General features: G+C 41.2%; 5 protein-coding genes and 2 long non-coding RNA genes across 11 annotated transcripts; all 7 read right to left on the bottom strand.

The window, feature by feature from the left end:
- Positions 1 to 811: 811 nt before the first annotated feature.
- LOC124255654 (synaptogenesis protein syg-2-like) lies at positions 812 to 17859 on the bottom strand. Its single transcript, XM_046689549.1, has 10 exons — positions 17669 to 17859; positions 16471 to 16776; positions 10163 to 10305; positions 9125 to 9335; positions 8237 to 8554; positions 5052 to 5327; positions 4562 to 4834; positions 2062 to 2346; positions 1325 to 1621; positions 812 to 1158 (listed from the first exon to the last, which is right to left on the bottom strand). The coding sequence occupies exons 1-10, from the start codon at positions 17739 to 17741 to the stop codon at positions 1088 to 1090; spliced, it is 2253 nt and encodes a 750-aa protein (XP_046545505.1). The 5' UTR covers positions 17742 to 17859; the 3' UTR covers positions 812 to 1087.
- A 2422-nt stretch (positions 17860 to 20281) lies between these two features.
- Positions 20282 to 74693, bottom strand: LOC124255657 (hemicentin-1-like). 2 transcript variants are annotated; one of them, XM_046689551.1, is made up of 12 exons: positions 73879 to 74691; positions 72713 to 73036; positions 72094 to 72348; positions 71278 to 71598; positions 70721 to 71011; positions 70086 to 70370; positions 69391 to 69546; positions 69045 to 69060; positions 68840 to 68895; positions 21091 to 21186; positions 20828 to 20938; positions 20282 to 20635 (listed from the first exon to the last, which is right to left on the bottom strand). In XM_046689551.1, the coding sequence occupies exons 1-11, from the start codon at positions 73949 to 73951 to the stop codon at positions 20829 to 20831; spliced, it is 1983 nt and encodes a 660-aa protein (XP_046545507.1). In that variant the 5' UTR covers positions 73952 to 74691; the 3' UTR covers positions 20282 to 20635; position 20828. The 2 variants fall into 2 exon arrangements, with proteins under 2 accessions (XP_046545507.1, XP_046545508.1); XM_046689552.1 differs by lacking the exon at positions 70721 to 71011 and having other exon boundaries at positions 73879 to 74693.
- Positions 24493 to 27739, bottom strand: LOC124255662. Its single transcript, XR_006892722.1, has 3 exons — positions 26499 to 27739; positions 25425 to 25749; positions 24493 to 24974 (listed from the first exon to the last, which is right to left on the bottom strand). It is a non-coding gene; the product is annotated as an uncharacterized LOC124255662 (long non-coding RNA).
- Positions 29757 to 88583, bottom strand: LOC124255656 (hemicentin-2-like). Its single transcript, XM_046689550.1, has 15 exons — positions 88467 to 88583; positions 87340 to 87407; positions 86018 to 86315; positions 85830 to 85888; positions 84119 to 84376; positions 83806 to 83931; positions 81575 to 81853; positions 33152 to 33448; positions 32706 to 33002; positions 31787 to 31942; positions 31471 to 31486; positions 31243 to 31295; positions 31010 to 31102; positions 30756 to 30866; positions 29757 to 30572 (listed from the first exon to the last, which is right to left on the bottom strand). The coding sequence occupies exons 2-15, from the start codon at positions 87392 to 87394 to the stop codon at positions 30559 to 30561; spliced, it is 2112 nt and encodes a 703-aa protein (XP_046545506.1). The 5' UTR covers positions 87395 to 87407; positions 88467 to 88583; the 3' UTR covers positions 29757 to 30558.
- On the bottom strand, positions 59412 to 80947 carry LOC124255659. Of its 4 annotated transcripts, none has more exons than XR_006892720.1 (8): positions 80841 to 80937; positions 80248 to 80529; positions 78840 to 78995; positions 78662 to 78677; positions 78450 to 78502; positions 78268 to 78360; positions 63684 to 63766; positions 62642 to 62706 (listed from the first exon to the last, which is right to left on the bottom strand). XR_006892720.1 is itself a non-coding variant. In XM_046689557.1 (8 exons), the coding sequence occupies exons 2-8, from the start codon at positions 80426 to 80428 to the stop codon at positions 77810 to 77812; spliced, it is 624 nt and encodes a 207-aa protein (XP_046545513.1). In that variant the 5' UTR covers positions 80429 to 80529; positions 80841 to 80934; the 3' UTR covers positions 77095 to 77809. The 4 variants fall into 4 exon arrangements, 3 of the variants coding, with proteins under 3 accessions (XP_046545515.1, XP_046545513.1, XP_046545514.1); XM_046689557.1 differs by lacking the exons at positions 62642 to 62706; positions 63684 to 63766 and adding exons at positions 77095 to 77823; positions 78020 to 78130 and having other exon boundaries at positions 80841 to 80934; XM_046689558.1 differs by lacking the exons at positions 62642 to 62706; positions 63684 to 63766; positions 78268 to 78360 and adding exons at positions 77095 to 77823; positions 78020 to 78130 and having other exon boundaries at positions 80841 to 80947.
- On the bottom strand, positions 68015 to 68677 carry LOC124255661. The gene is made up of 3 exons (XR_006892721.1): positions 68658 to 68677; positions 68394 to 68519; positions 68015 to 68218 (listed from the first exon to the last, which is right to left on the bottom strand). It is a non-coding gene; the product is annotated as an uncharacterized LOC124255661 (long non-coding RNA).
- A 3696-nt stretch (positions 88584 to 92279) lies between the features above and the next one.
- Positions 92280 to 104888, bottom strand: LOC124255653 (uncharacterized protein PB18E9.04c-like). Its single transcript, XM_046689548.1, has 13 exons — positions 104778 to 104888; positions 104289 to 104359; positions 103162 to 103506; positions 98931 to 99212; positions 98514 to 98573; positions 97105 to 97383; positions 96364 to 96660; positions 94706 to 94861; positions 94397 to 94412; positions 94174 to 94226; positions 93992 to 94084; positions 93745 to 93855; positions 92280 to 93554 (listed from the first exon to the last, which is right to left on the bottom strand). Exons 1-13 carry the CDS (start codon positions 104804 to 104806, stop codon positions 93532 to 93534), a joined length of 1815 nt encoding a protein of 604 aa, XP_046545504.1. The 5' UTR covers positions 104807 to 104888; the 3' UTR covers positions 92280 to 93531.
- Between the last annotated feature and the right edge of the window lie 3119 nt (positions 104889 to 108007).

Here is a 108007-nt window from a genome sequence, read left to right on the forward strand (position 1 = left end):
ATCAAAACAGCATAAAATATGACTGTGAATTGTATTCATTTGTGGTTCAACTAAGCCCTGTGCAATATTGTAGTGACATGACTTCGGTCTGTAAATGTTCAACCAGGCAAGGACTGACTGCATGAGCATCATATGCTTAATGTGGACATGATAACAGTCACCAATCAAATCGGCGCGTCTGACCGCCAGAAACAGTTAGTCGACGTTTCCTGCTAATCGTACGTCACTGTATCGGTGACATGACGTCCGTCTGTAACTATTCGACCAGGCAAAGCAGATACCCTGACCACCAGAAACAGTTAGTCGACGTATCCTGCTAATCGTACGTCAATGTACCGGTGACATGACGTCCGTCTGTAACTATTCGACCAGGCAAGCAGTGACACGATACCCTCACCACCAGAACCAGCTAGTCTTCGTGTACAATAAACATGGATTCATGAAGGCAATTCTTCCCAAGTTCTCCAGGGAGCTCGTTCCTGGCGTCTCTCATGCCCACACTCGCCAACTATACCCATACATACATGCTTACTTTGATTGTAAAGACCATGTGATTACTTCATCAAATATTTGCAGAACTATTCGTTCTAATCTTCGGTAATTGTTCAAAATCATATTTACCACGACATAAGTGATACTGTGATAATATTTACCCACAAAAATGAATCATATACGTACACCAATTTTACTTGATAATTATATTTGTTCAGTCATTACACTTAACACTTGAAGGATTGCCAACATCCTGAAGGATTTCACTCATCTAATTAAGAAATTGAAAGTTGTTCTTAGAATGGATTCATACGTTTTCATCATTTGCAGCTAACGAGTTTCCCATGATATATTTAGAGTGATTCCTACCTCCTGCAGTCGTAGTTTCTACAAAGACATATCTGTCAGAATCCCCATAGTCATTTCTAGCTTGTAGTCGAAATGAATAAATCTCTCCTGGTGTAAGAGCGGTCACTTCTACAACCATCGTCTCGCCTCTGTCATCATAAGATTTATAAACAGTCCAAGTTCTTGTAGCAAACCGACGATACTCAATCAGAAACGTCTGAGGTTTTCCACCATTGAACCCAGGCAGCTACGACAGCCATACCGACGACGAAGTTGCATTAAGCAGATCTCGAAACTGTGTAGGTGTGTTTGGTGGTCCTTACAACAAATAAATCAGAAAATGATTCGTTTCATGTTAGAATGTTGCAGTTTAGTAGTTGTGGAACTAACGTGAACGTAAACCATCAAACGGCAGTTATATCTAGTTATCTGAAAATCCTGAAAGCTTGAATGATCAATGAGAAATCGGAGTTCGGCAACTCACCTGAAGGCACTATGTTGACTGTGTATGTCACTGACTCGCCAACTCCATTGTCCACTGTAAGACTGTAGTCCCCGAAGTCCTGTTCCTGGAGGTTAGTAAGGTGTAGTCTGGCAGTGACTGAGATGTCTGAGACAGGGCTGGAGGAACCAGTGAGGTCCTGGCTGGTGCTGATGGATCTACTCCAGGTGAATGAAGGAAGGGGGTAGGCCAGGATTGCCACAGAAACAGTCACGTCACCATCCAGTCTTGTTGCGTACTTGAGTGGGAGAAAAACTGTCCCATCAACACGTGGGGAACCTTACAGAAAGTATTTCTTAATGACTAAAAGGAAGATCAATATCCATGTGATAACTGTCATGCCCAGCTGTTGATAGCGCATCCTTAATAAACAACTAAGGAACATACATTTAATAACGATAATGATAATAATAATTGGATTTCCTAGTTTCCATCAGAGATGCTCAAAGACGCTGCATACATCGTTAAAAACACAGAAAGTGAAAAAGAAGTTGGGACTCATTTTTAAAGTCTATATCGGTTGTACATAGAAGTAAGGGTTTGTTGCCAATTTTATGACGCAAAAGAATATTTTTAAAACTGCTAAGCAGCTAGTATACTACCCATGAATTGTGTCAACCCACTGTTACTACTACCACCACTGCTACCTTTTCTACCACTAAAAATATCAGTTGTAGTATTAGTGCTGCACACAGATGATTTGCTCAGAAATATCTCACATTTGACGAGCAGCTCCACCCTCTGAGTAACAGGTGCCCCGACGTTGTTGGGGGCGGTACAGGTGTAGTTCCCTCTTTGTCTACAGTCTGCAGACTCAAGTCTATATGTTGCTGTCAGGGAGTTATCTGCCCTTGTCAACTCCTCAGATCCATTCAGTAACCTGATGACTGACCTTGGATTGCCAGCATTATCCAACTCACATCCGAAGATCACTGGATCAGACTCATTGACTGCCACTGACCCACTGCGGGAGTTGCCAGTCATCATACTTATACTTGCAGGATCTGAAAATATATCCCAGAATGCTACACTGTATACTGAACGAAACTAAAATGTTGTCCTCATAAATGTTTGTGTTTGAACACATGCCGTTCATTGACTTTCATTCAGTCAGACTGTTTCTGGCCACCATCTGAACAAAATTCAAAGAATTTCGGACGAAATTGATACTGAATTTAAAAAAACTTCAGGATTTCAACACTATCTGCTTGATTCATCCAAGTCTGAAGTGAAGCTATCCTTTAAAATGAGAATTACGTAAACAAACACAAGTAAGTCAGTAAAACAGCCAGAATAAGTGGATGGAATGTAGCAAATCCTGTACGGGCCAGGAGTTCCTTCATGGTGTTATATCTGTATATTCTGTTTCTATACGTTTGCTTCACAAGGTAAACTTCTCAATACAACACCGTTCTCAGTGTTCTTGCAGTTATCGAAAACTGGCCATAAATGTTGGTTCCACGTCAGCTGATCAAAATTGCAGAAACATGATAACAAACACGTATTTTGTATTTATGCTGTTTTAACTAAGTTCCCACAGTTAACAATGACCTCCCTTACAGACATCCGTGTTGTTATAGCTAAAATGATACACACATACACTATTCATGCTCACAGTTGACAATGACCTTGACAGTTGACCTCCATGTTAGACGTCTTTGCTGCTTTAGCTAAAGTGATACACACTGACACTATCTGTACTCACAGTTGACAATGACCTTGACAGCTGACCTCCATGTTAGACGACTCTGCTGCTTTAGCTAAAGTGATATATACAGGCACTATCTGTTCACAGTTGACAATGACCTTGACAGTTGACCTCCATGTTAGACGTCTCTGCTGCTTTAGCTAAAATGATACACACAGACTCTATCTGTACTCACAGTTGACAATGACCTTGACAGTTGACCTCCATGTTAGACGTCTCTGCTGCTTTAGCTAAAGTGATATATACAGACACTATCTGTACTCACAGTTGACAATGACCTTGACAGTTGACCTCCATGTTAGACGGCTCTGCTGCTTTAGCTAAAGTGATACACACGGACTCTATCAGTACTCACAGTTGACAATGACCTTGACAGTTGACCTCCATGTTAGGCGACTCTGCTGCTTTAGCTAAAGTGATACACACAGACTCTATCTGTACTCACAGTTGACAATGACCTTGACAGTTGACCTCCATGTTAGACATCTCTGCTGCTTTAGCTAAAGTGATACACACAGACACTACTCATGCTCACAGTTGACAATGACCTCCCTTACAGACATCCGTGTTGTTATAGCTAAAATGATACACACATACACTATTCATGCTCACAGTTGACAATGACCTTGACAGTTGACCTCCATGTAAGACGTCTCTGCTGCTTTAGCTAAAGTGATACACACTGACACTATCTGTACTCACAGTTGACAATGACCTTGACAGCTGACCTCCATGTTAGACGACTCTGCTGCTTTAGCTAAAGTGATATATACAGGCACTATCTGTTCACAGTTGACAATGACCTTGACAGTTGACCTCCATGTTAGACGTCTCTGCTGCTTTAGCTAAAATGATACACACAGACTCTATCTGTACTCACAGTTGACAATGACCTTGACAGTTGACCTCCATGTTAGACGTCTCTGCTGCTTTAGCTAAAGTGATATATACAGACACTATCTGTACTTACAGTTGACAATGACCTTGACAGTTGACCTCCATGTTAGACGGCTCTGCTGCTTTAGCTAAAGTGATACACACGGACTCTATCTGTACTCACAGTTGACAATGACCTTGACAGTTGACCTCCATGTTAGACGTCTCTGCTGCTTTAGCTAAAGTGATATATGCAGACACTATCTGTACTCACAGTTGACAATGACCTTGACAGTTGACCTCCATGTTAGACGGCTCTGCTGCTTTAGCTAAAGTGATACACACGGACTCTATCTGTACTCACAGTTAACAATGACCTTGACAGTTGACCTCCATGTTAGACGACTCTGCTGCTTTAGCTAAAGTAATACACACAGACACTATCTGTACTCACAGTTGACAATGACCTTGACAGTTGACCTCCCCTGTAGATAATCTGTGTTGTTTTACCTAAAGTGACACACACAGACTCTATCTGTACTCACAGTTAACAATGAACTTGACAGTTGACCTCCATGTTAGACGTCTCTGCTGCTTTAGCTAAAGTGATACACACAGACACTATCTGTACTCACAGTTGACAATGACCTTGACAGTTGACCTCCCCTGGAGACTACCACCAGGACACACACTGCCTGTGTTGACCCTCCCAGTACAGCTGTACTCCCCGTCATCCGATCTGTTCAGGTCAGCTTTCATCACACTACTTCCTGGTATGGGGGAACCATTGAATGTCCAGGAGATGGCAGCATTGTCAGGATTACCATCAACTGAGCATGTGAGAGACAGGCTCTCTCCTTCCTTCCTGGTCTGTGTGGCAGCCGGAGTTATTGATGGTGCTCCCACATCTGACAGATTACCAGAAGAGTTTCGGGTTATTCATAGGTCTGAGTAGGGTTTAAATAGTATTTGCATTCAGTTTATTTAACATGGAAGAAAGAAAATTAAACAAATAATTCACTTTACCACGTAATATGCTTCTTCTCTTAGTTTTCTAGGCTGCATGAAGTACATTCGCACACTGACATGTTACGACCAGAAAAACTGTGCCCGTATGACTCTTACAATATACACTGAGCTGCCTGGCATCTGACTGTGGACGTGGGGACCCTGCTCTGTCGGTGTAGGTGTTACCAGCAGCACATCTGATGTCAGCTCCGTTGTCGGCCTTCACTGGAGAGAAAGTGTAGGAGCTGCCTGTGTGGACTGCTATGCTGTTCTTTGTCCAGTAGAAGGTGACCGGAGGGTTGCCGTGGTCAGGGGACGAAGAGCAGGTCAGTGATGTAGACTTTCCTTGACACAGAGTACCAGGGTTGGTTGTGTTGGGTTTGTCGGGTGGATCTGTAACACATATATATAGTGTGATACATTGACGAGGTCAGTGATGTAGACACAGAGTATCAGGGGTGGTTGTGGAGGGTTTGTCGGGTGGATCTGTAATACATATATATACAGTGTGATACATAGCTGAGGTCTGTGGGGGACATAAGAACAGGCTGGCGAAAAAGCCTCATTTACACAAAGTACCAAGGCTGGAGTTTGCAGGGCGATCGTGTGGTACAGCATTCAACCCCAGAGACGAATCCTGGTGGACTGACATACTGAGGTTGGCTTCTTTTCTCCACCGTGAAGAGATCTTCAAACAAAACATCCCAGTATTTGTATACATAAATATTCACAATACACAGCAAATGTCTACGTCACAGTCTCATCGTATCTATATTATGTATCTGTACATCTGCCCCAATACTCACAATACACAGTAAATGTCTGTGTCACAGTCTCATCGTATCCTCCATACACCAACGTTGCTTGACACTGACACTGTCTGGAGTTCTGGTGTTCAGTGACTAGGAAGGTGAGAGAGGATGTCTTGGTTCCCCCGCTGCTGGACTCACTGCCGGTGTTGCTGGTGTTGTAACAGGACCATGTGATGTCGGCCAGAGGATTGCCCCCCCGTCACTCTGCACCTGATGGTCTTTTGGACTCCAGCGTACATCACGGAGGTGAAATCCTGGACTGTAGGACGACCTGGAGGTGGGTCTGTAGAAATAACAGATGAGTATCAAGTTTATATATACATCACAGAGGTGAAATCCTTGACTGTATGGCGGCCTTGAGGTGGGCTTGTGGAATCAACAGATGAGTGTCATGTTAGTTTATATGTACATCACGGAGGTGAAATCATGGACTGTAGGGCGGCTTGGAGGTGGGTCTTTAGAATCAACAGATGAGTATCATGTAAGTTTATATATACATCACGGAGGTGAAATCATGGACTGTAGGGCGGCTTGGAGGTTGGTCTTTAGAATCAACAGATGAGTATCATGTAAGTATATATATACATCACAGAGGTGAAATAATGGACTGTAGGGCGGCTTGGAGGTGGGGCTGAAGGATCCAAAAAATGAGTATCATGTAAGTTTATACGTACATTACAGAGGTGAAATCATGGAGTTTAGGCAGGGTTGGAGGTGGGTCTATAGAATCAAAAGATGAGTATCATGTAAGTTTATATATACATCACAGAGGTGAAATCCTGGACTGTAGGGAGGCCTGGAGGTGGGTCTATAGGATCAACAGATGAGTATCATGTAGTTTATATATACATCACAGATGTGAAATCCTGGACTGTAGGGCGACCTGGAGGTGGGTCTGTAGGATCAACAGATGAGTATCATGTAAGTTTATATGTACATTACAGAGGTGAAATCCTGGACTGCATGGCGGCTTGGAGATTGGTCTGTAGAATCAACAGATGAGTATCATGTAAGATTATATATATATATATAAATCACATAGGTGAAATCATGGACGGTAGGGCGGTCTTGATGTGGGGCTGATGGATCCAAAGATAAGTATAATGTAAGTTTATACGTACATCACAGAGGTGTAAGGATTTATGTACATAGGTCCATTCAAACACGCGAAATCAACTTACACTTAACATCCCCAAGTGACAGAGTCTTGTTGACGACCACTGCTGTCCTGGTGTTTCTCACGCTGCATCTGACATCTGGCTTGCTCCTGACAGGACGGAATGTCCGAGTCTGTGACCACGTGGTACTCGGTGATTTTGTCACAGATCCTGTACTTCCTCCTGTAATGTCCGACCCGTCACTGTAGTCCCAGGTGAAGGTCACGCCAGGAGACACGGAGGTCAAGGTTTTACATGTTAAGGTCAGGTCACGGTCCTCCGCTACCACAGTGTTTGCTGGTTTTGTCACTCTCACCTGGTCTGTGTCTGGTCCGTCTGATACACAGTATACAAAGTTTACAGTTAGCTCGCTCATGACGAATAACTGTTAGTCTAAGGGTTAAGAATCTGTTCAGTGGAATGCACCTTGCTTTAATCTCTATTTGTAGATATTTACTTCACTAGTTATCATTCATCGTAGTTACTCTATACCCGTATGCTATATTTAAAATTCATTTTTATCAAATTTGACTTTGCTCTCAAAACGTGTACAAACATGGAAGAAATCCTAAATGTTGGCATATTTCCTCAGAGCTTTGTGAGACTGTCTCTACTCATCTTTAGTTGGGATCTGTTAGACTGCCTTCATTCAACAAACTTCCAGTATAGCTCAGCAGCATTGAGTCACGCTATGTATCCTGACACCAAACTTCCAGTGTCGTCGTGGTAGACTGTGTCTACTTGTACCACACCTCCAGTGTGGCCCTGTTAGACTGTGTCTACTTACACCAAACCTCCAGTGTGGCCCTGTTAGACTGCGTCTACTTACACCAAACCTCCAATGTGGCTCTGTTAGACTGTGTCTTCGTACACCAAACCTCCAGTGTGGTCCTGTTAGACTGTGTTTACTTACACCAAACCTCTAGTGTGGCTCTGTTAGATTGTGTCTACTTACACCAAACCTCCAATGTGGCCCTGTTAGACTGTGTCTTCGTACACCAAACCTCCAGTGTGGTCCTGTTAGACTGTGTTTACTAACACAAAACCTCCAGTGTGGCTCTGTTAGATTGTGTTTACTTACACCAAACCTCCAGTGTGGCCCTGTTAGACTGTGTCTACTTACACCAAACCTCCAGTGTGGCTCTGTTAGACGGTGTTTACTTACACCAAACCTCCAGTGTGGCTCTGTTAGATTGTGTTTACTTACACCAAACCTCCAATGTGACTCTGTTAGACTGCGGCTACTTACACCAAACCCCCAGTGTGGCCCTGTTAGACTGTGTCTACTTGTACCACACCTCCAGTGTGGCTCTGTTAGACTGTGTCTACTTACACCAAACCTCCAGTGTGACTCTGTTAGACTGCGGGGATGTCTGACCGTTGATGTTTTCAGCCTGACAACGAAAGCTCCTGCCCTGGTCACTCCTACTGACAGTGAATGTGACGGAGCTTGTTGTCTTCACCATGACACCAGATGTCGTTTCTGTGCTGACTGTAGGTGACGTCCCTGATGGCAAGGACTCCCAGGTCACAGTAGAAGTGGGGAAACTGGCTGAGGTCACGCAGGTCAAGGTCAGGGATTGACCTGTCACTAGTCCTATCTTCTCATTATCAGAACTGATGTTTGTCAGTGTCACAGAGGTAACTGGGACTGGAATAGCAAGTTGAACTGTAATAACAACTGACATTAACAGCAATGTACTGTCACATCGATAGCATGTTTGATTCGCCATGGTATGTTCTAATGATGAATATGTCATGAGGTGGATTCCATTTCAAACATATCTATTTCTACGAAAATGTGTTGCTTGATCAACAAACACGCGAATAGAAACTTATGCAATGCCTTTCCCTTGATACACAATGTACATGCAATCAACAATTGAATTATTAGTACAGAAAGAGAGTCATTTTAAAAAAAGTTTCTACATTTAGATTAGATCGCTCAACGTAAGCCGGAGTCAGGAGTGAATATTTTGTTTTGCATATTGTATGGATTAGAACTGTTTTGTTACTTATCACTACTTCAAGACAAATACTTGTATCTGTCTATCATCGTCCATACATGCATGAACATACATTAGACCACATTACACAAAGATTAAGCGAACATATCCATAATCATTTAGTGAAATTTATATCAACACCTCAAACAGTCGCATCAGTATTAACCACCAACCAGGTAATTGATGGTATAATTCTAAGCCAGTGTTCTACTCACCAGGGAACTGTATGGTGGTTGAAGTGACAGACTTGGTATACGTCGGGGGATCAAAGGAGTCATGTTCCACACTGACAGTGAGAGACACCTGCCTGTTGTAGAGACTGACTGTGTTCCCTGGTAGAGACAGAGTGTTGGTTGTCTGGACCTGACCTGATGGACATGATCCCTGGGTGGAAGATATACTGCTGGGAGGGACGCCACTCACACCCTGTAAACACAAAACAGTAGTTAGATAGACAGACTGTGTTCCCTAGTAGAGACAGCGTGTTGGTTGTCTGAATCTGACCTGATGGACATGATCCCTGAGTGGAAGGTGTACTGCTGGGAGGGACACCACTCACGCCCTGTAAACACAAAACAGTAGTTAGATAGACTGACTGTGTTCACGGTAGAGACAGAGTGTTGGTTGTCTGGACCTGACCTGATGGACATGATCCCTGGATGGAAGATGTACTGCTGGGAGGGACGCCACTCACACCCTGTAAACACAAAACAGTAGTTAGATAGACTGACTGTGTTCCCCGGTAGAGACAGAGTGTTGGTTGTCTGGGCCTGACTTGATGGACATGATCCCTGGGTGGAAGATGCACTGCTGGGAGGGACGCCACTCACACCCTGTAAACGCCAATCAGTATTTAGATACTAGACTGACTGTGTTCACGGTAGAGACAGAGTGTTGGTTGTCTGGACCTGACCTGATGGACATGATCCCTGGGTGGAAGATGTACTGCTGGGAGGGACGCCAGTCACACCCTGTAAACACAAAACAGTAGTTAGATAGACTGACTGTGTTCCCCGGTAGAGACAGAGTGTTGGTTGTCTGGACCTGACCTGATGGACATGATCCCTGGGTGGAAGATGCACTGCTGGGACGGACGCCACTCACACCCTGTAAACACAAAACAGTAGTTAGATAGACTGACTATGTTCCCTGGTAGAGACAGGGTGTTGGTTGTCTGGACCTGACCTGATGGACATGATCCCTGGGTGGAAGGTGTACTGCTGGGAGGGGTGGACTTGTAAGAAGAGTCTTACCTGTTGGTATCGCCATGTGATGACGGCGGCAGGGGCAGCACACGGAGTGGTCACAGTGACGGAGATGGTGTTCTGTGGTGTCACGGAGGACGGGAGAGAAGTCAGTTGTGGAGAGAAGGTGACAGAGCTCCAGTCCAGTACAGCTGATAAGAAACATATAAATATAATTTGGTGTAGATATTTATAGGTCTTTCTTAGATGCTTCGGTAAAAGATTATTGGCGCTGACATATCAGGCGATAAAATACACTTTTAAATTACGTCTTTTCTTGAACTTAATGCAAATCTTCCATTGTTGCTTTATTATTTTATATACTGTAATTGCATTTAGCCAATCAAATGTGTTTTAGCAGCAAGACAAATTATTAGCTCTACTATTCATTATAATCACGACACACGGTAGCCCTGTCATTCAAGGCGGGGCAATTTGCTGTGCAGAGTTGTGTCTCTTAGTCAAACCAGATAACTATGATCATAGGTTCGAAACCCAGCACCATGCACATTCATCACTATGGACATTTCACCGATATCAAGCTGGTAGGTTGTGAAAAACTAAATATTGTTAAAATTCAGGTCACATCGGCATAAACATCAGGTGAAATCCTCGAATGGGTCACTATGCTCGACAGTGTGGCTCCTGACAGAGTTTCTTGGTACAGTCCTGTCCGACGCAGTCCTAACCAAGATCTGCCTCTGTTCAGCCAGCAGTGGATGGATACCAGATAGAATGAGATGGTAATATCACTTAACCATACAGAACCTCAAAGACAGTTTAGGTCGGCTTTGAAAGTGATATTCTTCTTGGGAAAACGCCATACAAATGGACTGTTATCATTATGATATTAGAAACGATGAAATCGCTTGGCAGAGTTGAGTACTCTTGGAGTGCCAGAAACCAACCCTTCCTCCCTCCCTCCTTTCACTCCGCTCCCCTCCACTTCACTCAGCTCAACTCCGCCCTATTCCACTCCGCTCCGCTCCTCTCCTCTCCTCTCCTCTCCTCTTCTCTCCTCTCCGCTCCTCTCCTCTCCGCTCCGCTCCGCTCCACTCCACTCCACTCCACTCCACTCCACTCCACTCCACTCCACTCCACTCCACTCCACTCCACTCCACTCCACTCCACTCCACTCAAGGTTTAGGGAGCTTGGTAAATTAGCAAGGTATTTCATTACAACAATGTGTTGTGATGTCTGTTTTTCAATTCTATTTGAATCTTATATTATTAATCCTGCACATGCAATGATTCACAATACACTATCGTCCAACAGAAACGATACAAAATTAAAAGTATTAATATTCTGAATAGAAATGTATATTTTTTTATTAGATATGAGATGGAAACAATCGCCTCCATTCAACAGTCAAGAATCATGAAAATAGTTGGGTTTGGGCGCAACGTTTTCGTTCTAACTGTCTTAAAGCATGAAAATTGCTCCCGCGTGCAGCGTGAATCACGTGGCGTCGTTTTAACGCATCAACATCGACGTCGACGTCTGCAGTGGGCACGCACCGTTCGACGATGGCAGAACAGGCATTGGCAAAGTGTCAAGTTCCTCATAATCCATAATGATGGCAGGGCTCGAGTCCATCGAAGACGAGGCGAACAATACCAACGTAACTGCGTCCAGGAGGTGATTCCATTTGGCGGAGGCGGTGTCATGGTTAGTGTCATCTGTGGTGATGTGAAGACAGATCTCATTGTGGTGACTGGTAATTTGAACGCTCGAAGGTACATCGACCGGATACTGTGCCCAGTTCTTGCAACAACACCAAAACCGCATCATATTTCAACAGGACAACGCCCCTCCACATACAGCTCGTGTTAGCACAGATTTCCTCCAAAGAAATAACGTCAACGTGTTGCCTTGGCCTGCTCGGTCACCTGAAATGTCACCAATTGAGCATATCTGGAACCTTTTGGCTCGACAAGTGCGTGCACGACCTGTGCTTCCAGGAAACAGACAGCAGCTTGCTCAGGCTCTCCAGGAGGAGTAAAGGAGGATACCCGTGCATGTTATCCAGCGTTTGGTCTACTCAGTACGACGTCGAGTTGCCGCATGTATTGATGCACGAGGTGGACATACCAGATACTGATCGCTCTGATAACATTCACAGTATCATGATGTGTATATACATTGTGACCTGATCGAATACTGGACAAATGACACTCTCTTGTTTCAAGGCTTTTTCCAAGTTTGTTGTCATCGATATTTAGATGAATCTCTGAAAATTATGGTGATTATTCATCTGTTTATCAAATACAAATGTCTTTTCAAACATTATGTGTTGATTCTTTATGTTATAGTCAAAATATTCTTTGTATCGTTTCTTTCGGACGTTAGTGTAAATCGACGATTTATCATACGATACTTTACCCAGCGATACACATGTACTTGTATTGTTTCAAACATACACCTACTCAATCATAATAATTTCCAGCAAAATGGCCAGTTTAAATACATCCATTCCATTATACAAGGACTCTTAACCCACAGACTTCACCGCCACATTGACGTTCATTTATTATTGTTCTGTTCGATCCCTGGGTAGCTCAGCCCTTTAAAAACATCGAAAAATAATCATACTTGTCATAGTTTTTAAATTCCGCCGTAACTAATAAAACGCGACACGCGACAATGCGACAACGCGACAACGCGACATTTAGATGAAATGTCGCGTTGTCGCATTGTCGCACGTCGCGCTTTGTTAAAATATTGAGTATAGTATGTGTTATAACGTATTGACTAACGTGACAATGCGACAACGGGACATTTTGATGAAATGTCGCGTTGTCGCATTGTCGCGTGTCGCGCTTTGTTAAAATATTGACTATAGAATGTATTATAACCACAGGGGTTCGAATCACTGTTTGGCCTCTCTTCGATAAACATCGACAGTTTCCGTGGATTTTTAATTACTCGGAAACAGAAAAAGGCTCAGCCTGGTTCCCAGGGTCTGCTGCGCTAACGCTTCGACACTGAAAAAAACATTTATTATCTCATTCTTTTATAATGTATTATGAGGAAATAATCGATAAAATTCAAACCATTGTTTTTTAACTGCGAGTGTGCTTGTAAAATTGTCGGCTCTCAGTAGCACTTATACAGAAAAATATGCATTTATTCCTTATCTTCAGTTACTTTGGTGCATATAAGTTGTATTAAAATTAAACAGATCTATCCATGTACACACATTCTTTCGAAGAATGTTGTCTGAATCGGTTTGCAAAACAGCATGAAAAGGTTTTACCAATATTATTCAGAAATATTTATGATTAAAAGAAACATGGGGAAGCAAATGATCTGTTCATAAAACTACACACAATTATACTGCTGAATACAATGAATTTGACACACTATATTACTAAAATGAATATATATAAATACACAGTATGATCAGCATGCTAATACACTACCATAAAAATATATATGTTGCCTTAAATGTACATATTTGTGAAGATGAACGTTTAAGACAGATGTACATTCTACTCTTTGTGACATTTACCAATGAAACTTGTCCTGAGTACTGTAGTTTTTATGGCTTGAAGCCAGTATGAGAGTATACATTTGCTATACATGTATATTGATAATTTTGAGCATGATAACCCTGGTGATATTATAATAGATCTGATACATGTTAATAATCATATAATTTGATATCTGCAATTATTCAACAGTTAACAAGTTTGATTAAATGCTACAATGGAGTCTTTTTGCATTACTTTATTTATACTTTAGGGCTGTGCATACAAACATAGTTCAACACATAATCAGTGATTGTGCTTTGCATTTTGGAGAATAATAATAATAATAATAATAATAAGTCCATTTGTATAGCGCCCTATATCCAATCACCAAGTGGTTGTCAGAATGACAAGTGCTCTGAATTGGTTGACCAGTGCACTATTGATATTTTTTTAAGATTAAACTTTATTGTGTGTATCTAAAAAGTGTGTCTTTTATAGAAATCTGGGTATTGTGTTAACACCTAGACTTATTTGGACTAAAGCAGTAACTACTCTTGGCGTACTGAGTGAAAAGGCAATTATGACACTGTGCAGATATTATAGAAAGTTGGAAATATACCATGTCCAGATTTATTTAAATATTTGATGCTATGATTGTTCCTATAGTGTGTTTATGGTGCAGAAGTATGTGGCACCTCATTATTATTGAGCTATTGAAGATGTTCAGTATAAAATGTGTAAATGGTTTCTCAAAACAATGGTATGGTTTGGGGAGAATGTGGCACAGCCCCTCTCAACACCACAAGGGCTATTAAATATTGGTGCAGGCTTCTGTATTTGGATGAACGCAGACTGCCAATGCTACCTAATGGATGACTCTGGCTGTACCACATGGGCTACTCATATTAAAAATATTCTGTTTAGACTTGGATTTGAATATGTGTGGTTAACACAAGATGTGGGAAATATGAAGATATTTAATCTCCTCTTTAAACCATGATTATTTAGCAACCTACAACTATCATGGTGTTGTTCCATCAACAGTTTATCTGTTCCGTCTATCTTTATGCCATAATGTGTCCGTTTTCCGATTACATAAAAAAAACCTGTAGCTATATCTGGGCTTGGAGTGCGATTGGTAATGGGGTTCATTCATTTTTATTTTTATCATAGTCATGTGATTTTACATATCCAGTAGATAACGGGCATCACGAATGTGTTGTAATACTATGATCACGTAAAATCATTATGCCTATTGCATCACCATGATCAACTCCATGCAAAATGGAAGAATAGAAATGGATGTTACTTTGAAATGATATATAATAATATATGCAAAATGAGTAAAAATAATGAATATATTCTTCTTTATTATTATTCCCTTTTTGAAAAATACATATTTGAATTAATCAGTTATGTGTTACACATGTATTAGATCTATTTATTAATAATTACATAATGTGATAAAAAACTATTTTCGAGTTACTCTTACTGGGTGCTCAGTTTATTTCATGCGTACAGCAGGAGAAAATGGGACCAAATCATCGAATTATATGTCATCAAACATGCTAAAATAAAGATGCTAACTTTTATGTACGATTTGGACACAATAGCGAGCTGACACGAAATATCAACGCACATGTCGGTGTTGAAAATGGGGTCTTTGTTATTGTAACGATTTACGTTTCTCGAACCTGCATAAATAACGTTTTCGTACACTGAAATATTTACGGTAGCAGTCGATGTTTACCGAAGAGAGGCCAGACGTTTGTTCGAAGCAGAGGGTAGTGCTAGTGCGAGGGTCAGCGTTCAAATATCAAAAGCAGGTAGACAAATTGAATACGATGAGCAGAAAGCTAAAAGAATAACCTACAAGCACAACACAATGTTTTGTGAAAAAATAGTCCGGCTGTCCGGTTTTCGATCAGGTTTTGAGCATCGAGCGTGTCACCCCTTGTGTATGTTATGTAATGAGTGTAGCGGTAGAATTGTCTTAACAATTCATTTCTTAACCGATTTCGTTCAAATTTTAAATATAGGTTAATCATAACATAAAACAACAATATATGATTGCAAAAGTCTAGATTTTTTTTTCTAAAAATCATTGTCCAAACAATGATTCGAACTCCTGTGGTTATAATGCCTACTATAAATAATATTTTAACAAAGCGCGACACTAAACGCGACTCGCGACAATGCGACAACGCGACATTTTCATGAAAGCGTGTCGCGTTTTAGTCAATACGTTATAATACATACTAAACTCAATATTTTAACAAAGCGCGACACGCCTCAATGGGACAACGCGACATTACATCAACATTCCTTCAGCCTTAGGCGCCTTTACAGTACGTTAACAATGGCATTATAAAACACAAACGTATCAGATGTGTGTGTATGTTTAAACGTATCAAATGTGAACAATGAAGCCTTGATATTTAGTTATCTCGTTCCATTAGCCAGGACTACGTGATGTGTGTATGTTTAACACGTATCGTCTGGAGTATGATCGTCTAGAGAGATGTGTATGTATGTTTAACACCGTATATCGTCTATGTTTAAAATATGTGTGTGTATGTTTAACACCGTATCGTCTGGAGAGTGTGTGTGTACCGTATCGTCTAGAGAGATGAGTGTGTATGTTTAAAACCGTATCGTCTGGAGAGATGTGTGTGTATGTTTAACACCGTATCGTCTAGAGAGATGTGTGTGTATGTTTAACACCGTATCCTCTTGAGAGATGTGTGATGCCTGGACATAGCAAATTAAACACAATTTCCAACCTCATTCACAGTTAATAGGCTGGCATTTATCAACACGTTGTTAACACACTTAAAACCCACCTGCAAACTGTGACAGTGTTATGTTGTTAGATGATGTAGCACCATCACTACATGTCCATGTCCCGCTGTCTCTGGTGGAATCTGCTGATGCGATGTCTAGAGTCAGGATCCTGGATGTACTGTCCAGACTCACATTGTATCCTGACACAGATGTCCCACACCTGCCTGATGATGAGCAGCCTCCCTGGGTAGCACCCTTGTAGAAGCGAGTAGTTCCAATGATAGCTGCATCTAGTGTACAGGTGATGCTGAAACTGACACCCTCCACAGGAACACGTCTGTTGGTGGCAAGAACCGGAGCTGACTCTGAAACAGTATGGCCCGCAGGTTGTATGTTTTACATGTTGATAATGACCTTGTTATGTTATAACACTGTTTTGAACAGTAAGCCGTTTGGGTGTGTCAGTTTGATATTGGGGACAGTAATGCAGGTGTTATATATGTTTATGTTTATATAAGGAACAGCACAACGCCGCTGGTGCCTCTAACATGTTGTTATATGTACACTCGATGTAGTTCAGTTATTTATTTCTCAATTTCAAAGTTCCATCAGGAACGATACCTTGTGCATGTATAGAACATATAGTATTTTAGTAACGTCTATTCTTTAAGTTTGATATGATTTCACCAAAAAGACCTAGTATGGCAGAGAGCCTGTCGGCGTCTTATTCTCTTTTGGTTTTAAATAATCAATTATATTGCCTAAGCTTAATGTATATTTCTGCAAATATTGATCTTCTTTCACAACATTAAGATTATCACTTGAGGATGAGTTGGATTTAATGCCGCATTGAATATCTTCCCAGTCACATTATTGGCAATCGCCCTGCTTCAGAAGAGGCACTGTGCAGATCTGTGAGTCCTTATCGGGGGAACTCTTTGAGCAGTGTACTAAGGGAGGTAACTCTAACCAAAGAAAGCCCCATTTCTCTTCAGGGCAGACTGTTCACGCTTGTGTGTTGATACTTGCGTATCCAAAGCCATATGACAAGAAATATGACCAGATACATGGCATTATCTGCCAAGTCGGATGTGCTAGAGAGAAAACCACCTGTCAAAGTAGATAATCCCCAGCACAAGGTTTGTATGGAAGTTATGTGTCCTGTCAATGCCGTCAAGAGGTGCACAGGTCCACACAGGTTAGAGAACGTTTGCTATACACAGACATCATTCAGTATAAGTGACAATGTGTACCTACCACAAGGACGTATCCGGGCTGTATCCAGCAGAATAAGTAGTGGAATCAACTCCAGAAAAACACGTCGACACATTTCGCTGACTAAAGCGTGCAGCCCACCGTCATGCACAGGAAGAGGCAGTGTATGTAGAGCTGACAACACCAATTTACTTCCGGGTAGCTGATAGACAGGCTGCTGTGTATAGGTATGTACACGTATTCAAATTTCATACATTGTACATGTATCATATTTGGAGATCTACACATTTACAATGTTCCGCCGAGTCCATGATCCCCTCTACCGTGAGTCTGCTTGTTGTCAGAAGTATCAGGTTCACTGCCAACAGACATTAATTTTTCAGTATCAACTTTTCTTCAACGACTTAACCCTTACACTGCTGAAATAATTTGATGAGTGTCCTGCAGTAGAGCAGTTTATAACAACATTTTAACAGGCGATATGAGAGAAGAAACATTTGAAAGTTCATTTGTCTGATGGAACAGTTGTGTCGGTTTTGAGCGTGAACGCAGAATGTCAGCTTGAGGAAAGTCCCATGTTCTGTTGTCCTCAGAAACGTATGTACACGGATTTAGGGCGGAGGATCACTATATGGATGAATCTGTGATTCAGTCTACAACAACGTGGAATAACCAACGAGAGCAGTAGTACATAGGTCCAGAAAATTCATTTCACTCCTACATGCTTCCACTTATTTGTCAAATGGCAACAGTCTACAACATGATAACATGTATAGTTAAACTAAATATATACTGTCGATGTTGATGGGTCTAAACATACATATATGTATCATTTCTTACAATTTCCCTCTACGTCACCAAAGAAATAATATAAACTGGAAACACAATTTCATAAATGCATTATCGAGATGCTTGTTTGTTACCGACCTGTCAAAACAAGCTTGGAAATATCTATTTATTAACTTTATTTGTTCGCGTGTCTGCCGTCATTGTGTTAAACGAACAATTCACTCAATTAATACCTGGTTCATATCTAATACGTACATACGATTATATTTATAAGTAGCCCATGTTGCCGTATACATGACAATATTTCGTTTATGTTGTCACATTATATCAACACAAATATTGTTTGCTTCCTACTTTGATACAGATGTGGGGATGGACAAACTGTGTACTGGGCCTCAGATCAAGATGTTATCAACCAGCCACCACAGTGTTTATCTAGTCGCCATGTTGTTTGATGACGTCTAATCCTGTCGATCATCTGTGATGCGTTGTCGTGTCAGTTTTTAATGTTGCCGTGTCAAACTATCACCACAATGGGAATATGGCAGTTAAATGACAAATCAAGAATCACCCTCCGCAGTTCCTCAATAGGTCTGGTAATAGCCTGTACTTGTCACCTTAGTAGCAAGGCAACTCTGACAATCCACCACAAAGTGTGCAATGAAGTCTTACACCAGCCACCACTCGACCCTTTGCATCACTGAATACTCACCACGCCTGGGGACATCGTGTACAGGGCTTTTGTTAATAACAATTGTTACTTTATTCTCCCTCACAGGGGACTATCTGGTGTATGTTCGTGTTTGGTAGACGAGTTCTGAACGATTTCTTTGCAATAAGAATGGAAAGTATTCGGAAAGTTCACTGCACTCACGTTCAACGTTCTGTTCTGCTGCAAAGACCTATACAAAACACGAATAATGTGGATCCGTATAACCAACCTCGGCTTACAATACGCACATACAGACGACTGACTGTCTTGTGTTCAGAAGTATTCCACGAGTGACAAAAAGGCTCACTATATGTGTTGACATGATATTCAAACGACTGATTATGACATTGTAATTTCAAACCTATCGGGTCTGTGTAGCAGTTTACAGAAGTGTTTTTGAAGTTGTAAACGGATATGTTCTATGGTGTTAACAGATATCTGCAGATATATAAATTATACTTTTTATGGCGAAACAACGATTTTAAACACGTTTTTATATATTATTACTTTAAGATACTACTGATAATATATTTATGTAGAATTGTTAGCATAGCAGGTAATGTCCCAGTAGGGATGGAAACGTGTGTATTTGGTGCAGTGGATATCGGATTAAACTTTCTAGTTCAATGAAACAGTGAGTGATATAAAATGCATATTTTAGAAAATGTTGTCTTAATACCGACACACGTGAGTGAGTGAGTTTAGTTTTACACCTCACACAACTCAGCAACACTCCAGCTATATGTGTCAACCACGACACCAGATCCCGTTAGTATTACGACAAGCATGGGTTACTTAAGATCAGTTCTAATCCGGTTCCTCACGGGTCGACAAAAGTGAAGTTGGCACTAGTAATGCGATATATATTCAGCGTGAAAACAAACTTTATTTTCTATCAACACGATATTCATTGCGAGAAAAGTGTGATACAAACAGACGACATATCAACGTAGCTATTTATGTCCAGCATAAGTTCCTCAAATGTGGTTGAGTATGTACAATATAAAGCCGTGTGTATGTTTCCTTACAGTGAGAGCGGTTCACGTCAGATGGCTGGGTGGTGTGTGATTGACTTGTTCCTATGCTATACTATGCTATGTTCCTTTGGGCGGGCTATGCCAGCTGTGTGACAGGATTTCATTGTGACATCTCCTCACATGAACTCATATTTAACACACGTAATAAACATTATAAGGTATTCCCTCAATATGAACACAAGGTTGTGCAAGAAAGTTAGTGTCAACCAGTCAGATTCCAATGTCATGTGACATAAGATATTGCTATGTTTTGTGTTTTAAATCTGCAATGTATTGGATTAATATAAGTTAAGATCGCTCGCATTTGGATTGGACGTCAATCCTTCATTGTTACATGTCCTCCCGTGAACTCATCTGTTATAGATCAAAACACATTATAAGGTGTCCTTCACTGTGGACAAAAGGTAGTTTAAGCAGTCATATTCATCCATGTGCCAGCTGGTTTTTTCACCGCATTCCCAAAGTGAGGATCTGAAAAAAAATCAGTGAAATGTGTAACCTTATTATCGCACAGAATGTGCCATGTCAAAATAATAATAATGCATTCTATATTAGAAAACAGAAGCTTAGGTGTCTGTTGGAAAATAACCATTTCGTATGTACAGTTCACTATTGTAGCTTTCTTTATTCATGATTATTAATGATAACCAAAATATTGGTTACCTCAAGGTTGAGAGCCGCTGTTCTGGTAAGGAGATGCGCTGACGGACTCGTATGGTGTAGGAGGCGTCTCTGTCATGTCTTCGTAGGTACTTGCCTCTGCTTTGGCCTCAACTGAAAACCATGACATTTCCTAAGAACATTTCATATATTGTATACCCTTCCAAACGTAATCGCAACGATAGATATAATTCCTGAAGTATGGCATGCCTTCACTACACTTATGATTGAGTGCTATAGTAATGTAAGAAACTGTATCCATCTACCGTTTGTATTCTCATACACCTTCAGCTGTGTGTAATGTTGTCTTTCCGAACCCTCTGTATCCGTGGTTGGGGACTGAGCTGGACTGTTGATGTGATCTGTAACAAATAAACAGGAACATATATTGTCAGACATCATTCCATTCAAAAAAGAACTAAAAACAGTTCTTTTCCACAGAGCATTCGACCAAGCGCCTTAGAGCAAACCTTGGATTCAGGCGCTATACAAATTTTAACATTATTATTATTATATATTCACGGTATCAGTACATCTCCCTGTCAGTGGCCATCTCGATATGTCTGACTAGAAATGCTGAACCTACCAAGGGATGAATATCCTGCTGTGTTTTCCATTCCTTCAGTTTCAGGATTTCTGGTGCTACAAAGGCAAGTAAGGTCGATTACTGAACATACCATGGAAAGGAACGCGTTAAATAATTGATGTTTATATCTGACTATAAATGGCTTCGTACGTTATCTCAAAGCAGATGATTTCAAAACGTTTTATTTACATGCTTTGCCTACCTTTTTGACGAAGCAGTTCCTGAAAGGAGAGAATACCTATTTAGTACCCCGAAATACAAACATCCCAAATGACGAATTTGGTATTTGGGAATTGTTAGAAAGGAAGAATGAGATATATGAAAGGATAACAATTTAATAAACAGCACCCTGCATATAAGCAGTCATTGGTGAAAAACGGTTCCTGTCATTGTTATTGATAGATTCAAGCTACAGGATGAGCTCAATGTGAACTTGTTAGTTCTTTATCAATAAAAGTGTGAATTGAAGGATCCATTCTGTAATTATCTCCACAACACGTCTTGATTCTACTTCAGATGCTTCTGAAATTTACCTTTGAAAATGTTTCCAAACCTAAACCCCTTCCTGTAGAGAACCGTTAGAACTAATCCTTCAATCAGCAAAGTAACAAGTAGGGTTCCTATTGTGGCGCCTACGATTACACCTGTCATGTTACAGTCGGCTTTGAGCGGTTCCGGGTTTGAGGGACCTGCAGCATAAAATGATAAAGACGTGAAGTATCTCTTGGTTCGTAAAGAAAGAGCTGACTTGTATTTTAAGCTGTTTGTTCTTTCCGTGCCACGTGCTTTATAAAGATTCTCACTACATCTAAACTCTACATCTTCCAAAGTGTCATACAAATAGTATCACACATACACGTATTCAAAAATACATCTGTCGATGGGAACTGCAATATTTACTTTACAGACACAGGATAGCTCGCGGTTTGAAAGGCTGATTACATATCACTATATCCTCGGCATAATATTAGGCAGGAGATCGTACACCTATATATTCGAAACCAACGATCTACCCTTCAAGTTAGTGGTTAATACATGTCAGATCAGTTTTAGAAACTGTGCGACAAAGGAACGGTACAAACACATTTCCCTTTAAGATTCATGGTATTCCTGGTTTTCATGGCATAGCCACGAACGTCAGGGATCAATCACACATAAGTCTTATCCTAGATACGTGTCCCTATTTGGAAAATTATAGACTTGTGCCTCCGGAAACAGTTAACGATACTAACAGCTGACGTTGAATGTCCTGACATCAGTGTAGTTGTATCCTCCATACTGCCACGCCCCCAGACACTGACACTGTTGACCATGTTGACTCCTGCTAACAGTAAAGGAGAGAGTAGATGTCCTTGTCTGACCACTGTCACTGACCGATGCAGATCCAGTGGCAGGACAGGACCACATGATCGTAGCCCTAGGATTTCCTCCTGTAACCGAGCAGCTGATTGTCTGTGGGTCTCCTTCAAACATCAGATCCGGAAACTGTGTGATGGTAGGAGGGACAGGCGGGGGATCTGAAACAGGAACAACCAAGTTAGCAACTATCAACCAACAAAAGTACAGATGTAACAGCAGAGCCCATGACCAAACTGATCTCAATACAATTAGCTCGGTATTTCCACACCCAAAGAAATCCCTTCATCCGATAGTATGCACAATGTATCCAAGAGTGATAACTCCTCTGTATAACACTCCTAGGCAACCCTGTTTATATTTCTCTGCAAATTCCAGAAGGTCTTTCGATGCACATCAACAGAATGAGAATATACAAAGGGAATACTGAAAATACTTAAGAATACTCACATTTCACACCTAGTGACACAGAACCAGTCTTAGTTGTCAAAGTCCTTGTGTTTCTGACCTGACATCTCACGGTTGTCTTGTCTTTGTTTGGCCTAAAGGTGAGAGTCTGGTACCACCAGGTAGAAGATCCTGTCACCGACCCCGTGCTGCCATCTACAGGAATTCCATCACTGTAGTCCCAGGTGAAGGTCACGTTGGGATAAGTGGAGGCAGTACAAGTCAAGGTCAGGTTTCTGTTCTCTACAGCGACAGAGTTGTCTGGTTTTGTCACATCAACCTGTTCTGGACCGACTGTAATACAGCACAATAATCTGTGGCGGCGGTGAAGGTTCTCTTACTGCATTAGTATTGACAGTCTGTTATGTGTCTACATGCACGTCAACATAGTTCAATATGTACCGAAATGTTTGATCTCCTTAGTTTATCATCGGCGTCATGTTGCTCAACTAGATGACGGCTGTCTGTTATATGTCTACATGCACGTCAACATAAGGTAAATATCTACCGTCAACAAGATCGATATGTACTGTAATGTTTAACCAAAATGTTTGATCTACTTAGTTTATCATCGGCGTCATGTTGCTCAACTAGATGACCGCTGTCTGTTATATGTCTACATGCACGTCAACATAAGGTAAATATCTATCGTAATAAGTCTCATAATGTATAACCAAAATATATTTGATCTTCTTAATTTATCATCGGTGTCATGTTATTCAACTAGATGACCGCTGTCTGTTTTATGTCTACATACACGTCAACATAAGGTAAATATCTATCGTAATAACTCTCATAATGTATAACCAAAATATATTTGATCTTCTTAATTTATCATCGGTGTCATGTTATTCAACTAGGTGACTCTATTCACTCAGTGTGGCAATTAGACAAGTATTGATTGGCTGACATGAGAACTAAACTACTACCTAATATACAACTCACACCATACTCCTATCCTGGCGCTGTCAGACTGCACTGGGGAGGGGTTGTGGATGTTGGTGGCGCGACAGTAGACTGTATGACCAAGGTCACCTCTGACAGGAGTGAAGGTCATTGTACTTGTGGTCTGGACAACACCTGATTGGGGTGTGTGATCAATGGATATCCCACTTGCCACCAGAACACTGTTCTTGTACCACGTGATTGTGGCAGCAGGGTAACTAGCAGATGCCACACAGGTCAAGGCCAAATGTTGACCTTCAGCAGCTCCCACTTCCTGATTGGCTGACGTGATGTTTGTTAGTGACACACTATTAACAGCAGCTGGATAGAAAGGGAATATCGTAAATACCGGTCATACCCGACATGTCAATATCGTAGGGATACAAAAAGTATCTCAACAGCATGCATGGCAGTTCAGGATATATCAATACATGTGCTTACTGTCAGGGAAGGAATAAGTAGAGTTGACTGTAGACTGAGTGTTGGAAGCCTGGCAGTAGTACAGAGAGTTCCTACTGTTGGAAATCAAACTGTTATCTAAACAGACATCCACATTACTTACTGTCAGGAAAGGAATATGATGAATTCACTCTCGTCTCTGTGTTTGATGCCTGGCAGTAGTACAGGGAGTACCTCCTGTTGCCTGTCAGCTGGTAGTTGATGGTGTCTGTCCAGCCAGTGTATCCCTCTACTGCTGCTGGGCTGGTGGACACTCTGGTTGGTCTCTGTACAGCGTCATGGACGGCGGTGGATTGGAGACTGCGACGCAGGTAATAGACGTAGTAGTTCTAGTAAGGCTAACACTGTTCAGAGGAACTGAAATAACACAGCTTTATGAAGTAAGCTGTCACCGTGTAGAAAGGTGGTGGGTGACAGACACAGGCGATAGATGTATTAGTTGTCAGAAAACAGAACCGAATAGCTTTATGAAGTATGGTGTCTCTGTGTATGAGGATGGTGGGTTGGAGACACAGATGACAGATACAGGAGGTTCAGTTATGGTAACACTGGTCAGAGAAACAGAACGAAATAGCTTTATAAAGTACAGTGTATCTGTGTAGGACGGCAGTCTTTCGGAAACACAGGCGATAGATGCAGTAGTTCTGGAGATGGTAACGTTGGTCAGAGGCAGTTACAATAATAGCACAGCTAAAGTACGAAACTACAGGTTTGAGCAATTGAGGGTTGAGGTTTGAAACCACAGGTGATGTGACATCCACCTCACATACACGGCACTTTTACCAAACGTCAGCATGACAAACGTACCAAGAACATCTATCTGTATTTGGTTACTCGGTCTGCCTCCAAACTGAAAGTCACACCTCCAGCTGAGTCTATCCCTGCCGTACACGACGTTGTTGATGGTGAGGGTGTAGTTGGGTGGAGCTGGGGCAGGAGGTGGTGTAGTCAGCTGGAAGCGGGAGGGAGGTGGAGCTGCAGCTACCCTGGTTTACTCTGTATAATAAACTTCCATTCTGCCACAGTATAGTTGTATGTGAAGCTTCTCCTGTGTAACACATCAGGGTACAGCTTCCTCCTGCCTGTACAGAACCTCCACATGATGACGTCAGCTGATAGTTCTGGGCAGAAACTGAAAGTTCACAGAACGATGTTCAACTGCATGGACATACTCTGTACGGAAGTAAACGACTTCAGAATCAGAATAACAACACATGACTATTAAAGACAAAGTCTCCTCTCTCCGGTAAACCACTTATCCGACTTATTCAGCACTGTTGTTGTCACTGAGGTCACCTCTTGTGTCATATTGTTTCACGATGGGAAGGAACATGTGTCCCAGTCATCCACAATTCACTTTGCGGAGTTGCGTCCCTTTAGGCGTGCTGGAAACGTATTCCCGTGGGTTCAAATACCAGTTCACCACATTATGTTTCTTGGCTTGTCAGCACCACACCTGTGTCCATAGGTTTCACCAAGGTAAATGTCCAAGCTGTGCATATATTCTGTCATGCCACTTAACCTAACACACCAATATACTTAAAACAGTATTCTTGTTATCCTAAATCTTAGGAAGCAAGTGTTTAACTCATTCGGAAGTTGGCAAAGCTAAATATTTCATCGGTATGTCTGACAGGCTAAGGAAATTGATTATTTGATCGATTTTGCTTTATGTTCCTAACCTTTACACTCTCTGTTTAGGCCACTTTGTGTATTATCAACGCTGCAGGTATGTAGCTGTCTGCCTGTCCTACCCGTTGACATATACGTACAATCTTTTATTGTATGTGACTGTATGTGTGGGACCCGAGGTGTGAGACTCGTTGCGTTGCCTCTAATGTATTGACAACTAAAACATGTAGGTAAGATACGTGTACATACCACGTTGATTGTGAGGAATGTCCACCAGTAGCGTCCCAACTGTGAAGATAAGACGGAGAGACAGCATGGACATGTTGGTGGTTTGTGTATAGCTTGATGTGTGTCATTCAGACGGGTATTCAGAGAAGTAGGTCGAGTGTCACACATACATTTAGCAGGCTGTGGAGTTGGGCGACAGTGTAGTTTTATCGATTTTATGATTGTGCCTGTGTAGACATGGCATTGAAAACACCTGGATATTCACTACAGGGTACATGTCGCTCAAATCAACTAGGTCGTGAGTCACATATAGTGTTGGGCGACAGTGTAGCTTTGTTGATTGTACAATGTGTCTGTGTAGACATGACATTGAAAACACCTGGATATTCACTGCAGGGTACATGTCGCTCAAATCAACTAGGTCGTGCGTCACATACAGTGTTGGGCGACAGTATATATGTGCACTTGCTATTTGTCTGAGTGTCAGTATATGTGTTTTAATATGTGGCTGTGTAGACGCTATATACCCATTGATGTAATTACCAAGAGTCGGTGTATATTCATACAGAATACCTGCAGATTTAATGTGTGACTTGAACTAGTTTCTAATACTAGTCTCTAAACAAACTTGTAGAACTCTTCAATATACCAGTCTCCAATGTTGAAGCAGTAGAGGGGGATTTCTCGAGTTTCACAACATATCACAACATGACAATGAATAAATGAAACACATACATATGCATTTGCATATAGCAAACAACAAAAGTGTCAAATCCATGGAGTTCAGTCTTTTTATCATTATATATGTGAAATCCTTGGTTTCTGTTCTATAAACATACCCTGGGACAATATAATACACACAAAACATGTAAATACATGTTAAAGAAACGATATAATAATGACGTGAATATTCGAGACCAATAGAATAATTTTGATTTGATCACAATTTACAAACACTGTTGGGTGTTTGAAGTTACACTACATGTGGACAAACCTAATACATGCTAACAAATGACACAGGTTACACAATGAAACATCACTTAGTATCCTGCAGTCGGACTCCTTAGCTCCGACCTTCTCTGGCCACACACCATGAAGACTGCATTTGGTCGTTCTGTGTAACCTGCAGTCGGCAGAGAAACACACAGAACCATGAACATTACCGTTTATTTAGACACGAGAGTGAGTGAGTGAGTTTAGTTTTACGCCACACTCAGCAATATTCCAGCTATATGGCGGCGGTCTGTAAATAATCGAGTCCTGACGACACAATTCAGTGATCAACAGCATGAGCATCGATCCGCGCAATTGGAAACCGATGACATGTGTCAACCAAGTCAGCGAGCCTGATCACCCGATCCCGTTAGTCGCCTCTTACGACAAGCATAGTCGCCTTTTGTGGCAAGCATGGGTTGCTGAAGACCTATTCTACCCCGGATTTTCACGGGTCTATTTAAACACGATGAAACCAAAACGAATATTACTTGGTCTCAGTATTGACAGGTCTAATCAATATGTCTGCGATACACTAGCGATAGACGGTATATATTCAATATCTATATTGGCAAACACGTAATATAACCTCCCAGCCCTATTCTGAAAGATCTGTTCTCCAGCGTGAGCGCTCATCTGATACTGAACTACCTGAGGGAAGTTGATCTATATCATAAAATGTAACTGTGTAATGTCACTAACGAATTTACCTGCTTTTCAATTTAATGCTATGACATTCTCTGTTCTAAAATGACAACGTAATGAATGTATGTCTTTGAAACGAAACCACTTTGTACTTACAATGTATATTAATGCAGACTTGTTCTCGTCACTTTATGGCTGGAATAATGCCGATGTGACGTAAAGCCCAACTCAACTCAACTCACCTATACTTGATGTTCACTCAGCATATATGATATACATGCAATACTTATATTGGTGGCAATAACAGCTCCCATCCGTACACAATCGAGGTAAACGATTTATATCCAGTATTCACACTAGAAGAGATAAACAGCTCCTCGTCGTTCACAGATATGTAACCACCATGACGTGGCTGCAGCATGTCGTCAGTACTTCGATAAATCTGGATTATGTCACAAACAACTTCGGGTAATTCACTTCAGCCAATATGCTGCCAGTCTGCAATATTCTGGTGGACGTGCGTAAGACCATTTCACACCACAGTAAGTACGAGTCGAGGTGTGTCACATCATCAGCAAGTGACTTCAGGTAACACAATGATCACTGTAACCTCATCCTTCTTTCATTTTACACAATGACATGTACGGAATCCTGTTTTGGACACAATCAAAGCCAGTTATATCATTATCTTGTGTGTACGCCCACCCTGAGCTCACCATTTCCTTTCCGGCAGGTGTTTACAAAGTTAATATATTTGTTTTATTCTGATAACTGTCAGTAGCTGTTTGTATAAGAAAAATATACACCAAGTTGTTAGCCATGATTAACTTCCGGTTGTGTTGTTTACGCGGGTTGTTTCACAGGCTGAGTTTTCCTGGTTGTTGTCTGGTAATATACACCCTACAGTAAACGCTGATTCCGATTGAAAGGACCGCCTATTGGCATACTTAAGGCTTAAAGATAGAAATGTTTAATGTTCTTGGATTGTTATTTACCCTTTAGCGGTAACTAATTTACTACTTCAACGTATTGACTTTTCCTCGATTCCCCTAGGTGTCTAGGATGATGTCAGTGTTATGCTAAGTATAGTGTCGAAGATTCTCCGAAAACTGGACAGGTTTGCATAACCGTTTGTCGTACCGGTCGGAGCCCCGTCCAACTCTGAAGAAAAAAAATGGTTAAACCGATGTCCGTCCGTGAAATCAAGTTTTGCTTTGTGGCAGTTGTACAACTGTTGGAATTAACACACACTATCTATTCAAACTAATTCAGCTGAAGTCACTTGCATATATTATACTACTCAAAGTTTGTTGAGATTCACAGATTCAGCCATTCATATTCTGTGAGTGAGTGAGTTTAGTTTTACGCCGCACTCAGCAATATTCAACTATATGGCGGCAGTCTGTATATAATCGAGTCTGGACCAGACAATCCAGTGATCAACAGCATGAGCATCGATCTGCGCAATTGGGAACCGATGACATGTGTCAACCAAGTCAGCGAGCCTGACCACCCGATCCTGTTAGTCGCCTCTTACGACAAGCATGGGTTACTGAAGTTCATTATTCTAACCCGGATCTTCACGGGTATCACATTCTGTGCATCTGTCGAACAGCAAAAGACAAACCTTCGTGAGATAGGTTAATGATACAAGGACATGTTTTTGTATGTTCAACAAAAACAAAGAACATATAAACAATTATGAGTCATATCACCTTTATAAGTAAACGGTTTTGACACAAACTGAAAAATATATACTCCCACAGCCTATCATCACCGTCTTTGGCCTCCCAATAGGTGTCAAGAAGGATGATTGTTCCACACGTCAGTGAGAAGTTTGAGGAGTTCTTGTAAAATCGTCGGATGGCCAGGACATTGTTAGAGGGTGACCTGCAGAGTATTCCACATGTGTTGAGGAGAGCTGATGTCTGATGACCGGAATGGCCACTCCGTGGGACAAGGGTCTCCTGCTCTGAGTAGGCATTAACGACCCTAGCACGATGAGGTATTTCTTTTTCGTTCGAGTCACTACACACCCAGATGTTAATTCTGTAGTGCACAATTATCCTCGTGCCTATTGCATGACTGGAGATCGGTTCTTCCAGCCCTACTGACACCTCACTAATTCATGACCGTTTCCCCTATACTGCTACCATACTATATTATGACATACTTGGTAGATCGGAGTTATACTGTTCTGTCTCTGTTTATGTACATATTTCCACGTAATCACCAAATGGATTTGTATATTCATTGTGTAAATATGTTGCTTTTTGCTTTGCGATAAAGTCACTAATAAATATTCTACCGCCCACAAAACCAACATGATTTGAATTTCTTTAAGCAAATGCGCATGTGTCATGGAACTTGTGAAGTAGTGTAAATAAAACGACAGTAACAAGGGCGTACTGTCTTGATAAGGAGCGGGCACCGCATGGCCTTGTCATTTGCCAGCACCTGAAAAGTAGATAACTTAATGTAATCAAACCTACAAATATCACATCAACTGATATATCACATAATACAAACGTATTAAGCTCGTACAGACGAGAAATCCTCCGTTGCTGTTGAAAGATTCAAGGACACAGTTGATCCATGACGATGACCTCAATTATCAGGAGTGTTTCATGGTTTGGTTACCTTGAGGATGTGCCCCAGTGTTCTGGTATGGCGATGCCCTGATGGACTCATAGGTCACAGGAGGAGTCTCTGTCACGCCTTCATAGGTACTTGTATCTGCTGCAGCATCCGCTGAAAATAGAATTCATTACATACTTCATCACCAAATACAAGTTGCAAATTGCAAGTCATTTCCTTGTACTGTCTCTCCCACAAGCTGACAATACATCTACGTGAAAACATGAGACTCAACAATATTGAGCAAATGACTCTACCTTTTGTGTTCTCATAAATCTTCAACTGGGTGTACTGTTGTTTTTCTGATTCCTCCTCCACATTTGAATAGTGTGCAGGAACAGTGATCTGATCTGAAACGCAATGTGATGGTTTAATGCCACCAGATCCAGAGAAGATGGTAATACAAACAGCAAGGAAACAAGCAATAACCAGTATATGAGTGTTATATCAACTAGAGGGAAACATACAATAATCAGTGACCTGTACATACCTAGAGATGAATATCCTCTGTTGTCCATTTCCACAGGTTCAGGTTGGCGGAAGCTACAAAATCAACAGGTAAGTTTGCAGGAATTGGACAACAAAATAAAAGGAATTGGGTGATTCGTCTCAGAATGTAAAATATAACTTAAATTTACTTTATAGTGTAAGTACGACCTTATTCCGTAGTTTTAGCTGATAGATGCTTTGTTTCATAGAACTTGAGCATTTAGATTACCTTTTACGTGAGGCTCCTGGAAAACAATAAAAGCACAAATGACATGTGAAACACAAACATAAACATTTCACATTAGTGGTAAACATGACAGGAAGAGAGAATGATATAAGTTACTGTGAATTACTGTAGATATACATAACCATAGATACATTACAAACATTGGCAGAACAAACCCTCCTCTCTTTGCCATCATGCAAAATCTTGACAACCAATGATTCACATATTGCAGACAATGCCATGTATCATACGTTTGGGAGAAGACCTACCTCATGTAAAGTGTCCTCAATCATATAGCAACAGGAAATTGACTATGTACCTTTTGGGATATTACCGAAGATGTACCCCTTTCTGTACAGCACCATTAGAACAGTTCCTCCGATGAGCAGGGTAAGAAGAAAGGTTCCTACTGTAGCTCCTGCTAATACCCCTGTACTGATACATGAAGAGTCGAGGTTTTGCTGGTCTGGTGGATCTATAATCAAAACAGCATAAAACCTGACTGCGAATGGTGTGCATTTGTGGTTCAATTGAGCCCTGTGCAATATTCTAGTGACATGACCTCGGGCTGTAAATATTCAACCAGACAAGGACTGACTTCATGACCATCGATTTGCTAAATGTGGACATGACAACAGGCATCAATCAAATCAGCGAGTCAAACCTCCAGAACCAGTTAGTCGACTTTTCCTGCTAATCGTACGTCGCTGCCACCAAGTGAAATGTATTTGTGTCCAGTTTTGCGCTGCCTCGTACAAATCTTGTTGCTTGTTGCCCTTGCATGTCGTGGGTTATAATATAGTACAACGTATAAAGCTCGCATTTTGGTTTGGTGTCCGCTTTATACCAGTGACAATCATGCTCACACTCGCCAACTAAAACCAGACATAAATGTTTACTTTGAATGCAAAGAACATGTAATAACTTCATCAGATATTAGCGAAAATATTCTTTGTAATTTTCGTTAAGTTCCAAGGGCATATTTACCACAGGATAAGTGATGCGGTAGTAAATATGTACACACAAAAATGTTCCATATACTTATATTATATTTGATAATTATATTTGTTCAGTCATTACATTTAACACTTAAAGCCTTGCCAACACCGGGCCGGATTCCATTTATCTAAATATGAAATAGGAAGTTGTTCTTGGACGGGATCCATACGTTTTCATCATTTGCAGCTAGCGAGTTTTCCATGAGATATTTTGAGTGATTCACGTTAGGTGGCACTTACCCCCTGCAGTCGTAGTTTCTACGAAGACATATGTGTCAGAATTCCCATAGTCATTTCTAGCTTGTAGTCGGAATATGTAAATCTCTCCTGGTGTAAGCCCAGTCACTTCTAACACCATCATATCGCCTGTGTCGCCATAAGAACTGTACATAATCCACGTTCTTGTAGCAAACTGAAGATACTCAATGAGAAACGTCTGAGGGCGTCCACCATTGACCCCAGGCAGCCACGACAACCATATTGACGACGTTGTTGCATTATCCAGATCTCTAAACTGCGAAGGTGTCTGCGGTGGTCCTTGCAACAAATAATCAGGAACTGTTTGTCATCGTTTCATCTTAGAATGTTGCACTGCTAAGTTAAATATTTGTGGAATTAACGTGAACGTAAAATTCGCAAACGACATTTGGAGATAGTTATCCATCAATAGGATATCGGCAACTCACCTGCAGGCGTTATGCTGACTGTGTATGTCACTGACTCGCCCACACCATTGTCCACTGTAAGACTGTAGTCCCCGAAGTCCTGCTGTTGGAGGTTAGTAAGATGTAGTCTTGCAGTGACTGAGATATCTGAGACAGGGCTTGAGGAACCAGTGAGGTCCTGGCTGGTGCTGATGGATCTACTCCAGGTGAATGTAGGAAGGGGGTAGGCCAGGACTGACACAGACACAGTCACGTCACCACCCAGTCCAGAGGCGTACTTGAGTTGCGGGGCTACTGTCTCAGCAAGTCGGGGAGAACCTTCCGGAAATCATTACTTAATGACTTAAAGGAAGATAAGAAGCTGTAAGTGTCACTTCCAGCAGTCAAAGCCACACTCCAAATATACAAATATTGTTCATATATAGAATATATGTATAATAAGAATTATTATAAGTGTATTGATACTATTACTCCGTTTTTGTTTTGTTCACAACTACAACTAATGCTAATACTGCTGCTACTATTGCTACTACTACTACTACTCCTCCTACTACTACTACTACTACTACTACTACTACAACTACACAGTAGTTGCAGTAGTACTGTAGACGGAAATAACTCACATTTGACCAGCAACTCCACCGTCTGGGTAACAGGTGCCCCGATGTTGTTGTTTGCAGTACATGTGTAGTTCCCCTCTTTGTCTACAGGCTGCAGACTCCAGTCTATATGATGCTGTCAGGGAGTTATCTGCCCTTGTCAACTCCTCAGTTCCATTTAGTAACCTGATGGCTGACTTTGGTTTGCCAGCATTATCCAAGTGACATCTGAAGGTCACTGTATCAGATTCATCGACAGCCACTGACCCACTGCGGGAGTTGCCAGTCATCATACTTATGCTTGCAGGATCTGAAAGATGACCAAGAAGTCTACACAGTACTTTGTGGTCATATTTGATTCAACAGGCATGTATGATTTGGGAATCCCGGGTGTGGTGTGTCTATTATCCGAATGTCCTTCTATCAACTTGAAGACTGAAGTGATGAAAATGGTATGGGATGACAGCAAGTTGTGAAGCCTAAATATACTGAACATCATTTAAAACGCATCACCTGTATTAGTTTGGATTTCCAAGAACATAAATGAGCAATCGGTGTTAATTTTACATACTTTTGTAGTCCAATGATTGGTAAAGAAAAGAAACAAGAACCAATCCAGCAAAACAGTGAAGTTTTAATTCAGCTGACCATGAAAGAAAGATGTATGATCACCGTTAGCAGCAACGTCTCCTATTGAACTGATAAGTCTCTGAATAATGTTTTGAGGCAATGCATTCCACTCTTGTTGCAAGGCTTTCTCAAGTTCCCCAAGGTTGTTGATCTGTGGGCGACGTGAGAGGCGTTGGCCGATGTAATCCCACATGTGTCCAGTGGGAGACAAATCTGGTGACAATGCAGGCCATGGAAGTAGAGGAATGTTGTTGTTTGCCAGAAACTGTTGCAAAACGTGCAGTGTTCGCTCAAGCATTTTCCTGCTGGAATGTTTGCAGATCCTGATGTTGGTTAAAGAAGGGAACGACGTTGTTCTGAAGAATGGTGTCACGGTAGTAAAGGGCATTCACTCTGCCACGACAAACTACCAGAGCGGTTTTGTGATGATAACTGATCACTCCCCACACCATAATGCTTTCTCCACCTCACCGAAGGGGTACAACACAGTCGTGATGGCAACGTTCTCCCCTTCGACGCCATACCCGTAGACGCCCGTCAGCATTTCGCAAGTGAAAACGTGACTCGTCAGAGAACACAACACCATGCCAACGTCGTACAACCACAAACGATGCTGTTCAGCCCATCGTCGGCATTCACGGCGATGTTTATCAGTCAGGATGGGTCCAACATAAGGGCGTCGACACCGTAATCCTGCCGCATGGAGACGGCGTCGGACGGTGGAAGCACTGATCAAACCACGTCGGGCTTGGACAGCGTTGGCGGTTCTGGGAAACGGCAACGTACGATCCCGAATATGGCGCCGAACAATGTCTCGATCTTGGCGAGGGATGGTAACACGTGCCTGGCCAGGACGTTGGCGGTCCCTGGTGGTTCCTGTTTGTTGGTACCTGTTGGCAAGTCTTATGATGGTGGAATGATGGCAACCAAATCGTCTGGCAATAATCCTGCTTGATGTGCCAACCTGCAACATGCCCAACGCCCGTTCTCGTTCCTCTGGTGACAATCTTGGCATTGCAAAATAAACTTTACTTGCCGAGGTACAGCTTAAATGAGAACGGTTTTTTGCCGACGGTCATTTATACCCCTAATCAGCATGTTTTATGCATGCAATTTGTGCTTTTCGTGTATGTTGTGCATGAATGTTGTTGTTGTCATGTGATGTGTTCCATGATGTGTTCGGGCAATCCGTTCTTTACTGTACATAATTATTTATTGTCTTTTGTGTTATTAACAACATTTCCAACGTTCATTTTCAATCTCAAAACAATCCTATTACCATATTTCAAAATTTACAGGTGGTGCGTTTTCACTGATGTTCAGTATATTTGCAGCCCCAATTTCCTTTTAATGTATTAATGTCTTTTACAAACTTTGTTGGGAGGAATGTTTTCCGGAAGTAGGGAGGAATAGGGTTTCAAGGCACAGGCACAATCTTTGAAAGGTATCACGTTACGTGATCATATTTACAACCATAGACATATAGTTATTTTTTACACGCATCACTCAACAACTGTGTAGAGCAACAGTTGGTAATCTGATGTTATTCTACACTTGTTAGCATCCACTTATCTAACAAATTGAAAAACATGTGTTGACAATATAGACACACTCAAAGTAATGGCCACCATACATCATGTGAATAATGCTATTGAAACAAACTGAGAACTGGTTTTTAATAACAGATGTTGATGAAAGACTCAATGTATGAGCGTTCAGTATAATTGTCACATGTGGCGTACATTTAAAATACCATTCGAACTTAAAAAGGAGACAAGACTGTAATTGAAATTCCCAGACCTTCCAGAACTAACAGTGTTGTCTGCCCCAGAGACTTTAGAACAGTTAAGAAAACTGGTTGAGCATAAAATGTGCTTTTATCTCATCTCACATTACACGAAGACCAGGAGTTCTTTGAAAATCACTTTTCACCTTGGATGCTCAGACAAGACCTATTTTAAAAGCTTGTCTACTGTTGTAGCGAGTTGAAAATTATCAACACTGTCCTGAATTCCTTAATTCCTGCTTTTATGATATGCTGCCCTTTTTTAACTTATAGTTACAACTTTGGAATCAACACCTAACAATTGGGTTCCTGATAATTGAGTTCTCCTAAGGCTGTTTCTGAAAACATACATGTGTCCAGTAGACAATACTCACATGTAACATCCACTGAGACACTTGAGCTGTCATCAGTCCCGTGTGTATTGGAAGCCTGACACTTGTAGGTTCCTGTCTGTGACCTGTCAGCCACCGGGAGAGTCAGTGTAGCTCCATCACTGTGGAGTGTCCGATTCTTGAACCACTTGAATGTACATGCAGGTTTGCAGATGGCTGAACACAGGATACTTGGTACACTCTCTTGACCTTCCCTCCTGGTGTAAGACAGAGTGGAAGGTTGTAGTACCACAGCATAGGGGCCATCTGTCAGAAAGGAAGAACAGTGAAACAGATTAAACCAATGTATGTACACACAGGTGGCTGAACACAGGATATTTGGTACACTCTCTTGACCGTCCCTCCTGGTGTAGGACAGAGTGGAGGGTTGTAGTACCACAGCATAGGGGCCATCTGTCAGAAAGGAAGAACAGTGAAACAGATTAAACCAATGTATGTACACACAGGTGGCTGAACACAGGATACTTGGTACACTCTCTTGACCTTCCCTCCTGGTGTAGGACAGAGTGGAGGGTTGTAGGGTCACAGCATAGGGGCCATCTGTCAGAAAGGAAGAACAGTGAAACAGATTAAACCAATGTATGTACACACAGGCGGGGGGACACAGGATACTTGGTACACTCTCCTAACCATGGTGTAGTGGAGGGTGCCTGTTTGTTGTTTAAAAACACTCAGCAATATTCCAGCTATATGGCGATGTGGAGGGTTGTAGGGTCACATTATAGGATCCATCTGTCAGACAGGAAGAAAAGTGGAACAGACTAAACTAATGTATATACTCTTCAAAAAAAGAAACTTGACATGCTGTTTTGGAGTTTACTTCCTGAGTGCATATAACTGATTCCAACATGACGTCATTGCTCAGTTACAGTAACATCTTCACTTTACAAATTTCCAAAACATGATTACACAGAAAGCGTTTGGTAAAACCACAGAGGGCTATTAAAGCCACTTGGTCAGAGTAAAATGTCAGTATTTTGGGTGACCACCATGAGCACTGATAACAGCTTGGCAGCGGTGACTCATAGAAGAAAGGAGATGCCGAATGCTGTCTCGAGGAACGTTTTGACACTCTTGCTGAAGTGTTGTGTGCAGTTCTTGTAGTGTCTGAGGTGGCGGATTACGCTGGCGCAAGCGTCGATCAAGAGTATCCCATAGATGTTCGATAGGGGACACATCGGGTGATCAAGAACGCCAAGGTAACACCTGAACATTGTTTTGCTGGAGGACGTCCTTCCAAATACGTGCAACGTGAGGCATTGTCATGCTCCAAAGATCAACCGTTGACCTTGATAAGTAAACGACGTGACGTTGAACGGGTCTTCTGGCAAAAAGTCTGGCTTTCCACAGCCAATTGCGCACTGTCTGGTCGAAGATTCTCCCAGATTGTATCACCTATTTCAGCACGGCTCCTTGGGGGCTGCATAAATCGCCTTACACGCGCATGCCGCGCGTCGTTGGATAGCTGTGTCCTGTGGCTACACGGAGAATGTTTCCGTTTGTTTTACGCAACTTTATAGCCGAGCAATTAAGGTTTCTGTGATTTTAAGCTGTGCGTTTTTCTTCCACGTAGGCCCCGGTGGAAGAAATTTGTTCCACCAGCCTCCTGTGGAAGTCGCCTGCGCCATGGCATTTTCAAGCCTTTTACTTTGTCATATCTATGCATGCTATACGTTCTTGGAAACCTTGGGAAACGCTCTCTCCAAATATACAAACGTGAATATTGTGCTGCCCTGGTAACCAGTCCAGATTGAAACTCCGACGTGATGTTTTGTGTAATTTTACTGAAGTTCAATTCTTCTGTGATATAGCAATTTTCGCCAACACACGCGCAGTCGTGATATAACGGCTACTATTCTTACAGATCACCTCAGAATATACATTTCTATAGCGCGTTTGAAAGCCTATTAAGGCGTGTTTTAGACAATGTATAATACGCACATGTTGCACATTCAGTGGTGGAGCTATATAAGTGTTAATGTGCGAACTGCAAAATATATGGGACGTGATATAGATTGGCGGAATTTAGATGAATCTGTACACCGGCTATACCGGCGGTGTTAATATTTACATATATAGTGCATTTGCAAGATTATTCATGGGGATTCTGGGAATATGTAATATGTTGTTGTGCAACATTAGATAGTTGAGCAATACAGGAATGAACATGCTTGACAGAACTAAAAGTACAAGCGTTTGGAATCTAACCATAACAGCAATACCTGTAGTGTTATTATTTATAATGTTAGTGTATCGGAAAGCCCTTGAAAATGCGGTTCTGCCAAGGTATAATGTGCATTCGAGTCACACCTGATAGTCGGGCTCTGCGCGCAGTTATATTTTGCTGATACCGGATCAAATCTATGATCTGGCGTGCATGCTCCGTCGGCCCGTCGGCGTTATGACAGCTATACTTTATCACAAAAGCCGCCTCTATTGTCACTTAATTAGCTTTATATCACATTCTATATATCACATCTACGTATCATCATTTTTTATAACGTCTGTTTGACCTGTCCTCATGGATTCGTTGTATATACATGCACATCTCTAGCTTCCTGTAAATCTAATTATCACTTCATTAGCTGTATATCACTCTGCTGTATTTACTGTTTAGTCTGAGGCGTGGCAGGTAATTTCCGGAGATGTACCACTAATCAGCAAATTTAATTTCGTCACCGTGAAGATATCCTTCTTTTGATAAGCAGCTTTGTGATTTTATAATCTTGTCGCCCGACTGATTTCGGCCATGTGCATAGAATGCTTGGTTTTCATTGGGATGGGCAATTCACACCTTTTGGCGTGCCCTTGCCCCTCAAATGGACGTCATGCATAGAATGGAGATGGGCAATTCACAATTTCCTCCTCTCCCTTAAAACATCCGACTTGGTCACATGACAGTGACCTTCATCTAAACCATTCCATTGGCTATCTGGCGGGGACGTGGTAATATAAGTGAATGCTCACAATATCATCATCACAGACCGAGTGTCTTAGTGGACGAATACCAGTCGGCGTTGACGATCCCTATTGGCAAGTGAACTTTACTTTTATTACCTTTTGCTTTGTTTTAATAAGTCATCTACGCTGCTCAATATATCAAACTGATACATAGCATAAATAGGGTTCTTAAAATATCCAAGTACAAAACTGTGACATCAAGGCCCTTTTCTGTAGCTCCCAGAAACATAGTACAGTGAATCTTTTGCCAGTATGCCTTCCACAAATGTATCAGTGGTTTGTCAAAAGTGCAAAACATATTACAAAGGCGTTGCGCATTTAAAAAATGTTATCCTAACAGTTCTACTGCTGCTATAAACGCCATTCATGCCCAAAATCGCCGCCAAAGCGAGTCTTATACAGCTACTCAGCTTGTGTCCATGTCGGCTCTATTGGCATTTTGTGGCACATTCACAATAAACAAAAACCAAATCCCTGAGTACATCAGGGTACTAAAACACTTTGGCCACACAATACAAGGAGAGGACGCACCTGTGACCTCTCCTTCAAATAATAATCCAATGCCGAGTACCAGTACTGGTTTAACTGGGTCGACCAGAAATGGTACTCGGTATAATTACCAACACAACTCAGTCAGGGCTAATCTAACTAACTCTGGCTTATATGATAGGTTCCCTGAAAGTGAACCCACACTTTCAGGGTTTAAGCAATATTTAACCAATATTCTTAAAAAAGCAGGGCGTAATGCTGGGGACACATGTCGCCGCGTTTCTAAGTTTTTCTATTTTATCCAAAACAGGTATTCCCAAATAGTAATATGGCTTGTATCAATTTTGATATATTTGAGCACGTAGATGAAATACATCATTTCAACATGGTATTTTCGCAAAACAGGGTTTCTGCAGGTGCCATTAAAAATTACATGGCAGCAGTCAAATCCTTTCTCACCTACTGTCAAACATATGTTAAAATGTCACCCAGGGTTTGCGATAATTTGCGTAGGTTTACAAGTGCTACAAATTGTTCATATACAGGTGTAAGTAAACAATATAAACGCGAGGAAGCCCATAAATCTGTTGCAGAATTCAGAGATGAAACCAGGCAACCGCCATCCATTTCCGTTGCTCAAAGGGATACACAGATCCTGCAACCAGACAGGAGGTGAGGGACATCCTGGATCGGGCCAAGGCAGATCGACAATCCGATGACGATCAGCGCCTGGTGATGCGGTACCTGTCCTGTGGGATAATTCAACTTGGTCATGCCCAAAGACCTTCGGTGGCATCCTGTATGAAGTTGGCTGACTTTGATAAGGCACGATCCGTTGGCGGCAGGTACCAAATTTCGTTCATGGACCACAAGACGTCCACGAGCTTCCTGGTCAGCATAACCTTGTGCAAAGGAGTACAACATGTTCAGGGATTACCGCCGGTATATACGTGGTGACATGCCTGAAGATGTCCAGCCGGAAAAGTCGCCTTTCTTCAGAAAGGTGGACAATGGTACCGAAGTGGGTAACATGTCCCTCGAGTTGGCCCGCTTCCAGGGCGAAAGAGGTTTCTTTAAACCCAACGAGGGAAATAAACGTAAGACATTTACAGCCACGGATGTTCGAAAAGCTTTGGAGACTGAAGTGGCAAGGCAGCATCCCGATGATGATGCAAAACGTAAGATGGCCAGTGACTATCTTGCACATGGCCCAAAACAGTAGATAAATATTATGTGAAAAAACACCCTTACAGGCTGCTAGTGAGTGTGCATTTGTAGCCGGTGTCATCAAACAAGCAGCTAGTGCATCAAACGACGGTGAGGAACCTGCCTCGGCGTCCATTCCAACAGCGCCCCAGCCCAAGCCCCCAAACCCCAAAGGTAGGGGGAAAGGAAAAGGCAAAAGTAAAGGCAAAGGCAAACTCATCAAGCCCAAAAGGTAATAAATTAGGTGGATAGTGGAAGGTAGGGGAAGGGAAAGGTAACAGAAACAGGGAAAGATGATCAAACCATAATCAACTATAGGCTAGAAGTAATAGGATATAACCTGTAATTCCATAACCTAATGTCAGTATTGACGCATTAGGTTTATACAACAGTAGTAAAGGGGTTCGCTGTTCGAACTTGCTGTTGTGGGAATGGTGCAGGAAAATGAAAATGGCACTCTTAAAGAGCAACCTCCACGTGGTGAGTGCTGGTTAATACGAATAGCTCTTAAAGTTTCTTTGGGGTGGTTCCGACGAGCTATAAATCACCATTGTGCAACTTATTTGATACGTAGACGTACGTGTATTTCGCAATGTTTATCATTCATTTATATGACAATGTATATATATATATAAGGTCTCTTTTTTTCAGCTATAATGTCTATATGCAAATTCGTGTCTAACGACCTACATGTCGCTTTTTCGTCCTTCATCCGTTGTGCGATCCATAATATCTATAATGCATATGGGCCCTTTCAAATTTGTTTCTAAAACGAATAACACGTACATCTGCGACATTACCCATCTGGTGTGCCGACGCTATCAGCGAAAATCAGTGCTTGTTTCGTTTGGTAATTATTTCTGTATCTGATGTTGGTCCTTGACAGCTATAATATTCATTATGCAATGTTGGATTTTTAATATCTATGACGCATTGGAAAGGCCTTTCCAGTGCGCTTTTAACGATGTATAACATGCACATTTACGCCGCTGCGCAAAGGTACTTTAGATGTCCGTATATAATGGTAATTTCCGTCTCCAATGCGCTATGGGCCATGTGCTATGGGCGGAAGATGTTTTCCACATAAATTCATTATGCAAAGTTGGATTCTTAATATCTATAACGCATTTGAAAGGCCTTTCCAGTGCGCTTTTAACGATGTATAACATGCACATTTACGCCGCTGCGCAAAGGTACCAGTGTTGTTCGTGTATAATGGTCATTTCCGTGTCCCATGTGCTATCGGCGGAAGATGTTTTTTGTGCATAAATTCATTATGCAAGGTTGGATTCTTAATATCTATAACGCATTTGAAAGGCCTTTCCAGTGCGCTTCTAACGATGTATAACATGCACATTTACGCCGCTGCGCAAAGGTACCAGTGTTGTTCGTGTATAATGGTCATTTCCGTGTCCCATGTGCTATCGGCGGAAGATGTTTTTTGTCCTAAATTCATTATGCATATTACGATTCTTAATATCTATAACGCGTTTTGAAGGCCTTTCCAGTGCGCTTCTAACGATGTGTAACATGCACATTTGCGCCGCTGCGCAAAGGTACTTTAGATGTCCGTATATAATCGTATTTTCCGTCTCCAATGCGCTATGGGCGGAAGATGTTTTCCGCACAAATTCATTATGCAATGTTGGATTCTTAATATCTATAGCGCATTTGAAAGGCCTTTCCAGTGCGCTTCTAACGATGTATAACATGCACATTTACGCCGCTGTGCAAAGGACTTGTTCGCGTATAATGATAATTTCCGTGTGCCATGTGCTATGGGCGGAAGATGTTTTCCACATAAATTCATTATGCAATGTTGGGTTCTTAATATCTATAACGCATTTGAAAGGCCTTTCCAGTGCGCTTCTAACGATGTATAACATGCACATTTACGCCGCTGCGCAAAGGTACTTTAGATGTCCGTATATAATCGTATTTTCCGTCTCCAATGCGCAATGGGCGGAAGATGTTTTCCGCACAAATTCATTATGCAATGTTGGATTCTTAATATCTATAGCGCATTTGAAAGGCCTTTCCAGTGCGCTTCTAACGATGTATAACATGCACATTTACGCCGCTGCGCAAAGGTACTTTAGATGTCCGTATATAATGGTCAATTTCCGTCTCCAATGTGCTATGGGCGGAAGATGTTTTCCGCATAAATTCATTATGCAATGTTGGATTCTTAATATCTATAGCGCATTTGAAAGGCCTTTCCAGTGCGCTTCTAACGATGTATAACATGCACATTTACGCCGCTGTGCAAAGGTACTTGTTCGCGTATAATGGTCATTTCCGTGTCCCATGTGCTATCGGCGGAAGATGTTTTTGTCATAAATTCATTATGCAATGTACGATTCTTAATATCTATAACGCATTTTGAAGGCCTTTCCAGTGCGCTTCTAACGATGTATAACATGCACATTTACGCCGCTGCGCAAAGGTACTTTAGATGTCCGTATATAATCGTAATTTCCGTCTCCAATGCGCTATGGGCGGAAGATGTTTTCCGCATAAATTCATTATGCAATGTTGGATTCTTAATATCTATAGCGCATTTGAAAGGCCTTTTCCAGTGCGCTTCTAACGATGTATAACATGCACATTTACGCCGCTGTGCAAAGGGACTTGTTCGCGTATAATGATAATTTCCGTGTGCCATGTGCTATGGGCGGAAGATGTTTTCCACATAAATTCATTATGCAATGTTGGATTCTTAATATCTATAACGCATTTGAAAGGCCTTTCCAGTGCGCTTCTAACGATGTATAACATGCACATTTACGCCGCTGCGCAAGGTACTTTAGATGTCCGTATATAATCGTAATTTCCGTCTCCAATGTGCTATGGGCGGAAGATGTTTTCCGCATAAATTCATTATGCAATGTTGGATTCTTAATATCTATAGCGCATTTGAAAGGCCTTTCCAGTGCGCTTCTAACGATGTATAACATGCACATTTACGCCGCTGCGCAAAGGTACTTTAGATGTCCGTATATATTGGTCATTTCCGTCTCCAATGTGCTATGGGCGGAAGATGTTTTCCGCATAAATTCATTATGCAATGTTGGATTCTTAATATCTATAACGCATTTGAAAGGCCTTTCCAGTGCGCTTCTAACGATGTATAACATGCACATTTACGCCGCTGTGCAAAGGACTTGTTCGCGTATAATGATAATTTCCGTGTGCCATGTGCTATGGGCGGAAGATGTTTTCCACATAAATTCATTATGCAAAGTTGGATTCTTAATATCTATAACGCATTTGAAAGGCCTTTCCAGTGCGCTTCTAACGATGTATAACATGCACATTTGCGCCGCTGCGCAAAGGTACTTTAGATGTCCGTATATAATCGTAATTTCCGTCTCCAATGCGCAATGGGCGGAAGATGTTTTCCGCATAAATTCATTATGCAATGTTGGATTCTTAATATCTATAGCGCATTTGAAAGGCCTTTCCAGTGCGCTTCTAACGATGTATAACATGCACATTTACGCCGCTGCGCAAAGGTACCAGTGTTGTTCGTGTATAATGGTCATTTCCGTGTCCCATGTGCTATCGGCGGAAGATGTTTTGTGCATAAATTCATTATGCAAGGTTCGATTCTTAATATCTATAACGCATTTGAAAGGCCTTTCCAGTGCGCTTCTAACGATGTATAACATGCACATTTACGCCGCTGCGCAAAGGTACTTTAGATGTCCGTATATATTGGTCATTTCCGTCTCCAATGTGATATCGGCGGAAGATGTTTTCCGCATAAATTCATTATGCAATGTTGGATTCTTAACATCTATAGCGCATTTGAAAGGTCTTTCTAGTGCGCTTCTAAGGATGTATAACAAGCGCATTTACGCCGCTGTGCAAAGGTCTTGTTCGCGTATAATGGTCATTTCCGTGTGCCATGTGCTATCGGCGGAAGATGTTTTTTGTGCATAAATTCATTATGCAATGTTGGATTCTTAATATCTATAACGCATTTGAAAGGCCTTTCCAGTGCGCTTCTAACGATGTATAACATGCACATTTACGCCGCTGCGCAAAGGTACTTTAGATGTCCGTATATAATCGTAATTTCCGTCTCCAATGCGCTATGGGCGGAAGATGTTTTCCGCATAAATTCATTATGCAATGTTGGATTCTTAATATCTATAACGCATTTGAAAGGCCTTTCCAGTGCGCTTTTAACGATGTATAACATGCACATTTACGCCGCTGCGCAAAGGTACTTTAGATGTCCGTATATAATGGTAATTTCCGTCTCCAATGTGCTATGGGCGGAAGATGTTTTCCGCATAAATTCATTATGCAATGTTGGATTCTTAATATCTATAACGCATTTGAAAGGCCTTTCCAGTGCGCTTCTAACGATGTATAACATGCACATTTGCGCCGCTGCGCAAAGGACTTGTTCGCGTATAATGATAATTTCCGTGTCCCATGTGCTATCGGCGGAAGATGTTTTCCGCATAAATTCATTATGCAAAGTTGGATTCTTAATATCTATAACGCATTTGAAAGGCCTTTCCAGTGCGCTTCTAACGATGTATAACATGCACATTTACGCCGCTGCGCAAAGGTACTTTAGATGTCCGTATATATTGGTCATTTCCGTCTCCAATGTGCTATCGGCGGAAGATGTTTTCCGCATAAATTCATTATGCAATGTTGGATTCTTAATATCTATAACGCATTTGAAAGGCCTTTCCAGTGCGCTTCTAACGATGTATAACATGCACATTTACGCCGCTGCGCAAAGGTACCAGTGTTGTTCGTGTATAATGGTCATTTCCGTCTCCAATGTGCTATGGGCGGAAGATGTTTTCCGCATAAATTCATTATGCAATGTTGGATTCTTAATATCTATAGCGCATTTGAAAGGCCTTTCCAGTGCGCTTCTAACGATGTATAACATGCACATTTGCGCCGCTGCGCAAAGGTACTTTAGATGTCCGTATATAATCGTAATTTCCGTCTCCAATGCGCTTTGGGCGGAAGATGTTTTCCACATAAATTCATTATGCAAAGTTGGATTCTTAATATCTATAACGCATTTGAAAGGCCTTTCCAGTGCGCTTCTAACGATGTATAACATGCACATTTACGCCGCTGCGCAAAGGTACCAGTGTTGTTCGTGTATAATGGTCATTTCCGTGTCCCATGTGCTATCGGCGGAAGATGTTTTTTGTGCATAAATTCATTATGCAATGTTCGATTCTTAATATCTATAACGCATTTGAAAGGCCTTTCCAGTGCGCTTCTAACGATGTATAACATGCACATTTGCGCCGCTGCGCAAAGGACTTGTTCGCGTATAATGATAATTTCCGTGTGCCATGTGCTATCGGCGGAAGATGTTTTCCGCATAAATTCATTATGCAATGTTGGATTCTTAATATCTATAACGCATTTGAAAGGCCTTTCCAGTGCGCTTCTAACGATGTATAACATGCACATTTACGCCGCTGCGCAAAGGTACTTTAGATGTCCGTATATAATGGTCATTTCCGTCTCCAATGTGCTATCGGCGGAAGATGTTTTCCGCATAAATTCATTATGCAATGTTGGATTCTTAATATCTATAACGCATTTGAAAGGCCTTTCCAGTGCGCTTCTAACGATGTATAACATGCACATTTGCGCCGCTGTGCAAAGGTCTTGTTCGTGTATAATGGTCATTTCCGTCTCTAATGTGCTATGGGCGGAAGATGTTTTCCGCATAAATTCATTATGCAATGTTGGATTCTTAATATCTATAAGCGCATTTGAAAGGCCTTTCCAGTGCGCTTCTAACGATGTATAACATGCACATTTGCGCCGCTGCGCAAAGGTACTTTAGATGTCCGTATATAATCGTAATTTCCGTCTCCAATGCGCTTTGGGCGGAAGATGTTTTCCGCATAAATTCATTATGCAATGTTGGATTCTTAATATCTATAACGCATTTGAAAGGCCTTTCCAGTGCGCTTCTAACGATGTATAACATGCACATTTACGCCGCTGCGCAAAGGTACCAGTGTTGTTCGTGTATAATGGTCATTTCCGTGTCCCATGTGCTATCGGCGGAAGATGTTTTGTGCATAAATTCATTATGCAATGTTCGATTCTTAATATCTATAACGCATTTGAAAGGCCTTTCCAGTGCGCTTCTAACGATGTATAACATGCACATTTACGCCGCTGCGCAAAGGTACTTTAGATGTCCGTATATATTGGTCATTTCCGTCTCCAATGTGATATCGGCGGAAGATGTTTTCCGCATAAATTCATTATGCAATGTTGGATTCTTAACATCTATAGCGCATTTGAAAGGTCTTTCTAGTGCGCTTCTAAGGATGTATAACAAGCGCATTTGCGCCGCTGTGCAAAGGTCTTGTTCGCGTATAATGGTCATTTCCGTGTCCCATGTGCTATCGGCGGAAGATGTTTTTTGTGCATAAATTCATTATGCAATGTTCGATTCTTAATATCTATAACGCATTTGAAAGGCCTTTCCAGTGCGCTTCTAACGATGTATAACATGCACATTTACGCCGCTGCGCAAAGGTACTTTAGATGTCCGTATATAATGGTCATTTCCGTCTCCAATGTGCTATCGGCGGAAGATGTTTTCCGCATAAATTCATTATGCAATGTTGGATTCTTAATATCTATAACGCATTTGAAAGGCCTTTCCAGTGCGCTTCTAACGATGTATAACATGCACATTTACGCCGCTGCGCAAAGGTACCAGTGTTGTTCGTGTATAATGGTCATTTCCGTGTCCCATGTGCTATCGGCGGAAGATGTTTTGTGCATAAATTCATTATGCAATGTTGGATTCTTAATATCTATAACGCATTTGAAAGGCCTTTCCAGTGCGCTTCTAACGATGTATAACACATGCACATTTACGCCGCTGCGCAAAGGTACTTTAGATGTCCGTATATATTGGTCATTTCCGTCTCCAATGTGCTATGGGCGGAAGATGTTTTCCGCATAAATTCATTATGCAATGTTGGATTCTTAATATCTATAGCGCATTTGAAAGGTCTTTCTAGTGCGCTTCTAACGATGTATAACAAGCGCATTTGCGCCGCTGTGCAAAGGTCTTGTTCGCGTATAATGGTCATTTCCGTGTCCCATGTGCTATCGGCGGAAGATGTTTTTTGTGCATAAATTCATTATGCAATGTTCGATTCTTAATATCTATAACGCATTTGAAAGGCCTTTCCAGTGCGCTTCTAACGATGTATAACATGCACATTTACGCCGCTGCGCAAAGGTACTTTAGATGTCCGTATATATTGGTCATTTCCGTCTCCAATGTGATATCGGCGGAAGATGTTTTCCACATAAATTCATTATGCAATGTTGGATTCTTAATATCAATAGCGCATTTGAAAGGCCTTTCCAGTGCGCTTCTAACGATGTATAACAAGCGCATTTACGCCGCTGCGTAAAGGTACTTTAGATGTCCGTATATAATCGTAATTTCCGTCTCCAATGCGCTTTAGGCGGAAGATGTTTTCCGCACAAATTCATTATGCAATGTTGGATTCTTAATATCTATAACGCATTTGAAAGGCCTTTCCAGTGCGCTTCTAACGATGTATAACATGCACATTTACGCCGCTGCGCAAAGGTACTTTAGATGTCCGTATATATTGGTCATTTCCGTCTCCAATGTGATTTCGGCGGAAGATGTTTTCCACATAAATTCATTATGCAAAGTTGGATTCTTAATATCTATAACGCATTTGAAAGGCCTTTCCAGTGCGCTTCTAACGATGTATAACATGCACATTTACGCCGCTGCGCAAAGGTACCAGTGTTGTTCGTGTATAATGGTCATTTCCGTGTCCCATGTGCTATCGGCGGAAGATGTTTTGTGCATAAATTCATTATGCAATGTTCGATTCTTAATATCTATAACGCATTTGAAAGGCCTTTCCAGTGCGCTTCTAACGATGTATAACATGCACATTTACGCCGCTGCGCAAAGGTACTTTAGATGTCCGTATATATTGGTCATTTCCGTCTCCAATGTGATATCGGCGGAAGATGTTTTCCGCATAAATTCATTATGCAATGTTGGATTCTTAACATCTATAGCGCATTTGAAAGGTCTTTCTAGTGCGCTTCTAAGGATGTATAACAAGCGCATTTGCGCCGCTGTGCAAAGGTCTTGTTCGCGTATAATGGTCATTTCCGTGTCCCATGTGCTATCGGCGGAAGATGTTTTTTGTGCATAAATTCATTATGCAATGTTCGATTCTTAATATCTATAACGCATTTGAAAGGCCTTTCCAGTGCGCTTCTAACGATGTATAACATGCACATTTACGCCGCTGCGCAAAGGTACTTTAGATGTCCGTATATATTGGTCATTTCCGTCTCCAATGTGATATGGGCGGAAGATGTTTTCCGCATAAATTCATTATGCAATGTTGGATTCTTAATATCTATAGCGCATTTGAAAGGCCTTTCCAGTGCGCTTCTAACGATGTATAACAAGCGCATTTACGCCGCTGCGCAAAGGTACTTTAGATGTCCGTATATAATGGTAATTTCCGTCTCCAATGTGCTATCGGCGGAAGATGTTTTCCGCATAAATTCATTATGCAATGTTGGATTCTTAATATCTATAACGCATTTGAAAGGCCTTTCCAGTGCGCTTCTAACGATGTATAACATGCACATTTACGCCGCTGCGCAAAGGTACTTTAGATGTCCGTATATATTGGTCATTTCCGTCTCCAATGTGATATCGGCGGAAGATGTTTTCCGCATAAATTCATTATGCAATGTTGGATTCTTAACATCTATAGCGCATTTGAAAGGTCTTTCTAGTGCGCTTCTAACGATGTATAACAAGCGCATTTGCGCCGCTGTGCAAAGGTCTTGTTCGCGTATAATGGTCATTTCCGTGTCCCATGTGCTATCGGCGGAAGATGTTTTTTGTGCATAAATTCATTATGCAATGTTCGATTCTTAATATCTATAACGCATTTGAAAGGCCTTTCCAGTGCGCTTCTAACGATGTATAACATGCACATTTACGCCGCTGCGCAAAGGTACCAGTGTTGTTCGTGTATAATGGTCATTTCCGTGTCCCATGTGCTATCGGCGGAAGATGTTTTTTGTGCATAAATTCATTATGCAATGTTGGATTCTTAATATCTATAACGCATTTGAAAGGCCTTTCCAGTGCGCTTCTAACGATGTATAACATGCACATTTGCGCCGCTGCGCAAAGGTACTTTGATGTCGTGTATAATGGTCATTTCCGTGTGCCATGTGCTATCGGCGGAAGATGTTTTCCGCATAAATTCATTATGCAATGTTGGATTCTTAATATCTATAACGCATTTGAAAGGCCTTTCCAGTGCGCTTCTAACGATGTATAACATGCACATTTACGCCGCTGCGCAAAGGTACTTTAGATGTCCGTATATATTGGTCATTTCCGTCTCCAATGTGATATCGGCGGAAGATGTTTTCCGCATAAATTCATTATGCAATGTTGGATTCTTAATATCTATAGCGCATTTGAAAGGTCTTTCTAGTGCGCTTCTAACGATGTATAACAAGCGCATTTACGCCGCTGTGCAAAGGTCTTGTTCGCGTATAATGGTCATTTCCGTGTCCCATGTGCTATCGGCGGAAGATGTTTTTTGTGCATAAATTCATTATGCAATGTTCGATTCTTAATATCTATAACGCATTTGAAAGGCCTTTCCAGTGCGCTTCTAACGATGTATAACATGCACATTTACGCCGCTGCGCAAAGGTACTTTAGATGTCCGTATATATTGGTCATTTCCGTCTCCAATGTGATATCGGCGGAAGATGTTTTCCGCATAAATTCATTATGCAATGTTGGATTCTTAATATCAATAGCGCATTTGAAAGGCCTTTCCAGTGCGCTTCTAACGATGTATAACAAGCGCATTTACGCCGCTGCGTAAAGGTACTTTAGATGTCCGCGTATAATCGTAATTTCCGTCTCCAATGCGCTTTAGGCGGAAGATGTTTTCCGCACAAATTCATTATGCAATGTTGGATTCTTAATATCTATAACGCATTTGAAAGGCCTTTCCAGTGCGCTTCTAACGATGTATAACATGCACATTTACGCCGCTGCGCAAAGGTACTTTAGATGCCCGTATGTAATGGTCATTTCCGTCTCCAATGTGATATCGGCGGAAGATGTTTTCCGTATAAATTCATTATGCAATGTTGGATTCTTAACATCTATAGCGCATTTGAAAGGTCTTTCTAGTGCGCTTCTAAGGATGTATAACAAGCGCATTTACGCCGCTGTGCAAAGGTCTTGTTCGCGTATAATGATAATTTCCGTGTGCCATGTGCTATGGGCGGAAGATGTTTTTTGTTCTAAATTCATTATGCATTTTACGATTCTTAATATCTATAACGCGTTTTAAAGGCCTTTCCAGTGCGCTTCTAACGATGTGTAACATGCACATTTGCGCCGCTGTGCAAAGGTCTTGTACGCGTATAATGATAATTTCCGTGTGCCATGTGCTATCGGCGGAAGATGTTTTCCACATAAATTCATTATGCAAAGTTGGATTCTTAATATCTATAACGCATTTGAAAGGCCTTTCCAGTGCGCTTCTAACGATGTATAACATGCACATGTGGAGTATTTTGCAACGGTGCTCCACACATCTGAAATTGCCGCCGTCTGTGGTGTTCGTGTCACCTGCGCCATCAGCAGATGTAGTGTTCGGCTATAATTTATATGTCCATGGTCCGATTTTCACTATGTCTAATGCAGTCGAAAGCCCTCGAAAGTACGCTCCTAACGACGTATAACTCAGACATGTGCGATGTTCTGCTGAGACGTTACGCACGCCGGTTTATACCGCCGCTTCTTGTGTGGTCGGCCTTTCAAATGCGCCCTTGTTCAGTCTTTGCCTTATCGCGTCTTTGTTTGCTTCTAACTCCGTTATACCTATCTGCAACAAACCTGTATTGGTATCATTAGAAAGCTCTTTTGACGTCGGTGACGGTGGTGAACACAAATTGGATCTATCCTGAAAATTAAAATATATATTGAACAATTTGTTTGTAAAAATCGTCATGTTTTGCTATATTTCCGCAGGAAATCCTATATAACTTTTCTGTCCAAAGACAGAAATCAAATTGGCTTATATTGCCAAAAGCCCATTCAATGGCGGAGGTGCATGCAAAGGGCGTTTTTCTAACCCTTCAAATAAAGTATTTATTAACTTTTAAAATGCATAGTACTCTCAGGCGAAAGTCTAACTATCCAACGTATTTACGGGGTATTCTTTATATGGGGACAAGAGCCAGGCTGGCCACTGGCTCAGAAATTTGCCTATGTTCCCGGGCAAGACGATGCGACGGGCACGGCGATGTGAAAATTGCGACGCTGCCGTCCACGTCTGCCGACGGAGGTTGGAAAGATGGGGGACCCGAGGTAGTGCATAGCGGGATAATTCCGACCTCCACCATGATCAAGCTTTTCGTTGCCTTGGTGTTTAGCTTGTGTAACGGCGCGCGACGTTGCTCATGCTATTCGTCATTGGTTCTCCCGAAGATGCTCGATGCGGCCACGGTGTAGCAGAACTGAAACACATTGAGTCCCGACAGGGGCTCAGAGGCGACTTGACAGTAAGCAAGCGCAAACGGTGGTTGATTTCTCCTGGAAGCAGGACGAAATGCTGGTGTTGCATGGGAGTGAAGGGTCGCCCCATAGAGGAGAGGCGATGGTGGCGAAGCGTTGGCTGGCGCAGGCAAACCAGGTCGAATCCAGGCAGGCGCTCAGAGGCGACTTGGCAGTAAGCAAGCGCAAACGGTGGTTGATTTCTCCTGGAAGCAGGACGAAATGCTGGTGTTGCATGGGAGTGAAGGGGCGACCCTTAGAGGAGAGGCGATGGTGGCGAAGCGTTGGCTGGCGCAGGCAAACCAGGTCGAATCCCGGCAGGCGCTCAGAGGCGACTTGACAGTAAGCAAGCGCAAACGGTGGTTGATTTCTCCTGGAAGCAGGACGAAATGCTGGTGTTGCATGGGAGTGAAGGGTCGCCCCATAGAGGAGAGGCGATGGTGGCGAAGCGTTGGCTGGCGCAGGCAAACCAGGTCGAATCCAGGCAGGCGCTCAGAGGCGACTTGACAGTAAGCAAGCGCAAACGGTGGTTGATTTCTCCTGGAAGCAGGACGAAATGATGGTGTTGCATGGGAGTGAAGGGGCGACCCTTAGAGGAGAGGCATTAGCGGCGGAACGGTTAGCTGGCGCAGGCAAACCAGTTCGAATCCAGGCAGGCGCTCAGAGGCGACTTGGCAGTAAGCAAGCGCAAACGGTGGTTGATTTCTCCTGGAAGCAGGACGAAATGCTGGTGTTGCATGGGAGTGAAGGGTCGCCCCATAGAGGAGAGGCGATGGTGGCGAAGCGTTGGCTGGCGCAGGCAAACCAGGTCGAATCCAGGCAGGCGCTCAGAGGCGATTTGGTGGTAACTGTGCATGATTTGCCGTGTCAAATCTTTGCAATTCCCTAAGGTGTGGCATATGGGAAAGGAGAGGTATATTGCTGTAGTGTCTACAGCTATGTATGCGAAGTCACCCAATTGATGGGTAGGCGCAATGGCACTACACGCCAGACGGACATTGACGTTTTCTGACGTTTGTTATGCATGTTGATGTAAATTGTAGTATGTATTGTTCATCACGTGTAGCAGCTCCACTGCCATTGTCAACAGTACCTGAAGAATTCACAGAGATCTGATCTACCACGACGACCTTCCTGCATAGACTCAACTGCGCCATCACAGCAATCGGACTTTGAAATCAAAGTTGTATCCTTCCAGGTTTAATGTTTCGTATTATATATTTGTGCTGACATGTTTGAATCATTTGTCCATTATGCAATTGTTAGAGTATTGAATGCGTGAGCTATGGTTATCCATCTGGGTATATGACTGTGATGCACAAATGCTTCGTCATGATCATGTTCGTCTTACAAATGGGGAATGCAAAAATAAAAGTACAAGTTAACACTGTCTCGCTCTAAACTAACACTAACCACAAACCGATGTAACATAAAACTAGCGTGAAAAGGCAATAAGTCCTTCTCTCTCTAATCTAAAACGCTAACCTAAAAACCGAAAAAAACATAAATTAAAACTAAAAGCCTACGGCCTTCTCTTTCAGCTGAATCACTAACCAAAACCGCAGTAACATAAACTTAAAACAAAGAAGGTTAAAACGTAAAATAACAATAAAACACGAAACAAAGAACTAATAATACCGGTAAATTAAAGGGGGACGAAAAACATCGATGTGGGCAATAATAAGTCCTTCTCTCTCGCAACCGAAAAAAAACATAAAGCCTATGGCCTTCTCTTTAAGCTGAATCCCTAACCAAAACCGCAGTAACATAAACTTAAAACAAAGAAGGTTAAAACGTAAAATAACAATAACAACACGAAACAAAGAACTAATAATACCGGTAAATTAAAGGGGGACGAAAAACATCGATGTGGGCAATAATAAGTCCTTCTCTCTCGCAACCGAAAAAAAACATAAAGCCTATGGCCTTCTCTTTAAGCTGAATCCCTAACCCAAACCGCAATGACATAAACTTAAAACAAAGAAGGTTAAAACGTAAACCAAAACCGAAAAAAAAACATAAATTAAAACTAAAAGCCTACGGCCTTTCTCTTTAAGCTGAATCCCTAACCCAAACCGCAATGACATAAACTTAAAACAATAACAACAAAGAACTAATAATACCAGTAAATTAAACGGGAAAAAACATCGAGGTAAAGTCGGGCATGTGAAACTGAAATATAATCCTTGGCTCAAGTGATTTTCTACACTTGGCTCAAGTTCTATGAATTGAGTCGGTAGGCCGGCCGAGGCATTGATAGTATTGTTTCCAGGTGAGGGAACATGCTTTCAATGTCTACGAACTAGCCCGGATATTTGTCTTCAATTCCACCTGGTGTGATGGCGAACTGAATTTTTGCTATGTTTGCACTTGGTTTGATGTTGTCTGGAAGGATGAATAAAACGTTTTCATTGCTGCGCTTAGCCGTGGTATTGTCTTCAATTCCACCTGGTGTGATGGCGAACTGAATTTTTGCTATGTTTGCACTTGGTTTGATGTTGTCTGGAAGGATGAATAAAACGTTTTCATTGCTGCGCTTAGCCGTGGTATTGTCTTCAATTCCACCTGGTGTGATGGCGAACTGAATTTTGGCTATGTTTGCACTTGGTTTGATGTTGTCTGGAAGGATGAATAAAACGATTTCTTTGCTACGTTTAGCTTTGGTATTGTCTTTATTTCCATGTGAAGAGAAAACGGAGACACGTTTTTTGTGATATTTAATTCTTATTGTTTGTTACTAAAGGTCACCTTCACACAATTACATCCCTTAAGTAGCTTCATAGTGAGTTCTTACTCACCTCATTGTCTTCAAATGAGCCTTGATTGGCGTCACGTTTGCAGAGGCACTTGTTGTGGTGGGGCACACAGGCTCTGCTCTGATGTTTTGATTGTAATGCCTAATCCGAGAGTTTCTGAGTGAGACATGGAAGCCAACCGAGTGGCGGGAATTACGACTGAAAGCGCCAATCGTTGATCGGTTGTTTAATCGCATAAGTGAATGGGATGAGTGAGTCGTGTCAGGTTTAAGCTACCAACCGGCCTTAATCCATGAATGATTGATTGACTCTGTGACCTCAATGCAGAGCTTAATACAAACACTTTTCAATCGCCCGGGCTATATATACCTAGCAGTCAGATACAAGCATCACGGCACTTGTGCTAACATTGTTTGACACAGCTCATTGTTGAAGACTTCATTCAAGCCATGGCCTACACACTTTTAAAGGTCCTGTTTCAAAGCCCGTCCACTTTGCCATCCTGGGACATAGCTTCGTGCGGCGACTTGATCAAATCTGTCCCCTCCACGTGGCATCATCACTTCCGTGCGTGGGATAGGAGGGGCGACTGTCGCTCGGATGAAAGCAGTGGTGGATGCCCTTGATGCAGGTTTCCAGGGCATTGTTTTCTTTCAAGTGGAGAGAACGACGTGTCGGCGTCAACTGATCCTCAGAACCTGGTTGAGGACTTGCTGGATCTTCTGGACTACCTTCGGTGGAAACGGCCGGGCTCCAGAGCAGTGATAGGAAGTCTGTTCCCGAGGGTAAAACCAAGGAACATGACGGTCTCTGCCTACAAGCGGAAGGTGGAGGAGACGAATCGGCGCTTGAAGAGGATGTTGCGACGCCGTCTGGATGCCACCTTTTGGGACCACAGCCAGCACATGAGGATGGGACCTGCACTGTTAGGCAGGGATGGCGTCCACTTGACGTCAAAAGCCAATGCCCAGTTCTGGCTTTCCATTCGTAAGTGTATGTGTAGGTACGTTTAAACGCACATGCCCTGTCCGGTAGATCATCATTTTATCGTAATTCCAAAACTCTATAATTGTCGTTTCGGCCCATTGTGTTTATATACAGCAGTAGCAAAAGGGGATCCGCGTGTGAGACAATCAGTGCAAACGGGACGCACAGATCAGTCAAATCTGAGCGCACGGGGCTTAGCTTGGGATGGCTTTAAGGGTGGGAAAACGAGACGACATCCGCACGTGTCGCACATGACGTGAAAGCTAAGACACGGGGCTTTCGATCCATAGTAACGACAAAACCCTGTGGTCGATGTACGAAACAAAACAAGCATCTGCAGCGTGAAATACTGCCGTAAATCGGGTCAAATCGGGCTTAAAAGCGCCCCGGCTTCGAACCCGTTAAAGACAGGTCACTTCTGATGATACCACCAGTTGGCCCTGGGAACCAGCTTCACGTCGATGTGCAACATGTCAATGGGTTGCGTATATTTGTCGTCCACGCGACGTATAAAAGATGATCGCAGAGCAAGGCTCTTTTCTTGGTAAAAAGACATGTCTATATCACATGGCCAAATGGACGTGGACGTCCAACCAGGTGCCCCACGTCGACCCCGTGACGATCCCAGGTGCCTTGTCCACGTGGCAACATTTTCATATATGATATGCGTGCATATGTTTCTTTCTCCGGGTGCGAGACGATTAGTGCAAGCGGGATGCAGAGATCAAACCCCTTTTGATATGAAATCTGAGCTGTTTTGGCTCCCGTCACACGCACGGGGCTTGGCTTCGGGGGGCTTTAAGGGTGGGAAAACGTGACGACACCCGCACGTGTCGCACATGACGTGAAAGCTAAGACACGGGGCTTTCGATCCATAGTAACGACAAAACCCTGTGGTCGATGTACGAAACAAAACAAGCATCTGCAGCGTGAAATACTGCCGTAAATCGGGTCAAATCGGGCTTAAAAGCGCCCCGGCTTCGAACCCGTTAAAGACAGGTCACTTCTGAGGATACCACCAGTTGGCCCTGGGAACCAGCTTCACGTCGGTGTGCAACATGTCAATGGATTGTGTATAGTCGTCGTCCACGCGACGTTTAAACAACAACACCCACCGTTTCTGGCCCGTGATATAGGTCCACAGGTTTGGGATGGTCTGTCTGGACACGCTGAAATGCCTTGCCACCTTAGGCTGCGATGCCCGTCCTTGTAAACGTTGTGTCGTTGAGCCTCTGTCAGTCTTTTCATTCTTTTGTCATTTATAGTGACTAAAAGCATTGCACATGGAATACCGTTGATGTGGCATTTAAAAGCCTACAGTCATAGGTTTCAACTCAGGGTGAAACACAATTTCATGATGCACGTGCTTTTCATGTAGGGTGCGTTTTAGCGATTCACTACAGACGTGAGTGTAACATTATGTTTTTGTTCAATGTTTTCTTTTTTTCACACGTTTTGTCGTCGGCAACCATTCCCCCACATGTTGGGATCCAGCAGGGATTGATTTGTGTCAGACATTTTCCTAAGATTTAAATTGTTCCTATGTCAAGTCTTTTATTTTAGCATACCGCTGCATTAATGATTTTTTAGACCTGTGAAGATCCGGGTAAGAGTTAATCTTCAGTAACCCTTGATTGACACATTTCAGCGTATCTCAATTGCGTAGATCGATCACGATGTTGATCACAGGATTGTCTGGTCCAGACTTGAGTATTTGCAGACCGAGTGTGGCGTAAATCTATACTCACTCACTGATAATTTTCTAACCTTCCAACTCTTCAATTTTTCAACCTCACATTCAAAATGAAATATAAGAAAATGAATGGAAATATATATTAAAAATATTCAAACCCGTGCGGAGGTATCAGTGAAATCCGCTTCTAAACCATAATAATATCTTAAAATATAACCGTCAAAAAAGCGATCAAGTACCCCATGCACCTTCTCTGCAAGGCAGCTTAGTTTTAATGTAGAATAGTGGTATGAATTTCCTTAGACCCACATTGTGGCTCCATGTTGTACACCTGGCTCCACTCTGACTCCAGACCCTGACTTTCTCTCGCTCTACATCTGTAGCTGTGACTGTCCCGGGAACTCACTGTGAAGGTGAATGGGGAACCAGGGGAGGTAACTGTGATGTCAGTGTTGTCACGCTGCCAGGTGTAGATCAAGGTCAGACCATGGTCAGCTGGGACGGTGGTAGAGGTGGACCTGCAGGTCAAGGACACTTGTCTTCCAAACAAAGGGGATGGTGGTCCACTGAGAGTTGGCTTGGTGGGTTGACCTGAAAATGTTAAAGCGTCTTTCAAGTAAACTGAGCCTATTTCTCATACGGTTGTGAATACATGAGTTGAAAGTGTTATGTTCAAAATTAGAAATAAATGAATTGATAAATAAATAACAAAAATCTGCGCTAACACAAGGACGGGAAAACTACGAAAACATCTGTCATATCTTGAAGACGTATGTTTGTGATCTAACAATCTAAAACGCGAACGCAGCAAGAAAGGACTTTGTGAGCGTTCTCTTGCTTAACAAGTTTTTGACATCACACCGTTGAACACTTCAGTATAACTTACAATTCGAGTTCTGTGAAAACATTTGACTTTTCAACGTTACACATCAATTCGTAGCAAACGTAAAGAAAGACTTGATGCCTTCATTCATGGTTCATTTGTTAATAAAAGCGGTGAGGATAGGTATTCTTACATTTCTTTATCTAGAGGTTCGGGGTATTTAGCGATAAAGAAAAAGCAAGCAAGTGTAATCTGTAGTTTACAGGAAAAACTTAACTGACCGGCAAAAGAAAGTATACCAAAAGTTACCATTTCTCAAATTTTAAAGAACAATTTTTGTATGTAAATTATACACTGAAACATGTCGCCCCAACGCAGCAATTTGATACCTGCAGTGAAATTCACGTGCACGTAGTGAATAAAACATCGAAGTTGTCAGTTGTATAAACCATGACTTTGGGCCTCTGTCAGAGTTTCACATGCTCTAAGGGTATAAAAGATAGTGTGCGGACAGGTTACACATGCAGTTTGAAAACGATCACCACAGATATGCCACGACTATAATCAGTTGAACGTGAGAGGGCCATATGTATGCTCCAGATGGGGTCGACACACGTTAACGTTGCAAGAACCTTCGGCTGCACCCGTGCAGCCGTCAGTAGACTGCCAGGCACAGGACAGACCAAGAAGTGGGACACCGGGGGTAAGAACACCAGCTGAAGAAAGGCATTTGAGGACGGTACGCCTGTGAAAACGTTTCCTGACGGTAACGTCATTAGCGGCGAATTCCCTTGATCACCGTGTCAGTCGATACACGGTGGCTAGACGTCTTCGGGCAGCAGGTATCAGAGCCTACAGACCCTTCAAAGGACAAGTGTTGACCCCTGAACACAGATGTTACAGATTGCGTTGGGCCCGAGTTGATCGTCGTTGGCAGCGTCACGACTGGGCTCGTGTAATATTCAGTGACGAAAGCAGGTTTTCCCTATACAGATCTGATCGACGTGCACGTTTATACCTTCGTGGAGGTGAACGTTTGGCTGCTTGTTGTGTCCCATAAATTAGATCCTTCGGTGGTGGGCGTGACATGGTTTGGGGAGACATCTGTGGAGGAGAAAGATTATTGTTGGGACTTTGATTGCAGAAAGGTCTAGGGACCCTGGTCTGCGTGCAATCGGCCTCCCGTTTCTTAAACAGCAGGCCAATCGTGTCGTCTTCCAACATGACAATGCACGCCCTCATACTGCCAGGATTGTGAGCGATTTTCTGGAGAGGAACAACCTGAACGTTCTACCGTGGCCAGCACGGTCTCCAGACATATCGGATGCACTAGACAGACGTGTGCGGAAACGCCCTAACCGACCACCGAATAGACAGCAACTTGCATAAGCCCTCCAAGACGAATTGCGTCGCATACCACGTGACCTTGCCCAACGTCTGACGTCTTCGGTTAGAAGGAGTGTGCGTGCCTGTATTGATGCAAGGAGTGGACATATATGATGCTAGAGTGATGGCAGTGAACATGTATTGTGTGTAACGCAGTACCTGCTTATCCTCTATGTGATTGGAAACTGGTTTTCAGGACCCCCAGTGAACTTGCGCATGTCTGACGCCACGTGTTTCTGTAGTATGCGTGTGATGTTTAGCTCAGGTTGAGGAAAGATGTTCTTAACACCACTGCATTATGTTTTGTGTGTCTTTGTCGTCTGGGTCAATGATAATGACCTCTTGAAAACCGTGTATACTTTCTGTTGCCGGTCAGTTTATATATGAAATGCAAGCCTTCTTCACCAGTACAATCAACGTAAAATGTGAGGTAAACATTGAAACAAGAGGTAGCCCTCCCAATGGACACGAGTTGGGCTCCTATCCTTTGGATGTGTTTCTTTAAGCTTATGAATCTGAATTTTGGCTTGGTTTGACAAAGTCAATACTAAATAATTTGCCCAAACAGTACTTCCTCTCCAGGTGTATCGATGATGTAATATGTCGTTAAAGAATCATGAAATAGCCAATTCATATGCACAAATAAAACTCAGAGACATTGTATATTTCTGTTCAAAGTGAAATAGAAGATTGTACCCTGTTCCTGTTTTAAGGGTTGTTTCCCGAGAGTGAGTGACACCTTTAATAGTATTTCTACATATAATATTCCCCTGGATCAACCATGTTATTTTCCCTAATGTACATATATATGTACCCTGTGACGAAGCCAAAATCTTTATGATTTTACTTACATGTAACATCGATGGAAATATTTCTACTGCAATATTTATCTACAACTGTATTCTGTGTCTAATGCTACTGCCACATACATACATACATACAAATATTTATATAGCGCTAGTTTCTGGCATCTGCCACTCAAAAGCGCTGGAAATGAGTCTGGAACGACATTGGTCAAGTTCGGTAGGCAGCACTGAACAAATGAGTTTTCAGTTGTGACTTAAATGCTGGTAGATTCTCTTGCGATTTCAGGTGCATAGGTAGACTGTTCCACATTACTGGACCAGCTTTTGCGAATGAACGGTCGCCAAATGTCTTTGTTCGGTTGGTTGGTACCTCCAAGAAATACTGGGAACCAGACCGTAAGGATCTGGGAGGGTAGTGTCTTTTAAGAAGATTTGAAAGGTAGCTGGGGGCAAGTCCATTCACACACTTGAACACTAACAACAGTTTTTTGTACTGGATCCTGTATCTGACTGGCAACCAGTGTAGACGGTGGAGTACAGGGGTGATGTGGCCGTATTTCTGGTGACGGGTTATCACCCCCGCTGCAGTGTTCTGCACACGCTGAAGCTTGCCAAGTAGATGCTCAGATGTTCCAAACAGCAGCGAGTTGCAGTAATCAAGTTTCGACGTGATGAAGGCTTGGATAACAGCACATGTATGCTAGTTTTGTTTTGTTACATTGAATGACACTGTTACTGTGTAATCTAAACATAATCCTCGCTTGTATCATGTAATGTAAGTAGTTCGTTGTCCTTATTATATTGTGTGACAGACAAATGACTGACACTGTTGGTAACATGTCCTCACACACCCTTACCTACAACCACCAGCTTCTGTCCACATTGAGGTATGATGTCAGATACTCCATTATTCCCACAGGTGTACGTCAAATGACTGACACTGTGGGTAACATTTCCTCACATACTCTTACCTAGAACAACCAGCTTCTGTCCACATTGAGGTATGATGTCAGATACTCCATTCCTCCCACAGGTGTAGGTCAAATGACTGACACTGTGGGTAACATTTCCTCACATACTCTTACCTAGAACAACCAGCTTCTGTCCACATTGAGGTATGATGTCAGATACTCCATTATTCCCACAGGTGTAGTTCCCAGCATCAGATTGGACAACACTACGGAGGTCAAAGGCCATGACCTTTGGGTCAGCAGTTAGATTCCCGGTGTAGGTGACACGAGCTGTGTAGTTCCCTGCTACTTGGTGGTTATTGGCTATGTTGGCCCCTATTACTGCAGCTCCAGATGGACTGATGACAAACAGGGAAATGAATCCCTCTGGTACAGCTGGTACCTGCCACCTGAAGCTGGCTGTCTCAGACTCCCTCACTAACACAGGCCTGGCCAGCTGGGACTGTACACCTGTGGAAACATTGTCTTATATGCTCATGTGCGCAGTGATGACTTAACGCCCAGTCTACGATGATTTTAAAGAGTGTCACGCAGTGTGTCAAACTTAGTTTAAATGAGGTTCCGATAATCAAGGAGGATATTTCAAGCATCAGTTACAAAACTTAAGTTGTGATAACGACCATAAACTAATTTGCAGTTTGTGTATTCAGACTTATATATTGTTAACAAACGCACTTATACCGACATCAGAGCAGAGATATATCATGAAGATCCCATTATAGATGCTTTAGTTTTACATATAGCAGCCTTGTACACCAAAGACAGTGAGAAATGACAATGTATCTTTTATAAAGAAGTATCTCCAGCATCACGACCAGTTTGACCCATTACATCCTACAGTGTTTTCTGACCCGTTCGACAATTTCTGCAACTACAATGCATTCATTCTGATATATCCCTACTATACAGGAAGAAACAATCCACAAACACGAACCTAAATGGTTTACAATTTAACACTTAAAAATATATATTTCTCTATAGACACTTCGCAAAGCATATGGAAAGATTAGCCATAAACTAAAACAGACCTTTTTACAATGGCCGTACATTAGTTTTAAACCCGAACTAAGATCCAAACACGGATTGCACATTAAGTCAGTACTAATGCCAGCGCCAGTTTACATTCAAATGCCTCCTCTTCGGTTGCTAGTGACATGATACCCCAGATATTATTTCACTGATTTCTACGGACGCAAAGGACTTCTAAGGAGGTGCACTGTTTCACCGAATCCTCTCGGACAATGGAGAAAACACAACACAGGGTAGAGATTGTTCATTTTTTGCATTTGGCTAAATGTATTAGAAATGTAAAAACGGATATTGTATTGGATCTGACCCGAACACATCGAGGAAAGTGGAAGTTAGTTAATAAGGTAAAATCTCACCTATGTGTGTGTAAGAGTATTACAAAAATAGAATAAACCTACCAGTGATGACAATTCCGATAACATACATCATCAAACCCGCATGCAAAGTTTCCATGAAAAAACTGGTCGGATTGGTCATGTCTCTGTAAAGAAAATGATTTCTGGTTGAATTTAACAATCAGTATCATTGTCACATGTCTGGTTTAGTAGGGATTTCGATATATGTTGTCTCTCTTATTGGTTTCCCATAAAACCAATTCTTTATTTATTCATTCTTCTGTATTCTTCATTCTCTAAGCATGTGCAAAATGACGTTAAGCCAAACTCACTCTCTTATCCAAAGGTAACACGACAAGTCATCTACCTTTGGTCTGTCGAAACTTACAGGTCAGCTTCCAAATTCAATGCACCTAATTCGATTCATCGAGTTTGAAACGTGGCCAGTTGTAAACACATCGACTCCATGCTGTCACTTTTCCAAATGTATTCCTTTCATGCGCAATAATGGTATCGACACCAGATTGCTTGTTGTTCGTAAGGACATTTCAAAGTCCACTATCTGCGCCCCTGGTTTGTCATTGGAAAGTGCCTCGTAGGAAGCAATATCATTATACTTGACTTGTACACTTGAGTAGTACACTGAGTTGTATCAATCTTCCAGTAGTATCTACCGTGAGACGCCCTTGCCAACCATGTCAGGAATCGAACCGGGCATATGTCATATTGTCATGACACATTGATATTTGTTCTGGAACGATAACTGAAATATGTTGTCAATCCGTAATTGGAACTCCACCACTTGTAGCAGTCATTATATTCGTGAGCGACCTAAACGAAATCCGTTGCCCTGAACTGGCAGGATATGCTGGTGATATTTCCGTGGTAAAATGCAGATTAATCTCACCAGGCCGCCTTTGTGTGTGTAGTACAACGTTCCTGTGGGCCGTCTGTTTGCGTAAAGCTTTCAACGGTGAGTGCTGACAAGTCATGCAGCACTCATAATCCATATGTACATGTAACTGGTGGTCACCTGTGTACACATACAGGTAGGAGGACCCTCGCTGGCGTATTGCCAAATGTGTTTCTGCTAGAAGTAATGGAGGTTATCGTAGAGTGTAATATAGATACCTACACCTCTTGTTGTTTCATAACTCCCTGAAAGAGAACGCCAGCACCTGAAAATACGTACACTTAATATCCCATCCTAAACGTATCAAACCCTCTTGGATTCACTGTGTCCGACTACTGCGCTGTCTTTGCCTGGGTCTCCGTTTGGGCCACGGGTCAAAAGTACCCGGATGATTGTTGCATTGCCTAAAATCAACACTCACCTGGATTCAGCTGGTATGGTCTTCTAATTTGTATCTTATCCATGAAGCATCCTATCTACGTCTGGTGGAAACCTGAATACAGTGCACTAATAATATCACACATCATACTTCCTCATTGCTGTCGGGTAGGACGGGCTATATTTAGATCACATATGTGGTAGCTCAGTGGGGACACATTCGTTCTATATTGATGTCATGCTCTAGTGATCCTTCAATAACAGAACATTTGCCTTATATACGAATGCATTGTGTGGAGAAATGAGATTGCAAAGTCACCAACCAGTCTATATTGTAAATTCCTATTCATAATTAACTGGGTGAGTTTGCAACCAATCAACCCATGTCAAGGATTATCGGATGCACATTTCACGGTTGATATGTCTCATTGTATTTCAGCCATATCCATTTATTACTACAAGAAAGCATCCAGCACCGTTGGATGTGGAATAACACTACGTTTCCCTAATGGCGGACCCCTCTTGACTATTGAATAGTGTCTCCTAGTGTTGAATGTTTACTTGATGTCTTTACAAACTTCAAGACCCGACACTGACGATGTGGAATACCTCTACGTCTCCCGAATGGCGGGTCCCTCTTGACTATTGAATAGTATCTCCAAGTTTGGTATGTTTACTTGATGTCTTTACAAACTTCAAGACCCGACACTGACGATGTGGAATACCTCTAAGTCTCCCGAATGGCGGGTCCCTCTTGACTATTGAACAGTGTCTCCTAGTGTGGTATGTTTACTTGATGTCTCTACAAACTTCAAGACCCGACATTGACGATGTGGAATACCTCTACGTTTCCCTAATGGCGGGTCCCTCTTGACTATTGAATAGTGTCTCCTAGTTTGGTATGTTTACTTGATGTCTTTACAAACTTCAAGACCCGACACTGACGATGTGGAATACCTCTACGTTTTCCGAATGGCGGACCCTCTTGACTATTGAATATTGTCTCCTAGTTTGGTATGTTTACTTGATGTCTTTACAAACTTCAAGACCCGACTCTGACGATGTGGAATACCTCTACGTTTCCCTAATGGCGGATCCCTCTTGACTATTGAATAGTGTCTCCTAGTTTGGTATGTTTACTTGATGTCTTTACAAACTTCAAGACCCGACACTGACGATGTTCGTATGTGTACTACAATAGGTAGAGGTTTGCCCTGAACCTGTAACGTTGAAATACGGAGTGTTAGTCGTAACCTCTCCTCTGAATAGGTTTCGTCCGATTTTTTTAAATACTTAATCAGCGGAAAATTGCAATGTTATTTTCTGTAATGTTTAACATGCATCAACATGTAGGCTCATTTTTAAGAAAAGTGTGTATGTTACAGCTCAGAGCCGTTTTCATATTATGCCCAGGCTGAGGTAAGAATATAAACTAGCGCTCATAAGAAAGCATACAGTTTTGAAAAGAAAAGAAAAACATATATAAGGCGTTTTCTTTATATAAAAATGTTATCAAATGATGAATCGATAGTGAGTGTGGCCAACATTGGCTTCAATACACGCCAAAAACACGTCGACGCAATGCTGAAGTAAGGCGACGAATGACGTTAGGCGTACTCCGTTGCCACAGTTCTTTAATAGATATGGCAATAGCCTGTACTTGGCACCTTAGTGCAAAGACCTATACAAAACACACATAATATGGATCCGTGTAACTGACCTTGGCTTACAATACGCACATACAGACGACTGACTCTCGTGTTCTGAAGTAGTCCACTAGCAACAAAAATGCTCACCATATCTGTTGACATGATATTCAAACGACTGATTAAGACACTGTAATCTCAAACCAAGCGAGTCTGTGTAGCAGTTTGCGGATTTGTTGTATTACTTACATTATTATTTATAATATTTTATGCAGAATCTAAACACAGCAGATAATTTCCCAATATGGATGGATACATAGAGAATACTACACGAGGTCTCATTACATACGAATTATACGAAACTCGTGACCTTCCTATGGTTTCCGACCTATGGTATCTGACCGAGCGAAAGCGAGGTCGGAAACCATAGGAAGGTCACAAGTTTCGTATAATTCGTATGTAATGAGACCGAGTGTGGTATTTTATTTATTACCCACGTCTTACATGCATTGAATAGACAAAATAGCGTATTTTTCTTATTGATATGGTTTCAAACCGAAACCGGTTTCATAAAGAGGTTGCGGAACAATTTTGTTCTGAAGTACACTTTTGCATGACGTCACACTGTATTGACGTCACTACGCCATTCTCGTCTGTCCCCTTGGTAACCGACGTCACTATGCATGTCAGTTGGCATCACCTCTCGTACAGCCTCCTACAGTAAACTACTCCGTAGCACCCCGTTTCTTTGTTTGCAACTGCTTCACTCGGCTAACATCACTGGTGGAAACATTGCGTTTATGTTTTTCGACGGATATATTGTCTCAGTTCGACTCACAATCAAATAGCAACACGGCAACATTCGCAATGTTTACATTCCTACAATGCATCTAAGTTGTAGAATGAATGAATTCACGTGTTTGTTATCAATGAACAAGCAGTTCCGTCACAGCTGACCTAACTGAGAGGTCATCGGTTATCCAATCAAATCGTTAGAATCTCAGGTCAAGTCGTTACGACACAGGTCAACGCGTCAACACTCGTGTGACGTACGATATTAGTATGCAACTACCCATACGTTGACCACGTGGGTAATAAGTGTGTATTTGGTGCAGTGGGTATGGGAGGAACCTTTCCAGTTCAATAAGACAGTAAATAAGCAATAATACTTTAGAAAATGTTGTCTAAATACGAAAGTGTCGATGGTAATACGAGTGCAGTATATATTCAGTGCTTATTTCCGATATAACTCGTAATCTTTAAAAATAAATTTGATACCAAAAAGACAATGAACACCATTCATCCTTCATTATTACATATCTTCTCATGAACTCATCTACTATGATAGAAAAAAAACATACGCAATAAACATGTTAATGTGTGCACCGTCAATGTGGATAAAAGGCAGTGCAAGAAATTCTACCAGTCGGATTCCATGCAAGTAACATAAGCGACTGTTATGTTCTGGGTTTATTTACTATAATGTACATACTACTGGGAAATAACATAGGGGAATACTATGAGGTAACGAGCAAATGATGACATTAAAACACACTACATGAGAGCTAAGAAACCTATCAGTTCACAGGCTGTGTATTACTATCCCGTGACATAGTGTCCGTCACCTTTGGTGTTTCTTCACGCATTCCTATAGTGAGGATCTGAAAACAGAAGATCAGTTAAATGTGTCACATTATTATCGTACACAATATGCCCAAAATAAAAATATTGCATTCTACACTAGAACAGAATCTCAGGTATCTGTTGGAAACTAACACTGCTTCTTGTGTACAATTTATTATTGTAACTTTCCTCTCATTCAATACGATAGATCACCTCAGTTGTGGGTACCTTGAGGTTGAGAGCCGCTGTTCTGGTATGGAGAAGCGCTGATGGACTCGTATGGTATAGGAGGCGTCTCTGTCATGTCTTCGTAGGTACTTGTTTCTGGTTTTGCATCGACTAACAAAAATATATACACATTATTATATACCCTTCCAAACGTAAACACAACGATACATATAATACCTGCATTATGGCATGCCCTTATTACACTTATGACTGAGTCCTATAGTAATGTAAGAAATTGTATCTATCTACCGCTTGTATTCTCATACACCTTCAGCTGTGTGTAATGTTGTCTTTCCGACCCCTCCGTATCCATGGCTGGGGATTCAGCTGGACTATTGATGTGATCTGCAACAAATCAACATGAACATATATTAACGGTATTAGTACATCTCGCTATCAGTGATCATCTCGACTAGAAATGTTTAACCTACCAAGGGATGAATATCCTGTGTTTTCCATTTCTTCAATTTTCGGATTTCTGGTGCTTCAAAGGCAAGTAAGGTCGGTTTATTGAACTTTTAATGGACATAAACACATTAAAATAGTTGATGTTGAGATCTTAGTAGAAATATCATTTTACTTTATTTCAAAGCAGATTATTTCAAAACGTTTTATTTACATGCTTAACCTACCTTTTTTGCTGAAGCAGATCCTGAAAGAAGAGAATACATATATAGTGCCCTGTAAAATAAATATCACAAATGACGAATATGGCATTTGGGAAATGTTGCAAACGAATAATGAGATATGCGAAGGAGAAAGATCCAATAAACAACACACTGCATATAAGCAGCAATTGGTGATACACTTTTCGTGCCATTATGGATTGTGTATACATTCAAACTACATGATGAGTTCATTATGTTCTTTTTAATTCACAATGTCACTCATCTTTATCAGTTAAAGTCTGAACTGAAACATCGCGTCTGTAAATATCTCCACAACGCTTGTTGAATCTACTTCCAATGCTACTGAGATTTACCTTTCATGACGTTTCCACACCTGAGCCCCTTTCTGTAGAGTACCGTTAGAACTAGTCCTTCAATCAGCAAGGTAAGAAATAGGGTTCCTATTGCGGTTCCAGCTATTACACCTGTCACGTTATAGTGGTCTTTAAGTGGTTCCGTGCTAGTGGGACCTGAAGTATAAATGTTAATTACGTGGTATTACAAATGATTGTATGTTTACTGATTATATTCTAAAGAGCTGACATGTATGTCAAGCTGTGTGTTCTGTTCTTGACAAAGGTGCCATCTATCTCTAAACTGCTGCGTCTAAAATATCCCCACAAATAACATGTATACATACCGTATTAACAGTAATTCATCTTACAATTGAAAGTGCAACATTAACTATATAGAGAAAGGATAGCTTGCGGTTAAAATCCCTAGTTACATGTACTATATCCCAAGCGAGGAGAGGAGATCGTACAGCTGAAGATAGGAAACAAAGGGATCTCAACCAATACTGATCTACAATTCAATGGAACAAAGGAACGGAATACAGCAAAAAGTGTAAATTGTATTTGGAATCCGTGGTATTCCTGTAAATCCATGGCCTGGCCAAAACCTGAAGGGTCCATTATATACGTCAGGTTTTGTCCTTGATACGTGTCGCTGTTGGTAGAATGACTCTTTGTACCTGTCAGTCCATTCAGAAACAGTTAATGATACTCACAGCTGACGTTGAATGTCCTGACATCAGTGTAGTTGTATCCTCCATACTGCCACGTCCCCAGACACTGACACTGTTGACCATGTTGACTCCTGCTGACAGTAAAGGAGAGAGTAGATGTCCTGGTTTGACCACTGTCACTGACCAATGCAGATCCAGTGCCAGGACAGGACCACGTGATTGTAGCTAGAGGATTTCCTCCTGTCACCGAGCAGCTGATTGTCTGTGGGTCTCCTTCAAACATCACATCCGGAAACTGTGTGATGGAAGGAGGGACAGGCGGGGGGTCTGAAACAGAAACAACCAAGACAGCAACTATGATCAAAGTACAGATGTAACAGCAGAGCCCATGACCAAAATGATCTCAATACAATTAGCTCAGTATTTCCTCACCCAATGAAATCCGTTCATCCGATAGTATACACAATGTATCCAAGAGTGATAATCTCCTCTGTATATCACTCTCCTAGGCAACACTGTTTACATTTATATGCAAATTCCATATGGTTTTCCGATGCACATCAACACAACGCGAATATACAAAAGATTGCACAAGCGCATACCAAATACTGAACATCATCATCATGTTGAGTCGTTATTCTTTAAAGGGAATACTGAGAATACTTAAGAATACTCACATTTGACATCCAGTGACACAGAACCAGTCTTAGTTGTCAAAGTCCTTGTGTTTCTGACCTGACATCTCACGGTTGTCTTGTCTTTTTTTTGCATGAAGGTGAGAGTCTGGTACCACCAGGTAGAAGATCCTGTCACTGACCCCCTGCTGCCATCTACAGGTGTTCCATCACTGTAGTCCCAGGTGAAGGACACGTTGGGATAAGCGGAGGCAGTACAGGTCAATGTCAGGTTTCTGTTCTCTACAGCTACAGAGTTGTCTGGTTTTGTCACATCAACCTGTTCTGGACCGACTGTAATACAGAGCAATAATCCGTGGCAGCGGTGATATCTGGACCTCTTACTGTATTGACAGTCTGTTATATGTCTACATGCTCGTCGACATAAGGTAAATATATATCTTAACGACTCTCATCTTAACGAAAACTTATTTGATCTTCTTAATTTATCATCTGTGTCATGTTATTCAACTAGGTTACTCTATTCACTCAGTGTGGCAATTAGACAAGTATTGATTGGCTGACATGAGAACTAAACTACTACTTAATATACAACTCACACCACACTCCTATCCGGGCGCTGTCAGACTGCACTGGGGAGGGGTTGTGGATGTTGGTGGCGCGACAGTAGACTGTATGACCAAGGTCACCTCTGACAGGAGTGAAGGTCATTGTACTTGTGGTCTGGACAACGCCTGATTGTGGTCTATGATCAATGGATATCCCACTTGCCACCAGGACACTGTTCTTGAACCACGTGATTGTGGCAGCAGGGTAACTGTCAGATGCCACACAGGTCAAGGTCAAGGGTTGACCTTCAGCAGCTCCCACTTCCTGATTGGCTGACGTGATGTTTGTTAGTGACACACTGTTGACAGCAACTGGATAGAAAGGGAAAAGGAAAGGAAATAACGTATATAACGGTCATACCCGACATGTCAATATCTTAGGGATAGAAAAAGTATCTCAACAGCATGAATGACATTTCAGGATACATCAATACATGTGCTTACTGTCAGGAAAGGAATAAGTAGAGTTGACTCTACACTGTGTTTTGGAAGCCTGGCAGTAGTACAGGAACAGGAAGTACCTGCTGTTGGATATCACACACGTATCTACACATACATTCGCATTACTTACTGTCAGGATAGGAATACGTAGAGTTGACTGTAGACTGCGTGTTGGATGCCTGGCAATAGTACAGAGAGTTTCTACTGATGGAAATCAAACTGTTATCTAAAGAAACATCCACATTACTTACTGTCAGGAAAAGAATAGGTAGAGTTGACGATAGACTGTGTGTTGGTTGCCTGGCAATAGTACGGTGAGTTCGTATTGTTGGATATCAAACTGTTATCTAAACAGACATTACTTACTGTCAGGAAAGGAATATGATGAGTTCACTCTCGTCTCTGTATTTGATGCCTGACAGTAGTACAGGGAGTTCCTACTGTTGTCTGTCAGCTGGTAGTTGATGGTGGCTGTCAAGCCAGTGTATCCCTCTACTGCTGCTGGGCTGGTGGCCACTCTGGTTCCGTCTCTGTACAGCGTCACTGACGGCGGTGGATTGGAGACAGCGGCGCAGGTGACAGATGTAGTAGTTCTAGTAAGGCTAACACTGTTCAGAGGAACTGAAATAATAACACAGCTTTATGAAGTATGCTGTCTCCGAGTTGAGTGGTGGTGGGGGTGAAAGATACAGGCGATAGATGAAATAGTTTCAAGGGATGGTATGACTGGTCAGAAAAACAGAACTAAATATCTTCATAAAGTACAGTGTATCTGTGTAGGACGGCAGTCTTTTGGAGACACAGACGATAGATGCAGTAGTTCTGGAGATGGTAACGTTGGTCAGAGGAAGTTACAATAATAACACAGCTGCAGTACGACACTACAGATTTGAACAATTGAGTGTTGAGGTTTGAAAACACAGGTGATGTGACATCCATCTCACATACACCGCACTTTAGCCAAATGTCAACATGGCAAACGTACCTAGTACATCCATCTGTATCTGATTACTCTCTCTGCCTCCAAACTGATAGTCACACCTCCAGCCGAGTCTATCCCTGCCGTACACGACGTTGTTGATGGTGAGGGTGTAGTTGGTGGAGCTGGGGCAGGAGGTGGTGTAGTCAGCTGGGAGGTAGGGGGAGGTGGAGCTGCAGCTACCCTGGTTTACGCTGTATAATAAAGTTCCATTCTGCCACTGTATAGTTGTATGTGAAGCGTCTCCTGTGTAACACATCAGGGTACAGCTCCCTCCTGCCTGTACAGAACCTCCACATGATGACGTCAGCTGATAGCTCTGGGCAGAAACTGAAATTCACAGAACGATGACAACAGCATGTACATACTCTTTACGGAAATCAAAGACTTCAGAATCAGAATAACAACACATGACTATATATTATAGACAAAATCTTCTCCTTCCGGTAAACAACTTATCCGACTTATTCAGCACTGTTGTTGTCATTGACGTCATTTCTTGTGTCATATTGTTTCACGATGCAGAGGAACATGTGTCCCAGTCATCCACGATACCAGAATTCGCTTTGCGGAGTTGAGTCCCTTTTCGGTGTGCTGGAAAAATTCCTGAGGGTTCAAACACCAGCGGTTTACCGCATTATGTGTCTTGGTATGTCAGCACCAAACCTGTTTTTAACCAAGCTAAATGTCCACGCTGTGCATACATCCTGTCATTCCACCTTCATCAACATGACACACCAGGCCGTGACTCACTTACTGTTTAAACCAGTTTTAAACCCACACTCATCTACTTAAACATTATTCTTGTTATCCTAAATCTTAGGAAGCAAGGTGTTTAACTCATTCGGAAGTTTGAAACTAAATCTTTCTTCGGTTTGTCTGAAAGTATAGGAAATTGATTATTTCTTCGATTTTGCTTTATGTTCCTAGCTATTACACTCTCTGTTTAGGCCACTTTGTCTGTTATCAACGCTGCAGGCCACTATATAGCTGTCTGCTCTGTCCTACCGGTCGTTATCAACGGTACATGTATACATACAATCTACTTCGTACAATCTACTTCCTGGTTTTATTTTAGGTGACTGTATATGTGGGACCTGAGGTGTGAGATCCGTTGCGTTACCCCTAATGCATTTACAACTTAAACATGTTATAGACATACGTGTACCTACCCCGTTGTTTGTGAGGAATGTCCACCAGTAGAGTCCCAACTGTGAAGATAAGACGGAGGTACAGTACAGACATGTTGGTGGTGTGTGAAACTAGATACTAGCACTGGTGAACAGTGTATGTAATTATACTTCCGGTTGTGTTGATATGCTAACTGGATATGTACAGCTTGATGTGTGTCATTCAGACGGGTATTCAGAGAAGTAGGTCGTATGTCACACATACATTTAGCAGGTTGTGGAGTTGGGTGACAGTGTAGCTTTGTCGATTGTAATCTGTGTAGACATGGCATTCAGAACACCTGGATATTCACTACAGGTTACATGTTGCTCAAATCAACTAGGTTGTGAGTCATATATAGTGTTGGGCGACAGGGTATATGTGCACTTACTATTTGTCTGAGTGTCTGTATATGTGCTTTAAAATGTGGCTGTGTAGACGCTATATACCCATTGATGTAATTACCAAGAGTCGGTATACATTCATACAGAATACCTGCAGATTTAATGTGTGACTTGAACTAGTGTCTAAGACTAGTCTCTAAACAAACTTGTAGAAGTCTTCAATATGCCAGTCTCCAATGTTGAAGCACTAGAGAGGGATTTCTCGAGTTTCACAACATATCACAACATGATAATGAATAAATGAAACACTTACATATACATTTGCGTATAGCAAACAACAAAAGTATCAAATCCATGGAGTTCAGTCTTTCTGTCACTACATATGTGAAATCCTTGGTTTCTTTTCTATTAACATATTCTGGGGCAATATGATACACGCAAAACATGTGAAAAGAAAACATGGAAAAGAAACGATATAAGAATGATGTGAATATTCGAGACCAACAGCATGGTTTTGATGAAACACAGTTGGGTGTTTGAAGTTACATTACATGTGGACAAACCTAACACAAGCTAACAAATGACACAAGTCACACAATGAACCATCACTTAGTATCCTGCAGTCGGACTTCTAGGCTATTCTACCATGACTTCAGTAAACACTGGATTGTGATTGGTTAATTAAAGTCATTCAGAGGTATATAATCACGTTATACTGGTCTCTGATTTTCCGTGCGCAATTATACATGGTTTACGGTAATGCACTATTTTTGTCTGCCCACCAACATGGCGGACACCAAACAACCTACCGATGCATCGATAAATTACGGCGATTTTGCTGTCGGAAATTACACATATGTCTTTAAAGATGGATTTAGCGATGACGGGCTCGACTCACTACTTGCGTAAATCACAGCAATAGGTGTTTATACATACAAAAGTACTTCGAAAGCATGGAAACAAATATTCAGTCGAACAAGATCAAAACATCGTCTGCTTTCCGAATAAAAAATCAGCAAGAACAAATATGTTTACGTTGATTCTATGTTATGTCAGAATAGATCCAGCAATAGACTGCTACATAATTTCCGTGTTAAATTTATTATCAGCTTTCGTCAACGATATCGCCACTGATCTTGATCCGGTAACGGAGGATGCATTAACATCGAACGCCGAAGAAATTTGAATCCCTTCCGTCCACATAAATAAACAGTTGGGTTATCAGTTCAAACAAAATGATATTTTGAAATTTGTACTGTTTCAAATTTAGCGGTAGTAATTACAGAATCTGCAAACCGTTCTGTTTAGCCCAACATATTTTTTTCTAAAAGTATAATATCGTTGAAAAAGTTATTTAGCTTAGTCATGATCCCTCTTATCCATTACACTGCTTGATCTAAAGTAGTCTATTAAAGTATAATTAATTACCTTACCGTGTTTATGCCAGAGGTACACCCTCATGTCCTGTTCCATCCTTTCGGAAATATCACCACAAATCTGGCTCTTTGTCAACAGCCTCGCGAACATGCCAGCGAATCCGATTCAATTTGAATTCACTACACTTTGAAGCCACTAGGTCACAAAACACTTTCCAAAATGTAAAAAATAATATCCGTAGAATCGAATTTGAGCACAAAGTACACACATGAGTGTGTAAGGGTCACCACAGCTGTCGCACGCAGACGTAGAGGTGCGTGAAATCGTCAAGTTGACAGGGCGCAAAATTCAACAGTATCTAAATTCGGTACAACACGGACTTCTCGTTACAGCAAAAGCGCCTCTACTCTTAAATTTTGTACCAGTACCAGTAATTAGATATCAAAGACTATCTCAGTCATACAATCAGGTTAACCTTGCGCAAACTGTCAGAGGCTCTCCTGTCGCATCTTTCCAAATTTGCACGTAAATGTAAACAATGACTTCCGAGAAAAGGTCAAGGCCATGAGGTTGCTGCCATTATTCTGGTGGGGAAAGGGTCTACGGTGGAATTTTCAAATGTGAACCAAGCTTTTTAAACTTATTTGATATATGTTTTCCAACTTATCAGTTAATGATCGATGATTAATGCATTGAAAAAACAAACCGTGATTTGTTATTACTGAATCTGGAGTTTGTTAGTTATTGACGGTCTGCCACCAATCACCCCGTTTCGGGCGATGCCACTTGAGATTGGAATGCGAGGCCGCTTCACGTATTGACTCATAACCAAAGAAAGAGTTCCACCTGAAATTGTTCATAAAATAGTCATGGTAGAATGGAGATAAACCTACTGTGTTGGAAAATCAGAGGTATATAACGAAATTATAATAGCTCTAAATTGTTCATTTAAAACCTCACGCTACGCGTTCGGTTTTAAATGAAATTTAGAGCTATTATAATTTCAGGTGTTATATACCTCTGATTTTCCCACACAGTAGGTTTATCTCCTAATTTGTGCTAAATATAGTCTCAAAGATGCTCCCCCGTCCCACTCTGAAGAGAAAAATTGGTTTAACCGATGTCCGTTCGTGAAATCAAGTTTTGCTTTGTGGCAGTTGTACAACTGTTGGAATTAACACATACTATCTATTCAAATTAATTCAGCTGAAGTCACTTGCATATATTATTCTACTCAAAGTTTGTTGAGATTCACAGATTGAGCAATTCATATTCTGTGAGTGAGTGAGTGAGTTTAGTTTTACCCGGATCTTCACGGGTATCACATTCTGTGCATCTGTCGAATAGCAAAGGAAAAACTTTCGTGAGATAGGTTAAAGAAACAAGGACATGTACATGTATGTTCCACAAGGACATGTACATGTAAACAATTATCACTCAGATCACCTTTAAAAGTAAACGTGTTTACTCCCACATCCTTTCATCGCCAGGAATAGGTGTCAGGAAGGATGGCTGTTCGACACGTCAGTGAGAACTTTGACGAGTTCTGGTGAAATCGTCGGATGGACAGGGCATTGTTAGAGGGTGACCTGCAGAGTATTCAACATGTGTTCAGTAGAGCTGATGTCTGATGACAGGACTGGACACTCCATGGGGCAATGGTCTCCTGCTCTGAGTATGTATTAACGACCCTAGCACGTTCAGGTAGTTCGTTTTCGTTCGAGTGACTACACACCCAGATGTTAATTCTGTAGTGCACAGGTATCCTCGTGCCTACTGTAGAACTGGTGATCGGTTGTTCCAGCCCTACTGACACCTCACTAAATCACGACTGATACCCCAATACTGCTACCATACTATATTATGACATACTTGGTAGATCGGAGTTATACTGTTCTGTCTCTGTTTATGTACATCTGTCCACGTAATCACCAAATGGATTTGTGTGTTCATTGTGAAAATATATTGCTTATTTGCTTTGCGAAATATTCACTATTAAATATATATTCGACAAAGATGACAAGCGTAACCAACATGATTTGAATTCCCTTACAGTAAATGTGCATGTGGAACTTTATCTTGTGAAGTAATATGAATATAAAGCAAATAACAAGGACGCCCTGTCTCAAAGCAAAGTAATGCTCTGCCCTGAACGTCGTGTTTGTGTGTCCGCTTCTGAAACTCATGGCATGATGTTGACTTTGCGGGTATTTCATTCGTCAGGACCTGAAATGTACAGAAGTCAAGGTAATTAAACATACAAATATCATGTCAACTGAACATATCACATTAAGTAAACGTATTAAACTCGAACAGAAGGGGAAGCATATGCTTTGGGTTACTACTGTTAAAACATTTAAGAGTTGATCCATGACGATGTAATGCAACTAGAATCATCAGGAGTGTTTTATGGTTTGGTTACCTCGAGAATGTGCCCCAATGTTCTGGTATGGCGATGCCCTGATGGACTCGTAGGTCACAGGGGGAGTCTCTGTCACGCCCTCATAGGTACTTGTATCTGCTGCAGCATCCACTGAAGATAAGATTAATTACATAATTCATCAACAAATACAAATTATACCTCAATTCTTTGTACTGGCTATCCCACAAGCTGACAATACATCCATGTGAAAACATGAGATTAAACAATATGAAGCAAACTGCCCCTACCTTTTGTGTTGTCATAAATCTTCAACTGTGTGTACTGTTGTTTTTCTGATTCCTCCTCCACATTTAAATACTGCGCTGGAGCCGTGATCAGATCTGAAACACATTGTACTGGTTTAGTGCTAACAGGTCCAGAGATGGTTGTACTATCAACTAGAGGGGAACATCCAACACCAAGTACATACCTAGAGATGAATATCCTCTGTTGTCCATTTCCACAGGTTCAGGATAGCTAGAGCTGCAAACCAGTATCAGGTCAGGTTTGAAATAAAACAATCGGGTGATAAACATCATAATATACAAAGTAATATTTTTTTTAGTTAACCTATTGTAAGTTACTACCTAATTTCGTAGTTTTACATGTAATGTTTCATCGAACTATATTGACATGGATTACCTTTTTTGTGCAGCTCCTGGAAAACAGGAATAGTAAAAATGTCATTAGAGTGTGAAACACACTTCACAAATATCAACTTGTCACATCATCAACGAAATGGAGAGAGACAAATGCCTTTTCTGTAAATTACTGTGGATGGAAACTAGAAAAATACATACGTTGTACTTATACTGTGTACCTTTAAGAATGTTTGTAACTCTGTACCCCTTTCGGTACAGCACAATTAGAACAATCCCTCCAATGAGCAGCGTAAAAAGAATGCCTCCTACTGTCGCTCCTGCTAATACCCCTGTACTGATACATGAAGCTTCGAGCTTTTCCTGGTCTGGTGGATCTATAATGTAATAACAGCATAAAATATGACTGTGAATTGTGTGCATTTGTGGTTCAACTGAGCCCTGTACAATATTCTAGTGACAAGCACAAGCCCCGCACAAGTCATTAGTGTGTGTACCAAGCTAACACACAACGTTTTCTCGGCGTTTCCGGTTGTACATTGGTAACGTCATGATACAACGTTGTCGCAACATTAGTATGACGTCATTGTATAACGTTATTTCACACCGTTACAGTACCATTACATACATACGTTGTCTAACGTTTCTGCAGACGTAAAAGAACAAGGTAGTGCATTATTTTCTATTTTCTTTCATTCCACTTTGGGATTTCCATCCCATTAATATACTAAAGTCACAGAGACGTAATTTCCATTCTTTCTGACCACGTTATTATCAAATCACTGTGCAACCTTGTGTCACAACGTAATAACACCGTTGCAAGTTTACGTTGAGGAAACGTTATGCATTGGGCTCCTCACAAGTATGATAACAACGTTTGTTACAACTTGGTGTCACGACAGAGTTTTCTGTAAAACCCTTAGGATAAAATTCACTTTTGAGATTCGGTCTTCACTATTCATCTGTAGATGATGCGGTGGGTTGTAATATAAATACACCTTGCAAGCGGTGGGTTGTAATATATGGACGAGACAATGACAGCATGACTTGATGGGAACCGATGACATGCATCAACCGATCCCGTTAGTCGCCTTACGACAAGCATAGTCGCCTTGTATGGCAAGCACAGAGTCTGACCACCAGAACCAGTTAGTCACCGTTTACAACAAGCAGGGGTCAATGAGGACCAGTCCTTCCCCAGTTCCCCAAGGGGTTCATTCCCAGTGTTATTCACGCCCATCCTCATCACATCAAACCCCGACATAAATGTTAACTGTAAATACAAAGATTTGCGAAAACGTTGATTGTGCATATTCATATTTACGCCCTAATATCTGATGATGAATTGATATCTTCACACGAAAACGTTCCAAACTTTAACATTAATTATACTTAGTGTAAATAATTATATTTATTCAGATATAGAGTCAATTACGTTCCCTTTGTGAAACACGAAGTGCATTAGCCTACAAGGACTCTGAAATTACTCTTGTTCTTTTATCTGAATATGTACCCAAATAAGAAATTGTTCATGAAAGCTATCCATTTATTTCATTCAGATGCAGTTACCAAGTTGTCCATGAGATACTAAGAGTAACCAGTGAGTGATTCTCGCCAAGATACACTTACCACCAGCAGTCCCAGCTTCTACCAATACATTTCCATCAGAATCCCCGTAGTCATTTCTAGCTTGTAGTCGGAATATGTAAGTCTCTCCAGGTAAAAGCCCCGTCACTTCTAACACCATCATCTCGCCCCTGTCATTATAAGATTTATACACAGTCCACGGTAGATACTCAATTAGAAACATCTGAGTGCGTCCAACATTGAACCCAGGCAGCCACGACAACCATATTGACGACGTTGTTGCATTATCCAGATATCGAAACTGTACAGGTGTCTCTGGTGGCCCTTACAAGAAATAAACATAGAAAATGTAATTATAGAAATTGTAATTCCATTGGTTGAAAAGTTCAAATGAAAAATGAGGACAATTGTTATGTATATACAACTCATTCTTGCTTGACAACATTAGAATCTATGTCGATCATAACGCCACCTATACAGAATAAAGAAGTTGTATATCCACAAAAAATGTCGTCATACTCTGCAACTTCTAGAGTACCAATCAAACAAGTCCAAATGAAGGTAAATGACAGAAAAAAATGAAAAAAGTGGAATCCGGTAAGCTTCAATGGTAAATCTGAAAGCATAACACCTACAGCCACTACGCTGACAATGTATGTGACTGGACTCCCCACGCCATTGCCCACTGTCAGACTGTAGTCCCCGAAGTCCTGCTGTTGGAGTTTAGTAAGGTGTAGTCTGGCAGTGACTGAGATGTCTGAGACAGGGCTGGAGGAACTAGTGAGGTCCTGGCTGGTGCTGATGGATCTACTCCAGGTGAATGTAGGAAGAAGGATGGGCCAGGACTGACACAGACACAGTCACGTCACCACCGAGTGTAGCGGCGAACTTGAGTTGCTGGGACACTGAGTCAACAAGTCGTGGAGAACCTGGTATATGTACAACAGCATAATGGCTATTCAAGACTCAGTAATGTGTCACATAGGGAAAGGCCGTACTTACAGTCGGTAATGAGTGAGTGAGTTTAGTTTTACACCGCCATTATCAATATTCCAGCAATATCACTGCGGGGGAACAATAGAAATGGGCTCCACACATTGCAACCATGTGGGCAGTAATTCGAATGATAAAATGTCGATTTTAGAGAACTACCATAAAATAGTAACAGAAGTTCTGGTCATCCAGATTGTGGCCCTTTTTAGATTTTTAGCATGTCTGTATGCGTTTACATATAGCAGAGAGTACTACATTGCAAGATCAAAAGAATACTTGAACGAGATGTTGATTGTAATACCAAATGTAACATATTTACGCTAAATTATAACCTAAATAAACTACAATACACATACAATGGTCAAATAAATATTACATTTAACCAGCAGCTCCACCCTCTGGGTGGCAGGTGCCCCGATGTTGTTAGTGGCAGTACAGGAGTAGTTCCCTCTTTGTCTACAGTCTGCTGACTCCAGTCTGTATGTTGCTGTCAGGGAGTTATCTGCCCTTGTCAGCTCCTCAGATCCATTCAGTAACCTGATGACTGACTTTGGATTACTGTCAACCTGGCAGCTCAGTGTCACTGTATCAGACTCGTTGACTGTCACTGAGCCACTTTCAGAGTTGGCGGTAAACGTCCGTATGCTTGCTCGGTCTGAAAGAAACATCAACTGTGTGTGTGTTTATGTAATATTCATTGATTTTCATTGACGTTGTTTGTTTATGATTTCAATAATTCCAACAATACAAAGTATGGTGTAGCCTATGACATGTAGTTTCATCGTTGATGTAAAAAAATGATATCTGAAGCTGTCATCTTGGCATTGCCACATTTCATCTGTGTACACGGCAGGGCATCATATGCACTCAGACATTTTTTGTAACATTCCTTCGAACATTTCTGTGACGATGTGATTACGGGAAATCCACCATGTCGACAAACTAATCCCTTCTGATAAATTATTTAGTTGCGTGATTATATAAGTGTTTCTCTGACTAAACCGTGAAGTTTAGAGGAATGAAATACCTTCATGTTAAGCATTACTCAAGCGGCCGCATCCTTTGGTGTCATGTCACAGCTTCTGAGGTACAATCAAGCATGACCTTTCTATAGCGACCCTTATGAGCCTCAACGTTGTTTGAACAAGGTGACAACGTTCAATGCCTTATTAAAAGTTTCTAAACGTTTTCAGGTAGGCATGTGGAGGTTTTTCCACATTTGCCGCATCTGTCGCAGATATGATGGTTAATGGCATTCCATGTTTTTTGACGGTTAACGTGTTCCCGAGCTTGTTTTCCAGCTTACACTTGGTATCGCTATTTGAGGGTGATTCATAAACGGATGATACATCCGGAATCTTACAAGCAACTCAGCTTTGAATGTGGGAAAGGTTTTTGGTTAATTATTCATGTATGATATCACATTGCTGTCACAAATTCACACACACGCACGTTAGATATATAAAATCAAATTTGTGTTTGAAGGCCACGACGCCTAATACAAGAAAGTGGCTTCACACGTTGCACTCGTGTGGGGAATTGAACCCGGGCATTCGACGTGACCAGCGGGGCCTTGTGCTGATAGGCTACCCAGTCACCCTGGTGGTATAAAGAAATGGTCAGCTGTATGCAACACCTCATGTACACCTTACATTAATATTTAGGGTATTCGTGTATTAGTGGATTTTGTCAATGTTAATAAACAATAGCTCAGAGGTCAGCTGGAACACATACATACTGTTTAATTAACTTCTTTTAGAGGCTCACTTTAGAAATGCTTCACCATTCGCCGGACATATATTTACATACCAAAAAATGTCGTTTGCATGGTTGATAGCTGGGGACGATCATGACAAGATGTGAATAATTTCAATAGTGAATGAATTGTTTTGTGCCATTATATACCGAGGTTCACTCATACGAAAAATGTGATAGAAGGCTATTCCTGGTTTTCATTGATCAATGATAGATTCAACTGTATTGACGGAACTGATAATTTATTGTAATGGGCCAACTTAACTAATATTGTCAACGTGATTGCACGTATACGTCAATAGAGCATATCTGTTTAGTAATTAACATTCAATATATATTTATATAACATATAACTGAAAGCAAACAATAGCATTCTTCTAAACCAGCTGCCCACACTATTCCCAGCAGTTGCAATATGGCGCGCGGCATAATGGGTAATGCAACTGGTAGCTAGGATGAGATAGATAGTGACGTCGTCGCAGTCACACCTTGCATACTGAAACTAAACATGTTCAAAGAGTTGGTGATGTTAATTGTGATACGGTCATACCTCACAGAAGTAGACTTTGGTCCCCTGTCAAAACCCAAATACAGCTCCAGTAGAACAGTAGCTAGTCCTGTACCGCCCCAGTAGAACGGAAGATCCGCCATATGACTATAGTCTATTTTTCAAGGTAGAGAACGAATACTGTTAAGAATTGTCTAGCACCAGCTACTCACATTGCACATCTACACTGACTGAGTCTGAATCTGATCCCTGAGTGTTGCTGGCAGTACATGTGTAGTCTCCTCCCTGACTCCTGCTGATGTTTCTTCTGTCAAGTACAGACCCAGTACTGACAGGAGATCCACCATAGGTCCATGTGTAGCTTGTTGTTGGAGGGTTGCCTGGTGTGGTGTAAGTGCTACAGTCTATCCTGAGGTTAGAGATCTCTGTGACAGTCTGTGTTGGTGGTAGTCCAGATATAGACGGTGGATTTAAAGATTACAAATCAATTTGCTAAATTCAGTTGACGATAGTTAACTTTTGTGTCTCCAGATTTTGTGGCTATATTAGATCAGAATGTGCAACATGTTACCTGTACAGAAATGTGTATATGCTGAAACTGTACAATCACAGCAACAGACAGTGTTAGATATAGGTGAAGGTATCGGGGTAACTTACATTGTACATTTACACTGACTGAGCCTGAATCTGATCCCTGACTGTTGCTGGCAGTACAGGTGTAGTCTCCTCCCTGACTCCTGCTGATGTTCCTTCTGTCAAGTACAGCCCCAGTACTGACAGTAGAACCACCATAGGTCCATGTGTAGCTTGTTGTTGGAGGGTTGCCTGGTGTGGTGTAGGTGCTACAGTCTATCCTGAGGTCAGAGAACTCTGTGACGGCCTGTGTTGGCTGTAGTCCAGATATGGAAGGAGGGTCTGAAATAAATAGTCAGTGAATTGTTGTTAAATACGTTTGTGCACTAACTGAGACTAAGCCTGATCCCCGACTGTTGATGGCAGCATAGTGGTAGCTTCCTTCTGATGTAGGTACTACTATATATCAAGAAACGGGATGACTCAATCACTGTGTAGGTAGAAGAGTGAGGCTGTATATTGATGACAGCGCAGAGAAGCTTCCAACCTGGTGTAGGTACTAATGTATATCAACAATTTACCTAAAACCTATTGTATCAAAACAAGTAAAGCAAAATTCAAATTCCTCATGTCATCATCAGATTGTAAACTTATAAATAACTTAGCTAGCTTTATCTATAATGCAATGTATCTAAGATGTTAAAAAGTATCAATCTATACTGTACACACCATGTTTTGCCATGTAAATGTAACCTATGTAGTTATGGGCCGATGACCTACACTTCTGTAATAAAGAATTGATATATCAGGGAACGGGATGACTCCTTCCTTGTGTAGGTGGAAGGGAGGTCAGATGTTTATGTGTACAAGTATACATTCCATATGCTGTATGCTTAAATCACGTCTAGTTCAAAAGTTCACATTGATTTTAATGTTGAAGAATTATGTTTTTTTTCAAAAACATATTAATGAAAACACAGGTCAATGCCTTATGATAAATATACATCTGACATGAGACAACGTGTGTGTAATTTCATTTTAAATTGCTTCTTAAAAATATGTGTTGATGCACGAAAGGTGTTATAGTTTACACGTCATAAACAAACTCTGAAGCAATGCCTGTGGATTCTTAAGGGCTGATATCTATAATTCAGAAAGGTATCTATATGGGAGTAATTTGACTGAATCAAATCCGGTGTATAATGCTTGCTGAAGGGAAGACGTGGGGGTTCTACGTTTGAGTTCCGTAACCCGTACATGTGTCAATTTAAATAATATTTACAACATATCTGTGTTTAATCATCTGCACTCAGTTGGTATACATAGTGTATCCATTATTTTATGGAGCTTATCATTGGATCATATTATCAGGAAAACAAAGGAAGGTAATGAATAAAGGTATCATAATCCATCATACATTTCTGTCCAAGCAGACTGGATTGTACGGTTCCGATGATATCATGAGCATCTGTTTATGAATCATTATCACATGTTTATGAATCATTATCAAACGTGTAGAATATATGTGTATACTTCTTAGTGTACAGCACTTGAACGTATCAGTATATGCCACACTGAAACGTATATGCTGGAATCAATATATTACAAAGAAATGAAGACTTTCGTTCGTGTCAAGTTGGAACTTGCTTTTTTATACATACGCACAGTGCACTGCACTTTATAAAGTGTATAGACCAAGTATTAGATTATGTCACACATTTAAAAAAAACATGTTATACTGATGAAACAGGCAATCATTTTATAAGTCATGTTGTTGGTTTGCATGCATACATACTCAACACAGAGGCAGTGACATCAGCATAACCAGACCCTGGCAGCAACAACACTTCACACCTGTAGGTCCCGGCATAGCTGGAGGTCTCGGGTTATCCTTCATTCACTAAAATGGCTGTCAAATACTTACTCAACACAGAGGCAGTGAAATCAGCATAACCAGACTCTGTCAGTCCAGTCACTGCACACCTGTAGATCCCGGCATAGCTGGAGGTCACGTGACTGGCAGGCAGCTGGATGTCGACGGAGGAGGTGTAGTCACCAACAAACACGCCCTTGCTCTGCCAGGAGTCCAGGAACACAGCTGTCTGAGCAGTCACTGATCCACTGACTATGTTCACTGTAGAGCTGCCCTCCACCCTCCTCCATGCGAACACAATAGCAGCATCCCCAGGTGTCACAGTGTAGCTGCATCTCAATGTCAGAGCCTGCTGGTTGGGTATCCCTGTACCTCCTGACCCTGATACAGTCACTGCTCCCTCAACACCTGGAAATAAGTAACAACATCACCAGGTGTCACAGTGTAGCTGCATCTCAGTGTCAGAGCCTGCTGGTTGGGTATCCCTGTACCTCCTGACCCTGATACAGTCACTGCTCCCCCAACACCTGGAAATAAGTAACAATATCACCAGGTGTCACAGTGTAGCTGCATCTCAGTGTCAGAGTCTGCTTGTTGGGTATCCCTGTACCTCCTGACCCTGATACAGTCACTGCTCCCCCAACACCTGGAAATAAGTAACAATATCCCCAGGTGTCACAGTGTCACAGTGTAGCTGCATCTCAGTGTCAGAGCCTGCTGGTTGGGTATCCCTGTACCTCCTGACCCTGATACAGTCACTGCTCCCCCAACACCTGGAAATAAGTAACAATATCACCAGGTGTCACAGTGTAGCTGCATCTCAGTGTCAGAGCCTGCTGGTTGGGTATCCCTGTACCTCCTGACCCTGATACAGTCACTGCTCCCCCAACACCTGGAAATAAGTAACAATATCACCAGGTGTCACAGTGTAGCTGCATCTCAGTGTCAGAGCCTGCTGGTTGGGTATCCCTGTACCTCCTGACCCTGATACAGTCACTGCTCCCCCAACACCTGGAAATAAGTAACAATATCACCAGGTGTCGCAGTGTAGCTGCATCTCAGTGTCAGAGCCTGCTGGTTGGGTATCCCTGTACCTCCTGACACTGATACACTCACTGCTCCCCCAACACCTGACAATGAGGAATAGGTGCCAGGTCTCTGGCGGGCACATATATCTAGCTGATAAATGAGGGATCACAGTCTAGGCAAATCTTTATATTTTACACTTCTTTATTAAACCCCGAAAACCATTCCATCGATATCAATATCTTCCCTCACCGTTTACGTTGGTCCTGCCCTCGATACTAGTACGCACTATGTACGTCTGTGAAAATGATACATGTTGAGTAGTAGATGCAGGAAGTATTTAATTAAGAAATAGATTTTGTTTGCTAATACTCATAGATAATCTTTACTCTAAAGCCTTATTTACCTTTCAACAGGACAACTGCAAACACAGATGTTGCTATAATACGAAGGAACGCCATTGACAGCAGTGTCCTGAAAAGGTAACATATCAATAAACATACCCATTCTCATATTCAGTTGTGGTCTGCGATATTTAAAAAAAAACGTCACCATGAAAGATATGAGACATGTAGTGTGTCCAGTATTGAATTATGATAATATTCTATGTGTTGATACGGTCTCGTTGCCCAGTCACTAACGCACGTCTGCGCCCTCTGATTGTAGTTTATCGGCTTCCCACAACCATGTATGTACTCGTGGGTTTGAAGTGCTGCATACCTGACATTTACACCACTCCAACGTTTACTACCACTCTGAGTTTACTTGACCTGATTTATGTGGAATACTGTTTATAGCGACGTTAACCAAACACTCGAACTCAATACAGGTTGTACAGACCACTCTGGAGAATGTTTCAGTCTGGCGCCCATCTTAAAAATGATCTCTCTAATTGATATGCAATATGCCATATATCACTGAACTGACTACCGTTTACGAGTAACTGGTCATGATTAGACGATGAAACTTTTTCGAAAAGGAATACCGACATATTTATCTTTGTGTAAACAACACTAATAGGTTCCTTTCGACAGATCCTCTAATTTCTCAATATTTTCACCTCATCACTTCACGAGAATCTATGCACATGTTCTATGTACAGGCTACATTGTGATTTAACCAGACCTCCGAAAACCAAACATTTCAATGTGTGACCAGGTGAACCTGATCACCAAGCTAAACTTCCCAAAACAATATACAGATGTGACAGAGCGGGTGTCCGCGCCTGTTACGTAGGGCCTTGTATACGGTATGTTACGTGTTATCATAACTCGTAGTATATCGACCTATTTGTTGGAGTTTGTCCTGACTGATCTACCAATGGAGGTTTTGACTTATGTGGCAGATCACACGGTGTGGTTGTTAGCTTATCAGTTCAGTGCATGCTGAATATCGATGTCAGCAGATGACAGTTGGAAACTAGATATATATGTAAACAGGAATAGTTGTATAAAATAGTCCAGATATTGTTGAAGACTAGGTAATTATCAGGAACGTTTTCTGTTTAAATCATGAGTCAGTAGATTGTCTCACCTTTGTATCTGGGCTAGTGGATGATAGTTTTCCTCTGTCTGTGTTGTCAGGTCAGACCATGTTATGTGACGTTTACTTCCTGGTTGGTAAACATACCCGAGTCACTTCAGTATGCCAGCCTGACAAAGGAACAGTTCACTGCGTGGCCCGCACGAAGCCTTATGTTGACAAGACGGACAGAACAATACATTTACGACTACTCCGATTTCACTCGTCAATCATTCGTCACCTACTACAGCAGTTTGAGGGAATAGGTAGCACTACATGTATAGCATGATTCATTGTGACTTCACATTTGGGATCACTAGTAATTCACATTTGAAACATAGTACTTAGTGAATTAAGCATACTTGAATGCTTTCATATTCTGATTTCACATTTGAACCATAATCAGCTGTCCGAGTAAATAAATCACCTTGTAAAAATCACCTCTCTTTCTGATATTTGCCATGCTTCTGTATGTGTAAAATGCAATATATACGTTTAACGGATAACACTCTATCTGGCCTTGTTATAGAAGTTATTGTCTTCGATGGTAATTTGAACTAACGATGATTATACGATATACACGCTAATCGAAACAAGTGTAAAAAAGCAGAACAACAAAGCTGCTACGCTTGTGTCCATCTTGATAGAGTGGACAAATTCAAGATACACAACAGATGACACGTTCAGAAACAAGACTATATTTTGTGTCCCTTTATGGGTATTGGTAGTTACAATTTCGCCTCAACGCTTCAGATAATTTCAAATCACACGCTTGGCGATGGAATGTTATATGATACATTCTGCCCAATGCCACCTGGTTTACCCTGCATTCTTGTCTGTCTTTGTCTGGTGAGATGTGTACGGGGATATTACCCCTTCAGTCGTCGAACTCAGATTGTACGTCTCTCCTATAACATTGACTAAAGCTTCCTTCACATCGTTGTCGAATAATGTACTAATTGTCAGCCCGGTAGAGTTGTATGACTACATGCATGCCACTCGTTTTGAGTCATAACACATATTCATACATATGGCCGACTTACCCTCGAGAAGTAAATCCTACCAAATAGCCTCTGATAATGCGTTTAATATCACTGACAAACGTTTCGTCAAATTATCTTAAAGGTTTTAATCAGCATTATTAGAGAACAGTTTCCTGTACTTGTTCATAGTCTGCAAACGATTTCCAGTGCGTATCAGCTTTCAGGGTGAAAATGCAACCACCGTTTCTATTTGCCATGTACATCAAAGACCTGGAAGAGTTTGTACGTGACAACCAGGTATACGGTATATAGACTGTCAATGTAGGGTCTACTACACTAAATCAGAATCGCTTGCTCGCCAGCGTCGTGTGTTAACTTCTGGCCAGATAGAGACATGTGACAGCTGTGATTGGATGAAATAGTGTAAGAGTTTTATGTTTTTAAAAGCACATCCTACCAGTAATTAAATAAAAACTGTCCACCATTTTAAGTATTTAGGGCAGTCATCTTTAACACCATCACTTATGCTTAATGTGTGTATAGGTATTTTCAAGTTGGTGACATTTGGTGCGGGACTGGGGTTGATGTGTTCAGCTCCATGTGCTTGGAAAATCGACATGATAAGCTAGCCAGAATGTGTGTTTTTATTGTAGTTTATAGGCCAGACTGTACCCATGTGTACATGGAATCGCTGTTTTAAAGACAAATTATAACGTTACTATAGAAGTCTATGTGAAACATTTGGTTTTGGGTAACATGTACTGATTGCCAGACACTTGATACTATTTGTTAAACCCATGCTACTTCAGTACGCTAACGACACCGTCCTCTTGTCAGAAACTGCAGAACATCTACAAAACACTTCAGATGTGTTCGCACTTATAGTAACACATATACAATTCAGATATTTTAACACTTTCCAAGGGACATGTCCAGAAAGATCATAATTTTATTCGGGGCGGTGGGGTAGCTTAGTGGTTAAAGCGTCTGCTCTTCATGCCGAGACCCATGAAGCTTCGGGTTAGAATTCACCTTCAGTATCATGTTGTAAGAGGCGACTAGCGGGGTCGGGTGGTCATCGTATCCCAATTGCGTAGGTCGATGTTCATGCTGTTGATCATTGCATTGTCTGGTCCAGACTCGATTATTTACAGACCGCCGCAATATAGCTGGAATATTGCTGAGTGCGGCGTGAAAACTAAACTCACTCACTTACTCTTTATGCCGGAGAGCCGTGTTCGATTCACCACACGAGTACAATATGTGAAGCCCGTTTCTGGTGTCCCCCCGCCATGATATTGCTGGAATATTGCTACAAGCGGCGTAAAACTAAACGCACTCACTCAGTGTAATTTTATTCTGTTTGCGGAGGATATCGTAATTGTTACGGAATATGTTCATTTTGGAGTATTAATTAGTTTGAATGGGACACTGTGTAAAGCAATTAAGCAAATCGCAAATCAAGCTAATAGAGCAATGTTTCCTGTATTAAAATAATGATTCAAGTAGATGTATCTGTTGAATGCGAATTGTTCAAATTGATCAGCTTATACAGCAAACAATGTTAGTTGAAACAGTAAGTGAGTGAGTTAATATTTAACGTCACACAGGCAATATCTCAGCCATATCGTGACGAAAACAATTCATACAATTAATAAATGAAAACATTTTGAAGCGTAAAATCTGTCGACGATGGACAGTAAAAACACTAGAGTATCACAGATATGAATATAAAACTAAAGAAGTCAATACAATATAAAACACGGGTTATAGATCGCCAACAATTGAAAGTAGATCACCATACTAGGAACCATGGGGACTTACAATAAGTGTTTGATGGGCATTCTAGAAGTTGGTGACTCAAAAATGAAACATACAACTTTATGGATGACAACTTCTTATTTATTGCATAGAAAGACGTTTCGGTGTGGATCCTTACATCGTTATCAAGCTAAAACTGATAACGATGTAAGGATCTACATCGAAACGTCGCTCTATGCAATAAATAAGAAGTTGTCATCCATAAAGTTGTATGTTTTTTGGGGGGGACTTACAATACTTTTGCTACCTGCATGGACCCTAGCTGGATTTACATCATCTCTTCAGCCGCTGGCGATGTAGGAGGATTTGGCCCAAATTTTAAAAAGACAAAAATAATACATTAAAAAGTATGGTTGAGCGTTAGTTGAAACAGAAACAGCATACGTCATAGGCTGAGTGAATCTCGATAGCCATAGAGACGATGGAAAGGTTTAATCAGTTTATCCACGTTCCTACAGAAGCATGTAACGGTTCAGTTGCACGCTTTTAAGTTCGGTTAATTTCGCTGAACTGCATGTGACAGTGTTCCGTTTCTACATATCATTGTGTTCGTATTGGTAAGAATCTATGTTATTGTTCATATGACGTCTAATGCTGATGTCCATGTATCAGGTCTGTCTCACACCATGGCGTAAACACCATCGCGAAATGTAAACTCGAGTTCATAACTGTGAATCCGAAAGACACGATACGAGCTAAATAACCTTCACTCATTTATATACTGGTGCAACGAGGAAAACTAGGCATAATGCTGTAAATTTTTCCTATGTCCTCCAATGGGTTTGCCATCAGTGCCTATTAATAGAAACGAAAACAAAAAACACGCCATAGTGTGAGTGAATCTTTATAGCCAGAGATATGACAGAACAGTTTGATCCGTTTATCTGGATACTTATCTATATGCAAACAAAAATGCAAAGCAGGTTACGGTAAAACCTGAAAACACACATCCTGGCCCATACACTTGGCATGTATAGTCGTTGTGGCGGATCGTGTGTAATAACGATTAATACTGAACGAGTTCCAGGTTGATATTATTTTATTGACGAGAATATTTCAATATACATGCGCTGACATAAAAGTGATATCTCACAAGGACGAGTGTAGTACTGTCTGTATGACTCAACTAGAGATTGCAAATTATTGATGTCCAACACTATAGAGGAAGCTGCTGGTACAGGGGAGGTGCATGGATATATCATTAGACATTGATCATTCAACCATAGAATGAGATCTCAAGGTGCAAGTAGGCAATGAAGTGAAAATGTTCATCAATTGCAAGAAACGATAAGATGATGATGATTATACTAGTCACAGTCACAGCAGTATTAATACACACATACATCATCAAGTTACAAGTTATAGGCATTCAACACAATTGTTTTATCTATTCTAATCTAATCTATTCAATCTACTCCCATTTACGAAGATCAAGATCGTATACGATGATGAATGCTGCAATGGTCCTTGGACAAATGTTTTGTTCACTGGTGATGCTCTGGAGCTTAATAACAGCTCGATACATAATCGTTTACGTTCTGTAATTCAAACGTCCCTAGATCATAGGTAGTTACAAAACTGACTAACAAACACATGACCGAGGAGATGACAACTGACGATTCCCGCTTGTATCTCTATGGTCACGACTGTAAAATGGTTGCCCGGTAACTAAATACCTAGTAGGTCCTTTTTTTTGGTTAGTATCAAAAGCTTCGGGAGGGAAGCAACACTGCAGGGCTGTCCACATGCTCTGACTGAAGCTAATGACTGGACTGGCTACACCATGGCACCATGGTCTCCTGCTCGTGGCAAGTATCAACGATCCTCGCACAATGAGCTCTCACATACTCACCCAGAACGCCATTCCTCTGGCCCACGCCTATCATTGCGCCTGCTGTAGGACTGGAGCTCTTGTTATTCCAGCTCTACTCATTCTTTCCCGAATCATGACTAATATTATAAATTGTAGATCAGATTTCTTGAGCTCCGCTCCTATTTATGATGCATCTATTTGCATAATCACCAAGTGAATTACTTTGTGCATCTATCCAATGTTACATATTTGACAAAGATGACATACACCCATCTTGTTGGTCAAGATAGATGATTTGGTTTCTAACAGTAAATGTGTATGCATCATTATGTACCAACACAAAGTACGGGTGAATAAACAGACAAATAACTAAGACGTGCTGTCTCAAAGCAAGCTAATGACGTGGTGGTTCTTTATCCACAGCAGAAACTTATGTAATGGTATCTATCCTTGTGCTTCGTTAGGCATTTCCATGCTCAGGATCTGAAAAGTAGAGAACCAAGGGTAATGAAACGTACAAATATGATATTAAGTGAACTTTTGACATGATACAAACGTATCATACTGGACCCAAAGAGAGGCATATATATGTTGTTGAAGGATTCAAGGAAACAGTTGATCGTTGAGGATGTTTAAGATTTCAATCTCCAGTAGTGTCCCATGGTTTGTTTACCTTGAGAATGTGCCCCAGTGTTCTGGTATGTCGATGCCCTCAGAGATTCATAGGTCACAGGGGGAGTTTTTGTCACGCCTTCATAGGTGCTTGTATCTGCTGCAGTATCCGCTGAAGATAGAATTCATTACATATTTAACAGCAAATACACATAAAAGCTTCCTTCGTTTCACTAGCACTATAGAGAGCTGACAGTAAATCCATGTATAAATTTGAGATTCCTCAATGCTGAGCATAAAACATCTACCTTTTGTATTCTCATAAATCTTCAACTGTGTGTACTGTTGTTTTTCTGATTCCTCCCCCAAATTTGAATACTGCGCTGGAGCCGTGATCTGATCTGAAACACATTGTATTGGCTTAGTGCAAACAGATCCAGAGATGGTTGTAATATCAACTAGAGTGAAACATCAAACAACCAGTACATACCTAGAGATGAGTATCCTTTGTTGTCCATTTCCACAGGTTCAGGGTGGCTAGAACTACAAACAGCATCAGGTCAGTTTCGAATAATTGAAATAAAACAATCGAGCGATAAACCTTAGAATGAAATGTAATACATGTATATTTTAGTTAACCTATTGTAAGTTACTACCTAGTCTCGTACTTTTACATGCAATATTTCATTGAACTATATTGACATATGGATTACCTTTTTCGTGCAGCTCCTGGAAAACACGAATAGTAAAAATGTCATGGAGTGTGAAAGACACAACAATCAAAAACGAAATGGAGAGAGAGAGACGGATAACTGTTTCTGTAAATTATTGTGGATCGAAGCTATAACCATGCATACATTAAATCACATTAACAGTGTAAATGTATTTACATCAATCAACATATGAAATTTTGAAAAAATAATAATTATCTTCGGCAGTGTCAAGGAACTTACATCTGGCATAACACCTACTGCCTTCCAAATAGTGTCCAATGATAAAACAACAGGAAATGAAGTATGTACCTTTTAGAATGTTTCCAACTCTGTACCCCTTTCTGTACAGCACCATTAGAACAATCCCTCCAATGAGCAGGGTAAGAAGAAAGGTTCCTACTGTCGCTCCTGCTGTTACCCCGGTACAATTACATGAAGCTCCAAGCCTTTGCTGGTCTGTTGGATCTAAAATGTAATTTAAAAGATCATACAGACTGCTGCTGCAAAATCATTTGTCTGTGTGCCCAGGTAACACACAACGTTTTCTCAACGTTTTCGGAAGATTGGACATTTGTAACGTCATGATGTAACGTCATTTTATAACGTTAATTCACACCGTTACAGCAACATTACATACATACGTTGACAAAACGTCTTGTATCGACTGTTACATCCCGTTATGATTCATCGTTTCTGAAACAGTTATGCGACGTAAACTGTCTCTTTCCCGAAAATCGCAAGAACAAGAGCGTACATCGAATTATTCGTAATTTCTGCAGAAAACAAGACTGTAGTGCATTATTTACCTATAAAACTTTGGGATTTCCATCCCATTAATATACTGAACGCACAGAAACGTAATTTCTTTCTGACAACCTTAATATGACGTCATGTGCAACGTTATGGTATTTACACCGTTGTACATTTAAGATGAGGAACGATATGCATCGGGCTCCTCTTTACTTTATGATAACAACGTTTCTTACCACTTGGTGTCACGATAGAGTTTCTCGAAACCCGAAGGAACAAAGGTGTTCACTCGAAATTCACTTTGAGATTCGGTCTTCACTATTCAGCTATACAGTGCTACTCTTGCTACAGTACAAACGGCGCAGGCTAAATTCCTAAGATGAGTACAGACTATAATACTCATTTTCAGTTTGCTGTCTGCAATATGCCAGTGACTTTGTCAATATTCGACCAAGCAATGCATTGACAAGATAAACAAGTCAAGCAAGTTCATCCAGTTCTCCAAGGGCTTCATTCCCAGCCTCATCACATCAAACCTCCACATAAATGTTTACTGTAAATCCGAAGATTTGCGAAAAGATTCGTTTTAATATACGTTGATGGGCATACTAGTATTTACCCCTAATATCTGATAATGAAATTATGTTTACACTCAAATCGTTTCACGCTTTACATCAACTATACTACATAATTGTTTTTATTCAGCTATGTGGCCATTTAGGGTTCCCTTTGTTCTTCTTACCACCAGCAGTCACAGCTTCTGTCAATACATATCCATCAGAATCCCCGTAGTCATTTCTAGCTTGTAGTCGGAATATGTAAATCTCCTGGTGTAAGCCCGGTCACTTCAACAACCATCATCTCGCCGGTGTCATCATAGGATTTATACACAGTCCACGTTCTTGTAGCAAACTGGAGATACTCAATGAGAAACGTCTGAGTGCGTCCACCATTAAACCCAGGCAGCCACGACAACCATACCGAGGACGTTGTTGCATTATCCAGATCTTGAAACTGTGTAGGTGTCTGTGGTGGTCCTTGCAACAAAGTAAGATAAAATAAGTAATGATTGCTATCATAAGTTGATGGGTTAAAAACCTCAAATGAAGGTTAAATGAAAACAAAACAGAAATAGAATGTCACCAGAGGAATATGGTAAGCTTCACAGTAAATCTGAAATCATAACACACCAAGTTGTAATTCCAAAAGTAACACACCTGCAGGCACAACACTGACTGTGTATGTCACTGAACTGCCCACACCATTGTCCACTGTCAGACTGTAGTCCCCGAAGTCTTGCTGTTGGAGGTTAGTAAGGTGTAGTCTGGCAGTGACTGAGATGTCTGAGACAGGGCTGGAGGAACCAGTGAGGTCCTGACTGGTGCTGATGGATCTACTCCAGGTGAATGTAGGAAGGGGGTAGGCCAGGACTGACACAGACACAGCCACGTCACCACCCAGTCTAGAGGCGAACTTGAGTTGTTGGGACACTGAGTCATCAAGTCGAGGTGAACCTGGTTAAATGTAGAAAACAACATCCATAATGGCTCGGGGACAGATACTAACCTGGTGACACAGGTTGAGAAAATGAACAAATTGACAGCTGACAATGTGACTGATTCAGTAGGTCAAGTAGCAATGTTAATTACGTACTAAGAAAACAAACAAGAACAGTGGACAGCTGGAAGTTATGCTTCTAAGATTTTCTGTTGAATTGTTTTTCATGAGCTTCTACTTTTCAGAAATAGCACATTACATAGCAACTCCTTTATGAGAAGGATACCCGATGCATTTCATATTGCTCAATATAAATACGGAAGCATCTCCTTGTTGGATACAAACCAGATACAGACAAAGCAATTTAAACTATAAAACAACCATCACAGGACAACCATGCGAACGTATTTTCCAAACACAAACGTGTATCTGTACACATATTACATTTGTTGAAAACCTACTCACATTTGACCACCTCCACGTCTGGGTGACAGGTGCCCCGATGTTGTTGGTGGCAGTACAGGAGTAGTTCCCTCTTTGTCTACAGTCTGCTGACTCCAGTCTGTATGTTGCTGACAGGGAGTTATCTGTCCTTGTCAGCTCCTCAGTGCCATTCAGGAGTGTGATTACTGACCTTGGATTACTGTCAATCTGACATCTCAAGGTCACTGTATCAGACTCGTTAACTGTCACTGAGCCACTGTGAGAGTTGGCGGTAAACATGCTTATGTTAGCTGGGTCTGAAAATAAGAACCATTGCATCATTGATATGGTATTGGCTAAAATAAATGTCAACTGAACACTGAATTCAATGTGAAGTTATATGTTGAAAAGAAAACACATTAATTATCTAATCAGTGTACATGTATTATGGGTCATTGAAGCATCACTGTGCAACACGTCTATAATACACTGAATATCGACATTGACTTGTAACTGAACTGTCACCAGTGTAGACTATATACTTACACTGAACATCAAACTGACTGTAACAACACTGTACTGTAACACTGTCACCAGTGTAGACTATATAGACTTACACTGAACATCACTGACTGTAACACTGTCACCAGCCAGACTATATACTTACACTGAACATCAACACTGACTGTACAGACTATATACTTACACTGAACATCAACACTGACTGTAACACTGTCACCAGATACTTACACTGAACATCAACACTGACTGTAACACTGTCACCAGTGTAGACTATATACTTACACTGAACATCAACACTGACTGTAACACTGTCACCAGTGTAGACTATATACTTACACTGAACATCAACACTGACTGTAACACTGTCACCAGTGTAGACTATATACTTACACTGAACATCAACACTGACTGTAACACTGTCACCAGTGTAGACTATATACTTACACTGAACATCAACACTGACTGTAACACTGTCACCAGTGTAGACTATATACTTACACTGAACATCAACACTGACTGTAACACTGTCACCAGTGTAGACTATATACTTACACTGAACATCAACACTGACTGTAACACTGTCACCAGTGTAGACTATATACTTACACTGAACATCAACACTGACTGTAACACTGTCACCAGTGTAGACTATATACTTACACTGAACATCAACACTGACTGTAACACTGTCACCAGTGTAGACTATATACTTACACTGAACATCAACACTGACTGTAACACTGTCACTACTTCCGTGTGCATTATAAGGCTGACATCTGTAGGAGCCTGTCTTGGATCTGTCAGCTTGTCCCTGGAGCACGGCTCCACTGCTGAAAGCTGTTCCATTGTGTAACCACCTGTAGCTACATGCCGGTCTACAGAGGGCGGAGCACCTGATTGATGGAAGAGCCTGGTGTTCTGTCACAGTGTAGGAGGAGGAGGGAGGGCGGAGTCTGGAATTGGCGTGAGATCTGATAGGGGCCGTCTGGAATCAATGGTAATGTGGCACGCATGATATGTGTTCGGTCGATAAAGTAGTTTAAGAGAAGATAAGACGTGATAATAAAGGTAACTGATGCTGCAGGGCTATCGACGACCCATTTACATGACCAGCTGACGATCATGATCGGTCGCACATGTCACACGTTTCATTGGGTGAGTACAAATTTTAGTATATTCCTAAACCACCGACAACAACGAAGATAAATACCAGTAACTCCTGTCAGCGTTTGACGCTTTCTTTCAAGGTTTTCATATATTGGGTCTTATGATTGTACAATTGCTGCCCATGTTAACTAATGATGGGTTTTATATGAATCAGTAATGCCCATGCTCTACTCACACTGAGGCTCCATGTGGTACACCTGGCTCCACTCGGACTCCAGACCCCGACTTTCTCTCGCTCTACATCTGTAGCTGTGACTGTCCAGGGAACTCACTGTGAAGGTGTAGGGGGAACCAGGAGAGGTAACTGTGATGTCAGTGTTGTCACGCTGCCAGGTGTAGGTCAAGGTCAGACCATGATCAGCTGGGACAGAGGTAGAGGTGGAGCTGCAGGTCAAGGTCATTTGCTGGTTGTAGACAGGTGTTGTTGACACTGGACGACCAGGTGTTGTTGGTTTACCTGTGAAAATACATTTGCATTTCACACTGAAATATGTCCGATTGGACTTTAATCCAATTTGTTTTGATTTTCCAAAATATGTTTCTTGAGTTATTTCGAAACGTATATCTGTAACTTGTACATTTGCAGATGTTAAGCAACATTAAATTCGAGTCCCTGATGCCATGCATGAAACAATATGCAGTTTCCGGGAAATACACAAGGACAAAGTAGAATAATATTAGTTTCGTTGGTGGTATGTGTGGTTCATAAGTAAATGGAAGCGACGGAACCCGTTCTACATCCACACAACATATTTGCTAATACCAGAGTCCATTGTACAATTATGACTATATCACGTGCATGTATTTATTTCATTCAGTAACGAATGTTTAGTTACAGGTTGTTTTCTGATTCTAACTGCATCACTTGACGATGCTAAATGGTCAGATTGGTTAGATAAAGCTTGAAATATAAAATTGGTGAATGAAAGAAAAGTAAATACACTGTACAAACATGTAGTATGAAAATTATGCGATGTAGTGCGATTACTAATGCTTGTCTGCAGCAGAAATACATGAGCGTAAATTTGCAGCAGATTACATTGCAGAAAGTACAAACAGTTACTTAAACTGTCAACTCCTTGAACAAGACCCACATTAGAAACATTAGCGTGACTACAAATTATTTTCTACTGAGGGTTCTAATCCACTCGTGGAACCTCTATGGGCTCGCCATATTGACAAAAACTTCATCAGCACACCTTTGTCAAGACCTTCCAAAGTTCAAGCAACCAGAGGAACGAAGCAGACAATGACACTAACAGGACATATGATTCCTCTTCAAACGGGACAAATAACAAAGACACACACACACACACACACACACACACACACACACACATATATATATATATATATATATCTTAGGATATCTGGAGGAAAATTTCAAACATAAAATCAGTCAAATTCTTGGGGAGGATGTTGCCCATTATTTCATGGATAACTGGAAAATATTTCTAGTCGACTTCTTCATGATTTGGCCATTTCTTTAGTAGAAACTAAATACATTTTACGAACTTTTAAATAGCATGGACGAAAATCTTGTTTTCACTATGGAGGCAGATGAAATGAAAACAGCTTTCTTGGACACAATAATCATCTAATTGGGGCGGAATTGGACACAGGTATCTTCTACAAACTTACTGATACGAAACAATATTAAAACTTCATATTTTGTCATCCGAGCCACACTAAAAGAAGTCTTCCATATAACCTGGCACAAAGAATATGTACAATGGATTCAAACCAGGACTCCAGCAATCAAAGGCTGAACTTAGGATGTTTTACTATTACGGGAATATCCAAAATCTCTTGTTGAAGAGGGAACCAATAAAGCGTTACAGCTTAATAGACAATATCTTTTGGCAGGAGCGATGAAACAAACCAATGAGGAAAGAGTAATAGCTTTTGTATCTACTTAAAATCCGTTGAACCCAAATGTGTTCCAGAACAGTAAAACAAATATGTACATCTTAGAACAAGATGAAAAACTGAAATCAATGCTGAAATCTAGAAAATAATAAATATAGCAAAAGACAAAATCAGAACTTGGAAAGATCCTAACAGAAGCCAAATTTATTTTTTAGAAACCCAGAATGTATCAAATCCTACTGTATCCAACAGAAGTAACTGTGGAACGTGTCGACATATTGTTGAAGGACACTCTGTAACCAGATGTAACACGAGACACAGAGAATTTTATGCAAAACCGAATTTTGACTCTTCTTCCAAAAATATTATATATGTCATAACATGCACACGGACTGTACTGAACAGCATACTGGCCAATCAGAAAATTTAAGAGCCCGGGTTCGTGTCTGTCAAGATCACAATTAGTGTAATATGTTTTGTTCTTTGTCTGAGGTGTGAGAAATTGGGAGTGAAAAGAGGCTAGCTGGAGCAGTGATGTAAGCGTTAAGCGAGTGTTGGGGTGTGCAGTATGAGAGCCATTGTATGTATCTGGGTAGTAAGCTTGGGGTTAATCAAGTAGCTTGGGGGCTATATAAGGACTGATTTGAAAGTTGTGAGTTGGCAGCCAGTTGGAATGTATGTGCGTGTCAGGTTGGCTGGTTTTCCTGGTTTTTCCTGAATCCTGGTGTGAGTATGATAATGTTATGTTATGTTTCAGTCAGAATATGACTATGAATTATATATAGTAAAATTATTGCTATTTCACCTTAAAGCATGTAACTATAACTAAGGTGAAATATAGGTAATATTATTGCTGTGGTTAGTAATATGATGGAATTGTGATCAGTATGTGACATTTTGAGAATGTCTCTAAGTTAGTATACTGGGGTAATGATGATACTCATTCAGCAGGTCACGTGTAATGTATAGTGGTAGTGTTGTGTATTAAGTGACTGTAAAACAGCCCTGTAAACATATCCTGTGTATGTGATCTATATATATATGTATATATATAGAAATATAGATAGTGTACATGTAAAGTCACCAAGTAAAGGGTGTGCTTTTTGTATCCAGTGTCGACCCTGACATGCCGCCCGTGGATGTGAAGTAACATCTGTGTATCTGGGGAGAGTGACGTGCCCCGTCAGTAAGGCTGTACCAACTGATCAACAGGAATCATATGGACATGCCGCCAAAGTATGTAGAGACTTACATGCAGGGGAAGGACCCCTAACCTACCACCAAAGACCTGAACTGTCTGGAATCCCCACATGTGGTGACAAGAACATCGTCAGTGATTTATATAGCATGCAACTGATTTGTGCTTTTAATGAATTGCTTACATATTCCATCTTCCATGTACATGACATAATCATATGAATTGTTGTGTGTTTCTTTAAAAAGACAAGTGTGGTGTTGTGATATTTTGACTATTGATGTGAGTATATGTGAATGGTGAAGTATGATGTGCTTGTTTGGGTGTGTAGGGGAAAGAGTGTGAGGGTGTTTGGTAGTGCGAGAATGAAGTTGTGATGCCAGCCTGTATTAACTATTGTAAATAGGGTAAATTTAGTTAATAAATTATATTAACTTTGAAATCTGGTTTTGTCTTTACTCTAGTATGTGACAGTGTCCACAAATAACAAATTAAGTGTCCTGAAACCCGATGTATCCCACTGAGTGAACATCTATATGTCTGTGCGAAAGGAAACTATATTAAGTTTACAATATTTCCTTTTGATCAAGTTCATAATTCGGACAAAGTAAAACGAATTATAAAACAACGCTACTTCATAGATAAGTTCAAACCAATGTTAAATCATTGCAAGCTTTGACCTTGTCACTCTAGAATGTGGTCCTCATTTTGATGTCACAATATATTTGTAATGATGTCATACTGTAACTGCTTCAATGAAACATGTTGGAGGAAACATCATTCTGCTCTGAGAGCGTCTGTATTTTCCACACTACTTGCCTTGTTGTGTTTCTTTGCATCTCATAAATATAAGCCAACACTTCATTCAGATGCATCAATATTCTAAAAGTCTGAATTCTCCTCTTTACCTCCCATGTAGCCAATCGGTAATATAGCGGGATTGTTTATAGTCGTATGTTGCTTATGTAAACTGTTTAATCATCTATATATTAATTGCAGCACCACTGTACCCAAAGATCCCCATTTAGGCAAAATAATCAAGATCAACAATAATAATGAATGCATCAAGTGCTGAAACTATTAATCTGTAGTACATTCTGCTCTTTGGTCCATGCATTGCGTGAACATGGATATGTGAAGTTCGGAGCAAAGTATACATGTGATCAATTAGACCAGGAGTGAAAGGTCATATCGAATTCTAGCACACGATGTTTACATTTTGAGCATATCCACGACATGAAACACTTACTTACTGCATTAGTATAGTTTTATCTGAATATGCATATTGAATATATAAAGGTCAGTCCACACATCCATAAACAACAACTAAACAGCCACTCACCCAGGACAACAAGTTTCTGTCCACAGTTCTGTATCACATCAGTGGCGGTCCCTCCTCCATTCCCACACGTGTATGTCCCTGCATCAGATGTCTGGATGTTGCTGAGGGTGAAGGTGACGTTCCTGACTGCTATGTTCCCCTGGTACACCAGTCTACCGCTGTAGCCTGGGAGTGGGATGAAATTCCCAGAACCTGTCACTATGAACACAGTGCCACCAGCAGGACTGACAACATAGAAACTGGCTCCTGTCCCCAGACCTCCCTGTGGAATCTCCCAGTTGAACCTGGCTGTGTCAGACACTGCAGACAACACTGGACTGGCACTAGTTGCACCTGATACAACACCTGTAGAGACAAGATATGTGGTTATTTAGAATATCATTCATGAAGCAGGACGGTTATCTTACCTCCATGTGAAACACTTTAATTTTATTGATCACTGACGCTTTAACAAGTTTCCGTGTCACCCCTCCCAAGAGGGTGACAACTGGGAAAAGTATTACCCGCAGCCACGGTAACTGCTAAACTCTCCGCCGAGAAGCTGTATCGCTTACAATCGCATGACGTCGTGATATGACGCATGCAGTGTCCGGTTACTTTGGCCGTTCGATTACTTGTTTTTGAGTTTACTATGTACATTTATTTTACCGTCTTTTTAAACTACTTTATACATTGAATCGTTTGCCCTCAACTTAAACATAATTAATCATGTTTATAGCAGTGTTAACCTTGTCAGAATATGTTCCACTGATTTAAAAAATCCAGTCGAGGGGTAGACGCCATTTTGTTTACATGTCATATAGTCGGTAGCGATCTTAAAACTAGAATAAAATGATATTTTGTACATATAACATGGCGGTAAGATAAAAACATTGTATGCTTCTCCATCGAGTAATACAGTCTGATGTACGCTTCTTTGTACAGTGTCATCTCTCGCCTACCGGCTCGGGTGACACTGCTACAAACAGGCGTCCATCAGACCGTATTACCCTCGAGAGAAGCATACAACTTATAGTATTATACCAAGTAGAAACCTGCTGTCTTTGACTTGTATCGATGTTGAGGTAGTGTTTTACTTCATTAGCATATGCAGACATTACTGGACATGACTGATATAAGAAACGCACCTGCTATCACATATAATATTGCCGCTTGGGCGGTCTTCGTCATGCCTTTTGTCCAGCACCTCCGTGACAATCTGAAATAAAGGTACAACATGTATCATTTATATCGATACTGTTTTGAGTATCAACGAGATATGCAGATGGGTGAAGGTTCACTGTTACCGTCTGATTGCTGTTACAATGCCCTGATGATAATGTGTGTGTGTGTGTGTGTGTGTGTGTCTTTGATGCGTAAAACTCTCATTATAACATACCAGCAATAATGTTTTCCCTGAAAGGTAAGGATTGAAATAGTGGTCTGCCGTCCCTTCTTCATGATGATGGATCACTGGTGATCATATCGATTCCTTCACTCAAACAAAGACAGAATAGTTTAAAATATGAACTGTGCCAACAAGACATATTTTATTATCACTGTGCATAAACTCCTACAATCACTGGCTAGGAATCCCAAGTTTTATAGGTTTACTACTCCACGAGCAGGGTGCTTACAAGAAGGTATACTGATGAAGTGGTAGCATTTCGCGATCCACGATCACTGGATTCTGGAACACCTGAAGGAGTACGTGTCACCTGGGTTGTGAAAGTAGTCGCCTGTCTGTAAGGAAGGGAATCAACCGGAACCCAGAAATTGTTGTATAAAATACACTTGTGAAACATAATGAGATAGGGGATATTTTCATGTACACAATGTGCGTTTACGACTTCAAATGAAACTTAATTCTCTTGCCTGTTAGCATTTACTGCATTTCCACTGAAGTAAGATGTGGACATATTCACACTATAAACATCAACAACTAAACACTGCATCGCATTGTGCATTAGTATGTCCCGCGTTGACATAGCACGCGTGTATAGTGAATTACTTGTGTGACAGTAGCTTTGGCAAAGGGAAACAAATCTGCTTATCCCTACATAGACGTCGGACACAGGGTGAGACTTTGTCAGTGACAATAGACATTTTGATGCCAGAGTTTGGAGCCACAAGTCCGTTGAGAAAGAGGTAAACATGCAAACAATGCAAACAAGAGAAATACATAATGTGTACATACCGACTGAAACTTGCGGTTGTCATGTATAAACCGTCACTGCAGTCTCTGTGTGTAGCTGGTTAGATCAACACGGAAGTAATGTGTAGGTCTGCCTGCATATCACTCGTTTCTAACAGGTTTCTAAATATAGCTGACTCAAATGTTAGTCACATGAATGCAGGTTTAGTGTAATGCGAATGAAAATACTTTCAGAACAGATTTGGGTTACGCCTTGTCAGCTTGCTAGCCCGGAACTATGTAAGTCTCTGACGTTTACCATTCTGGGGAATCACACGTGCTGACAAACATGGACAGATAATCGTGAACCTGACGCGAACCGACGATCGTAGTTTTCGGACACGAATATGAAAGGCTCTATTCACGACTTATTGAAGTGATAACCAGCTCGTGCCTCTTCAGACGAGAGCCGCGGTGGGGTCAAGACCTGACACTATCGCGGGTGTCGGCTAGTGTCTCTTTAAATCAGTGGCGTTGTGCAATGTTTTTTTCACGGAGTTATATGTGCAAATAATGTGATTGAATTAACAGTTCTTTTCCCAAAGAATGATTATAAATCACTACAAAAGAATCATGCTATTTCAAGAAAGGGTAAAATCCTTGACAGTACAAATAGTATGATTATAGTAATTTTTACGCGAGTGTGTTTTTTTTGTAATTTGTATTAACATTGATTAGGTGATAGTTATTATGGGTCACAATGTTCAAAGTTTTGAGTGAGGGTTGTGGGTCACATTTCGCCTCATATATGTTCAATGGCAATAGTATTTTTAGCGATAGGCCTTTTTGATGACGCTCCAGAGTAAACTGCCCTTGACAATGTTTTGATTAACTGGTTTACTTCCGCTTCTTGCGAGTTCTGAGAGAATAATGATACAGCCACGCTTTGTTCGAATGTTCAAGAATCTGTGTCAGTATATCTAAAGGCTGGTTGTTGTGTTGTGCCTCACAGATTAACACACACGGACTGTCACTATGTTAACATATCAATGGAGTTACATCTGTCTGCCTTCGTCGAGCTGACCTACATTCACGATTGACTGCCTGACTATTGCTCTCATTATAAGCAAGCTTCATTTAGAATATCTGCTCTCACTGTAAATACCAAGGCTCCTGGTGAGTTGATATCTTATATTTGTGACTCAATTCTTTAGATTTGTGACTCAATTGCATTGTACTAGAAATCTGTATTGTGATTCATTGTAGCTTGCTCATTGGTTGCTGAATATATTATTGAATATGTTAGACTTGTCTGTGTTATATTTTGCTGGTTCAAGGGGATTCTTATACCTTTTGTCATGGCAGTTTTTTAACCGTAAAATAATACAGATTGTGATGGAAAAATTCACCTCGCTGCCACAGTGGTCAAGATTCCAAAATTTACCAACGGTGAGAACTGCTGGAAAGTGACCTCCACATAACATAATATACAATGTGAGTTGACCAAGGCAAGAGGTTTTGCCCTATATAGTTTAGTTTCTGTTCTGTGTCTGTAAATTTCTCCAACTCGCTGGGTCCTACTTTACTGCGATATTCTGGATGCTCTAGATCCTTCTAGACCATTGTTACTCCCAGTCTAAACACTATATCTATCATACCACTACCCTCTACTGGAGGATAACAGAAACAGAGGAACTCAACTATAAAACTATTCCACAACGACCAGCACTACCAGAGAACACACGTTATACAGCCATGTATATTTACGTCTATTTCGTCCTAAACATAGCTTGTGTGCAGCCCACATATTACATCCAAATAGACCCTTAATATAGATACACCTATTTAATCTTGTAACATAAGAAATGAGTAATGACAAGCTATAAAAACAGTACCCAACTGTAACATGCTCACTCCAAGCACAGACTGGGCTTTTACTGAGTTACTTAACAAGAACGAAATTGGACAAGGTTGAGCATGTACAATAGACGAGTGTCCCGCTCGGAAGTTGCAAACTAAATTTCTCTATCGTTTTGCCCATTTATTTTGGAGAAGATAAGCAAAAATCTGCAAGCTGATAATGTATAAAGAATTATCTAAGTGGATAATCAATTGATCTAATACAGTTCAAGGAAGACTGAAAAGTAATAAATATACTCTGTGTCTACATGTACTATCTTCCCTACATATACCACAGTTTTCTTTAGCAGGATGTTCATTCATGAGAAAGTCACTTTGTCTCATATATAAATTACTGCTTCTTTTCAAGAGTTATTTAAGATTAAATGGGATTGCGCACATGGATTGAAATCAGGAACAGCATTTGCAAATATCCTTGTATACGTTCGTAAGGAATATTTATTCAAGCTTTCACTAGCTCAATCCCGGTGACAGATAAGTTAAGATATTGCGAAATATATAAAATAACTGTAATGACTCTGATTAGCAAGACATACACGATGCTTAGGATAGATATATGGGCAAGCCATAGTTCAATACACACAATATCGTTCTATTTTGTTCCCATGTGTATGACTCGATCACCAACGTTAAAAACAACAAGAAACTGGTTTGGTGACTGTGCATGCATGTTTTGATAGACTCTGATAGGAAAATATACCAACGGGACCTTTTGAGATTATCAGCAAGTTATACATTATGTATATGGATGTCAGTTGACCAGAACTGTAATGGGCTAAATGTCTGGTCTTCGATATTGAAGGATAGATTTCG

This window comes from Haliotis rubra, unplaced genomic scaffold (genome assembly GCF_003918875.1).
Source record: "Haliotis rubra isolate DU_JTF1 unplaced genomic scaffold, ASM391887v1 Scf605, whole genome shotgun sequence".
NCBI lineage: Eukaryota > Metazoa > Mollusca > Gastropoda > Lepetellida > Haliotidae > Haliotis > Haliotis rubra.

Coding starts and splice junctions, on each gene's coding strand:
- LOC124255656 (XM_046689550.1), bottom strand. CDS start 87,394: ATGGCGTTCCTTCGTATTATAGCAACATCTGTGTTTGCAGTTGTCCTG. Junction 84,377..85,829: donor TGTCACTGCCTCTGTGTTGA/GTATGTATGCAT, acceptor TATTTATTTCAG/ACCCTCCTTCCATATCTGGA. Junction 81,854..83,805: donor AAGCTACACATGGACCTATG/GTGGATCTCCTG, acceptor TGTTTCTTTCAG/ACCGAGCAAGCATACGGACG.
- LOC124255657 (XM_046689551.1), bottom strand. CDS start 73,951: ATGTCTGTACTGTACCTCCGTCTTATCTTCACAGTTGGGACTCTACTG. Junction 71,599..72,093: donor ATCATATTCCTTTCCTGACA/GTAAGTAATGTC, acceptor CTTTCTATCCAG/TTGCTGTCAACAGTGTGTCA. Junction 70,371..70,720: donor TGTGTCACTGGATGTCAAAT/GTGAGTATTCTT, acceptor TTTCTGTTTCAG/ACCCCCCGCCTGTCCCTCCT.
- LOC124255654 (XM_046689549.1), bottom strand. CDS start 17,741: ATGTGTCGACGTGTTTTTCTGGAGTTGATTCCACTACTTATTCTGCTG. Junction 5,328..8,236: donor AGTCACACTGGAGGTTTGGT/GTAAGTAGACAC, acceptor TATGTGTTACAG/ATCCACCCGACAAACCCAAC. Junction 2,347..4,561: donor TGTCAAGGTCATTGTCAACT/GTGAGTACAGAT, acceptor ATATATTTTCAG/ATCCTGCAAGTATAAGTATG.
- LOC124255659 (XM_046689557.1), bottom strand. CDS start 80,428: ATGTTTCTAATTGAGTATCTACCGTGGACTGTGTATAAATCTTATAAT. Junction 78,996..80,247: donor AGAAGCTGGGACTGCTGGTG/GTAAGTGTATCT, acceptor ATTACATTATAG/ATCCACCAGACCAGGAAAAG. Junction 78,131..78,267: donor GATTTATGACAACACAAAAG/GTAGGGGCAGTT, acceptor TCTTATCTTCAG/TGGATGCTGCAGCAGATACA.
- LOC124255653 (XM_046689548.1), bottom strand. CDS start 104,806: ATGCTACCACTTCATCAGTATACCTTCTT. Junction 104,360..104,777: donor CTTCATCAGTATACCTTCTT/GTAAGCACCCTG, acceptor CCTTTATTTCAG/ATTGTCACGGAGGTGCTGGA. Junction 97,384..98,513: donor CTCCCTCCTCCTCCTACACT/GTGACAGAACAC, acceptor TCTTATTTTCAG/ACCCAGCTAACATAAGCATG.